Source organism: Oreochromis niloticus, linkage group LG13 (genome assembly GCF_001858045.2).
Source record: "Oreochromis niloticus isolate F11D_XX linkage group LG13, O_niloticus_UMD_NMBU, whole genome shotgun sequence".
Lineage (NCBI taxonomy): Eukaryota > Metazoa > Chordata > Actinopteri > Cichliformes > Cichlidae > Oreochromis > Oreochromis niloticus.
In genome coordinates this window covers 14,471,209-14,615,387 of record NC_031978.2, presented here as the reverse complement: position 1 = coordinate 14,615,387, position 144,179 = coordinate 14,471,209, and the positions used below count along the sequence as shown (strand labels likewise).

At 38.4% G+C, this 144,179-nt stretch overlaps 2 protein-coding genes across 2 annotated transcripts; one reads left to right on the top strand and one right to left on the bottom strand.

Annotated features, from left to right (window-relative positions):
- Nucleotides 1–39,618: 39,618 nt before the first annotated feature.
- sorcs3b (sortilin related VPS10 domain containing receptor 3b) lies at nt 39,619–92,022 on the top strand. Its single transcript, XM_005474232.3, has 28 exons — nt 39,619–40,511; nt 57,681–57,748; nt 65,813–65,912; nt 66,062–66,220; nt 66,344–66,417; nt 67,288–67,352; nt 67,983–68,101; nt 70,989–71,078; nt 71,341–71,520; nt 71,996–72,142; nt 73,046–73,148; nt 74,315–74,391; nt 74,488–74,579; nt 75,373–75,480; nt 75,727–75,844; nt 75,966–76,099; nt 76,702–76,815; nt 77,392–77,563; nt 80,441–80,627; nt 80,898–81,031; nt 81,389–81,512; nt 81,824–81,936; nt 82,156–82,290; nt 82,996–83,095; nt 83,926–84,031; nt 84,120–84,280; nt 89,983–90,067; nt 90,193–92,022. Exons 1-27 carry the CDS (start codon nt 39,816–39,818, stop codon nt 90,045–90,047), a joined length of 3,741 nt encoding a protein of 1,246 aa, XP_005474289.1. The 5' UTR covers nt 39,619–39,815; the 3' UTR covers nt 90,048–90,067; nt 90,193–92,022.
- Nucleotides 92,023–92,914: 892 nt separating this feature from the next.
- Nucleotides 92,915–143,651, bottom strand: LOC100701060 (VPS10 domain-containing receptor SorCS1). The gene is made up of 27 exons (XM_003438376.5): nt 142,275–143,651; nt 128,111–128,178; nt 125,825–125,924; nt 125,473–125,631; nt 124,042–124,115; nt 117,585–117,649; nt 116,930–117,048; nt 116,512–116,601; nt 115,514–115,693; nt 112,942–113,088; nt 111,140–111,242; nt 110,755–110,831; nt 110,009–110,100; nt 109,712–109,819; nt 109,311–109,428; nt 109,013–109,146; nt 107,869–107,982; nt 106,923–107,094; nt 106,451–106,637; nt 105,352–105,485; nt 105,126–105,249; nt 103,399–103,511; nt 102,359–102,493; nt 99,021–99,120; nt 98,550–98,658; nt 97,366–97,520; nt 92,915–96,065 (listed from the first exon to the last, which is right to left on the bottom strand). Exons 1-27 carry the CDS (start codon nt 142,962–142,964, stop codon nt 96,007–96,009), a joined length of 3,726 nt encoding a protein of 1,241 aa, XP_003438424.2. The 5' UTR covers nt 142,965–143,651; the 3' UTR covers nt 92,915–96,006.
- Between the last annotated feature and the right edge of the window lie 528 nt (nt 143,652–144,179).

Genomic DNA, 144,179 nt, shown 5'->3' with positions numbered 1-144,179 from the left:
AGCAGGGGAGTCATAAGAGGTGGTTATTTCTCTAGCAGTAGCTGTTTATTGCTGCGTTACTGAAAATGAAATCCAAAGCAAACAAGTCTGTTTGGTACATTGCCCCCCCTCATTCCCTCTTGCTATTCCTCCGATTTGCCCTCGTACCATTTTTTCCTTTTTCTTTTCTTTTTCCTTCTCTCTTTCTCTTTTTTCTTTTCTTTCTTCTTCTTTTTTCCCCTAAACCAACCGGTGGTTATGTTGTCTGGAATATGCTAATCTGCTATGCACCGGCAACTCCCTGGGTGAAGATCACTTATTAAAAGCATAGTTGGGAGGGTTTATGCAAATTGAGTCAAATCAAAGCAAGCTTTCCCCTGGTTGGTTACCCCTTTGCATATATTGTGAATTTGAAACCAATATTTTATTCCTGATATTCGTTTTTGTGAAAGCTTTGGCACTGTCACATCACCTCTGAGCTCTCACCGTTGAGTATTTCATGTTGAATTCATGTTTTCCTCCTTTTAATTCTTTTTTTTTTTTGGGTGTTGCCTCAGACAAACAGTTTGCATGCCTGTAAAAAGGAGAAGTTTCATTTCCCGTTGAGTGGACTGACAGATTTGTTAGAAGGGAAAGATGGATAATATCCGCTGCGGCCAAAGGCTGCCGTGAAGTAGTCTGACACAGACACTGATTAAGCCTCTTGAGATCTGAAGGGATTGTGAGTCTTAGTTGAGGAAGAAAAAGAGAAAGAAAAAGAAAGGAGTGAGCAGGCTAAATAACAAAACTGCAAATTGGATGAGATGCAAGTGTCCTGTGGGTGGGTGTGTGTAACATGGCTTTTGTGTTACTTGTGCAGGTTGGACCAACAATGAGTTTTGCTTCCTTAACTCCAGACCATTAGGTGAAGGAGCGAAGGGATAAGCAGGTCTCAGATCAACAAGAGGAAACAGCACTGGGGATAATGTGCTGCATTGTTTTTGTGGCAGTGTTGACATCTGATTCCTGGTCATTATTTAGGAAAGAGTTGTATACTTTCTGCAACAGCTGGGCCCATTTTGCATACAGCCACACACTGAGGAAGGACCTAATTGGACCTCTTTGACATGCATATGGGTTTATGTTTATAGCACAGTTATGCCCTTTAGCTCACCTCCTGCTGTGCTAATTTAGAGTGCAAAGGTGAGGCCTCTATGCTCCATAATTTGTCAGTAAATTAAGTAAAAAGAGCAGAGGTCAATACCTTCCCTGCAGGTAAATATGCAGACACTGCAGTCTGGTGTTGGGTACTTAATATCACCAGGTGTCCCTTTTACTGGTTTAGATTGTAGGGACATTGGGATTTTTCAGCTGGAAGGTGCAAAGTTTAGTTAAACTGTTTATAATAGCAGCAAGATTTGTTAAAAAGTGGCTAGATTGTGATTTCAAAGCAACAAAGACACATTTTGCAGACACTTAAGAGTTAAATTAATATATATATATATATTTTAACCACTTCATGTTATCTCAGATAAACACAAATTAATGAAGGCGATGGTCAGACAGTAACTAGTACACTGAGTCCATAATTCTAGTTGGCTAGCTAGTTGTATTTTACTGTTTTCGAATAGTGATTTGATGCTTTTAATGAGGTACCTTGAACTATAGCATGCCCTGTCAAAAGGTGAAACATGTTTCCTAGAGTATAACTGATATAGAGAGTTGATCTAAAATAAGGGAAAAATGTGCCTTTGTGCTTCATCTAAACATAATCTTAAATGAAAATAACCCCTGAATCTATTTGGGAGCCGCTGTAGCAATACTAACCAAATAGAGGCAGATTTATGGCATGTGTGTGATATATTCACAAGTAGCTTTTGTCTAGACGTATTCATTTAGACAGCTGCATTCCTCTGTGTCTTTGTGGGTCAGTTCAGTAAGGTTTGGACTATAAGTGAATCACTTGAGCACATTTCAGCGTTTAACCCGAGCATAAACCCCATCAGTGCAGTAGAAGCAGCTGTGGATGATTCCTTAATCCAAGCAGACACTGAGAGAGGGATTCATAAAGGCAGAAAGGCTTCCAGCAGCATCCTCCCTATTGCACACCAGCAGGGATAAAATTCCCTAATGTGAATGCAGAAGGGTTTGCTGACTGCAAAGTCTAATTGCAATATTAATCAATTACAGAGAATAAAAAGCTCATTTTTATGCCTATCATGGGTGGGTGGCTGCCTGACTTCCTGTAGTCTTTATTCACTGGATCATATGAGGTCTGTGTTCCATTGTGGGAAAATGAAATTATCCCACTTCACTTTGATATTTGCATAGGGACTCAAAAACACTTGTGCAGGAGTATAGTAGCTACATCATACAAGTATAGCATAATGAATGTTTGCCGGACTCCTGTTGATATAGTTACACAGAATCAGCCCTGCATTAATGGTGAGCGCAGTTCAATAATGTCTCAGTCTGGATGAAAGCAGCCCCCCATAAAAACCATCAGAGGGCAATCGATGTGCTTTCATCCCCAGGACGGAAATTGCACTCATATGGCTCAGACACTATGAAGGTCCCCCATCCAAAGCAAAATCATTAACATCAAACTTGCAGGAAAGAAATCAAAATGTCAGTCTGCCCTGCAATCGCTAGGCAGATGAGTATTGCCTCTATTTCTTATACAGTTTCATTCTCCTCATATCTACTCCAAACGTAGCCTACTGTAGGCTTTCCTCCAGCATGATCTAACTGTGTGAAATATGGAGAGCTGAGATACTTGGAAAAGTTTTTTTTCCTAAAGAATTATTTAACATAGTCTCCTACCTCTATATACCTGGAGATATTATGAATAATGACGGCTTCATTACCTGGGATGCATGGTTAATTTATATTTGTGCTGTTCAACTAAAATCTTACTTTTCCACTTCACCTCTTCTGGTGTTTGTGCAGTCTCTCATTTGAAGCCTTGTGTTGTCTTTTTTCTACAACCACAGCGAACATTATTTAGACGTGAGGGTGAAGTGTTAAGTTATCAGCTAATGCCAGCAACCGTGGGTATCGAGCTGCATCCATGGACACAGATACCTGCTAATTAGTGATAAGTAAGATACAAATAATATACTAGAATTTCATTTGCCGACACGGGAGCACTTTTTAGATGATGTAATAGTAAGTTTAACAGCACAGAGAACCATATAATTTGTCAGGTTACTCTATCAAGAATGTTCCAGTTAAAATGGTTCAGTTCATTGACTCACCTTAGAAGCAGTGAATCCTGTCAATCTGCAGTCACACTAGGGAAAACAGTGGCTGGAGACTGTGGCACAGCCAAATATAGTGACTGGTTACTATGAACTCTCATTGCCTTTGTTGCTTTGAAGATGGTGATCAGGTCTGCAACCACCCGCATTTAGCTACTGTCTTCAAAGCAACCATGGTGCTTAAAATGGGAATAAAATAGCTCCAACATGGAGTCAGTCTGATATCAGTTTACTATCAGTTTATGATCGAATGAGGCCATTTTATGTTAAAATTATCAAATCAAGTCAACCAAGTCAAGCGGCTTTATTGTCATTTCAAACCTGTGCAGTGGCACAGTACACAGTGAAGTGACCATGGTGCTACATATAACATATAACAGACAATCAACACAGCACTACTTAAAAAGGGTGCAAAAATTGCAAAAACACAATACAAAGGCAGTGCAACACCAGACAGAACAGAATGATACAGACACAAGACAGTGCAGACGCAACAGTGCAATAGAAAAGTGTGACAATGATCGTGGATTGTGCAAAAAGTAACCTGATAATATGTAATATTATGGTGATTAACTATGACAAATCAGTCAAAATCACAAATCTGCTTCCATCTACGTACACAGAGAACCATGTTACCCACTAACATTCAGAATCCCATAAATTTGAAACAGAAATTTCAAATTCCTCCAAAAGCAGAGATGTAATTGCTGCAGGACATCATTTTAACTGTATAAAGCCACTCCAGAAACTTATATATAGCAGCAGTCTGTTGAGTCAAGTTCCGTATTGTAAAGAGACAATAGAGATTGCAATTTGTTGGCAATCTCTCTGCATTTATATAAAAAAGTTTTTTGCAAACCTTCGCCAGTTTGTCTAAGAGTGATCAGAGGTGGACCACAGTTGTTTTGAGACAGGTTGCCTCCCGCAAAGAAATCTGTGCAATCGCTATGAAAAGGGGTCGGCGCAACCAGTGAAAGGGAAGATAAATAAATAAATAAAGTACAATGTAATAACTGGGCAAGCACCATTTTTCCATGATCTGAAGGAGTTTGCTGTCCTATTTTTACTCTAGAGTGATTGAGCCATTAGCCAGCTACCTGTCTTATGCAGCTTTAGAGGTTACCTATTCTGCTTATTTCCAGCTTCACAATTTATTCATTCTTATAATTAGTTAGCGTAGGGTTTGCATGATTATTTCAAAATTATACTGAGCCTATTCTCCCTTAAAGCCAACTTCTTCTTCATCAATATTCTCACTGGCTCCCCCTTGTAGCTAAGAGGTTTGAAGAGCAGGTAGGTGCTGTGTGCCAAACCCTCCACTGGCATCATACAAAGAGAAGAGCAGAGAAACTGTATATTATTATTATTAAAATTATTATTATAGATATGACCATTTAAAGAAAAAAAAAAAGCCATGCGTATTTATGCTGTGCTCAAAAACGACATAGCAAACTTACACCTGTACAGTTAAGATTTGATAGAAAATCTATTTTGTTGAGTAATCTGGGTCAGTAAATTAATAACACCATGCAGATGTTAGAAGACCTTCATCATTAGTTACATTTAGAGACTCAGTAAGATTTTTTTCTCTCTATTTGCTGTAAATGTGGACTAGGTGTTCAAAAAAGGGCCTTTAAAAGTATCCAGAAAATAACCGTGTTGTGTCCTCACCCAAAACAATAAAGTAGTGACACTAAAAGTTTCCACATTAGTTCCAAGCACTGAAGTAATAGTATAACAAAAAATCTATTTACCAGGTCATTGTCTGATTATTCAAATGACCAAACAATATGCTAATTTACTGGAAATGTTGTGAATGTTCAAACGGTGTATTAAAGCACAGGAGCTTTCACTTTAGCTTTCATCCCTTTGATCATCAGGAATTCATGTTAAGTTCAATCTATGCCAAGGCCTCCTGCGATGCATCACTAAAGCACGAAAATGCATACAAAAACAAATTTTCTCTCATCTTCTGTCTGCAGCAGCAAAACAGATTCAGCCTTCTGAAACTCATTTCACTCGATGTCCGTGGTCGAAGTACTACTTTCACTTTTGAAAGACAATTACTTGGATTTGTTACCACTTGTTGTCTTGACATTGTGACTGCTGTACCACGCACGGGAACGATATATTGTTACAAAAGCAATTAGCAAGCTAAAAACAACGCAGATTCATTGTAGTGCTAAATTGAAGTAATGCAAGGCAGATGACATGTAATTGCCATAATTATGCTGTAATGACAACTACAGCAATCATAGTATAACTGTTCTTTTGTTGTTGTTTTTTTGTCCATCACAGAGAATCATGATTGGCATAACTCATTATCTTCAGTCCAAATTCCCATCTAATCTGAGCCGCACTGAAGGTTTCTGTGGAAGGTGTTTCCCCCTTGCAGAGTAATGTCACTGTTAGTGTATGTCATAAAACTACACTCTAAGTACAGTAAGTTTAAAAAAATTAACTGGAAAAAAAGGCAAGAACAGGGCCAAAAAGGATTGGGGTGGTCACTATCAGCAGAGGGAGGGAAATCCTACAATAACCACAATGCTTTGCTGCTTCAAAGGCTGCTCCTGAGCTGCTGGTTTAGACTTGTTTCACGGCAGATTTTGACATGTGTATTAATGATGGCTTAGGGGAGGCCCTGCTATTGTGGAGGTTGGTTTACTGTCATGGTCTAATTTAAGTGAGCCGTCATTAATTCCACCAGTGGTTTCCCTTCTGTCACAAAGCCAAAAGGTCCGCCTAAAAAAACGTCAGTGGGATCAGTGATCTTGGCTTCTGTACAAAAAATGAGGGAGTACAGTTTGTAGGCCTAAGTGCAGCCTGGATTCTTAGCAAAGGATTGAGCAGAGAGATGGGAATACAAGACAAAGTACACTACTTTTAATCTTGGAAGGCAATTATATCAAATGGATAAAGGCATGTTTCTCATCTCAGATTCCTTGTTTGACTGTTTGAATTGTGTCACTCATATCGATCCAAACAAATTACGCTGAAATCTCTTGTTATCCATTCTCAAACTTTCAAAGACTTCCAATCTCCTGTCAGCATATTATTGGCTTTCTGCTACAACACATCAATTTGAAAAAAGCACAATTTCTAAAAATTCAGTTTCTTTAGCATCTAAATTTGGCCTTCTATAAAGCAGCTGCAATAAACTCATGTCATTCCCATATAAGCATCTCAACTGTCCACTGTTTTTGTTACATCCCCTGCAATTTTGACAATTATAATTCCACTTTGCAACTAGTACACTGTAAATTTTGTTATTCCATCAGCATAATCAAGTTTAAAATGACTATAATTAGTATTTGTACAGATTAACAGCAGCTTGATGTACACCCTCAAAAATCATTGCATTGCACTTTATATCTTCCACAGCCTGTCTTTTGTCCTGTCTCCCTCCCCTCACCCTAAATCAGGTGCAATAGATGGCTGTCCCTAACTGAGCATGGTTTTGCTCAAGATTTCTTCCTGTTAAAAGGGAGTTTTTCCTTCCCACTGTTGCCAAGTGCTTGCTCATAGGGGGTTGTATCATTGTTGGGATTTTTCTCCTTTATCATCATATGGTCTTTACCTTACAATATAAAGCATCTTGAGGAGACTGTTGTTGTGATTTGGTGCTGTATAAATACAAACTGAAACTAACTGAATTGACTTTTTTTTTAAAGATCAAACTTTATGACAAGACAATTTATAGCAGGACTAATGACTTGAAGACTATGCCTAATAAAAAGGTAGCTTAGTCCACGTCTGTAAAATAAATGTGTATGTATTCTGTTACTTTTCAGTAATATTTCTTGCTGGTAAGTTAAGTTAACCTGAGGTAGCATGTGATTATAATTTTTTAATCATTCGAGACGATATAGTTTCTTGGAGATTTAAGTGAGCTAAAGCTTTGGTAAACACAACAATACAAAAACAATACAAAACTTAGTATATAACAGTGTTTCAGTAACAACATGATTTAAGTCTCACACACAGAAAAAACTTTCAGTTTCAACTTGCAGTCTCACAAACACACAAGCTCATCAGGGACATGGGGACAATCGTTTTTTTTGACATGAATCACTGTTGACATGTTCTTATTTCCAGAGCTGAAGCTTTTTCCCAAACTCTGAGATGGACCGAATGGAAATTTTAAAGCAGGCCGGTGGGGGCGATACAGCTGCCTTGGTCAATAGGCCAGAGCTGCTCAGGAGCAGACGCCAGAGCCAGCCGAGCCGGATCAAACAGCTTGATCTGTAAAGGCCCTGACTTGAGACATAAATTGACTTGGGGTGCAGGAGAGAACACCTCTCGCTCAGTCTGATAACTTTCACAGTTCATAGACACAGAGAGGGACACAATTTTGGAAGCGTGCCACAATCATTAAATCCAGTCTATTTTTATATTCCGGGCACGCATCTGCTGGAGATCTGTCACTGCGGTTCTGATAACACGGGAGGCGGAATCACCTTTGCCCCCGACTCCCTCCCATGTTGGTATTGGTACAACTTATGCTATTAGACACCACAGGAAAGGATTTCACTCCTGTTACACTCCTGACTGCTGATTGAACACTCCAGCGCTATCTGTTACCAGGAGAGTGGTCTGCTGCCAGAGGCGCTTCTTGTAGTAGTAGATTATTTGCTTCCACTCAGATGGATGTACTTTACATGACATTAAACAGAAGCAATATGGGATCTGCCTGGTTTAAACCCCTCCCGTCTCTCCTTCCTCCCACCCTTTTGAAGAGCGTGGGAGATTTTCATGCACGATTAATCTGGCAAATCTAACATCTTATAATCAGTGATATTTTTTTGATCATTTTAAGAGGCTATGATGTGGAATTAATGGTCACATGCACTTAAAAAAAAAACAAAGATAATGTTGTTTACACGTGTATCCTCAAATCGGCAATTATGTAATTTGAAATGAAAATTGGACACACTTCCAGCACAGAATTTCAAACCGTGCATCAACACTGCATAGATCCAGCAGGCACTCTGGGCCACAAAGTGTTTGTAATGTCTTGAGAGGGAGTAAATAAAGAGCCTAATGTGTTCTAGTGCACACGTCTAAATAAGACTTGTCAAGAGAACATAATCTTCTCTTCCCATGACGCCGTGTGTATCGTGACGCCGTGGCTTGTTTGTTTTGCATTCAGGGGACTGCTTTGAAAAGAAAATGATAGTGATATTTTCTCGTCAAAGGTAATGACTTCCTATTTGGAAATCTTAAAAGTCTGCAACAGAGGGACACTGCGCATTCAAATAAGCTTTGGGCCAGTACTGGCTTTATTCACTTGAGAGATACACTGAAGTGCTCGTGATTACAAGACGATGCGAAGTATAAATCGACTTCAACATCAAAGATAAAGAAAACTGAATCTGCCCCAACAACGTAATGATACTGGCTGACTGAAAATATTATATTTTCAATAAACTTTGTTTTCTCAGGTTGAAAATGAAAAGAATTAGTCAACTGTGAAAAGAATGATTTTGTGATTTTTTAGCTTGTTTTACTCTTATACACTTGTGTTTGCAGACCTTTTAAAATGTTTCTGGTGATACGACAAATTCAACATGGGTTCAGTTTTGAGAAATCAAGTATTTAACTGTAATAAGTAATCTAATATGCGTGTCACAAACAGTGAAAATATCCTTTTCTGTCCCACAAGCGTTACATTACAGTTCTTTTTGGAATGGGACCTATTTCATAGCTGAACTGACCCCATTGCTGAGCAGCACACTTGAGTTTGTTCAGATCAGTTGACACCTGATGGCTCTAAGCCCAATATTTATTCTGCTTATACTTCTGGTTTGCTCACCAACAACTCCTCAGGGAAATATCCACCTCTTTAGCTGCTAAAAGCTCCCCCAATGAGAAGCAAACATTCTCTGCTGTTTAGGGATGTACAAGTAGCGCACACTGGGTTTCTTTCTGAAAAGAGCTACCTGCAGCTGCTGAGCTAGGAATGGGTTTGATGAGAGAGAGCGTGACGATGAACCACAAGACTGCGGCTGAACCTCCAAAGACAGAGTTCAAGCTAGATATTTCATTTTTTAATGAACAATTTGTTAATATAAAAATATTGATTAGGACAGCTAATAAAATGTAAAAACACAGCATAATCAAACAGCAGAAGCAGCAGTTTTGCATCACTGGCAGATCTCCAGAGATCTAAATATTATTTTTAGCTGAGTAAATGAGATTATTATTTGGTGCTCTTATTTATCATGTACTGTACATAGCCAAAATTATACATTAGATATATTACTGTGTACATCAAACAGTAAATGGATATCACAAAGTGAAACAAATCTTGTTTTACTGAGTTAACACAAATCCAGCCAAAAGCAACGAACAATGTAAAGGCACTCTATTGTTTATTTGTAGAACACTAGGAGAGATTGCTATTGTGCATAATGCAGATAGATGAATTTCAGTGTCTCCTGAAATGTAAATTCAATGTAAAATTTATAAGGTGTTGTATAGTGATGCTGCTTGTGTGGTGTCACATGGGTCTAGAGTACCTGCAGAGTCAGTATACAGCATAGAGTCAGTCAGCGCACGCTGTGGAGCCTTTTGTTGTGGCTGTGAAGTTCTGTCTTTCAAGAAGAGCTGGCATTGCTGACATTTCACCAGTTTACCATAACAGCTTTTATTCTGACCAAAGTTAGACTGTCTTCCTTGCTGCTACAGCAGTGCAACAGACTCCAAACAACAAAAGAAGCAGAATAAATAGCTCATGTTTTTCAAGGCTGGCCCAACCCTTTTTATTTCAAAGTGCTTATCAGTTTCTGGACTGTGTATATGATTGAAGACAGGCGTAATGGTGTTTTTCTTGAATTGGAATAACATTTTGTGTAATATGACTGAAAGTTTACGCTTTCTCCAGTGGTACACAGGTATATTATATATATATATGTGTGTGTGTGTGTGTGTGTGTGTGTGTGTGTGTGTATATATATATATATATATATAGAGAGAGAGAGAGAGAGAGTACAGTATAGAGAGAGGTGTATCAGTTTTGATTCTTTCTCATCTGTTATCCTGCGTGTCAGAAATGAGCTGAAGGTGAGTTTAAATGTGACAGGACGGAGTCCAAGCATCATTATGTAACAATTTATAATAATTTGGGAGAGACAATGTGTTCTTGATGTTCCTGATGTTAGGTGTTCTATTAGCTTTAAGGTGATTGGCTTGGGGCATGATCAAACAGGGAATTACAATTTCAGTTAATTCCAATGAAGTCCACTCAGACAGTGGATGTGCCCAATGGGGAAAATTTAAACTAATGCAAATTATTTTGCATCAGGTTCTACATTGGTAAATTTGGATAAGCAAGGTAAGTTTCTGCTGTGGCACTCATTTCAAAAGTGTTGACCTTTAGGGGGACGGTGGGTGAAAATGGAGGAAGCTTTTAAAATTATTGCCAATCTCGCCATTCACTTTTGTTTGACCTTCGTCTGCTGGAATAAAAACTATTTGACAGACAGTGGTTTGCAGACAGTTATTATGTAATGTGGTTCAGGTGGTAGAGTGGGTTTGTTGTGAGGACAAGGCACTTAACCTCAAGTTACTTCTAACTACAGGCATGGCCACTCTGCTGCTGTTAGTGTGTAATGAGAATTACACCATAAAGAGCTGTGAAGAACTTAAAAAGTACTAAATAAGTGAAGATCATTCATCATTTATAAGAAAGAAGCTGATGGTGCATTTGCATATGTGATATGTTCCGCTAGCAAGCTTTTACCATTTCAACAACTTTTTATAAAAAAATAAAATGGTACTCCGAGTTGAAGTAAACACAGAGAGAAGAGAGTGGTATTATATCTGAATGGGATTTGCCAGCAATGAATTCACCAACTAGCCTTACAAAACTTCTTAACAAGCTTCCAAACTAATTTAAAGATGTGGGGATGGATTTTACTAGAGGTGGGCGGATCGATCCAGCAATCGATAGTATCGATACCAACACTGGTATTGGATCGATACTACCGTGACAGGATTGATACTTTGTTTCTATCCTCTAAGTTCAGCAGGTGACCCATCCTGAACTTTAATTGTGTTTTATAGTGTTTTATAAACAGGCACATTTACATTCCAGGTCTCTAAGAAGCGGAATTTGAAAATACATGAAAAGCTGAAAGATGCATTTGGCTGTTTTAGCTACTTATTGTGGAAATTAAATTCACAACGATTTAGTGGTCGTTAAAATCAGAATTTGCAAATCCATGATGATTCATCTCATAAATCATTACACACTGCTCTCCCCAACATAAAAATAAAAGTATCGCATTGATATCGGCAATATTGGGCCTTTATTTATTTGGTTTTGGATCGATACCGAAATTTGCAGTATTACAAAACTCCTTACAAAAGTAAGGAGATGGCCAAATCACCATTGGCACAGTCTGACTTCAGAGACAGCAGCAACCTCTATATTCAAAGAATTGAGCTCACAGCATACTAGATTTTGATTGTGTTCCTTTAAAAGAGTAAAAATAGTTCAAGTGCCAAAATTCAGAACATCTTTGGTTGGTAAGAACTGAAACACTTTGATAATGGTGGATGCATTGGTATGTGAAAGTTTTGCATTGTCTGTGGTTCCATAGTAATTTCAATGCTAGATTTCGCAGGGCCGGTCACCACCCTCAACATAGTTTTAAACCAATAAATTGAGAAAAGCTTCTCTAGCAGTACACAACAAACAAATTAAGAAAATTGTGGGCTTTGGTAACCAGGTTTGGTTCATACAACGTTTTTTTTTTTGTCTCGCTTAAAGTTCCAGGCTCAAGGGACCAACGGTCTTGGCTGTTGCAGTCATTCATTACCAATGACAATTGCCTGGGTTGACCTATGTGGGGGGGCAGTCAGTTTCAGAGGTGGAATCTCCTGAACAAGTCCCTTCTGAGTAGAGAAACTATGCATATAGAAGATTTACACTATGTGAGTGATCAAAGGTGGCAAAAGTACCAGTACAGACTTTCGTTACTTAAGGAGAAGGACAGATACCTGGGTTAAAAAAATACTCCAGTAAAAGCTGAAGTACTGAAGCAACTTTTTCACTCAAGTAAAAGTGAAAAAGTACAGGCTCTGAAATGTACTCAGAGTAAGAAAGTAAAAGTAGTTCCTTGGAGGCCAATTCTACTAATACTTTTTGTACAAAAGTAACTGAATCTTCTGCTATATTATTATAATAATAACATTTTAATACACAAGAATACAAATATTATTCGAATCTAACTTCTAACTGGACCCCCCCCCCCCCCACACACACACACACTCCACAACAAGGAAACACTCTCCACATTCCTGACTGGAAACGACTACCTCTGCATTACAATTGCACACACCTGCTGCTATATATTTTTAGTATTTTCTTTAGCACTATTTATATTATTTATATTACTATTACTGCTGCTACAGTCTTATGCTGCATTAAAACAAAAACACTTACCAACCACAACCTGGGACTACGTCAAGTAGACAAGTACACTACTTTCCAGGGCGCACTGTGGAACACTTTATTATATGTTATGAGTAGGTCCTGTCTTGTTACATCCTGTATGTACCTAAATGTTGTGCATCTGCACTTTATTGTTGTCTATGTCTACGCATGGGACAGTGTGAAACGTAATTTCAATTCCTTTGTATGGCAAGTACATCTGAAGAAATTGACAAATAAAACTGACTTTGACTTTGACTTTTGACTTAACTCTAACGAATGTGCTTAGTTTGAATATGTTATGTTGGATACAAGCAGTGAAAGAGTATAAGATCTGCTGTAGTGGCTCAGCATTGGGAAAATACTAACAACTCAACCAATAATTTCTAATGTGAGCTTCAGTAGATTTCCTTTGTGTACAGACTGTGATCAGCTGACCTGCTTCATACTGTCTTTACACTAGACAGTTGGAATTCAGTGAATGAATCTAACCATCGTCAGCTTAAATGCAAATGAATCTCTACTGCATATGATGTAAGCAGTCCTTACCTTTAAATCTAACCTCTCTCCTTCCACACCTCGTCTGTCCCGACTGTCTTCCCACATCTTCCTTCATCTCAGAGTGAAGTTAGCTCTCTTTCTTTTCTCTCCCTGTGAAATACAGCAGCTAGAGCGTTAGCTAGCAACACATTGAGCGACAAACTGCACACAAACATTTTGTGTGTTTGCTGATGTTTGTTGAGCTGATAGAAACATTGAGTTTGAAATTACCTGACACTTACGTCACTCCCTTCATGTTCCTCCTCTTCTATAGCGCTAGTTATATTCTGAAGTAGCGCGAACACAGCTTATAGACACCTGCGCTCCTTAAGGCCCCTTTAACCCCCCCAATTTAAATACTATAAATGAGCCTAAGTCTGTTTAGAAAATGTAAGAAGTTGAAAGTACAGATATTTGTTTAAAAATGTCACGAGTAAAAGTAACAGTTGTCAGAAGAATAAATACTGAAGTAAAGTACAGATACCTGAAAATTCTACTTGGTCGTACCATCCCACTGCAAACAAAAATGTGAGTATATAATGCAATTTTTATCGAGTTCTCGATCATGCTGAAGGATGACATGGACAAGACAAAAGTCCTCCAGATGAGGCTTGGTGTCAGTTTTCTCAACCACCTTATGAACGCCTTTTGTTCAAGTGCTGTGCAAACCAACCAACCACCACTGCAACTCTCATTCAGTCTTGATCCCAGAGATTCTGGATGGAAGCATCCATGCAATGCGCCTAAGAAGCAGTGGAAAAAAATCCCTTCTATCCCAGTCGCTACCACTATGCAGCCGCTCTTTATACCCTGCAGTGTTGCCAACAGTTGCAACTTAACTACTAATGCAAAATAGCACAAAATCAAATGCAATGGCATCAAATTTGCTGTAAACTCCTGGTGGCTCATGAAGTATTGTACTGCAATAATCTAAAATCTAAATCTGATCACGTCATCGTTATTATTGTTCCATCTACATCTGTGAAAAAGTCAAAGTCCTGACTTTTTTCCAGAACATAGTTAACCATTCCTGTTCCAGTTTCAAAATCCAGAGTGAATTTCCTGTTGCAGGCTTGTTATTTTTGAAAATTACTGACGTTTAAGCCACAAGTAGAAGAAGGATAAAAACAAAGCTGTCAGTGAGCTGTGCTGTTTACTATGATAAATGGGTGTAAACAACATTTTTAAAAGGTTTTGCTTGAAAGACTCTGAGATCTTCTTCATCTTCTTATTTCACAAGATTTTCTTAGCCTCTGCTGCACACAATTAAGAGCCTCTGAAAGTGGCGAGCAGTTCTTAATAGAAGGATGCCGTGTTTTCAGCCAATTGTAATAATGAAAATTTTCACTGGTCCAGTTTCACAGTCCCATTAATGTGATGACCAGGTTTGGTCGCAGTTGCTTTAGATGAAAGGAGAAAATTCATTAATTTAACTGGTAAAGCAATTATGAAATATGTATGTGGAGCACACTGCATCAGTGTGATGAAAGTCTGTCATTGTCCTGACTGCTGGTTTTAGCATTGACATTTTAATTGGTGATTTTCAGCTCTCATTCTGCACTGGAAACACAGTGACGGCAGGAAAAGTTTCTAGGACATTTCAGAAAGAATGTTAGCTTCTAAGCTGCTCACATACACAATTCTGTGCACTGACACAAACACACACACACACACACACACACGGCAGAGTCATTGAAATTGAGTAGTCTGACTGAGCCTTGTGTGGGCTCAGTGACAGCGTTGATTAAACATTAAGGAAGAGATATAATGCCATTTTACCACTGTGAGTTATCCAACCCCTTTGTACTATCATTTCATCTTTGCCCTTGAACTCAAACACATTGCCGACTGACAGGATAGAAAGAATAATGATAATGAATTATGCATAAATGAGAACTTGAATTCATCTTTATCCAACTTTGGAAAGTTGGTGCATCTGAAGACCCCTGAGTGTTATTTGTCATGCTGCTGGCAGGAAACACTGCACTTGGTACTTATAAAAATGGTTCCGTGTCTCAGTCAAAATGAACATTTGTGTGCAGGATAATCTTGATCCTTCGTATAATTGGAGGGCATAAGTAGGTGAGATGCAGAAGAAAATAGGCAATTTGTCCACTTGTACTTCTTTTGGTCCCTTTATGAGTGTGATGTGAAATTAAACTGGTGAAAGCAGTGGGGTTGTAGAACAAGTGTTTTAAATTCTCAGCATGATGATGGCAAACTACCTGGCTATTTCCAGGTTTTTTTCATATTTACTGTATGAAGGGCACACACACTCAAACGCACAAACGAGAACATTTTGGATTTTTTTTTAACACAGTGTGGTTCCTGTCTGATACTCTAGGATGGAACAGCAGTCGAATTTCCTTTTCGGCAAACCAGTAAAGTGACAACAGAGTCTGTGATACCAGATGAAGTGTCTACTGAGATACAGAGGAGCTGCAGACTTTCACAAAGAGTATAGACTTTGCAGCAGCAGCAGCGGCATCTTACTGATTGTTGTTTTGTCTTGTCTGATCCATCACACTGTACCCATATCTAGCAAATCGAGGTCATACGTGTCTTTTTCTATATATATCAATAATGGTGAAAGCACAAGCTTTAGATTCACTTGGACAATCAGAAAAATTGCACCCTAACACACTGATATATTCATAGCTTTATTTCCACCTAGGTTACACACTTATCACTTTCATTTTGGCCAAGATATTGCTGTTGGGATAGGTGTAATTTTCTCTGCAGGCCTTCACATTTCCTGGGTATCTTATCATCAGCCAATGCCCTTTGATATTATGAACTTTTGAACATGATATGAAAGGTGTTTTTGTGTGCCTCTCGTAGAGGTGCTCTGTTTAATTTGTCAGGCTCTTTGCTGTTTTTGATGGTGTGTCACTACAAATTATTTAAAAAAAAAATATTGCTGGCTGAACTGTGTACAGTATCAAGGCTAACAAATGAAGTGCTGAGACTTCTATAATTATATTGCATCTACTGCTCATAATAGATTACCTTAGGCAAGCAGTAGGCTGACCTGGCAAACTTTCCAACTAAGCTTTAGCAACAGGGTGAAAAAGTACAAATCTCACAAACTTTAGTTTTTTCTTCCCAAATTTCCATGATCTGTGTTATGTACAACAAGCCAACTATATGCTGGATATAAAGCTATGACAGATTTTTCTGCAAATACAGCCTTGTTCAGCTTCATGTTTACATGCATTCATGTAATGAGACAACTCGAGATGGGAACGTTTGTTGTGCTGCTGCATTTCAATTATTACCCGAGCTCTCATAATCCATAAACATAAGCAAAGAGAAAGTCCAGCATAAGCTACATTTCTTCATAGAGCATGATCCAATACAACAAGTGTTTTGTTTGCTAAAAACAATACTGATATAAAGAGAATTGGAAGCTAAAAAAATTAAAATAATGACACTGGTCATAAATGCTATGCTTTCACAGTATTTATGACCAGTGTCTTATCCAGAATCTCACTACATATTCAATATGTAGAGAGATTGCGAACAATATTTCAATATTTATTCACCAGCAACATTTTTAGTTACACCTCACCCGGTTGGACCCCCTTTTTGCTTTCAAAACTGCCTTAATTCTTCATGGCATAAATTTAACAAGTTACTGGAAACAGTGTTCAGAGCTTTTGGTCTGTATTCCCATGATAGCTTCAGTAAGTTGCTACAGATTTGTCCACTGTACATCCATGATGTGAATCTCCCGTTCAATCAAATCCCAAAAGTGTTCTGTTGGATTGAGATCTGGTGACTGTGGAGGCTATTTAAAGTCAAGTCACTGCCATGTTCAAGAAACTAGAGAAATATTAACTTTGTGACATGGCGCTTTATCCTGTTGGAAATGGCTATCGGGAGATGGGTGTGGTCATAAAAGGATGAACATGGTCAGCAACAATACTCATGTAGGCTGTAGTGCTTAAATGATGTTCAGTTGCTACTGAGTGCTCCTAAGAAAATATCCTTACCATACCCTACCATTTGAATGTTGTAGTAGAAATTGGGACTCATCAGACCAGGAAACATTTTTCCAATGTAACCTCCATTTCCTGTTTATTGCTGACAGGAGTGGCTCCTTACTGGATATTTTTTTTCTCTGCAAACCCTAGAGATGGTTGTGTGGGGATGTCCCAGTAAATTATCAGTTGTTGAAATCCTCCCATCAGCTCAACTGGAATCAACAATCATTTCATGTTCCAAGTCACCTTTCTTCCCCATTCTGATACTTGGTTTGAACTTCAGCAGGTCTACATGCCTAAATCCATTGAGTTGCTTCCATTTGATTGGTTAACTATTTGCATTAACAAGCACCTGAACCTAATAAAGTGTCTGGTGAGTGTAAGTAACTTTAACAACAGAGTTTAGCTGAAGTGAGACATGTTGCGTTTTCCCACACAAACATATTTTTTTTTTGCTGTTTTTTGGATATATGATAGGTTTTAGATAAATGTCTATTATATTATTATTCTATTATTAATGGTCTTCCTAATCATCTGCTGATGTGGACATTTATATGCATACACATGCGTATACATACGTATATGTATGTATATGTTTTCGCACTTACAAAGAAATTAACAGTCTATTATTTATCGTAGTTTCATTTTAATAAAATGAAAAATGTGGAAAAAAAAATTGAAATCATAATCTGTGCACAGAAAATGTAACAGCTTGTTTCCAAATGTCTCTCATTGCCCAACAGAAAAAGAGAGAGTGAGGCAGCTAGAATCTACAAATGTGATTTATCCAATATAACCAAACCGGAAACTTTGAGCAGAGAAAAAAAATACGCATAACACCCCAATTAGTTCTGGAGTAATTAGGGCCAGCGTGCAGATCGATGCTAAAATCCTGAAAATTTTATTGTTTCGCACTGAAGACGTTGTAATGCGAATGTACTCTGTCTTTTGCCCCAAATTTCTCGAGTCCGTCTCATAACATTGATATGTCAAAATGGCAACATAGCGCCACCTATGGACAACAAAAAGTTTGCATTTTGCTCTCTGCAAGTAATATAACCAACAAAATGTTAAAAAAAAATTGCCAAATTTAAGTTGTTTTTGAGTGTATACAAGTTTTAAACAAGCTCTGGTGTAATATTTAAATGTCCTGATTTAAACCCTTTTATATTACATTGTGCTATGCCATGTGCAAGAGCTTTATCATCTCTGCTTGCAGCTCTAATTAGAGTCATTTCTGCTGATGGAGTATGAGCGTCTACATTATTTTTACACCTGTCCTACACTGCCTCAAGGAGAGAAGCCAAGCCAACATGATCGACAGCCTAAATGATTTTTAAATATTAAGGACTAGCAGACTCATTAGATTGGAGACCACTCAATAGTAAAGTTACCCCTTCTAATTCTGGATAGGATTATTCTCTTAAGCATAATGGTGTAGAGCATGACAGCGTCATATGTGCTGCTGTTTTAATATACTTGTGCATAGGGAGGTCCTTCGAGCCTGGCTGTGCTTGATGAAGGTGCAATCGCCCTCAATGAGAGGAATAATTATCTCAACAACGCATACATAAGTCCTCTATTACATTAAGGCCCACTTTAATAGACCTCCAGTACGAGTGGGAGTGGTGGCTTAATGTAATTGGTTACTAGACGACATGCGGAGGGAAGCGTCACAAAAAATGAAGAAGATTTATAAGACAGGCTCTATCTCAGTATTTTTTTCCTCTTTCTTCCATCCCCCACTGAAGCTTTATTTGACCACTCTAATCGCTCCTGTCCTGTGATCTCACAAGTGTGTCATATAAATGGCTGGCGCATTCTGTTTATTTTTCCCATCCATAATACATAGGGTATCTAAATCCTGCTGGCGTGTGCAGGAAACAGAGGGAGAGGGTGAAAAAGAAAGGGGGAGAATGAGGTGGCTTGCTAATGGTGTGAGGCATACAGGCTCAGAACAAAGTGGCAGAAATACATACACATAAGCCAAGAAGAGCCAGAGAGGCCACGCACTGTGGTCTGCTGGTTGAGAAGTGGTGATTTGAGAGTTTGGAGCTTAGAAAGGCTTTAGACAGAGTCTGATCTGCCCCTGCTCGAGCAGTATTTAGAATCAGCTGCCTAAGTATTGCCTCATGCTCACCTGACCGCAAGGTCACCCAAAACCACATTTTAATTTGGTTCTCTGCACAGCACAAATTGCTCTCCAGTGTAACCTTTATCTTTCTTTATCCAACAGCGAGAGAGTGCTTTCTGTCCAGCAGAATTCACCACAAGGCACATTTCCATGCACACTCACCGGATTCTTTCCACTGCACAAGCTGCAATCATTTATATGCATGCTACTATGTGTCACATGAAAATATGTGCTACAATCAGCAGTCACAGCTCTTGCCATCTGTATTTAAGCAGGATTTATAGATTACATTCAATAAACGTAACTAGCAGTGTAGCACGTAAATCTGGGACACATATGCGCCTTCACTGAAGTTTCTCCCCCCTTATACATCCTTTACGGTAACAACAAGTAACCAAATCGACAAGTCAACAAATGAATCTTTAGCTTATAATGTATTTATGTAAAGCTTTTACAAGAAGGTTTTAGAGCATTATAACACATTAACATTATTTCTATTTTATTGTTCTTCACTATCCCCTGAGGATAAAACAAAAGCCTTCTCACTCCAGCTCTAACAGTAAAAACGTTTTTTATATTACTGTATATTTAATAATACAAGACGACTGAACAAGACTTGTTCTGTTTTATTTGCAGAGTTATGGGGAATTAGTTTCCGCCAAGCAATAAAATTGAATTGGGTGCTGTCTAATTTATATAAGGAACAAGAAAAGGTTGGGAAGAGGTTCTGAGGAGTGCCACAAATTTTGTTAGCAAGATAAATATCAAGATATTAGCAGGCTAAATATATTAACATTCCAGTATTAAACAATAAAACGCTGCTAGGAAGCTGTGCAGTTGTTTTTTATTGCTCAACCTTGCTCTTATTTGCTGTTGATAGTTTTAAGTTGACTTTTAAAACACAATATTGCTTTTTTTGTCCAATCTGTTGCAGGATGGGACCAAAATGCACAGTAAATAACACTGATTATCTTTTCATCAAGGCATCTATTAGTGGGTGAGATTTATTAGGGAGCAAGTGAACATTTAGTCCTCAAAGTTAACGAGATATAAGCAGGAAAAATGGGCAAGGATTTAAGCGAGTTTGACGAGGGCCAAATTATGATGGCTAGAGCATCTCCAAAACTGTTCTTGTGGGGTATTCCCGGTGTGCAGTGTTCAGTATCTATCAAACACAGTCCAAGGAAGGAGCAATGGTGAACCAGCGACAGGGTCATGGGCAGCAAAGGCTCACAGATGCCAGTGGGGAGTGGCTGGCCCGGTGGCAGATCCAACAGACAAGTTACTGTATCTCAAATTGATGAGAAAAAAAATGTAATGCTGGTTATGATAGAAAGGTGTACACAGTGTATTGTACTTGTAGCTATAGACCAGTCAGAGTGCTCATGCTGACCCTTGTCCAAAAGTGCCAACCATTGACACGTGAGTAGCAGAAGTGGACCACAGAGCAAAGGAAGAAGGTGGCCTAGTTGTTCCAGACCAAGTTTCAAGGATAAATATCCCCATGCCCCTTCAATGGGATAACTGTGTCATGCCACAAAGCAAAAAAGGTTCAGGAATGGTTTGAGGGGTACAGCGAGTTTCCAGTGTTCTCCATCCTGAAATTTCCCCAGATTTCAATCCAGTGGCACATCTGTGGGATGTGCTGAACAAACTAGTCTGATCCTTGGAGGCCACACCTCGCAACTTACAGCACTTAAAGGCTCGTTTACTAACATTTTGGTGCCAGATACCACAGCATACCATCAGGGGTCTGGTGGAGTCCACGTCTCGAGTGGTCAGGGCTGCAAAACACAATATTAGGCAAGTGGAAACCTTATGTGTGATTGGTGTAATTGCTTTTGGCTTACTTATAATGGTCACAACTTTTTTTTATTACCCCTCCCATGTTGCTCCTCATTGCTATGGTTCTAAAATGGACTCATATAAAACTGGAGTACATTACTGTGGTTTGTGTGTGTATGCCACTGGTTACCATGTCAAACTTTTGAGTCAAGTTTCTTTCCCTGATTGAAAACAAATCTTCACTCTTTTCACTCTCTGGCTGTGAGCCTGCCTCACTGCCCTGCGGTTCACTGCTTTGCTGCCTACTTCTTCACTCATCTGCACTCATATATAAGCAACATCCCATGAATATTACAGCCTTTAACCCACAGCTAGACAATATCAGCGGAACATGAATGGCATCTGTTTCAGAGAGATTATTAAAAGAACTAAAAATTTGCTTTGCCCCCTCTGAATGACTCACAGGCGACACAGGCAAAATCCTATTCTCTTTGTTTTCTGGACTTTTTTTCTGAGGATTTTAATTTTTACTTTCACATTTTGTGTCTTGCAGCAGAGCTTTATGCATAAGCTGCTGTTCAGAAAACATGTCTCCTTCTGGTTTCCTGCTGGTATTGCAGAGCAAAGCCAGGATAAACAGGTGCCTGTTTTGAGATTATTCGGTGTAGGTGAACCATTTAGAACTCATCTGCATGCCTCTCTACCTTTCTAGAGTTCATAGAAAGTACAAAATATGTATTTATAACCCAGTATATTAAATTAAATACTGTACGATGGCACGAACTAAAAAGAAACAAGGAAACAGAGTTTTGTTTTGCCTTTTGTCTCCATCTGATCCCTGATTTGTCCAAAGGCATTATCTCTGATTTGATAACGCTGTCAAAAGTCTCATGAAAGGATGGTTAGAGACAATGCAAGATCAAAGGATGCTTTTCTAATATCTGTCATTAGGTAGCGTGAGCATTCAGGAAATGCGTTTCGCAGAACTGAGTAATTACACCTGCCAAGTGTTATTCAAAAAAAAAAACAAAAAAAAAAAGAAAGAAAAGAAAAGTAATGTTTTCCACCACTTTTTCAGCTCACCCCAAACCCAATCTAGGTTGCTTGAATGACAGCATTGCAAAAACTGTGGAAAAAGGAAAAATGAGAGTGACTGAACTGGAATAGAAGTGTCGTGGAGAGAAGATGGATTCCTGTGCTCTCAGTGGAAAGCTGTCATAACAGTCCTCAGCAGCTGTTCTGGGAGCAGCTAGGAGTCGCTGGAAATATGTCACACACACCTCTACTCCTCAGTACAGGCCCAGGCAGGAGTCCCACCTAACTGTGTCACATTTCCATCTCATTGTGGTGAAAGCCACCCAACAGAGAGGGAGAGCAGCACAGAAGAGCCGGGACGCAGGGGGAAGATCCTTTAATTTAGTCTCAGAAGAAAGCTTTAAGCTTCTATCCCACAAGGGAGGGAGAAAGCAGCGTGAAACACTGCAGCCATAAGTTGCCCCCTCACAATGCTCACTTCTATCACAGCACTTCCATCAGATCTGCTGTGATGACGAGTGATCGTGTAATGGGTATGAACATATACCCTTGTTGCCAATATCCATGCTTTGTAACCACTATGAGGCATAACTGGTGGGTTTTCCTCTCAACAGTGAGTAAAAAAAATGTTAAGCATTAGAGTTAACAACAGTGAGCAGTCGGGGGATCCAGAGAGTAAAAGTCGTGTCATCCCCGATAAGACTCAGCCTCTGGCCCTACAGGAGACAGTTTAAACTTTGGAAATTATGAATGCCCACCAGACTCTTATACCATGTTTGTACTCTCAGCCCGAACAACTCTGCACAACCAATTCTTTTTGCTCCACTAGTTTGCAATGACAGTGTTGGCACTTTTGTAAAACACCAAATTAAATGCGATCCTCCATTTATTCATGAGTTTTTTCATACCAGTATTATAGTTGAGTTTTAAATTCAACACAAGCAATGCAAAGACTTGCATCCAAATAGGTCTCTAATGGAGTTGTCTTAAATGCTACAGGCAAGCAAACTGCAGGCAAAGCCTGTTACAGGATAGAGTGTTTTAGATTCATACAGTACACAGTGAGGATGTGAAATGTTAATTACAAAAAATCTGATCTGAACAGGGAAACTTGAAACACAGCAACAGAATGCAACTAAATAAATGAGAAAAATGTTCTTGCGTTGGAAACTTAAAATGAATAAATTCTTAAAGTTGCACAAAATGATTATTTAGCCACATGGGGCAGCACAACAAGCTGTAAAAATAATTACAAAATAATTGGAAAGCATTAAAAAATACTTGTGCCTGTTTACTCATCCAGCTCAAATGGGTTAACAGTGTTACTTACTTGACATCATATTTGTGTACATCTGTAGGTCTTCTTCTCAGGTCTACTTTGCCTGCCGGAATTTCTTGAGCAAAATGTCAGGCCTCTCAGTGGCTCCTGTGAGCTAGATAACTTTGTCTTTACAGTATTTGGTGATGGGCAGGTAGACTGTAGGCGGAAACCTGTGTGGTCACTTCTGAGGCCAGTGCATGTAAGCAAATGGCTGCTAGACGGGCTCCAAAAGTGTCTCCTTCTTGATAGACTTCTATTCTAAAATCCAAGATGTTTGACCAGAAATGTGATAAAATCTTGGTTAAAAAAAAGGGCTTTTGCTTATTTTCTCCTTTTTAGCAACTGCACAGAAACGTTTCTTTGTTTTTAATTCACCAATTTAAAATTGTTAGGGTTTAATGTTTGAACTATAATGTTGGTTCCTTCCTGGAACATTTAATTTGCTCTTCAGTTAATGTACTAAGATTTGTGTGAGAAGACAGGTTTTGGCAAGTGATATTCTTCAGTCTTATTTTAATCTATTCATAGGTTTACTTTGCTAGTGCCAGGCTGAACTCTCTTTTACCTTGAGAACTCGTCGTCTGACATCAACAACTCATTTTCAGCCAGAGAACTCCTGCTCACTGTCTATGAATTCACCTTGCTAACCAAACTAGCTGGTTAGCCATTTTTTTAAAAATGGCAAGGGCTACAGAGCTAAAGTCATCCTTCATATACATATGTTACGTGGCACTGAGACAGAGCCAAAAGAAATAGTGGTAAAACTGACACGTTAAGCTGAAATAAGTCAAGTTATTTCTGGAACTGAGGGAGAATGAGTCTGCTGAAAATTTTCTGTTTCATTATAAGCAGTACCATTACACACAGACAGGATTATAAATGTAATTGTAGGACCACCTTTAACTCATATAAGCCAGTAGAGGTGGAGGGTGATACATGGTTATCCAGCTTTTCATTCTAAGATATTAAGAGTCATTCAGTTTCATAAATATTCAAGTAACTATGGCATTTTGATGAATAAAAAATACTAAATAAATAAAATATATATTATCCAAATATATATTTTTTGCATCGACTTAAAATAGCGATACATCATTACATTTGTCACTTAAATTAATAAAATGCACTGGAATCAAATATTAATTAAATGGACTCTGAAAGATTTCATCCATTAAAACCACTTGTCAGCTTTATAAATTATAGGTAAATCAACTTAAGTCAAATAGATTACTTAAGTCATTATGCTGGAAATACATCATACAAAAGACAAAGACTAATAAGCTACAGTACATGCGTCCTGTTGGGCAGTATATACTGCTCACACCTTGTCCCTGGTGATGACATTGCCCCACCTCACCATCATGTCAGCTATTGAGGTCACCTGAGGCAAGGCATGAGCGGAGGGTGAGGGGTGGGGCTGAAACGCCTGGGAAGGAATCTCAAGAGAGTACAAGCTCTCTTACAATGGAATAACCTAGAACAAGACGTAGCCTTTACCTTAAACTACATTTACAAACGCAAGTGTTTTTAAAATTCTAATAGTGATGTTATTTTTCATTAAATTACAAAATATTGTACAATTTAAAAAAACACCATGCTAGTCTGTGTATTTTTTTTTTACATATATATATATATATATATATATATATATATATGGATATAATACCACTGCAATCAATGAATGCATCTGCCAAGGTGCAAAATACTTACACTGAGTGAATCTGCTAAATTAAGTTATGAAGTTAAGTAATTTATTTATCTTCTTAAGCATATAAATGTTGTTTCAGTCTTGACTAAACACTGAAAAAGAACAGTGAGCAGAAAAAAGAAGTTATTTTTATAACTCAAACCCTGCACTGTATATGCTGTGAAAGTCCTGTGCTTTGTGCGACAGCATAGCAATTCTTTCAGTGGTAAAACATTGCTTTGAGCATAATCCAGGCAGCAATTACATTTCCTAAGACACAAATGGAAAAACAAATTAACCCAAGAACATCACACACACGGACAAACGCATACGCACCCCCCACACACACCTGTGTTTGTATATACTGTATATATGTATGGATGTGACTGCTTTTCATTCTAGAAACAATTAACATGCTCTCAGAACAGCCCCACTTTCTCTCTGAGTAGGCTTTCCACAAGATTTTAAACTCAGGCTGTGAGGATTTGTTCATATTTAATCCATAAGAGCATGAGTGAGGTTGGGAACTGCTATTTGGCACCAGTCAACAGTCCATTTCATCCCAAAGGTGGTGGATGTGTAAAAATCAAGGTGCAATATCAGCCAGTCAAGGACTTCCACTAATTCCTTTATGGAACTTGCTTTGTGCATGGAAGCAGTTTTATTCTAAAAAGAAAAAAAGAAAAAGAAAAAGTTATTTGTCTTAAAATGCTGCCAAGCAAGCTTTTGTCTAAAATGACCCTGTGTGGCTGTTATTATTGTTATTTCAGCTCCAAAATACACGATAAATAAAGTGCAATTAGGTCCTTAAGTAATTCAAAAAAATGACACAATTTTTGCGTCTGTACACTACCACAGAAGATTTTAATTAAAACGATCAATATGTCATTGAAGTGCAGACTTTCAGCTTTAATTTACGGGGTTCAATAAACAACATTTTTAGAGACTCAAAAGTAATTGGACAAGCAGTTTAACGGCCTGGTGGGTCTAGTTCCCTCATTATTCTTTGACATATTAAGCAGATAAAAGATCTGGAGTTGATTCCAACTGCTGAACTTGCAGCAGTTGATGCTGCTGGTGATGAAGTGACGGGGGCCATCATTAGACTGAAAGAACATAACAAACCTATTAAAGAGATAGAAGAAAAAAAAACCCTTAAGAAGCAGCAAAATCAACAATCTGGCACATTGTTAAAGCGAAGTATTGCACCAGGCAACTCAGATACACCAAAAGGCCAAGAAGATCACCGAAGACAACAAAGTGGACAATCACACAATTCATTCCTTGGCTGTGAAAATATCTGGCCAAATCAAGAACCTGCAGAAGAGGGGAGGTGTATTAACAAGGTGGAAACCATTGGTTACATTCAAAATCTTAAAGAGCGTGCACAGTTCTGAAATAAATCTTTGCACAGATGAAACCAAGAGAAGTTTTACCAAAATGATAGGAAGAGAAAAGTATGGAGATGGAAAGAAAAAGCTCATGATCCAAAACATACCACATCATTTGTCAAATATGGTGGAAGCAATATTATTGCATGGGCATGTAAGGCTGCCAGTGAAGTCAGACCACTAATGCTTATTGATGATGTGACTGCTGATAGAAGTAGCAGGATGAATGCTTAAGTGTACAGGGCTATACTCTGCTCAGATTCAGGCAAATGCAGCAAATAACTGATCGTTCGGGGCTTCACATTAGCAAATGGATAATGATCGAAAGCATGCTGCAAAAACACAGTTTCCAAAGGCAGAAATGGATATTGTTCAGTGACCAGTCAGTCACCTGATCGCAGCCTGATAGAGCATGCTTTTTTTGTTATTAAATATAAACCCGAAGGCAGAAAGACCCACAAACAAGCAGCAAGTGAAGGTAGCTGCAGAAAAGGCCGCGCAGAGCATCTCAAGGGAAGAAATGTAGCATTTGGTGATATCCATGGATTTTAGACTTCAGACAGTCACTGACTGCAAATGATTTTCACCCCAAAATTTAAAATAATAATTGATATTTTTTAAATTATGTTAATTACTTTTGGACAAACTAACATAGAATGGCGGACTATGTATAACAGATAGATTAAATTAGATGTGTAATTCCTAAAATACTCCATCTCATGATTGATATGACGGGTTTTGTTTTTTCTTATACACATAGCCTTCCTCACACAAGTCCAAAGGGATTTGTGTCATCTCCTAGAATCAAACAAAGGATCTTTTGCTTGTTAGTTAAATGTGCAGACAACAACTCTATACAACCACTAAACAGGTTATGCTATTTTATGCTATCTATAAACTTATGGACCTAAATGTGTTTTTCAGCTTATCTTAGCTAACACTGTAGCACTGAGATTTCCCTCGGTGGGAACTCAGGAGCCTGCAAAACATTTAAACAGCCCAACAAAACAAAAATACACACACAAACTATATATTTAAGGAAATTCACATGCTACTATTAGTCATATAATGTCGGTCCAGTACTTTTCAGAACTTTTAAACAGCATTTTTAACATTTTAGCAAGGACATGTTTTAATGCAATATTATACTTTGCAATAAAAGAAAATAACTTTTTTCTGAGCATATCTAATGTCTATTTCATTTGTTTCAACATTTCAGCCTTTATTGAGGCTAGCTTTATAATTGGTTGTCTGCTCTGCTCTAGTCAGCTCTCTAGGTACAGTTTGCATTTGTACTGTGAGAAGTGAGACAGTTTATTCTCACTCTCTTTATCTGCATGTTTTTATTATGGGACTTGCAGCGGAGCCTATAAATATGACAGCTCGGTATTCCAATTGCAAGAAGAGTAAAGAAAAAGTAAAAAGTGACTATTAAGAATGGCAGTTGGTATAATGACACAAGAAGTAAAAGCAGACGCTAGTCAATGAACACAGACGTCTTTTAATATCTGTATTGTTTCATTGTTTCCCATGACAGTCCAATAAGATGGGATGCTCAAACACAGTTTTTTGGTTTTGCTTTGTTTTTCCTTGAATGTACGTATTTGTAACTGTGCTTTAGTATTGGCAGTAATCATGTTCACATCCTGATAAATTATTCATCTTGAGCATGTTTGCTATGTGTTGAAATAGTTAATCAACATGACAACACTGCTGCTGCAATAGGGTCGAAAACAAGTCCTCGCACAGTGACATATACTGTGAACGGCTAAGGCAGATTTTCAAGGCTCAAAGGAAAATTAAAGTTGGTGCACCTGTAATGTTACTAGTTATCATTCATTCAGAAAATCAGTATAAGTGAAAACTGTGGTATCCTGTTGCTAGTAGCAACTACTACTGGAGTTCCAGGTATTTTTCACTGACAGTGATAGTTAGCTAGTCGGCACATCTGGCCTTTTATTATATACTCGTGAAATACTAGTACTTATTTACCTTTTCTTGATACACTGATTATTACAGATCTTTAATATATTTGCTAAATTAAATGTTTACCATATTATTTATTGTATTTTCAGTGTTGCCAGATTCACCTACAGAAAAAGAAAGAAAAAATAAACAAACAAAAATAAATATATCATGGTGCAGAACCCACTCACCTGTCAAAAAAGCACTAGTCTTATTTTAGTTTTTATTTATTTAACTGGTTTATTGGTATATTTTTGCATTAACTATGCTGTGATGCCATAAATTACACATTGTTAATGGAGACACAAACAAATGGACAAACCAAAAAACCAACGACACCCTGTCTTCCTGGAGTTAGTCAGCTAACATTAGCGATCTGTTTGGTCAAAGGATTTGTTCTGGAGACAATGATAGTCCATGTCCACTTTTAAATATGAAAATATTCACAAAACTTTATTTCCTATTCTACAGTGTATACAATGTATTCTTGGCATATACCATATTTAGATAAGTGTGATTATCTCGATTCTTACATTTATGGTGAGTCAATTTCATCTGAATTGCAATAACTCTTGAATGCATTATCTATTTTAAACCAAGGTCAGGTTTCCAGTGCATTTGAGACCTTCAGTGACCCAACAATATTTCATAATGTTTTAGGAGAAAATGTAAATTAAAAATTTGGCCATTTTTTCTGTTCTTGATAAACAGGTGCATTTGTTTTCATTCTGCAAAACTTTCATGTTCTCCTACTTCAGTATGCTTAAAGGCTGGAAACCCACTACTGCTTCTAGCAAACAGCAGCTTGTAATAATCCCAATGCGTTTACTTAAGGAAATGCACTTTCTAGTTGAATTTGTTGTCTGATGCTGCTTTTAGAGTTTCAATACTCTTTCTAGTAATGACTTCAAATGATGTCTTTATTTTTAATTGGAAGTTCTGTAAACTTTCTGCAGTGTAGACGCTGTACCAAATTCTGCAGGTCAATGTAAAATGTTTGGGATATTTACAACAGAATTTGAGTCATGATAAATTTCTTGAGATTGCCTGTCTATATTTACCTTTCAAATCTTTTTAGTTTAGTGTTTGTTTAGTGATGTTTTAGTCACTGATATTTAAAATTTGTTCAGAGTTGGTCGGTGTGTCTGTGGGACAATAAAGGCTGCCTGTAATCAGTAAATACCTCCTACAGTACCTATTGTAGATTTGTTGCTTTTTGTTGCATTTTTTTTTTCCTATTTCAGCTGTTTTAAAATGCTGTTTGAAGATTCTTTGACTGAGTTGTACTGAGGGAAGAAAGAAAGTGATAAAACTAATTACTTTTGATGTTAAGTAATGCCACGTAATTACTTTTCCAAATGAGAAATTTTTCAAATAACCCTTAGAATCACTAGTGATTGGATTGATAGACACAGCTGCAAAATAAGAAAATTATCCTTTAAAAACTACAAATTGTAGAAAATTGAAAAGTTCACGGGTGGCACAGCAGTGAAGTGGCTGGAACCTGCTGATCGTCTAGGGGATGTCTTTATTGGTTTCCTCCCACGTCACATCCATGTAAAGCTAAACACTGATGTTAAATTGGCTGTAGGTGTGGATGTGAAAGATTTGATGTACAAAGATTTTGTCATTCATCAAAAAACAAAAACACATGAGTGATTTATATATGTACTCAAAAATAAGCTAATTATATATGTTTTAAGTTAACACTGTGGCTTTACCATTTGTTGAGTGTAAACCAGTGATATAAATGTGGATTTAAACATGCAGGCATCTCATTACCGAATGAGGTATCGGCTAATTGTTAACATGAACTACAATCCAGTCTTCAACATCACCTACTAAGTGTGTCTTACAAAATATTTTCTACAATGCCTGAACCCTTGTTTCCATAACCCTGATTCTGCATCTTCCTCAAGCTAATGAGTTTCATAGCTTCATAGAAAGCCACCAGGAATCACAGCATCATCAGCTAGCCCAACTTTTCACTTTCAAACTACAGCTATGGTTTTCAGTTTTATGGTATATATATAGTATAATATCTTTTAGTGGAAACTAGACTTCCATGGATTCCGCAACAGCAACACTGATCATTGTTGTGAAGCGGAAAGAATTTGGCTGATTTTTAATACTCAGTAGTGCCTCCAAGTTTGAAAGAGTGTTTGGACCCAGAAATTTCCAATGACTTCAGACTTAACAAGCAGATTGTCCCGTGTATCACGTGTCAGTCCGCCTCACACTATTTTTGTGTCTCATAGTTTTCCCTGTATTTTGTGCAGTGGTACAGTTACTCAAGAAAAGTACTGTATTACACATTACTTATTATTTTTTCATAAATGTATTGCAGTACATTACTTAATTACTGGTTGGGAAAAGTAATTTGTTACACTACTTGTTACATTGTTTTCTTGTTACTCGCTAAAATCACCCGTCTCGTAATAACCAGTTAACTATATAAACTTCAAGGCTACAGCCGACACACCTCTAACAAGTAACAACATAACTGTAACTGTAATGTAATTATTGAATTTAGTGCACTAATGTGTTACATTACAACATTACTGAAAAATGTGATTACTTTGTAAAGCATTACAGAAAATGCATTTTTTTTCCTTTTGTTGTTTTATCACATTTTGGATTTAAGTGACATTTAACCGGTAAAATGAACACATGGTCCACTTCAACTGAAACTTCTCTGTTGGGTACTATTTCATGAATCACACAATACTGCACATTTCTTGTAGGTTGCATAACGTGTAAGATGGTCTTATTTTTATTTTTTTTTTTAACAAAAGAATCTGTTTTTCACATTTTATAAGCCTTGGGTCTTGGCTGAATTATCAGTAACTGTCCAGTCTAGCACTAAACCTGCCAGTTTCCAGCCTAATCCTGCCCTTAGGTTCTCCGGTAACCATCTGCTGGCAATACCTGGAGATGAAATTGTAGGTCACATCACAGCTGCACCTTGTAGCCACAAAGCTCCTTGCCTTTATTATCACTCAGCTCCTCCCTCTTACAACTGCCCAGCTCATCAGCCCCCCCAGCCTCTCTAGAGATTCTGCTGGTTAGCACTGTAGAGGTCATGATGTGTCCTTTTTTAAATCTGTTCAGTTCAGCCAGCCAAAGATCAACCAATATTTAATCAATTCTGTATTCCCTATTGCTGAATCTGCTCCTGGTCTTTGGTCATTTGTCATTCATAGTTAAGCTGTCTCTGTTTCCATGCTACCATCATCCCTGTTCCCGAGTCTATACTGGCCACTTCAAATATTGATTCTATGACGGCTATTTCTCCACATAAGGCAAAGGAAAGTCTGTCCTGATGTCTCTCTGATGGAGGATGCTGATGGTCAACTTTTGGCAGTCTCCTGCTAGATTCAGAGTGACAAAATTTAGATTCTGTCATAAGGTTTATCATCCCTGATGCCGTGGGGTATAATGCATATGTCTATCTAGAATGCTCACAAGGTGCATCTGTTGGAAAACATAAAAAAATAGATTTTAGCCAAAATTTAAAGACCCAGAATATAATAATAACCTCCAGAGTGAAGTGGACAGGACGAAGACACGCACATACAGAGAGTCCTTCATTTCAATAAAACAAACAGCACATACTCTCAGACCTGCTGAATTGTTTTTTGCATGTGTGCAGAATGAGCTGTACTGATCCACAGCTGCTTGATTGTAGATTTTTGCAGGTATATTTCCTCTTTTTTCCTTTTTCCTGTGTCCTCCCTTGCATATCTTCAAACGTGTTTATATTTTGTGTTATCCTAGTATAGTTTTCATTTTTGTATGTGCAGTGATGCACAAGATATCTTCATATGGCTCTGTGCATGTAACATACAATGGGCTTTACAGATGAAAACCAAAATCATTTCTCACATCACGCCATGCTGGGCAGTGTAGATTTTTGATTAACAACTGTAATCGAACTTGAGCCCCTCTTTCTGAGCCATTTCCCCTTGGCTGTCCAAAAAAGAACCGCGTTGGATTTCGAGCTGTCTCAGACTTCAAAAGGAGTGAGATGGGAAAGAAGCGAGGAAGTGCAAGTGGAGACACATAGACCGAGAGCGGATGGGTTGGGGTAGGGGGGTGGGAATGTACTTGAAAGGAAGACAGAGAGACCAAGAAACACAGGGAGACAAAAAGGAGAAATGTGTGTGCGGTTGTGTATGTGTGGTGGGAGAAAAAGTGTGGTTGGTGGTAAGCAATTGCCTGCCAATAGACCCCCAAAAAAAGTACGGGAGCAGAAAACGCATCACCTTTGGCCGAGTTCTAAAGTGGTCATTTAAAAAAAAAAAATCTCACAAAAGTTACAGAGGGGTTTAAGCAGTATTGACTTTCCTTTCAGCCTGTGAGGAAAGCCTAAAGGAAACCCACTAAAAGTCCAAGTTAGCCTGCGCAGCTGATGTGTAAATGTGGGACGAAATCCATAATGGGGAAGACATTTCTTTCCCTTGGCCTCTTTCTTGTCAGCGTAAAATATAACACGACAGTAAACTGATACAACCATTACTTGTTTATGATGCTGGAGCAGGGGAGATGGGATAGATACTTAGATATTTATTTATTTATTTTAATCAGTTGTCAGTCACAACACGTACTGGTTCATTTTAATTTGCTATGGTGTACTACTGTGATAAATCTGTCTTAACATCATCGTGATACTAGCAAGGTGGGGAAGGGATTTGAATGAACTCAGTGTCAAGTAGGTTTTATCGCTTCTATAGTCTAATCTAATCTTATCTAATCTAATCCTGTTGGTATTTAATCATATTTGAACTCACCTAAATAAGAATACGAAATGATTTTGATAATTATACATCTAAATATATATATGCATATAAATATGGTCTGATTTCATAAGCAGTTTATTTGCCTACATAAAGATGACCTAAAGCTCGACAGCATAGAATTAAATTTGAGTCCAGATGAAAATTACATATGAAAATGAAATGAGCTGCACATTGACAGTAATGTGCCAAGTACACAAAAACTAATAGTAGTGGATGAGCATAATGATCACAGATTTATCTGATTTATTCAGCATACTGTACTGCAATTATGCCTAATACAGCCACCGTCACTGTGTTAAGCCCACTTCACTAATACTGGATTTCACACCCTTTTGCCTTCAGAACTGCCTTAATCCTTCATGGCATCAATTTCACAACGTGCTGGAAGCGTTCCTAAGATTTTGGTCCATATTGACATGATAGCGTCACATAGTTGCAGGCTGATGTAAATCTCCTGGCTGCTTTTTAGAGTATTTTTTCCCCTTTTCTTTTTTGTTTTTTTTTTAACTATATGCTCCAAAGTCTGCCAAAAAATGTCCCCTATGCAGTTACACCACCACTGTTGACAGTGATGTTGTTACAGGCAGGATGGATCCATGTTTTTACCAGACCAGACAATGTTTTTTTTCTATTTTCCATTTTTTTGCTGAGCCCATGTAAACTGTTGCCTCAGTTTCCTGTTCTTAGCTGACAGGGTTCACACCTGGTGTGGTCTTCTGCAGCTGTAGCTTAAGGTTTGATGGGTTGTGGCTTCGAGAGGCCCTTCTGCATACCTTGGTTGCAACAAGAGGTTATTTGAGCAGCTGTTTTCTTCCACATTGTTCACATGCTCGAAGCAATGAGCTGCTGCCATGTGATTGAGCAGGTGTACGCAATAAAGTGACCAGTTGTTATCAATTTCAAACTAAACTGGTAACAACTGGGCTACGATTTAAAAGAATTCAAATGTTAATTTGATCAAGTAGAACAGTATCTGCAGAAAATGGCTGGTTTTTCTGTAGGAGAGGGATCAGGTATTTACAGTGAGGGTCAAAGAATTTCTCTTTGATAACAGTTGGTGTTCACTCTCCCAGTGGCAATAAACAAACATGTTTAATAAGAATGAACAGACCAGCTTTATAATTATGTGATTAGATTTTTTGGTCATATTTTATAAAGGCCTTGAAGAGTGTGGTGACATAATTAGGCAAAAAAAAAGTATTCAGAAACATTACTGAGAGCCTCTGTTCGTACACAGATTCTCCCCAAAGTGATTAAGCCGATTCAATAATTTATTCATGTATTTTCTCTTACATCTTGAAAGTTGTTAATCCGACACATGGTTGGCAGAAAGTCACATGCCTTCCCAGTTAAATATCTTAATTTCTAGCATGAATTTCACCAATACTGATGCAACATTCAAACTTAGTTCTATTAAGAAACAAAGGCATGGTATGTTTTATTTTAAACATTTTTTCAAGCAATCTAAGAAGAAGTCAGGTACCCAGATTTTAAATAATCCTTTAGTCTTTTTGACTGAAGGATTAACAAGCATATTTTAAAAAATGTAAAGTTCTTTACATTTTTTAAAATATATAATCGAGAATGCAGTCTTTCCTAATTGATTCAACTTTTATTTATCATGGTGATTTCCTAATTCAAGAGAAAATTACACTGAAATATTTAAAATAAACATTTTACATTTTTCAGTTTTCCAAAAGTATGAATTTACACAATTTTCCTATATTTCAGGACTAGAGTGTAGTGCAATTGATTTTGCTTTTAAAAAATTTTATACAGCAAAACCTTTATCATTTTTATACAGACAGCCTGTTGCAAACATGCATGTCACATTGTGTTGAGGAGCAAAGATGGTCATGCCAAATATTGGTTGTCAACTTTCTTATAAATATATAATCTCTTCTTGCCTTAAATACCGTATTTCCACATGAGTTTGAAAAATGTTTCAAAAATTGTTGCAACTATGTCCCATTTTCCTAACAAACTATAAAGAAATGAAGGGGTAGCTCAGGACTTTTGGACAGTACTGTAGAGATCATAAGAGCTACTGGTTTACAACCCGACTGACAAATAATCAGACATCTTTTTATCCCAGTGTTCCGAGATGCAGTTTCATCAAGACAGGGAGGCACAATAGCCAAAGTAATGTCAATCTAAGTTGTGATTAATTGGAAATGAACTGCAATGATGATGCATTATGTAAATGTATATGGCTAAAGGAGTAATGCCTATAACTGACCCAACACATTTCTGCTTAAAGTAAAACATCACCGCTGTGCGTGACAGATGAACTACAGCTTTAGGAGATCAAGTAAATTGTATTGATATCCTGCCAAGCTGCTCCCTGTGTTCATCATGTACAGGAAAGAGGCCCAAGAACAAATATGTCAAAGCGATAATAGTAATACAGTGATTCACCATTGAGGCCCGTTTTCAGTGACAGGGCCAGTTTATAGCAGTGGCAAACTGTCCTAAACTACTCCTCCCACTGTGATTTTAAAATCCCTTTTATTTCATCTAGACGATGAAGGAGGTACAAAATAAGTGTTTTGCCATCTGCAATAAAAGAAAGTTTCCCTTTTTAATGGCATGGGTATAGCAGTGTGGGGAGTGCACCTTGCTGTTCATCTCTTGCATGCGAGTGTGAGCTGTCTGGGTGATGGCCATTATGGTTCCTGCTACTGCCTGTGCGTCTGCTCCGCCGGGATCACTGAAGTGTTGGAACTAACAAGCTTGGGATGCAGACAGCGGATGCACAAATGGGATTTTGTCCTGAAAGCTTTAGAGTTTGCTCCCTGTCTTCGGTTGAAACAGGAGAGAGGATGGTACCGTTTGCAAGGACTGTCAGAGTTATGTGCCAAGAGAAATGAGATGATTACATCTGATAATCTTGCTAATGATCTACACTGGGGAGGGGAGCATATAAAATTAAATGAGCTACACCGATGTACACAGTTTTCAGTCTTGTCCTCTCATCTCTCTTTTTTCCTATTCTCTTTCACTGTAGCTAAGTTTTATGCAGAATTTGAGATGTTCTCCACCCAGGAAGATATGCAATATTCCTTGTCATAGTGAAAGCACACACAGGATGTAGGGCACAGACACATTAAAAACTCTCCCCCTGATACTTCTTCATAAAAGCACAAATGCTCGCCTCTTCCTCTTTCTTCCTCTCTGTCTTACACAGACGCACACATGAACGTGCACAATGAGGCAAACAGCGAATTCGCACAATGCTCCCTGCCCAAGGTTAGTATAGATTAAAAGATGTGTCATTGATAGAAGAGGCTCCTCCTCCCTCCCTGGCCTGTCACAGTGTGTTTGGGAACAACCCACTTCATTTTAGCAGCATAATGGGTAAACAGAGTGTGATCAGTCCAATTACCCCCTCATTGCAGAGGCGTTCTGGCGGGAATGGCCTGTAGAGAGAGTTAGCTGTCTGGCGTGCGGTGGAGATGCAACAGTAGCACCTGCTGCCCTGAGTACTCACTTGTAAGAATCTCAATTTGTTTGTACAGCCGTGCCAAAAACCGATGACCAAGAATTGAGCCCTCTGAGGCGGATGGGACTGCCGGCTTACCTTCTGATTGCTGTTTTCACTGCACTGTCTGTGAATGTGTGCATGATCCGAAGGTGCTGTTCTCAGCACTGAACTCATGTCAACGTCAGTCCTTCCAGCGAATTGTTTTGGGGTTGTTCTTGCTGCTCAGTTTTCAAGGGCTGTAAATTTTCTCAACCCCCAATTCCACTATGTTTTACAGCTGAGCAGATGCATGATTTTGCTGCTGAGAGTTGTAACAGTAGAATAAAAAGCTGCATTCCTGAATATGAAATCTGAAAATGGTTATGATTTGGTTTTACTTGTTCTGAAGTACTTTGTTCACTATCAAATGAAGAATAAGATGGGACAGTTGGCTTTTTTCTCTATTTTTCATGTTCATGCTACCATGGAATCCATTTTTAAGCATCTCATGGATTATTTTAACCTTGACGGGTATTATTGCTCTCACTTTATCTCAAAATTTAAGTAACATACAAAAACATATCTGGTTACTGCGTTTGTGCTGTGCTTGTTGTCCTTGGAAAAGATGGAAATTCTTCTCTTTATTGTTGTCCTTTGGGCAGCTGTCTGGCAGCAGATGTAAACATAGGCCTATCACTGTGTCTCCATTTGAATACATCTGTGGACTACGCTTCCATGTAGTGCACTGTGTATATGCATATTTATTAACATAGTGTGCAAATTCCAACAAGATGGTGTTATTTCAAATTGAATGGTGCAAACTGTTCACTTATCAAAAATGAAGACAGGAGAATCAGACTGTGATTATCACCACAGCTGTCATATTTTTGATCCTCTCATCAAAAACCTAGTACTAAATTCTTCTACAGCAAAGACAGCTATTAAGACATGTAACATTAATAGCTGATGAAAAATGCCACCATTAATTGCTTAGCTAGCACTGACGATCTCCTTTGCTACTGCCTGGCAGTTGGTTGGTCGGCCCTTTCTTTCTGTTTTGTTTCAATTCCATTCAATCCAGGTCTACTTATAAAGTGCCAACAACATTCACCTGAACATGCTTTATGCTGAAAGGTCAAGACCCTACAATTTCCAAGATTGCAACCACTGAAAGAAAGAAGAGATCAGTTCCATGTTCAGCATGACTGTTATCAGAACTGATGTGCTGCATGTGTAGGCCAAGGCCACCTCTGGAGCTGGAAAATGTGGTCAAGTGCTGAAAACTGCGTTTCTCTGGGTGCTTGTTTGAAGCTCGCTCCCCATAGACTTCCATGTTAAAGTGCCCAAATTTACAGCAATAAAATGCATATATAAAAGCCTGTTTTAAAAAAAAGAATAGTTTGGACATACATAAACGTGTTCCTTCAGATTTTAAATCTAGCCTTTTTACAATGTGATATCCCTTTGTTGGTGTGACTCCTGCATCACTATAACAGTGATGGTCCAGGATTAACAGTGCAACTGACCAGCTCAGTTTGCAGTTCAGTTAGCATTAGCCATGAAGTTAGCTAATGCTATTTAAAACCACCATGGAACCCACTTGGTTGAAACTTACATGTCTTTACCACATAGCAAAGCTCTGACATCACAACAATATGATTGGTCAATTGCAGTGCTGATGCTGGAACAACATTATTATGATGATGCAGAAACAAGACCAACAAAGAGATACACCTTTTATTAGTCTAGTACTTAGGACTAATTAGCCAATGTGTGTTTCACCACTCAAATGTAGTTTACTAACCAACCTTCCTAATATAGCACAACTTGTCACTCCATCCTTTCATCCATATAATGTAACTTCTGGCTTAAAAAATCAGGTGCCAGCCAAAATCCTAATGTTGAGGTCTCAAAGCTAAGGGTGACGTCACAGCGGTTAGTATGCTGTACTTTTAGGCTTGCTTGTGCAACTGTGAATGCACTTATGCACTCAAAATAGCATAAACATGTATTTCAGGAGTACTTTTTAAAATATTGACACACAATTTCAAGAACTGACAGACAGCTCGGTCAGCAGGAAGTTGGAATTGCTTTTTAAGGATTCATTTAGCTCCACTAATTGAAACTAATACCTTTTAAATGGCATATTGATTTGTAGGAAGCTCAGTTTTCAAATGTACACTCTAAAAATGACGGAATAATACAAACTGTGGAAGTGCCAAGATTGAAAGAGCTACTAGATCCTTCTTGCCTCAGTGGCAACACAAGTCATGAAGATGGTGCCAAACATATCATTATATGACTTCAAAGCTCTTCCTCTATCCTGGGCTGTTGTGCAGTAGAAGGCCTGAGGCACACAGTGTTTGTGGCGTAATTAGAAAAAAAAGTTACAGTGTCAACAGACAAAGAAAGGTAGATAATTCTGAATCTCTGCTGCAATGCATTTTAAAATGACATCAGTCATGGATGTTTATCAGAAAGTCCATCTGAATTTTCCCCAAACGCACCCTTACTCATGCGCACGCGCGTGCACATTTGACAAGTGAATCCGGTGTTGATTGATGCAAGCAAATGATGTTTTTTTTCTGCCATTTCAAAGGCAAAACGTTGCCACAGAATGAACAGGGTACTGCAAAGCACAAATTACTTTTGCTGTCAACAGCTCTGAGTCATTCAAGCGCTGTTTTGGACAAATTGCATAGGTTTAGGCAACATAAAGAGTCTAAGATGTTACTGAATAAAACACAATAAAATTGTGGAATAATTTCAAAATGATTTCGGGTGATTACAGCGTTATAAATGTTTTCTTTCTTCAAACGTCCTCATGAACAATGAGCTCCAACCGTTCCCGCAGTCACTCACCGTCGGTGCGTTTGTCTGATGCGCAGCGCCTCCCAAACTGGTCCCTCACTTTGACAAATTCTTGGACGTGAGCGGGTCTCCTGAATGGCTTCTTGCTCATAAAGATGATGCCTTGAATATTTTAGAAGTTGAACAGCTCTGCCGCTCTCTGTATTTTCCCCCCACTGGTGGACTGTCAGTTTGGAAGACCACAATGGGACTTTGGTCATTTTGGGGGTTTTCTCTTTTGGCTTTGGTGTTGCTCTTCCCCTTTCACCCCAAGTTTGTGGCTCGCGCGGAAATAAGTTTTTCCACAAAACTCGACAGATTTTATCGACAGGATGTAACGCCACTGGACGCACGTGTGGCCAGAAAATCGGCGGAAATCAAAGTCTCACTGAAAATCGACAATAACACGAAAGTTTTTAGCGCGTTTGAAACAAATACAGCCGGGGCTTTGAAACGAAACCATGGCCAGCAAGTGTGGAATGAAACACAGAGTGGAAATGAGGCACCGATCGACATCAAAACAAACTATAGCAGCGGTCTCAACATACCCGATAAAAAGTATGATAACATTTTCGAGGACAAAGAAGGACGATTCAAAGCGAATATAATGTTAGAAAATACATTTTCTGCCGGAAGAAAGAAGGCAAAGAGGAGTGTGGGCGCAACATACAACGAAAACGTGGATAGGAGTATAAGTGGAGAAGCGTATTCAAGAGAGAGATTCGTGCAAACTGTCCAAGGTGTTTCCAGCGCAAGACCCGAGTACCGGCGCAGCGGGGAGGAAGCAAGAGTGTCAAACCCGAGACAGAACGAACCTCACCTGGACACTTCTACTTTTGCTCTGTCGGGAGACTCGGCACACAACCAGGCTATGGTGCACTGGTCCGGGCACAATAGCAGCGTAAGTTTCAGTTTTACAAAAATACACTTCATCATATTTTAAAGGTGTAAAGAACATAAAAACGCCCCACACACCGGTGATATTTAACTTTGTTTCTACCTGATATAGACGTTTTTATTATTCAATAGATGCGCATCAATCTGTCACATTTTTACGCACAGATGATTCCGTGCGCACGAAAAGAATTCGTTCCTGCAAAAAAAATTCCACTCTAACAAAGCATTTAACTTGGAGCATTTGCTATTTTTTTTAACCATAATTGCGTTTTCTTTTATTACCTATAAAGAGATTATTAGTGTTTGCGCATTGCGCGCCTGTTTGCTTGGACGCCAGATGGATAGAAGTGTGCACTTGGAGGATTCCCTCGTGTTTTTCCAAACAGTAATGGAATCGGTTATCTCAACAAACTGTTCGCCACCTGAACTTTAAAATAACAGTTAACCCCTTAGGTAAATTTGATGTGACAGTGCCGTGGGAAGGTGCAGGCTGTTTGGCAGCAATCAAAACACATTAATAATTTATGAAATAATCAAGTAATGCCTTCCAGGAAGGTGTAGTAGCTACAATTAAAAAGGATTGTGTCCAACCTGGCCCTTTATGTGATGCTGATGAGACACTATCTGACCTTTTGGCAAATTGAACATGCTTTTGTCACTGACATTTACTCACACTTAGCTGATACTTGTCCAATTGCCCGTCTAAATACTGTATTGCAGTATGATACACTTCAACACGTCTTGATGGGACTATGCACAATTTAAATGGATGACAAGACATTGCAGTAAACATCCAGATTGCCCGCATCACAGTCACACACCCTTACAAACACACACATCCACATCCTCACAAACGTGCACATAGACGCACGAATGCACACACACACCTAAACCACAGCTATATGCACATGCACTTTTTTTTTTTTTTACCATAACAAAGACAAAGCCATGGAGATTTTATCTCTCTTTATATATCCACCATGCAAAAATGTTTTCAACTGGCAGCATTTATCAGGAACAAAGATCTTTAAACTACAAACAGCCTTGTTCAAAAGAAATGAGCTGCTCTGCATTTTTTACTTCAGGTAATTTGAGTCACCTTAGTCTGCTGGGCAAACGGGTGTTTGGCTGAAACATTAGTCTGAGACCACATCTAAAGATCCCTGTGTCCCAGAAAAAATGCAAATATTCATGTGTTATCCCAAAATGCAGACATATTTCAGTGGGTGAATTATATCATTTTGCATGTTCCTGATAAGCGTGTTCTTATCTGGTGCCGTTTCTTTTGCAGCGTGTGTCATAACATTAGAGGTATCACAGACTTTGGTCATTGAAGAAGGTCCTGAAATATAACTAATAATAATGTTGATTTGTTGATTGCTATGTGAAATATGCTGCTGGTCAGAGATGTCTTCACCAACGATGGCCTTTGCTACTGCAGGACACTGTTCACTGGATTATCGCTGATGGGGTTGTCACTGCAGCCGTCAACATTTGAGATTTATACAGTCTGAACTCCTTTCCATGGTCCCAAAAGTACGACTGAAACAGTAGAGTTTAGATTGATGGCATTTTATGACTAGATGTTATAGCTCAGGCTATATTAGATGTAAATGACTGATAATAAATCCAATCTTACAGGGACATTTGAAGGAAAATTACTTCATTTCTGTGGTGTGGGGTAGTTCTATCAAATATTCACCTCAAGACTTCGCCTGTGATCTGACCAAGATGTAAAATTCCACAGGGAGTAAAATGAAAAAGATGTAGAAGGTGATGGTGAAAACTCCAGCGGGGTATCCTCAGAGTTCAGATTTGATAAAGAATTTTATTGCATAAAACCCCAAATCTGTCCACAAATCAGTCTCTCAACTATTATTAGATTTCAGTGATTGTCTGAGACATCAAAGCCTAGAGTCATAGCTCTCTGGTCTCTGATTTTAAGAGAGATAACATTGATTGGAGTCGACCATGGGAATAAAACATGCACTAATTCCCTTTGAAATGAATGGTTCTTAGCTACATGTAGTATCGATTGGCTGTGCATGTTTCTTACTCCTTAAGTCTGTGCTGAATGTGAATGGGGATGGTGATAAAAAGATTCATGATTTGTAATGATGTGTGCCATAAAAACAGAAAATAAACTAATTAAAAATACTAATAAATACACTTGGCTGTTGATGGTCCTATATGGCAAATCAATATTTCAGTCTTCTCCTCACATGGGTGTTCAAGCTGTGACATGACTATTGGTAATCTTTCTAAACAGCCATTGCACCACATCCTACACTCAAGGGATGGAGAGAGCCCCCTCTCTACTCCACTAAAGGCAAAAGTCTTAGTGTGCAAGCCAGCTGGTGATCATGGAGTTATTGGCAGCCAAATGATTTTAGTCTCCTGATTGACCAAGCTCCTCATAGATAGCTGACCAAACTAGGACACTGTGTTGAAGCTGCAGACAGTAATGAGTATCTTTATTGACTTCACTTCGTCTGAGCATTTGCTGCAGAAATTACACTGTGTGTCACTGTAAATAATGTAAATATATACCATGACAATAAGGAACTGGTCATCTCCATGAAGCTACTGTTAAAAACTTGCTTTAGGACGGACCATGCGCTTTATAAATCCCACTGGACACCTTTCGACTTGTTAATCTCTTATTTTATTTATTTATTTATTTTTTGTTTCTTGTGAGGTGGCAAGACTCAAGTCAATCTGTCAGCTCTGTAACATCATCGTCCTTTGCAGCGGCTGAGTGGGAATCAGACTGGCCTCCTGAGTCATGCTGTACGCATGCCTAACCAGAGAAAGGCCGTTATTGTTGCACATAATCTTATCAGTATAAATAGACAATAAAAAGGAGGAAATGGCATGGCCCTTGGGGACACCTGTGTTTAAAACTGGTTCATTAGATAGACAGCCATTCCATTTAACATGCCAAAGCTGGTTGCACGGGAGCTCCTTGATCCATAAAATCAAATGTAATGGGTTCCCAATTCGCAGGGGAGTTTGACTGGAGTTTGGTGCTGTTACAGTATGATGAAAAGTGCATTAAAAAGCCGCCACTGTTGAGGTGCTCAGATAAAATAAAGAGGAAAGTTATAATGTGTCTTTTAAATTTTTCTCATAACTTGCAACATTTCACTTTCCTATTGTACACAAACAAGAGCAGTTTTCTGCTTTTGCAGTTCTAGTTTAGCGCAAAATTCCTCTATTAAAAAAACGTTACGATACTCAGTCAAAGAGACTGATAAAAGGCCTGTTTTTCATGAACTTTTCATCATCCTGCCCCCGATTGCTAGCTAAGGGGATTTTGATCCGTTGAACGTTTGATGAAAATCAAAAGTGGTTGTTGTTCTCACATTTGAGTACAAATTATTTCCCTCCTGTGGTACACTTTGTATTATAATATTGGCAGCAGTTCAATCTTTAATTTGTACTTAATATTTTCTTACAGTTATGTCTCTTTTTTCACTTTTTTCCTACTAATTGAGTTTAACATAGATGGTTTAGAGTTTTGAAATGCACAAAAAAAGAGAGAAAAATTCAAGATAAAAGAGTTTTTCGAACAGCCATTTTTGTCCTTTACCTGCTTGTCCCTTGAGGTGTCAACACCACACGGCTGTTCATTAATCCAGCCCGTCTCAAGTCTTTAGGGGTGTGCTGTCCACTGATGTGATTGTAAGATGGTGATAGAAACTGCACCAGTCTTGTTGGCTGCGTAAAAAGAGACCCGTCTAGTTCCCACTGAAACACTGAGCCACTGGTTGTGACCAGAGCATGTGACGCAGTTACCTGGTTACTAAGGTTTATGGTTTACTCGTACTGATGGCACAGAGCTTCTAGTTTATTGGAGATTGTTGTTGTGGAGCTATAAATAAAAGGTAATTAGATCCAAGTCCAGCTATTTCCCATGGTATTAAGACCGGTTAATAATGCCACATTTATGAGCTATTGACCATATCCCATTTTCCTCTGATGCCATCCTTTGCATTATTGCATAGAAAATGTGCTGCTGTGTTGTAAAAAAAAATATTGTAAAAATGTTCCTGGAACTAGTGATTAAATATGAGTAACACTTAGACTAAGTAACTACTCTAAAAGAGTAGAAGGAAAACATAAATGGGGAAAAAAGGCAAAATTGAACACAATTTAATGCACCAGGTTAAAAATTGTCAAGAAAAAAACCCTACATTATTTTCATTTAAGAATCTTTTTTCTTTTAAATCACATTAACCACATCTTATTTTCCTGTTGAGTGATGGCCACAACCACTTAGCAGTCATCTAGCTGACTTATTACACATCCCTAGGTTTAATTTGTATTAACAAAGGGAATAAAACTCATTCCAGATAGGTACGGAGCTGAAATGACACTGGATAGTATAAATCCAGAGAGACATCATGACATTTTGCAAGGTAAAACATATTTAATTTAGCGTCTCTTAGTATACCTGCATCCAAGCACGTTGCCTGCCTGTGCAGAGGACTGCTTTGATGGCTTGAATCTAAATATCAGCATAGAAGTGCTGGTGCTACTGTTCAACCCAGCAAAAACCCACTGAAAACATACTGAAGATGACTTTGCCAAATTTCTAAACAATGTTAAAATGTGACCTCTAATCAACAGAAAAATGTTCAGGAGGATAAACATGAGTTCAAGTCCAGCAATAGACTGAAAAAAAATACTTTTGATCTTTTACATTTCAACCAACTTTAGACATAAAGGGTTCTCTTTTTAAAGATCATGACTGGCTTTTAGTCCAAATTTAGTCAAAAAAGCAATCTCCATGGACAACTTAGGCTGGGTGAGATAAATCCACAGTAATTCATAACAATTAGTGAAAGATAGCATTGAATTGAAAAGATTTGCAGGAGTGTTATCATCTGTAAAAATGTTTTGTTGTTGTTTTTTCCCTTTTTAAAATTTGTTATTTTGGATAGCATATTTCTGTTACTGTTCTGTGTGGAGTTTGCATGCTCTTTCTGTGCCTGTGGCATTGTCTCCAACTGTCCAGAGATATGCATTATAGGTTAATGCTGTTTAATGAGTGTATATGTAACTCTTGGTCTGCTGTGACAGGCACATTAGCCAACAAAGCTATGTTAGCTAAAACAGCTATGTTACTTATGCTGTAGTCACACCATGGAAAACGGTGGTTGGATACTACAGCATGATCAAAATTATTGCCATTGTGTGCAATGAACGTGCAAGCTCATTATCTTTAAAATGGGTGCTTTAAACACAAAGGATTGGATCCGGATCACTTGCAGCAGGCTGCTGTTTTCAGAGTGATTTTGGTGTGTCAAGATGGTGCAATAAAAAACAGCAATAGGATAGAGTCAGTCTGCAATCACTTGTGATAATACGGTGATTAATTGAGATAAATCAGGCAAAAAATAATTCTTAAAATGTCCTCTGTTGCAAATCTGTTGTTGTCTGGATACTCAGAAATTCACATTAAACAGAAATTCACATTCACTACTTAGTGATTGCAGACCATTACTGTTTGGAGACTGGTCGCCTTCTACCAGGTAACTTGTGCAGTTGCCTTGCAATCAAACGTGTTCTTTAGCTGCAAACAGCTATGTTAGCTAATGTTAATGATAGAAAATGGCTCTCAAGTAAAGATCAAGGCCTTTTTAAGCACCTAACCATCCCCAAATCTAGGTCAGAACATCTATGACTATGACTGTGGTTGGAGCTCTGCCCTGCTCTATTAGAGGCAGATTGATATTTGCCCCCCCCCCCCCAAAAAAAAAACCCCTAACCATTTCTCAGGGTTGGATGGGCAATTTTTAAACATTTCTGGAGAAAAAGGCAGCATTCCCATTGTTATTTTCTTTTGCCTCAGTTTTACTTTACAGCGCACAGGCTACAAGTCTCTACCTCTCTGTAGTAATAATTCATTGAAATCCCAGTTTTTACTCCACAAATGACATGAATGTGTGCCCCCTTTTTTTTCCATGAATCATTTGTGCTCAGGGACCATAATGCATCACATCAACATATCCTCTCAGCACTTCCTCAGCACTTAGAATTTAAATTTGCCTCACAAAGTGCATTTTAAGCAGCAAATAAAGGCCTGCCATCAGTTGTATGTTCAAGCACACTGTCATTACTTGATTTGCCCCTCGCTCTCTCGTTATTTGTGTAAGTATAACACATGCACATGTTTTATTTTTCAGCTTTAATCAAAGAGACAAAGCGGGTGCAGAATCATACTTGACAGGTTTGCATGTGATTAATTAGTTTTAATAACTGCAGTGAGGTAGATATAACTGTGATTAGGTTATAAAAGCAAATTTATGCATTTTCTGATTGGAGAAAATCATAAAATTGATATTCAGATTGGGAGACAAATTTATTAATTAACATAGAGACCGAGCTAACACAAACTGTGCCTTTTTATAACTTTGTATGTCTAAAGGTCAAGGCTGATTTAGTCTTCAGTTTTATTCTTCTTGATATCACACAAAACAAGTTTGATCAAGCTGTGTTTTGGGATTTGCTGGGACTTGCAGCAGCATATTACCAGAAGAAACACAGACGGTACTATCACGTTTAAAGATGACTGGGATTGCTCAGGTGGCACTCAGCTTAAATAATAGCTTGACTAGGCTGTTTACAGTGACAGGAATGTATTAGTTGCAGGAGGAAAATGTTTTTTTCCCGATCAAGCGAGATGCAAAGGACCCAACCCTTGAGCGCCACACACACTGTGCAATCAATGGAGATGATGGAAAACTTCCAAACACAAAATGACACATTTAGAAAACAGAGTACTCTCTCAATTGGTATCCTGTAACAAATCATTTTAAATGACGCTTTGCTTTTGCTCAGAACAGAAAAAACCAACAAAAAAAACCTGACTTATTGTTAAATTCGGAAGCTATATAAATGGGCAAATAAATATGGATCAAAATAATGGCAGAAATGGTGACAAGACTTGACAGGATCTACACATCATTTATGTGAGTTAATGATTGTATTTGAACACATTTGAACTGCCATCATTATAAATGTCTGTGAATGAGACTAAATTATTTTAACAGCTAAATAAAATCTAATTATATTCTAGCTTTACTATGGTGATCATTTCACATCCTCTGAAGCCAAAGCAAACAACTTGCAAGCCCTGATTTCATACGATGATTTTGACACACACTTCTAATTAAACAGTGCTGTTCAGAATGTTTAAATGACCATCTTTGATTTATAATCCTATCTATTTCTGTCTTTTTTTGCTTCTTTTAATGGCTCAATTTGCCGCCCAGAAGTAATGGAAATTTTATTATATTGGTTGTATGCAGCTCTGCTCTTGCTGCAGCAGCAAGAAAAGTGGTTGAGAATGTAACAATAGGTCTTTGGTTTGAATTGGCTAGCTCAGGCTTTTCTGTGTGGAGTTTGCATGCTCTTTCTGTGCCTGTGGCATTGTCTCCAACAGTCCACAGATATGCATTATAGGTTAACTGGAGATTCTAAATTGGCCATAGATGTGTGGCTGAAGGCTGTTGTGTTGTGGTGAAATTATGGCTCACCGTTGGTAGCACATTTGCAGTCTGCTGGTAACTGTGGACTGCCCATCTACCTGCAGAGAACATCTATACTCAGATGGAGGCAGAATCAAGCCTGTGGGCTACTCTTGGTTGTAGTGTTTTTTTGGTCCATCAGCCAGCCACGAAGAAGAGCAAAGTTATCATATAGAAAGAGCTGAAGTGAAGCAGTGTGTTAAAAACAGTAAAAAAAAAAAAAGAGCTGCTCACTGCTGCTGCTGTCTGTAGTTTTCATACTGTATTTTTTGATCTTTGATTGGGATTTTGGCACTTCTCTCCTTCTTGCTGAACTCCACCGTGGGTCTCTTTCCTGTCAAATCATAAACTTTCAACAAATGCACAGTGGCATCCACATTCAGCAAAGTGCACTTGGGATTTTGGAGGACTGCAGGGGAGCACATTTGCATTGGCTGAAAACCTTTCTCTATAGCCTCTCTGTAGGCAAATACCTCAGCAAATGGACACAATCACAGTACCGTAAATTAAGCATTATTCCTGCAACAAACTAACTCTCTCCTATGACAACCCCCCGTAACCCTGCATATGAGAAGGAAAATGATTGGATGGATCCATTTATACATGGCCAACATAATAGGCAAAACCGCCACTATGAGCCTTGTTGAACCTTATGTTTATTTATAAATTGGTAGTGTGCTTTGAAACAGAAAAATAATACGCATCACATGGTTTTAGTCACCAGCATGAGAAGAATTGTTAACCTATCTGGCAGTTCACAAAATGTTGACACTTTGAAATTACAATACATTGACCACGTAATTCATTCTTTTCTTACAATGTACAAAATATGTACAAAGTATCTACATGTTGCAATCAAAGCATGCTAAAACCTTTGCATGGTGATGAAAACGCAGCGTCTTGTTAGTTTTGATGTTAGGAGAAACGCTGTTCTTGGATTTGAGTTTTAGAAAAGTCACCAGTGATTTGAATATCTCACTTGTTTACTCTGTTAACAGTTATCAGAGACTATGGTTGTGATTAGGGGGTTTCAAAGTGTTTGTATTGTCTATCAGAAAAGCCCAGTCTCTGGTGTCTAAGTCCTGTGCTTTGAACATCCAGATTCAAGAGCCAATACTAAAAAGAAATTGTTGTAAAACACCCGAAGTTTTCTCTACGGAAGAAACGGTTTTGGCTTACCTCGAGTGTTACACTCCACGGCTGAATATGGATGCAGTTTTTAAAAGAGAGCAACGGGTTGATCTTTTGTTTTATTAACATAATTATTCTCAAATGAACTGGAAACAACATTTGGCACTGAAACCCACCGAGCTCATCCCCCTGTCAGTCTTTATCATAATGATGAGGAGAAGGGGCTGATTTGCTAGACTGTATTTACAACTTTTTGTCAGGGTAAATGTAACCCAAATTAACACAAGATATTTACAACTAAACAGCTCAAACTATATTTGTACTGTACTGTATTACAAGCACTTCGGTACAGTATTTGTACAGGCAAAAAAAAAAAGAGGAAAGAAGAAAAAAAGGAACATAGCACTTTACTTTCTGGAAAATAACTTTCCTATCAAACATGATCTTGGCAGGACTTTATTCCTTAAAAAGTATAATTGGCAAAGAAAACGCGTAGTGTATACATGTAATTTCTATTAAAACTAATGTTTACCAGTTTACTCTCTTTGCATTATGAAAAATGCAAATAAGCAACGGGGGAAGAAAGACAAAATTATATGTGGGACACATTTAGCTCCCGAGCTGAGTCTCAGCACTTTTGGCAGTGAAGGGGGTCATTTTAGGTGGAGGGCTTCTCTCTTCCAAAATCTCAATTTGGACTAACTACCGCCTTTGGCTCTAGCTCAGACCCCTCCAGGCAGAAGCTGAGCCATTAGGAGCCAAAGCTGTGAGAGAACAGAAGACACTGGAAGAAATGCCTAGATGGCATTAGAGTGTACAAAGTTCTCCAAAATGAAAATAGTAGTTTTGATTTTGGGGGAACTTTTCATTTAGTATTACATTTTATATTTCCATATTTCATGTAATAAAAATAATAATTGTCAGACTTGGTTGTTTTCTGTGGCTTAATAAGATGATAATGCACAGACAACTTGCAACTGTACCTTCAACCTATGAACTCTAAATCTGAGCAATCAAGAGAAGCACAGTGCCAAAACACTCTAAGAGAAAAATGCAAATATTAGGTTTTTGGGGTTTTTTTTGGCTCTCTACACCACTTACAATGCATCAAATTAATTTTAGATTGCATGGGATGTGACTAAAACTTTGTTAAACGTGTCAAAACATTTAAATGACTTCTAAAATTGCAATCAAATCTGTCCTTGAATGCTGTGTTCCTTGTTTTCCACCTTTTTAGAGGAAGCCACAGTGCATTGTGGCATAACAACATCAAACATAAGGAAGAAAAAAACATAGCAGTTTATATTTTCATATCTCGTCCATTAAACGTATTTCAATGACTTCTTACCCCAAACTTTCTTTAAAAAAAAGATTGAAGCACATCTATCACAATCTTTTATCTTATTAAGGACAAACAGCACAGTTTATTGTGTATTGTTGTTAGCAAGAAAAAAAAGTACAACATGTTCACAAAATCTCCTCACAATAGAGCTGTATTGAAGTGAAACCCTTTTATATTCTGCCCATTTCATTCATTTCCCCCTTCTTAATGGACTGAATTGATTGGTGAAACCTCTCAAGCTTGAAGCATCAGGGTTACATGACCAAAGCTCAAAAGTCTAGTGGATAAGCAAACATAGAAACAGCAGACTAATGCACAAGGGACGTTTTGCGGGGGTTTACTTGATGAAAGCATCATCCCCTGGAGTATGTTTTCACCCACAAAAGTACAAACAATCAATTTGGTGCACAGATAAGATGAGGACAGAGTAAGGCCTCTCTTGGACGTCACAGTTTTTCTTAAAAGACATTTGTCTCTACTAACTGTTCTACTTTGGAGACGTCCTCCCAGAGCCACAATCAAGATGTTGTGTTTTTCTTCCCTCCACCCACTTGCAGTGCATCTTGATTTTGCCCTCATTGCTGTCAAGCCTTAAAGAAATTTATGCAAATTTGCAACCAATACTGTATTTCTTTTCTCTGCAGGTGTTTGCATCAGATAATTTCTAATGGATGCATGAATATATTAATCTTTAATCTTATGCCAAAAAAAAGGAAAACGTTTTACGACTATTTTGTTGAATCTGTTGTGGAACAAAAGAGATGAGCTCATTTTGATACACGGATCACTTACTACAACTACACTGGTAGTCCCATTTGGCTCAACAAAAGACACAAAACAGCAATATTTTTTCTTGTGCTTTGATGGAGATCTTTTCCCCCCACAAAACACAGGAGATGAAAATTAAAAGCGATAGTCTGCAGCAAACCTGAAATGTGCTCAGTGTAGGTAGGAGATCAAGGATATTAATTAGGTAGTTGACTTAAAGAAAGCAGTCTTTGTCAAATTACTCAAATTACTCTTTGTTGCCCTTGGCTTTTGTCTTTATTTCCTTAATGAAGTTGAGAATCTAATGAGCTTAACAACAAATGAAACAGGCTTTATTTTTATGTCTTCAAGATTGCATTTGCCTGAACAGGAATGGAGTGGAGTTAGGTAGAGCGGCGAGTACCAGCTTGCTGTATTCACCAGTTTTTGGTGTTTGATAATAGCCTGAATGCATTAGGGGGTCTCTGTGGATCAGCAATATTGGTTAGATATGGCTCACCCCAAGGTGTTGTACATTTTTCACCTCTTTCAAACCGCTTCCTTTGCTTCTTATTTGAAAGAGCATAGAGAGTACCTGTGGATGGGGTGACACAGGTATGAAATTATGTAAATTCTGAATGGGATTTTGTAAAAGCTAGGCATAGCTTACCCAGGCTCCATTTGCAGAAATAATAGAATAGAACAGACTACAATAGAATACAATAGAGTAACCTTATCGTTCCCATCAGTGGAATTTTTTTTTTTTGGTTCTCTAAGTCACAAATCAATTTATAATTAAGATAAATACTGATAATTATCAGCACACATTCATACATATATAGTACATACATAAAACTTCAATATAACCGAAATACACTGCAGCATCTTGTTGTTCAGTATACTAATTGCATTTGGCACAAATGATTCCCTTATAAAGCTTTTTACTAGCTCGAGGCTAAAACGTCATCCTGAGGGCATCAGTTCAAAATCAGAATAAAGAGGGTGTTCTCAGTCAGCAACAATAGATCAGGCTTTTCATTATGATACAGCTTATCTTATATTTGTTGTCAACCAGTGATTTTTTTCAGCAGTTCTCACCTTTCTTGGATTTCTCTCTTTGCATGTTGTCTATTTTACTGCAGTAAGCTCTCTGCTATGGTTTGAATGATCCAGATTTTTGGGACCAGCACTACCTGGTTCAAACAACTACAATTTGAGACCTAAAACTACAACGATACTAATACATTTTTAGCATAAAGGTATATATTTAACTATTTGCTTGTGAAAAAGCTAAGCACTAACTGTTTCTATCTGTTGCTTGCTGCTGTGCAGGAGTGTGTTGGAGGTTTTTCACTGTAAACAGCTGCCCACTGCTGCCAAAAACGGTGCCGTGAGAGCTGTGAAACAAAACAGAAAAGTTGCGTGGTGTTGGACACTGAGCTGAAACTTGCTGTAAACCTCTATGTTTATGAAAATATTCTTCCCTTGCTCAAAAAAATCACTTAAAACACATATCGGACCTTAATGAATGAAATATTTAAGTTGAAAATCTTCAATGACACACACTTTGTTGAGAACAAAATATAAGGTAAAAATGGTGAGTAAAAGCCAAATCAGTAAGTCAAATGAAATCGTGGCTCTTGACATTGTAAGGTAAAATATTACATAAAAAGAGAGAAACCCGATTATTCCCTACACTGATTTTTTCCCCCACACTGACACAAAAAATCCAGTTTTAACGGGAAGAAACCTCAGGCAGAGCAAAGCTCAGCGAGGGCAGCCATCTGCCTCGACCGGTTGGACTGAGGCGAAAGAGAAGAGTGAAAAAATGAGCATCGGCAAACTCTCCAACGGTGACGTCATTCCTAAATGACCTCAAACCCAGTCTGACGCTTCTCAAGTCTGCACTGTCATATTACTTATTACAGCTGGACACATGAAAAGCTCTTAGAGAAGACTGTACACATGTACCTACTCGCATGCCAGTTAAAGCAAGGCTTGTCAGATTATGTCTTACTCAGTCACTTGATGGATTCAAAAAACTTGTACTCTTTTGGGAGATCACAAAACTGACCTCCAGACAGCTGTCAGAGAGAGGTGGCATATTTTGGTTTAAAAAAAATATCTAATGCATGAAAATAATTCCATTAGTGTTGAAATATTCCAGTGAGTTGTTAGACGTTTGTGGCTCAGATAGACAGGGGTCACTCCCAGGAGATGGCTCGCTCACTGTATGAATGTTTACCCTGCAGTACAATATACAAAGCTTATGTGTATTCATGAAAATGTAAATGTGTATTATTGTAGCAGTGAACTTTGCAGAGGCTAAAGGTAAGTAACAAAATAGAGATATGTCAGTGCTTCTCTGAGCATCAGCCGCTAGCTGAGTTATTACAATGAGCCTTACATCACTCTCTGGTATCAACTTTGGGGGGTCCCTTGGAAATTAATTTAGCTCCTTGTTGTCCCCTCTGGTTATGTTCAAAAACAGCGCCAGATCCACATGAAAGTGGATTCATTTCTCGCATTTCTAAAGATTGTTTCTACTTCCCGCGATGTGTTACTCCTGAGCAGAAAAAAAACAGTCTGGAGGTGTGATGTTTAGAGTAAGGGTTCCTTTGCTTCCCTTGACTACCCAATTAGGCAGAAACAATATTTGAGGGGTGCCAGCCTAATTATGCTTTACTGGGGGCTGAATAAGCAACAGGTTCCATTTGAAGCTTGGTGCTAGAAATCACGAAATAACTGTGCTGATGTGCAGCAACAGTCTATTTTATTTTATTAATAGCCATTTTTCAGTACAGTACACAGAGATGATTCATACCTAAATTGCGAGTTGTGTAGAAAATATTCTGCCCACCAACAATGTTGAGATGCATCTCATGTCCAACTGAAGCACATTCAAATTTGACCATTTCTCTTAAAAAAAAAAAAAAAGTCGGATTGATATGGAATTTGTAGAGGCATGATTCAGTCCACAGGCTGTCATTGCATATGCTGTCTGGTCTGCACAGTTGTGCAAGTTGAATGCGTAGGCAGGGTTTTTCCTGAGCATAGAAATTTTTGGTGGCCACCAAAGATGCATTATTTCAATTGCGTGCAATGAACTTTTGATCTTGTTGCATTTGAAATGTTTGCTTCGAAGATGAGGACTAGTTCTGTGAACACTCGCAGTAAATTGCTGTCTTCTAACCTATTTTGATGCAGGCAATTACGTGGTAGGACAGAGTCAGTCTGCTTTAAGTTTGAGATTGAATGTGGTTAAGTTGGGAGCGTTAAGTCTGTTGTCATCTACAGACACAGATATTGACATTCACAGAAACTCCTCACATTCAGGCTCCAGCAAGAACCTCATAGTTGTGAAACTTCAGAAATCGCTCCACGAATAGTGACATAGTTGCTGCTGAATGGCTGCAGGATCAGCAAAAATTACAAAGACACTCAGCAACCTTGCTTTTATGTAGGAGCATAAACAAAAAATATATAAACAATCGACTCAACCAGTTAGTTGAGTTGAGTGCTCCATTGCAAAGAGATGCTTTGCAGACGAGTTGAGCTTATCAGCGCATTACTAATATTGATTGCAACATGCTAGATATTTCCAAACCTTCACTAATCTGTCTGAAAGTCATGGCAGTCTGAGTCAGGCCATGATCGTCACCTTGTAACCAGAAACGGTCACCCAAACCAGAGGTTGCACGCTCAACCTCTGGGCAAACAGCTGGCTGCTACTACATGCAATCGGCTTCTGACAGCAAAAAAACTGAACGAAATCACAAAGTAACCCACTGATTTTTCCAAGTTGAAAGGAGGTTTCTGACCTATTTTTATTTTAGTGTGACTAAACCATTAGCCAGGAAAAACTCTGTTCGCTGGTAACTCTTTTGAATTAAGCTAAAAAAAAAATAATCACAATTAAATTATGGCTTTTAACACTTGTTGCCATGGAGGCTGTTTGTTCAGTCATCTAAGAGTTAAAATCTTTGGCAAAAACGACCTGTCTGTGTGTGCCTTTTAATGTTTTTTTTTTTCCTCTGTCGCCAAATGAAAAATGCTGGATTTAAAAGAAAAAAATAAAGAAAGTAATTGGAGAGTCTGTTCTATAAGGAAGAAAGAAACAAATGAGGTGAGATTGAACGAATCAAAGAAAGAAAAGAGGAAGCAAAGAAGGAAAAGACAGCGACAAGAATAGAATGTTAGGATAAAAGGATGACTAAACCCAACTCCTCGGAGGGTGAGAGCCAATCTGAAAAATGATTGGTTGACTTTCCCGGGGCAAAGCTCTCTTTGCTCACATCAATAAAACATAAACATGAATAAATGCACTGCTTTTGGCCTTCCAGGGTCCTTACTTAATTTCATGTATGCAAGTGAGCGATGATATGCATGGAGAATTGTATTTACCTAGAAGGCTCAAAATAATTCTGGAAGCCATTTTGTGTTTGTTTGTTCCCGGTATTTACATAAATGCAAGGCTGCACCACAAACTCTCGGAGTTTCGTTTTTAATGCACCTTCATTCTCATACTTTAAGTCACACATCTGGTGTGCAAGTCATGTGCTGTCCCTACTGGTCTCGGCATTTGCATGTATAGTAGTTGCTCCCTATTGACTTGAGTCACAGATGCACAGCCTATCAATAACGCTGAAGATGTGGGAACATGCAGTCTACAGTGATGTACTCTTGATGTATCCACTTAGGGACAAATCATCCAAACAGTCAGCTGCCTCACTAGTCTGTTGGTCCCTGAGGTAGATCTTCACTGACCCATTTCAGTGGGTCAGCTTTTGTTAATGAGCCAACCACACAAACATGTTGACAACAGTTAAGGGAGAGCTCCTAATGGCAATTACAGCTTGGGTGCCAAGAGGCTTTTCGTTATCAAGTTTTGCCATTTGGGGCTATTTTTTCAAGGTTATTTTACATCATCAGCTACATTTATGTACATTTGGTTCATTTGGAATTCACGTGCAAAACAGCAGAAATGATTGAAACCCACGAAACTGTGAACATCTATTCGTTGTTCACTCGATTAGTTTGCTGTGCCGCATGTTTGAATGCCGGTGGTTAAGAATGAACTGCTCTAGTTCTGACACTGATAAAATCAAATCCAGATTCAATTTACCTCGTAGTATTTATAATATCCCGTGACACAGATTCATTGTTGTTAGCAAAAGAGAACTGAAGAGACAAACGATCAACAGTTTGGCTCAGTTTTTCCTCTTGTATCTATTTTTCAAAGCAGGCAATTAGGACTAACATCACAGCCATTTAACTAAGTCTGCACTCCAAATTGATTCCGACTCCAGCGTTGGACCTTGCAGACATGGTGCATTTAGTTATGCAAATGCTTATCTCACTGTGTGATTGGTTAATTAACCTGCAATGCAGATAGTCCCAGCCATGCACAGTGGCCATTTGATGGCTAAATTGTGGGTCAATTGGGTTTTTAACATTTTCAAAGCAGACTTAGATACGTGTCATTGTTCCTCTGAGTCTTGTGTGGCTTTTTACGGTTTAATGAGTCGTTCCATGGGTCCCATAAGGTTAATACGTTTAAACTCACTGTAATTGAGCTTTTGACCTATCTTTCATGCCTTTTTTTTTTCATAAAATCACAATATTATGTCATCTTTCTAGTCTTTGATTGTAATTATCTACCATTCCTTCTCCCACAATTCATAAAGCACCCCAAGCTCTCTACCCTACCCCTCTTTCTATCCTGAGTTATGAGCATCCCCACGGGAAGTCATTTATAATGCCATTGGAGTGACAATAATGCGTTTGCACACCATTTCACTCTGCCCTCTGTGCCTTGACAGGCTTTTATGGGCCGCATTTTTGTTTCCCCAGAAACACATTGTCCAACCATCCCCAGAGAACAAATGTTCCACCTAAACTGGAACTGGACGTCTTCCAATGAGTAAAAAGAGTAAAATAACAACATGTAACATCAGCATTTGAGATCTGTTGGTGCTTTTGCAGCAAAGGTACTTAAATGTTTTGAAGGTAAAAGCAAGGCTGAAGTTAAAAAAAAAAAGGAAATGAGAGAGGATGGTGCATTGCAGCTACTGACTGCATTTCTTTTCATTGTTCACTGAACAATTATGTTCAGAGTTTGCTGTCATGTAGGTATCATTCCACATGAGATACAGACACAACTCTTGACAGCCTTCATGGATTTTTTTTTTCAGATCCTGCCACTAGTCGACTGACATTTCCTGACAACATGAGGATCACTTGTCATTGGGCTAACATACTGTATGAGCCTGATATTTATTAGTAAAGAAAAGCAGCGGACATGCTGTATTTATTCCAAGTCATTAGGTGGAGACAGATAATGTGTGCTGCCGAGCCAAAGGTTTTTAATGCAGATCTTGACTTGTAATTAAATATGTCTGTTGTGGTTACGTTGCAGGTGATCCTGATCTTGACTAAGCTCTATGACTTCAATCTGGGGGGTGTTACCGAGAGCTCACTCTGGAGGTAAGTTTTCCTTTTTTAATCTCCGCTATTTTTTCCTTTCCATACCAATATTAAGGTTGCGGTATCATTGCAGGAATTTTATAAAAATGCAAAATCACAAGCCAAGAACAACAAGAATAATATATTCATCGAGTGCTGGATACTGTAAGCATGATTTATAGTGTTCTCCCTTGCTAGGATACGAACAATCAAGTTTCACTCGAAGCCAATATGAAGTATGTTTTAATAAAGCATCTTGAAGTACCATCCTCTTTTTGCTTGCTGGAGTTCCATAAATAACACAACTAGCACCACAACAACCTTTTAGAGAAGGCCCAACCTATTTTCTGTCCATCATCAGCAGGACTATTTCTGAAAGATAAACCTTAAGAATGATCTGAGGGATTCTCTGTTGGGATCTGTGGTGCTTTTCCTCTGACCTAGAAACTTTGTGATGGAGTTTTTGATTGATTGTCATCTGTAACCTTTTGTTTCAGAAGCAATTGACATGCAATTGCTGCTATATAGCCGTAGTAATTTCATTCAGTATGTATTGAGAGGTGAGTTACAGTGCCCTGTCAGGTCATAAATAAGAATGGAATTCATTAAGGATTATACCATAGAGCCCAATCCAGCTTCTGATATGCCTTTTCTCTCACCTCTGCCATAGCCTGCAGAGAACTCATTTCATTCTGAAATACACGTGAAAAAGAGACCATCAGTCCGCCAAGCATAGAGTTTCAAATTAATATCTGTTTCACCAGAGGCGGCACTAAGATTTACACCCGACTTGACACATTTTGAAATCCCATATTGTGTACAGGAGGTCTTCCATCATCAAGGTGTCTGCTTAACAATGGCACCACGAGTAAATTAGAGTGTTCCTCCGGGGATGCACGAAGGTTCTTAGTATGGGTATTAGAAAAGCAGAGATTTGAATGTTATGAAAAGAAAAGGGAGTAAATGATTTCTGTGATAACACAATAAATGATTTATGACTACAGCTGCAGGCCTCTGTTGGTGGCAAGACGCAGTGTTCGGATCAACGGGTGACTTACAGAAGCCATCTAAACACGCATCAAGTGCCTTTTGTGTTTTGAGATGCCTGCCGCTCCTGCCCAAGAAACCTCACAATATAGTAACATCGTTTAAGAGGCTTACTTCCACCACCGCAATCAAAGAGCGATATGCCAACTGAAAGCAGTACTTAAGCACAAATACAAATGCGTTTGGAGTAAGGCTTTGAAAACAATGTCAACAGCAAACGGAACGATTCAAGTTAATGCACAGACAATGATAGCAGACACTGGGTGTCTATCCAATTATACAGTGAAATTACATTTGGAGGCACTCAGGTAGAACTGAAGCTTGGCTTGGCTGGTTGTGCTGAGGAGAAATATGAGAACCGAGATGATGAACACATCTGCCCCTTTTTGTGGATAGCAGTTTTGTGCAAGTGTCTTTACATGCAACAGATCGAAATTTCTGATTGCATTTAAATACAGCTGTTTAATAATTACATTTATTTTAAAATATGTCTCATTAAATTTTTATATGCATGCGCTAGTATTATCTACTAAAAGAATTTACATGTTTTAATATTAAAAGAAAACACTGCTTTTCTCAGGCTGTACTGGGGTACTCATGCTCATAGGGCAGGGATAGCTCAGTAGGTAGAGTGGTGGCCCCATGATCAGAAGGTTGGGGGTTTGAGCCCACTGAACGGCTCCCCTGAGGTACCCCTGAACAAGGTACTGTCCCTACACACTGCTCCCTATTCTATAGCCCAATGGCTGCCCACCACTTTACTGAGTGAATGGGTTAAATGCAGAGAAGAATTTCCCCACGAAGATCAATAAAACATACATTATTATTATTATTATCGACTCTGCTTTAGCTCCTGTTCCTTTTAAACTACCTTTCAGGAAAGATTGGTCTGATTGGTCAGTTAGCTAGTCCAAAGCAAGGTAACACTGGGTATATTAAAACTGTCACCTGTTAACAAAAAGGTTTAGCTTAAGCCTTATTTGACTGATATTAAGCAATACATTTACATGTAAATTTAAAAAACACACAGCATCACTGCTGTTTGTAGCTTGCTGCTACAATTCTTTTAGATGTACTGAGTAGCAGGTTAAAAAATAGCTTCAAAGTAAGTTTGTACATAGGTCTAAATTGGCTGTGTTCATGTCACTGTTTTATATGCATTCTGTAGTCTAAAAATATGTAAATGTGGAGCTTTATTGGGAATTCAGCAAAGTACAACATGCAAGTGCAAAGAGATTTGCAGAGAAACAAATGAATAAAACAATAATGGTAACCACACTAGCTGCGCACAGTGCTAGCACTTAACTTATAAGGATTTTCTTATTGTTGCAGGGAGATTGCCACCAAAATAAAAGTAATCCAGTGGCTTTTTATTTCTTGCATTGCTGGGTATGCATGTGTTCAGCAGCAACAGATAATTCGGAGTGTTTTGTCCATTTTGGTTGAGGGTGTGCCAAACTTGCCTCCATGTGGGCAGTATAACAGTCTGCTATGTAGTGGCACAGATAAGTAAGAGAAGAAAATCCTGGACTACAAGTGTTTCAAACCATTCAGAAGCACTATTTTCCATGGGAGAGAATAACTACATTTGTCCTCTGTTACTTTGAAAACCTTTTACATTTACAAAAAAATGCCATGTAACAGACTAAAGGGTTAGAGGAGAAACTCAAAAAGCATAATGTGAGCACTTTAAGTTTTCCCTACTGAAAAGAAAACCTAATGAAAGAGGATGAAACTAAATATCTAAATCAGTTGAAAGCACAGAGAATAAAAGGCAATTCTGGCTCTAATTTAAGATTAAAAGCTATATGAAAGGGGATTTCATCACAGCACTTGAAAGGAAGTCTTCAAAATTCCTTCCTCACAGCCTTCAATGTACAAACACTATGAAAGGAGAGTTATTACTCATATACTGTAAGCTTGCAATGTGTCCATTACACAGAATAATGTTGTATTCAAGGACTGTAGTCATGCTGGCTGATTTAGCCCTTCAACAACAAAGAGCATTTTCTATATTTGCTGATGAACATTTTCCATTACATACCTGGACTTCATTAATTGATTTCGCACCTGGTTTTATTACATGTCAGTGTATCGTTTAAATCAGCTTGCAGAGACTTGTTTGACATGCGGGGAATGGATGTTTAGTCTGCGTGATGCCTTTGTCAGAGTTAAATTATTTGTGTTGCAGATTTCTGCGAGAACTGCCTGATTATTATCCCAACTTTTCACTGCAGAAATCTGCCAGACTTGGCTCTCATAAATCATATTCCTTCTTTTGATGTTCATGTTTTCTTGTTGGTTGTCAAAAAGCTTTAAAGTCTGAGCTTTCCTTAATGATTTTGAACGCGCGAGTCTTCAAATTAGTCCCGGTGTGATATATACACCATCTTACTGAGATGGCAAATTTCCTGATAAAATTCCCAAAAAGCTAAATGTATCTTGTGGAATTTTCTCAGAGAAATAAATTTATAATATTTGATATTATTCACTAAAGTACAGTCTTGGCTAGCAGTCTTGAGTCACACCTCATTTCTTTCTATTTTGCTAGGAAAATGGGAAAATAGGTTCAGTGGTTTATTGAAATGTGCACGTGCATATATAGAAATACAGTATTAGGAAGAAACAGAGTTTGTACCAATCTACAAAGTTTGTAAAAGTTGATATTTCAGTATGACTATCTTCATTCTTCAACACACATTTTCAAAAAAAAATCCCTTAGGCGAGTTTTCTTGTCATTTCTTCAAGTATTCCTCAGGAATAGTTTTCCAGACTTTCTGAAAGTCATTCAAAGCTCTTCTTTGAATGTTGCCTGAAGTTTGCTCTTTAACCCACACTGCTTGAACAATGTTGAGGTCCGGCGTCTCGGTAGGATAATCCATAACTGTGTGTGTTTTTCTATCCAGGTTTGCCTTTACTGCATTGGCAGTGTGTTTGTTTGCCAGTCAGATGCTTATGCAATACTGTATGGAATATATGATGGATCAAAATCTTTTCTATGTTAATTATAACATTAATTTTGAACAGATCTTGAACAAACACTGGCTGAAATGCAGACCTAAACTATGTTCACTATATTTAAAGAGCACTATAAAACACTCATATTAGTACCTCTGTCTCTCCTGTCCTCGTCCATGCATACTGACAAGGATCTGAACCAAAATTTTCAAATTGAGACCATTTCTCATGATATTTTTGAAACAGTAGATAGAATGAAGGCCCAGATGCATCTTCATGTCCTGTGTCAGGTCTTTGTTGGATTTTTGCAGATGTGACTTTTACATACTCTTTCTCTGCTTTTGTAGACCTGGCACTTTTCCTTTGTCCTCCATTTCTCCAGTTCCCTCAATTTTCTTAAGGAAACACTGCACAGCATGTCAAGATTTTCAGCTAATAGCTCTTTGCAAATCACCTTGTTGGTGCAAAAATACTATTTTACGCCTGTCAAACTGTGTTATGTTTGCCATTTTTTGTAGATTCAGCTAAAGAAATGGGAACAAATCATGTGTTTATGGAACAGGCTGCTAGTAACAAAGTGCCTAAAGATACAATTTAAAACAGCTTTTTTCTGCTAAGCTGTCTGATGCAACACCTTTTTTTATTTGAATGATTCATTCATCAGTATTAAGAGGCTTAACAAATAAAAACAAAACAAAAGCTTCACTGTAAACTGTCAGTTACACAGACGAGAATGAGTTAAAAAGCAGCCAATGTCCAGTTTAAATTAACTTTAAAATAAATTCAGAAAGCTTTCAGAACTCTTGCTCAAGAGCACTTTAACAAATACAAGAAAGTCTGGCTAAGAAATAAGGGTGTGCTAAAGACTTTTGCACAATACTGTATATTATGTGTATTCCTGAGGCCAAACAACTGTGTTCAAGAAATGTCCTATAAGGTACGGGACATGTCTTTTAAATATTTGCACAACTAGCTTTTAAAAAATGTGTTGCAGTGACTTTAGTTAGCAATCTTGTGTTTCTTTACTATAGCAATATTCCCCTGTAATCTATCATCTTAATCCTTTTTAGATGTCTGTAATTTGAATGTAAATAGTCCACAGCAAATTATCTACCTTACACAGAAGTGCCATGGCATAATAATCTAATGCATGGACACGTCACAGTGATGTCTGTCTTTTTTCTATGCACCTGTGTTTTGCCTCTTTATGTTTTACATGCAAATTCACGTATCAATTCTGCCACACAGCATGGACACCCACTCATACAAAATGCAAGCTCAAATGTAGTTATTTGGCAGTCTATAGCAACATTAGTTTTGTAGCTGGCTAGCAGACATGTTATTAAATTCAAGCAAATCAACAGGTTACGTGCCGTGTTTTGGGTAAATGTCTAAACCACATAAAGCTCCCCTGGCAATACCAATCCTATGTGAATAGTGGTGTTGTCTGCTCTTTCCTTTGGCTTTATTGGAACCAGTAGCTGATCAATAGTATCAGCAGTGTGATGTCATACACTAGCCTTGCTTTCACTTTATTGGCAAACTAATCATTGAGCCAAATGTATTAATTTGCTTCGACAGTAGCTTCACCTTCACTAGCTGATGTCATCCTTCACTGCACCTTTTTTGTATTTCAGCTGTTCCTTCTTGTTTTTACAGCTTTCATGCAGCATGCATTTGTATTGCCTACTAATAGCATATTTTGTCAGCAGTGATAATACATATCCTGTCTCTTGCATACTTGTTTGTGTGCATGTGAGTCCTCAAGCTACAAGATTGTTGCTAAATTACATATCATTCTTCATATAACTACACTGCATGCACAATCACTTGGCAGGTTAGTATTCATCATATAATAATTTCTATGCACACTTTCCAATTCCAAAATATATAAGCCTAAAAGCTTGTTGCTGTTTATCATTTTCAGGTGATGTTTCTGTAATATGAGAGGGTCCAGGCTAAATTGATTCACACTGTTTATTAAGGTGTTCATAATTACTGGACAAATTAGTTATTTCAGGTAGCCGACGAACAGACTTAAATAACAGTGAAATATCAAAAACTATGCAGTGACTTTTAGATGTTTGCAAAACCTCTTTAAATGACTAACAAATAATGAAGTGTTTTGTTAAAAATGGCACAAATTAAATGCAGAAGAATGTGGGTAACCCCTCCAGTTCTGGCTGAACAAGAACAAGATGAAATGACAGTGACTGTTTTTGGAGTAGATGGATGTGTCCGTGGCTGGATTGCTAAAGACAAAGTGCACCGGGCGGAGGTGGAGGTGGAAAAGGGGTACTGGTAAGAGCTGCTATAATTAAGGATGAGCTATTTGGACCTTTTAGGGTTGAAGGTGGAGTGAAAATTCCAAAGTTACAGGGCAGTTTTTGGAAGATTCTTTCTTCACATTGTGATACGGGAAGAAGTTGGCAGTATTTAAGAAGGAAAATCAGGAGAATCCTCTATCACATGCATACAAATCCTTCAACTGCTAGCCAGGGAGGCGTCAAAAATGACTTGGCTCTCTTCTTCACCTTTCCTAAATGCTTTTAAAAACCTTTGGTAAGCTTTGATGCTTAAACAAAAGCTGATCATAACAAAGGGCCAAAGAGAAAACAGACTTTTTCTGCCTTAATTCTGCTGGAAACACTCCTCAGAGATTTTGGTCCATACTGACATGATAAGATCACACATTTGATGCAGATTTCTGCCGCATCCCAAAGGTGCTGTACTGGATTAAGATCTGGAGACTATGGAAGTCATGTGAGCACAGCGAACTCTTTTTTTATGTTCAGGAAACCAGTTTGAAATAATTTGAGTTCTGCCACTCTGCTGGTCAGCGACAATACTCAGGTAGACTGTGGTGTTTAAATGATTGCCAATTGGTACTAGGGGGCCCAAAGTGTGCCAAGAAAGTATCCCCCACACCATTACACCACCAGAAGCTTGAAGCATTGATACAAGGTAGGATGAATCCATGCTTTCATGTTGTTTACCCCAAATTCTGACCATACCATGGGAATACCCAAGTACTCTCAATTTTTTAAATATTCACACCAGCCCGTCTGGCACCAACAGCCATACTCCATTCAAAGTTACTTAAATCAAATTTCTCCCCAATTCTGATGCTCAGCGCGAACATCTCTGCACACCTAAATGCACTGACTTGATCGGCTGATTAGATATTTGCTTTAACGAGCAGCTGAACAGGTGTAACTAATGAAGTGGCTAGTGAGCGCAATTGTAGAGTAATTAAAACGTAGCTTCCCCCTTGAAACAAAAGTGATGAGTTGCCAGGTTATCTGCAATTTAGGCTCCACAGTCTGGAGAGCAAATTAAAGTTTTGGAAATATTTATATAAATACTGATATCGTATTTTCAAAAATAATAGGCAGATGTTACAGCTAGTTAGAGCAAATTAAATTAAAGCTGACTTCAAAGCTTTAACTTTTATTTATATTTATTTATATGCATGTACACTGCCGTGCAAATTTGTATGTGACTCAGCATCTCGCTTTCAAAGCTGGGTTTTGCTACTTACCACTCAAAATACTTGGCGTTGCTGCCTGAAGCCTAAGAGACAAACAAACAAAATAGACGCCCGCTCACTACTTGCTAAAAGCACCGCGGGGTTACTTTTAGAAGTGATTAATTTTATCTCTTTATCCAGCATATTTCTGTAAAAATTAGCTCTACACTTACTACTTGAAAGCCCTGCTTTTCAGCCAAACACCACCCTCTGATTACATTACACATTTAGTCCTTTTATAATCTGAGCTACAATGAATGGCATTTTTTAGTGTAGCAGTGTTTTTTAACGCAGCACTTTACAGGAGCAACAAAATCTGCATTAGCATGAATGTAGACTGTGCAAGTAGAATTTCATCCCTTAAAGCAAAAGGCTGCCCGAATGGTAGAAAATCAATCTAAAAAAAGTATGGTATACTCTGGAGTCTTCTAAAGAATAAGTGATTTGCAGTTAATGGGCTAAAACATCCCAACACTCTGCTATGGGGCTTTCAAATTTGTCTCTAATGGATTTTTTTCATCAGACATGAAATGTTTTTTGTTTGTGTCCAGATCCACTGATTATGGGAGCACCTACACCAAACTCAACGACAAAGTGGGTTCAAGGACAGTTTTAAGTTACCTCTACGTCTGCCCTACCAACAAACAGAAGGTTAGCATTTACCTGTTGCTTATTACATCTTCCTGGCTTGAAATATATTTTTTTAAATGGTTCTCTCTCTCTCTCTCTCTCTCTCACATACGCATACATGTATATGTATGTGTATATAAATACACATCATCTGTCCCTTTGTACTTTAGATAATGGTGCTTAGTGACCCAGAAGTAGAGAGTGCTGTTCTCATCAGTTCAGATGAAGGGGCGAGCTTTGAAAAGCATCCCATTAACTTCAACATCCTGAGCCTGCTCTTCCATCCCGCGCAGGAGAACTGGATGCTCGCCTATAGTCATGACAGCAAGGTATCTTCTGAGTGAATCCACATCGAACCTTAAAGTGGAAATAAAATAATGTACAATGCTCAGTAACTTCTTATTCCTGAAAATTTTAAGCGTGATGAAGATCAGCCTCATTTTGTCTTGCAGCTGTACAGTTCGATGGACTTTGGGAGGAAATGGCAGCTTGTTCATGACAACGTGATGCCAGGCAGATTCTACTGGTATGATTATGCGGACTCCCGTCTTTCTTTTTAACTCTTTCTGTACTGTGATTGCAATTTGCATCATCAGAGTGTTCACGACTGTGACCTCTAGTCAAAAGCAGATCTCACTCACAGCAGTCGAGCTCAAAACTGATTACATCCATGTCACGTAGACCTGAAGGAATATGTTTCTTTGTCCATAGCACAAACATGACATGCTGTTTTTGTTGTCGCTGTCATTTAGTAATCTTGACTGTGCGGGCACAAGGCAGTGAATATTGATGTGAGGCCGTTTATCCCTGTTTGTCATGGTATGTGTCAAACCCAGTGGGTTTTTTGTTTTTTGCTGGGAAAGAAAGGACATTGGTTGGAGGACATCCTCTCCACATGCATGAACAGTTAGATGTTTGATAAATAAGAAGAGCGCAGCGGGTGAAGCAGCACCCGAAACAATGTATTATTTGTCCTCTTGAATACTATTTCTTCACGCACATTATGCCAAATAGTTATTTTTCAAAATAAGGCTGGAGCCACCTACAATTTTGTAAAAACACACATTTGCCATGGCATGTGTTTATGGGAATGGGGGATGTTTTGTCAAGCCCCCCCATGCCATACCACTCTTCTTTTGCCGTTTCCTTTGTTGATGCCTTGGTGAATTGAGATTAATTGCCGCTGGTGGCACAGATCGTACATTGACTGATCTACGGGAAATAAAAACATATTGTTATGGGTTTCACAGAATAGCGACGTCCATCTAAAGCTGTGGTGCTCATCTGAGCCTTCCCTTTCTTCTTCTTCTTCCTCTTTTCATATTTTTTTTTCCTTTTCTTACCCACCAACCTTTTCCCGCTCCTCTCTATTTTCTCCTCCTCTGCTTCTTTCAAGGGCGGTAATGGGGCTGGACAGAGAATCAGATGTGGTCCACATTGAGACGCGCATCGGAAAAGGCCGTGAGTACTGCACTCCAGTTTGCTGCAGTAGCAAGACCCACAGGACCCCTTGCCTCTCATTTAGAGCGAGGTCACGGGCAAGATGAGACCTGTTCTTCTGTTCAGATTGGTCCCTGAAGTCTAGTAAAGCAGAATAGGTGTCTCCTGACAAAAACGGAGAATTTTAGTGGGCTGATGGATGTTTCTTCTCCTTAATCTCCCCCCTGAGTTTCATAGACAAACCTCAGCTTCCCCTTTCTAAACAGCGTGGTCTATTCTGTCAAACCAATTAAAGGAATCTCCTGCATTAGAAATGATGCTCATATTCCTCCTGTGGTGAGAAAATGTGTATCAGAATTACCATACAACCTCTCCTTGTCTGGCACAATAACATCTTGAACTTTACTTTGTCGTGTAACGCTGCCAGAGCTTTGACTCTAATAGTCTTGAATCTAATTTGGATTTAAAAAGTATTTGGTGACTAGTGTCAGTGTTTGACTGTTACACAAGCTGAAAATTGTTTCAGAGCGATGAACTTGGAGTGGATTTTGGATTTACATACTGTATAGCAGCTCCACTGCATACAAAGTTCTGTTTGAAGATAAATGGTTGTAATCAACTTCTGATTGATTTCCTTTTGTCTCTTTCCAGGTGCTCAGTATGTGAAGTGCAGAGCCCAGCGATGCACAGAAGGCAACAGACAGTACCTCTTCCCTGGACACGTAGACACCAACTCACTCGTTGTACAGGATGAATATGTTTTCACACAGGTTTGCATAGTAACAGATTACTTTCCTCGATTAAACGAAGCCAGTCGTCGGCATCTTTTCATGCAAAGGTTGCTGTCTATGTGATCTTTTGATTTTCTTTTTTTTTTTTTCGTTGTCGTTTGTTTTTATTTTGCTCTCATGTGCACCCAATTCATCCTTTTCCATCAAAACCCATGTAATAGCTTTCTCCAACACACCTGTTCCCCACTGGCCCGATGTGTGTTTTGATTATGTTTTGTCTCGTTCATGTCAAGGCACGCTCAGTCTTTGAGTTTCCACACAGACATACTCCATGCCTGAAAAATGTGCGGCAAAGGAACTGTGAATAGACAGGTTGGTGTCCTTATTATCATTCACTCTGACTTTGACTCCAATTAGACAGCCACAGTCAGGGTCATTATTAGAAAATTTAATTTTCAAATGCCCTCCACTGTCATTGATTTCCATCCACAGCTATGCAATTTTCTCTTGCTGGTCAGGCTTGATGCATTTTGGTCATCCTTGACTGTACTAACTAAATTTGAGGAAAATAAAAAAATCAAATTATACTACTTTTCTGTGGCTCCTTTCATTTTAAATAAACACCCCTAAATATTTTCTGTTCATTTTGATTTATTTATTCACAGATTTAATCTTTTGATATGATATGATGTTGCAGCAGCAATGCTAGCAGTGACCTAGTTTCACTTTCAACACATTTAATCCACTGACTTGATTGGAATGGCTACAGTGTAAGAATGAAACTGTATGAAAAAAAAAATCACAGTGTGATTCAGAAATGGTGATTCAATAAAAAGCCCAAATTGCATTTAGCTGAGATGAGATTGACCGTCAAGGCAGAGGCAGACACGAGGAAGATGCTGGTGAAAATAACTGGACATAGAGGGAGTGTCTGCACGGAGATCTGGTGGCACAGATGACTTTCTTGTGACTTTCATTGCTTGGGGCAGTTGGATTTAACTTGACAAAGAGTAATGAGGTTATGGGCTACAACGAAATAAGCAGTCTTCAACACCTCCAAAGTCTCTTGGGAGGGAAGGAACAGCCAAGTGCAACATCCTCAAAAATGTGGCCTGGGAAAATGCAGCTCATTGATTTTCGATAGATTATTCCATTAGAGTCCTAATGTAGTGTGTTGGGGGACAAACACCATCCTTCTAGTTGATTAGAAAATAAGCAATCAAGTAGTGTTGCCCTGCCTGTAAGTGGAAGGGAAAGTGGTAGTGCATTAAGATCTCCAAGAAACACTGTAGATAAAGCCAGCACAATTTTCAGTGCCTCTTAGCTTTAGACTAATTGAGATAATGACAGTAATTTCTGTTGTGCTTAATTTTTGTCTGCTTTCAACACCCTGGAAAGCAGTGTTCATATACCACCTTCGATAGAAGCCTCTGCATGCCCTCTTTTCACAACAGAGTGGGGTGCTGTCCAACTCTCATGCATTGCTGTACAAAATATTAGGTACTATAATTGGTTTGATATCTGTGTGTCATATAGTATAGTCGAGGAGGCTTTTGATTGACTCCAGATTCAATTTGTAGCATTATGGCAAACTTAAACATATAATCAGAGACACGTTGAATTTCAAACTCGATACCCAGAAAAATTTATTTATTATATCTTTATATTTTGTACATATTTGTTTTTTTTAAATAAAAAGATTTTTAAAGATAGTGGTTCATGCAGATGTATTCAGCTTCAAACCTGTTTATTTTGTCTTTCAGGTGATTTGGAATCATGTTTTCATTGTCAATCAGAGCTAAACTGCTACTCTTTCTGTCTGTTTCCCAGCTTCAGTCTGGGACTTTTACAGAAACACAAGTTTTTTGGCACAAATAATTGCTATCCTGTTACAGATAGGCAGGACTGACAAGGTTTGCTAAGGATAAGGTTATTAGCGTTGCTTTATTATTAACCATAGCTGCTAGTTGCTAGCTTATTGATAATGTGGGTAACTACTGTTAGCTAAACGGCTAACGTTAAGATGTGTTAACAAGTTCAAATTTATGATAACTGTTCAATACTAACATGCTGTTGAAACAGGAGCTTCACTGACCTCCTGAAGAGTGGGACATCAGTCTTTCAGATACTTTGTCAAGTTTGTTGTGCTGCTATTCATGTGTTTAGCTGCTAGTGAGGGGAGGGGCTGTGTGCCTCTCTGTCTGCAACAGTGCTGTGTGAAGCTCTATGTCACCTGAAGGAGGCATAGGTGACACTATTGATATCAATACTGCAGTAAAGGAGTATGCAACCTGATAGTAATTTTTGTATCAATTAGCATGCAAGTGCCTTTTTTTGCCTACTGAAAAAACAGCAAAAAAACAAGTAGGTGTACCATTGCATTTTTTTTCACAATTTCCACTAGGTGATGGTTTGGTCCAGGATTATACAAAGAGATATAATCCCCAACGAGAGAATCCATAGGAGCAATGTTTGGCATGTTCGGTAACATGCTTTGAAAAAATCTAATACCTTGAAAAAGTGTTTGCAAGCGAGAGTGCTGTTTTAAAAGAAAACGATGGCCACAGTAAAAGGATTTTTTTTCTTTTTGTTTACTGCATTTTAGCTACTGATGAAAACGACTTTCACTTTACTTTCTGCACCTTTTTCACTGTACTGTATGTCTTGTAAACACCTCCCATCTCAGTTTGGTTTTCATTTGTCTGATGGTCTACATAGGCTTTTCTATGTAGGAGAAAATCATACCAATAGCAATGCCTATAATGGGAATGTGCAAATAAATTCCACTGAACTAAATTTCTTTTCTTTTTGTATTACTGTGAAAAAAATAACTTCCAAATATGATGTATCTTCTTGACACAGGGGTATGTACAGTGCATGTGATCTGATTACAGAGTGACAAAGCTTTTCTGCCTTCATTGCAAAGGTAACCAAGTCAGGACGAGCCAGCTACTTTGTCTCCTACATGAGAGAATCATTCAAGCGGATGAAATTACCTAAATATTGTCTGCCAAAGGTGAGCAACAGAAATAACAACTACATCCTAAAAGTGTTTGATATTTAAGAAAAAGAAAAGATATTGTTATTGTTTCAAATCACCTTTGTTGCTTTTTGTTTTAAGAGTTAGGTCACACGACTTTTATGAAGAAATGTCAAATTTAAGCCTTTTAATGGCATCTCTTCTGAGACTATTTTGTGTTTGTTTGCCTGCATCTGTCATTCTCTCCCATTCTGTCTTTCCATCTGTCCATTTTTCTCTCGCACACATCCTACTACAGGACATGCATATTATCAGCACAGATGAGAAGCAGGTATTTGCTGCTGTCCAAGAGTGGAATCAGAACAACACTTACAGCCTGTATATCTCAGACTCTCCCGGGGTCTACTTTATCCTTTCATTAGAGAACCTGAGAACCATCAGAGGACCTGCGGGTAATCTACTAGTGGACTTTTATAAGGTGTGTAGTTGGCCTTGTTTATGGAGTGATGTTGGCACTCCACCACTTACTCCCTTTCCTGTTTCTGTGTAGGAGAACTGTTAATTTATGAAGCTGTCATTATATAGTAGGTTTTAATCCATTAACATCCTAACAATACATTTTTATAATTAAAAATCAGAATTTTGTTGGCAGTATATTTTGTCTGAACAGCTACTAAAATATGGTGCATCGTTACACAGTAAACTATTTAAAGCTGTTTTGAATTATTAACAATAAAACTTTACATATTTTGCTCATAATGCTGTACTTTCAAAGAACATTTTTCAAAACATGAAATGTCCTTTCATAGAGTTTTTTTTACAGTGCCGTGATTTTTCAGACTGCTTCCACTGATGCTCAAAAGACGAGTCAATAATTATAGATTAATTTCCTAAACTAGAAGTGAAAAGGGCTTAGACAGTAATGAATGCATTTTTGTTGTTTTCCTTCTTAGGTTGAGGGGATAAATGGCATGTATCTTGCCAACAAACTGGTGGATAATTACATAAAGACTTTCATCACATACAACAAGGGGCAAACATGGTCCCTGCTGCCAGCTCCTGCCACTGATGTGGCTGGAAATAACCTTCACTGCATTCTGGTGAGCTTGAGCCTTTGGGCAGGAGTGAATGAATGCTCTTATTCATGCAAAATTAAGCCTATGACATGAAACATTCCTCAAATGTTTCAGCCTCATCAGCTGTGTTTTGGATGTTCTTGGAGACAAAGCCATTTTTGCACCAGGCCAGGTGCCAGCCTTAGCATCGACTTGTCTTTTTAGTCCCCTAAATGACTGAAAAGATGCTTTGTTGGAATATTCTTATTATCAGTTTAAGTCACAGAGTGTCATTGCATTACATTTTAGGGGTCTAGACTTTCCATTAACCTCTGAAATTTCAATTTAGTACCTGTAGTCAAACAGGACTAATGAAAGTTAGATTGCACTGAATTACATTATGTGGCTGTGTTGTTTTTCAGCAGGTATGATGTTCACCTAATCCAGTCAGTATGTTCTTCAGGGACCATTTAAAACCATGTACATTCCTCAATTAATAGCAGGCTATAGTTTTTCTGTGTGTCTTATAAATGACCACTATGCTCTCTTCTGCTTCCTGACCCCCTCCTCCAACCTCAGCTGTATGAAAAGCCGTATTGATGTTTTTCGGTACGCTTTATTCGGGGAGATGAGTGAAATGATTTGAATCAATTTTGCCATTTTTATCAGTGCATCTTGGGGAATTTTAATTACATGCCTTGTTTGCTTTAGAATGAAACAATTCAAATGCCCTCTGTGTCCTCTCAGCCATTTCTTTTTTTTTCTCCTAGCAGAGGAGATGAGAGGAACAAAGTATCTTTGTTTTATAAATGGTGTCTGAAAATGTTAGCACTTTTCGCTCAACGGGAAGAATAGTTTGAAAGCCAAGCTAATTATAATTGCTGCTGTTAAGATCTGAGATATATATTGTTTCAACTTGTGCTGTATTTGAATCCGTTTTGTTGACAGCCATTTTGCTCACTGCATCTTCATCTGGAGATGTCAGAGAATCCTTACACATCCGGACCAATCACCAGCAAAAAGTCTGTTCCAGGAATCATTGTGGCTACAGGTAGAGTTACATTAGGACATGCATTTAAGGTGCTGTGCAAAAGTCTTGAGTAATTTTTTTATAATTTGATAGAAAAATAGGAGATAGGTGCACTGGAGAACTGAAACATGTGCACATTTATATGGAAATTAAATATAGAAGCACAGAGTTTGTACAGTTCGTTCGAGCTTGAAAGTCAGTATTTGATTTGATCTTCAACAAAGTCTGAGCTCTCTTAGGCAAGCTTCCTTATCATTTCCTTAAGTACTATAGAGGAATACTTCTCCAGGTTTCTTCTTTGGATGTTGGATGCCTTTTGCTCCATTCTCTGTCAAGATGATCCCACATGGCTTCCCTAATGTTGAGGTCTGGGACTTAGGGAGGCCAATCCATGGCTGATGGTATTCCACGGTCTGTTTTCTTACCCAGGTATGCTTTTTCTGTATTGACAGTGTGTTTGGGATCGCTGTCATGCTGAAAAATGAAGCTTTTTCATTTACTACTTTATACCTGTCAAAATGTGTTGTCTTTGACATTTTTTGCAGATTCAACTAAAGAAGTCAGAATAAATTGCATGTTATTGTGACAAAATTGCTAAGGATATTAATTTAAAATTGGTTCCTTGCCTCCACTGATGTGGAGACACAACAGTGGTTCATGTTTTGGGGAAGGTGCCTGTTTTATTGCTGAAAATGGTCAGGCACAAGAACTGGACTGAAAAGGAGAGCGATCACAGCCAATGTCCAAAGGAAATCTATGAAAGACCTTCAGAAAGCCCGGAGAACTATCGCTGAAGACCCCTATAAAAATTGCAAGACAGTCCCGTATCCTCTGCAGCCAAATATAAAGAAATGAGCCATGGCTCAAGACTTTTGCACAGTACTGTAGCTATCCATTGTTTTTCAGGTAAATACATTGTAGCAGTTCAGCTGACACACAATTAATCACACAGTGGCCTCTTTATGTCATCGAAGTCAAATATGAAAACTTCTCAGATCTGATATTTCAGGTGAGATGATTAGATCAGGCTAAGTCATAAACTGTCATTTACCTGCAGTGGAAAATGAAAACATACATAGCTTCTGAGTGATTTCTATCAGCTGATTGTGCACATAGGTGAGTTATGAGCTATAGTGAGTCTTTGCTATCTAAATACTGACTGAAATTATGCATGTTTTTGGACTCAGGGAATATTGGAACAGAGCTGTCCTCCACCAACCTTGGGATGTTTATAACATCTGACGCAGGAAATAGCTGGAGACAGGTGACATCCATGACACGCTTTGTATGGTTACCTTAAAGAATGGTGTTGCCTAATAAAATGAGCAAATGTGCCTCTTTTTCAAATTTACCGATTCAGATTTTTGATGAAGAGTACAACGTTTGGTTTCTTGACAATGGAGGAGCTTTGTTGGCGGTATTGCAAGCAGCGGCGCCAATTCGACACCTATGGTAGGTATAAGTTGCTTCAGTAATCTCAAACCCCATAAATACTGTAGGTAGAAACTGTAGGTGTTGGGGTTGTAGTGGGAAATTACACGAGTGCAATTTTGTTTGGGGGGGGGGGGGTTGCAGCATATGATTATATTTAATGTTTTAAAATGCTGATGGGCCAAGTTTGCATGATTATTGTATCGGTGCTGCAGCTTCAGAACTGTCAGAGTCATTTCCAGCGGAAGAGAGTCTGTTACAGCTTTGTACTCGTGGTTGGATATGATGGTTTGAGTGCTTTTATGTAAATGAGGAGTAGAGCAGGGTGGAAATATGAGACTCAGAATGCCCTCATAAGTCCCTCATATTGTGGGAGCTCTGTAACACTATCTACTTTGATGTCCCTGCACACTACAGCCCTGTCAAATGTGATTAAGCTCCGAGAGAGGTGATTTGAAACCCCCCAAATCTATTTCTAATGTTACAACCTGAGTCATATCTCTCTTTTCTGTTGTCACCTTCAAAAATCTACCTGGGCCAAGGAACATTTGTTCTATTGTTCAGTCTGTTGTCAAGATAATTTTTCACATTGAAGAGAATTCAAGGTGCTTCATTTTTCACCCGCGGCAAAAGCTAAATGAACTCAAATCTTTTATCATATTTCTTTGTTCTTGCTTTTACTTTCTGTAACCTGTGTGCTCGTGATGTTTAATGTTATACGCACAGAGAAAACAATAATTTTATCTACTACAGATAGATAAACAACGGTAGGTAGATATTCGTCCACTGACAGTTGTTGTCTTCTTTTACGCAGGATCAGTCTAGATGAAGGAAAGAAATGGGACCGCCACAGCTTCTCCTTGGCTCCTCTGTATGTGGATGGAGTTTTAATGGAGCCAGAGTCTGACAATCATATTATCACGTAAGGAGACACATGGGTTGAGTCCAAGACGAATAGAACAAATATCAAATCTGAAGAATTAGCTCTTGTGTTGATTTAAACAAGGAAAGGTTCAACAGATTGACTTAGACTTCTAATCAAGAGGAATTTTATGTTGCCTGTCAACATTAATGACAGACTTCAGATTGCAGGTGCTGAATATGATATCAGAAAACTGCATGTCTATGTCTCAAGATAATCTTGCTTTTCTTATGCATCATCGTTCAGTTTCTTTGGGCACTTCAGCCATCGGTCAGAGTGGCAACTGATTAAGATTGACTACAAAGGCCTCTTTAGCAGGAGATGCATGGATGGAGATTATCAGACATGGTACCTGCACAACAAGGTAACAGGATTATTAATCACATCTGATTTATTAATGATTCGAGCATGTGTTTGCACATTCGTTTCTTTCAGACTTGTGAAAAAGGAGACAAGCTTTTTTTCTTTCCTTCTTTGTGATATAGGGAGAGCTCTGTGTGATGGGTGAGAAGCAGATCTATATGAAGCGCAGGCCAGGCAACCGTTGCATGCTGGCCCAAGACTATTCCAGGATCTATTCCTCAGAGCCATGCCCCTGCACAGCTTATGATTTTGAATGGTAATGACTTATATTCTCTACAGTGTTCCTAGCAGGGAATATATTGTAACTCACTTTTTTATCCCCAGTGACGTTTAATTTCTTTCATCACATGTTTACCAAACACCCTCTCTTCTTTGAACATCTAATTCAGTTGTGCGTAATTAGGGCTGCTTGTCGACATTTGTAATAAAAGAACAAAAGTATCAGTTTGCAGAACTTCATAAGGCTTAATATCCCTCTTACACTGCATATTTACAGAATAACCAATATGACTCTGTTCATCGGATATAATTATAGTTTGAAAAATATGGATCGGAGTTAAGAACTTTTCATCGCGCTGCTGTGATTTGCATAATGTCAAGTGACTTATTAGAATTCAATTAATAATGGATTGTTAAATGAATTTTAAATATCTTTTATCCATCTGTCTGAAATTCTGTTTGATCCCACATGTCTGACAATCATGTCTCTAGTTATGGTCTTAAAATATGCCATGAAGCTCCAAATGCAAAGCATTTGCCCCACTACAAAAGCTTGCATAGCTCGATTACTCTGAGTAGCAGTGTTTATCATTTCATGAAGTTTCTTTTGTTTTGTTTTGTTTTGCTTTGCTTTGGCAGTGATTATGGATGGGAGCGCCAGGCAGATGGGAATTGCTCCCCTGCTTTTTGGTTTAATCCAAACGGTGCGGCTAAAAGCTGCAGCACCAGCCAAAGCTTCCTTAACAGCACAGGGTAAGTGGCCCCCAATGTTCAGTCCATCACAAAACAATATCCCATTCCACCTTGTTTGTCATGTTGTGTAGTACATACACAGAAAATAATAGTTTACTTCCTATTGGTTGAGAAATAAGGCTCTGAGGGCCCAATCTGCATTATTTCCCAATTCTAAAATATATAATAATTCATAATGTATAATAATTCAAAACAGGTTTTTGTTATGAAGCTCTTTTACATTCAGGAAACTGACAAAATTAAGTGTGCTCATAGAGGTCTGTATTCTGCCAAATGCACAGTATGTGCTGTTGCTGGGTGCTATTTTCCTGCACTAAATTGCAGAAATAAAACTGAGGAGCATCTTCCAAGCGGAAATAAATAAAAAATAAATGTGATAGTGGAGAACACAGAAAAAAAAATCTTTTGGGAAAAACATTTTTTTTCTCTTTTTGTAAATAGCTGTATGAAAATTTACTGGCACTTAACAGTTAAGTCTTTATTTTTTTGAAGACTGGTAAAACATGTATCTAATGCTGGGTTCTGTTATGTGATGTGATGTTATACGATGCTCTTTACTTACCGTGTGCTCAAAAGGTATCGGAAGGTTTTGTCCAATAATTGTAAGGAGGCAGGGAGGAATGTGTACTCGCCCAGGAGGCAGCCGTGTCGTCCCAGAGCACCCCGAGGCCTCCAGCTGTCCACCAGTCAGGGAGAGCTCAGTTCCCCTGTTGGAAGCAACGTTACTTTTATGGTGTCCCTCAATGAGGTGAGTTATTACACCTAAAAGTCACTGCAGTGTAAGAAGAAGCAGATATTGCATAGTGAACCAAACTAGCACTCTCCTGCTTGTTTTTCCTAATTCCTTAGCTAAATGAATGACTGATTTACCTTTGTCTTGCTATAGAAGTGAGGATGATATAACGAATACTTTTCCATTTGTGTGTGGTAGGAGGTGGTAGGAGCAACTTTTAAAGAAAAGATCTGCTCAAGTGCCCATTAAATCAGACATGCTACGTCCTCTTTTTCAGCTACTAGATTCTGTTGTTTAAATATCATTTATGGTGACAAACTGAACCTCCTATTAAAACCTGTAAGAAACAATGTGCCTTGCTGTAGATGGACACATTTACAAAGGATGTTATTCTCAATTAATGATGGCCTACAGGCTAGCATAAATGATCTGAAATAATTAGGGATGTAAAAGATGTAAAAGAAAAATGTGAAAACTGGTTTCAGAGTTGATTGTAATAATAAAAAACTTTACTCAATGGCGCTGACAATCAAGGTCACCTTACAAAACATAATTAATAGTAAAGTATGCAACAGAGAGGAAATAAAACAACTGATGTACAGTGGATTCCAGAAAGGAAACGTATATAAGCTTGTTTAAAAAGATAAACTAAGCAAAAAACAGAGGGGCTGGAAAAGCTGCATGTTACAAGATCATGATGTGAAAGGCAATAGGATCTGCATCAGTTCAGATGAGTTTAAGAGACCGAAAAAGCTATTTGAGCTGATGTCGTCATCGTCTGCCAGAAAACAGCATCAGATTCCAGATGTCGTCCATCGGTCTGGGTCGCTCAGTGGGAACTGGGAGCCTACGAGGAATCATCATCCAGTTCTCCATGAGGCACGACTGAGATTCACTTTGGAGGAGAGAGAAAAAAAATAATATATTGTAGAAAAGACCACATAAAAGACAGGAACACGGTTTCTTCATTTCTTCCGAGGTGTTCATTGTTTCATTTTCCTAACTCTACCCCAAAGGAAAGAAAAGTCGATTTAAGTTAAACGTCCGAGTTAATGAACCATATCTAAAAAAATGATTCACATATTTAGAGAAAATAAAGTTAATAAATTCATATTGTTTTAATATAATACTGCATACTGTAGAAAAATATGTTTGATTTTATTTGGACAAACAAATACAAGAATGGGAAAATTATCTTTACGAATAACCTGATCGAAGTGGAATTTATACCTTTGATTTTTCAATTCTTTGCATCATATTTATAAACAAACACATGAAAAATCCATGAATTAAAAATGATTTATAACCAAAAACAGAAAAATCTGGTTTATATATACATACATACTGTTGATGGGCTGTCTCAGATAGGCTCTTTTCACCTAGTAATTGTTATCATTCAGAATAAAATTATGTTATATTCAGAAAAAAAACCCTTTTCAACAATGGTTGGCTCAAAAAAACGATTATGATCACACCACACAGGTTACCTCTTCCCTCCATCAAATAATTATTGTTTTTCCATGAAGTTTCTATTATTTCAATAAGACTTCAACATCTATTCCCACAGTTAAAGGCAGCATTACATCATCTTTCCATCCAAGAATAATTTGTATTGACTAACTGCTCCTTGTTCTGCAACAAAGCACCAATGAAGAAATCTTGTTCCTGTATTTTGCTTTAAAAAAAAAAAAGCATTTCTACAAATGCATAAATAAATAAATACAATAACTGGAAATGGGCCTGCCAACCAAGTGAGCCGTGATAGGCTACAGCCCCCTCCTCCACTACCCAGAATTGGATAAGCAGTAACAAAAATGGATGGAACTGGAAATGATGATGGTAGTTACCAACCACAGAAAAATGGAGACCTCATTTAAAAGTAATCTGAAATCTCAAATTATTCTCAGGAATATTTTGTAAGACTTCTCTTCTGGGAAATATGTATTGATTTTTTCAGAAGACAAATGCAGAAAAAAAAGAAGGGCATGATATTCAAAATACTAATAGACTATACAACGTTGATGTATTTATGACTAATATATTCACAGCAGCACATTACTGCACCAAAAAACAAATCTGAATGCAATGTGTGTACCTTGCAGGATTTACATAGATTGCCCAAAAACTTAAACAGCTTTAACTCGAAGGTTATCAAAAAAACCTTTAGCCTGAAAATGGATGTATTTATGAAATATCACCTCCAACATTGTTTTTCCTTGTTCCCTGTTCCACTTAAATTTAGCTCTTTTAACATAAAATAGATTTCCATTAAATGTTAGAAAAAGAAACAACTTGAGTTTAGTTAAGGAAGAAGTTAGTCCTGACATCTTATTGTTAACTAATTAAATTGGAACTAGATTCTTCTGAAATGCCGCCTAAAAACTGCTGACAGGGTGTTGCTGAATGTTTTTAAAGTGCAATTTTTCATTGCTTTGATCACCACAAATGAAGTTTATTTGATCTTTTGTTTCAGCGTGACGTCTCACTACAGATAGCTCAAAGCCTGAGTAATAAAACCAAAAGTTTATTGTTAAAGTTTCTGTAATTTGTATGAAAAACACTTTGGTGATGGCAATGCGTCTGTTTGTTTTTGAGTGATCAGCTGGAAAAATGACACCAGATTATAAACTCCTCCATCTTACTTTGGGACTCTTTCATGACCTTTTTTGCCTCTGCGGCTCTCTTTTCACATTTCCACTTGTTTTCTCTGCTGAATTTCTGTCTTTTTCCATTCATATTCACCTTCAAAGTATTTATGACACAGCCTATATGACATCTCAGCTCCAGCACTTCAGCGGCAGACTGATCGTTCTTTCCTTGCATGTGGTCCAAGTGAAAGTATCCTGGCCTAAGCCATGATGACAGATGCTATGTAACACCATCTGTCCACAGGGAGACTCGCTGAGGACCAGCATCCAGCTAGACTTTGGAGATGGCATCAAGATCACGTACTCTAACCTGAGCAGGGCGGATGATGGCATCAAGCACATCTACAGAACGACTGGGATTTACCGCGTGACAGCTACTGCAGAAAACAGCCACGGATCTGACAGCAGCACACTGTTTTTACACATCACCAGTATGTGAATAAGAAACATCATTACTGATTCCTGAGGCTGTGCAGATAGCATAAACCTCTTCTCTTTCATGGATAGTCACGTTCCCACTCTGCTGAATTACATTTCAGTCATGGTTTTATTACTTTTATGCATTTTAACCTTGGAAAATGCAAAAGCACACACCTGAAGCTAAATGTACATCAGCTGTGATCACAATAATACTTTTCTTGCTGGCTGCATTCATTCGATGCATGTATGGATATATGATGGCGTATTTGTCATCGCCGCAGGTCCACTAGAGCGCGTGTATCTCTCCGCTCCCATTGTAGCCATCAGGGGGAAGGAGGCTAATCTGACTGCAGTGGTTTGGCCGAGCCACACCAGAACATTGACCTTCTTCTGGTGGTTTGACAACAGCTCTGAGGTGAGACGCTTCTCCTCCTCCACCTCCTCCCACCATTCTTCTATACACACAAGGCATTTATCCTTTTTACTGCTGCTTTTTTCCCATCTTCCCACTCCTCTCTTGATGTCTTTGTGCTCTTGTTTGCAATCTAAAAGTGTAAATCCCACAAATCATGTAAAAAGTGACAGCATGTGACTGCCCTGTGCCATTCTGGAGGATCCAGCTTGGATGGTTGATTATATTTGTCTATCAGATTGATTGTGTTCAGCGCAGCATCCCCTCATTATACAGTAGATATACGTAGTGTTCTATATTCAGCCATGAGGATGCAGCTTTTTCTGTGCATTTCTCTGTGTTTTTCCTTTTGAAATCCAGCCCATTATAACCTTGGAGGGAAGCATCTCACACACATTTCAGAGCGAAGGAAAAAGCAAGGTCACGGTCCAGGTTGCTTCTGGGAGCACTGTAATGCAGGATTCAAAAGTTATAACTGTTAAAGGTGAGTGGGGGAGACAGTCTTCAAAGCACTTTAATTGGAGAGATGCCTGTTACATGAATATGCAATATGCTATCTCAGGGAAAGTGTGATGCCTCTCGGTCAGCGCTGCAAGCTTCGCCACGTTGATGTCAACGTGGACTTATCTAATGAATAAAATGTCACGGTATGCGAACACGAAATCTCGAGGAGCAATTAACTTCAAGGCAGATGTTGCCAAATGAAAAAGGACAAAACTGCACATCAGATTAATCAAAACCTAAACCAGAAGTAGCGTTAATATTCTAACAGACATCACTTCACCTTTTTTCCAGAGTTCTTCAGGTCACTGCTGTTGTCGTTTTCGCCAGCGCTTGATGAGCACAATCCTGACATCCCCGAATGGAGGGAGGACATAGGCCGTGTGGTGCGGACAGCTCTATCACAGGTACATCAGTTCCTAAGAGATCTTTCCTGCAGTTGACAGCGAACACCAATGGCTTTCAGGGTCATTACTATTTTATACGGGTGTGCTAAAATGACACAGCACTCATGATGTTTTGTAACCCATGTGTTCTTCTTTTATTTAGTTTAGCAGACACATTATTGTGAATTTAGCCTCCACAGTAAAGCCATACCTGGGTGTCGTGTTTTTGCGTCACTGCAGGTGTCTGGGATTCATGAAGATCAGCTGCTGGTGTCTCTGTATCCAGGGCTTCCAACTACAGCAGAGCTCTTTATTCTGCCTGATGAGCAGACATCTACTGAGCACAAGAGAGGGAGCGAAGAGGCTCTTGAGACGGTAAGAGCCACGATAATGTAGAAATTTTGTTTTATATCATGTCAGCTTTTATGTAGAGCTGCTGTTTCCTGGACATAAAACATACATTGTATTTATATTTATGCTGGATATTTAAGAGGACCTAAAGGCTGTTAATAGGATAATAAGATTAACTGTTTGTTCATATGGTTGGTATGCATGTTTCCATAGTTGGTATTTATTTCTTCTATTTTCCTTCTTCTGCTTGTGGTTTCTTCATTTAGCATATCCCTAGCATCCTCCTCTGTCACACAAGCACTTGCACGTCCTCCTTCACTACATCCTCAGCAAAACTCTTAACATCCTCAGTTCTGCCACTTCCATCTCAGGTTCCTGTCTTTTTCTCAGAATAGTTGATGTTTATTTATTTTTGTTAAATGATCTTGAGCAAAAGCTTTTGAGCTCACAAAAGATCTGCAGACTGCTTATTTTGCTAGCACTCTGTAAACACAAAGTAAGTGCAAAACGCGACAGAAACACAGTGTAATGCGTTAATTTTCGGGCGACTCTTTGAACGATGGAGAGAGCCAGTCAATGGCGCCACCAGTCATTATGCTAAGCTAAGCTAATCGGAGCGTGAGGCTTGTATCAATCTTTTCTTTTCCAAAAATGTCTTGCTTGTTCGTGAAATTTTAATGTCTCGTAAACCTTTGTTTTCTGTGTGTTTTTGTTAAAATCCTGTGACAGATATCAAATATTTTTGTCACTGCCCTGAACCAAGGCCTGATCCAGTTTGAACTGAAAGCTGACATTCGCATTATTGTGTACATGACTCAGCAAACTCTGGGTAAGTTTTCAGCAGTTGTTACATTGAAACCCTTTTAGAGATACGTGAAAACAAAACACTCAAACAGGCCCTAGGCTTATTTTACGGCAGATTAATACAGCATGTCTACAGATCCACAGAGCATTAGATAAGATGTGTCTTCGTTAGACTGGTTTGACATTGAATTTTAACGACGCTCTGAAAAAATAAAGCAAGGCAAAGACAAAGTGTTTCCTGAGAGACGGACAATGCTGTATATCACAGGATTTAAATATCCTTCACAGAGTGCCAGTTTTGCACCTGAGGCTATGAGACAGTAGCTCTCTTTGAAGTCAGCCAATCAATCACATGATTGACAAAGCAGGTGTTTGATATGCACGGGAAATTCACAGGGTCACCGGGTCATTAGCATATCGTAAAAACGTGTCGATCACCTCGCGTGTCTTTACCCTTTTCATCCACCAATGGATCTGTCTTCATTTGTGTCTGCATACAAAGGTCTGGGTTGCCTTTAAAATGATCCGGAAAGGTCAAAGACTTCATAGGCTTCTCTGTGACGGGGAGAAAGATGGGCAGTGAGAGGAAATACTTTGAATATTGCATCTCAGCATTTATAAAGCCATGACTATGCATAAGCTGCTGCTGCCTGCAGTACAAACCCTGGAGAGAAGCAGTGGACCTCCTAAAGGTGCTTTTTATGCCCTGAGGGGATAACATGTAGGGAGATGCTCTTCATGACATTGGGTAATGAAGTAATATCCTTGGAATAGGACATGGTTTAGGAAAAAGGAATGGGTTTAACACATATTATATAAAAAGTTTGGTGCTCATTTATGGTGTTTGGCTTTCAGCACCACTTGTGGACTCAAACTCACTTCCCAGTGGGTCGGCCATGCTAATGCTGCTCATCGTGGTGTTTGTTGGTTTAGCTGCATTCTTCATCTACAAGTTCAAAAGGTATGTTTACTGAGATAACAAAGTAAATACTGTTGAATTCACTTGATAATCAAAAGCTAATCACCTTTATTGCTCTGCTGTCTCTTAGGAAAATCCCTTGGATCCACGTCCAGACTGAGGACAGCCATGAGAAGGAGCCAGAAGTGATAAGCACAGTCGGTCAGAATGACACCATGTCCAAGGTCAAGCTCAGTGAGTTTCCCTCCCAGAAAGAACTCATGGAAAAAGAGCTGGAGGCGAGGAACATAGGTAATCCTTTCAAAATGCCTTTAGTACAGGCAAACTGTGACTGTGTTGTTAAAAAATGTGCCATAATTATTACTAATGGAGTAGTGACACAAAATCTACATTTTAATGAGGCTGCACTACTGTGCAAAAGTTGTGAGGCATCCCTCTTTTCTATATATGTTGCTTCCAAGTACTCAGGCTATGTCTAATGTTTTTTAAATGGTCGGGACCAATAATTCTCCAGGTTTTCTGAAGGTCAAAGTTTTTCTTTTCACATTGGTTGCTTTTTTACTTATTTTCAGTGCAGCTCTCAGAGTATTTTTATGAACCACTTAACACGGAGGTTTAAATCATTTAAGCTTAAAAAGGCTCTTAGCTTACAGGATTAACAGTGTTGCATCTACACATCACAGAAAACTTAACAAAGAACCAATTTTAAATTGTATTGTTTGGCACTTTGTTAGCCTGTCAAAAAATGTCATTTGTATAAAAAATGTTAACAATGTAGTTTGAAAGATACAAAATATTACTTTTTGCAACAACAAGGTGATTCTTACGGTGCTATTAGCTAAAAACCCAGCAGATCGCAGCGTGCTGTGCAGTGTATCCTAAAAAAAAGTTGAGGAAACTGGACAAATGGAGGACAAAAGAAGAAGTGGCAGGCGTAAAAAGTATCCACATGATGATGAAGTATGAGCCATATCTAAAAGTCATGTCTTTAACAAATGAAAAACAACTTGACACAGAGTCTTAGAGACACATCTGGCCCTTTGTGGTCTCAGTGGAAGGATGGCAGTCGAGAAACCATTCTTAAGGTATAAAAACATGAAGCAAAAGCTCATGTCTGCAAAATTACAGAACGGGACTGAAAATCAGTGGCAACAGGTCTCATGGAGTGATGAGTCCATATTTGAAGTTTTTTGTTCAAATCATAATCAATATGAATGGAGGAGGTCAGAAGTGAGGTACAACAGTGAGTGTCTACAGGATGGAAAAAGCACAAATTGAAATAGTATCAGTCACAGATTGGCCTCCTCGGAGTCCAGATCTCAATATTATTGAAGCATTTTGGGATCATCTTGATAGAGAACAGGAACAAAAGGCAGCCAACATCCAAATAAGAGCTTTGAAAGTCCTTCAAGAACCCTGGAGAACTATTCCTGAAGACTACTTAAAGAAATTACAAGAATGCTGCTAAGAGAGTTAAAGATGATCAGATCAAATATTCACTTTCAAGCTTGTTACAACTGTGCAAGCTCTGTTTTTGCCTTATATACTGTATTCACGTGTTTGATCATATATTTCAATAAATGCTGGACCTACTTTTATGTTAAAACATAGTGTGTAAACATATAGTAAAAATGCCAAATAGTCAAGTACAGTATAAGTGCTCCCGAATGTACTTTGTTGCTTTCAATCATTGAAGAGACGGTGTTTCATGATGCAAGCTTTTATTTCAGGGCCACATTGAGAGTATATGAGAACCTGCTGTGATTATTTTGTAATGTATTAACATGTATTTTATTAATACAGGGTTTAAAGGCTGAATGTCATTGTAAAAGACAGATGCTGATTAACTTTTTATTGCCCTAAAAAACATCACTGAGCATTTGAATAAATCTGAAATATAATTTAGCGTAGACTCAAAATACGATGATGTTCTTTTTGCTCTTATTTAAAATGGCTTGTTTTTTATTTTTTTAGTGAAACTACTCAAAAATACATTAAAATTCAGTGCGTGTCTGAGGTGCTGGAACGTCTTTATCAATGCTGTGTGTCATATTTTTGCAATTTGCACAGCCCGAGCACAACTGCAGCATCTGCACAGAAACCAGATATCACCATGACAAGTTAACTTTTTGATTGCTATGCTTGACATCCGCTGTGATGTCTTTTAGATGAGAACTATTCAGTCCCTGCAGACGGTGTGGACTGTTTGACAAAACTAGCATTGCAGTGCTCCTGACACAGACATGTGGGCTGCAGGCCTTTTTTCTGGTCACTCAGCACTTTGGCTGTTCTTCATTTCTCAGCTGTTTCAACCAAGTCCTTGCTGATCTGAAACAAATTTACTCCTTTTTAGTTGCTTTCGAGAGTGTTTATTTAGAAAAGGGCAGAGCAGCATGGGGCCTTCAATCTGTGGCTCGCTATGCTAAATGAATTTACAACCTGCTGCTTAAAGATTTCATTAGTACTCATCAGCTTGGTTTGATTTTCATGTATTCCAATTCTGGCTGAGATATAAATGTTCCCAGAAAGCTGAGTCTGCTGTATTCGGTTTTCACTATTTTACAGGAACATTATAAAGTCTACCATCTGTTAGTTCAAGTCGCTGTTCAGCTTACTGCAAGATTAATATGATTGTTCATCTGTTTTGAATATTGCCATCGATGATTTACCTACACAATTTTGTGAACTCTTTTTAAAGCTGTGGAATAAATAGAGCACATTTGTTATACAGTAGTGAACTTTCCATGTCTTGTAAGGCAGGTGTTCCACCAGCCAGTGGGAAATATGTCCCTAGAGAGTTTAATTTAATTAATGTGTGGGTTCAGTGACTTTATGTGTCCTCACTTTAGTCCAAATATCCTTACATGCTTTAAAAAGAAGAAGAATCTCTTATCACTGGTAGCTGTCACAATGCTGCTGCAGCTATTAAGTAAAATTACAGTCAGAATTCATGAAGGTTAAAAGGAAGATTTGAATGTTTCAAGCAGTATCTGACAGACTTAAATGAACATTTTTTTGGCAGCTTAGTTAAGGACTTTCATTTGATATATGTTAATACTAAATGATTAAAATGACAGCTCATATGGGCTCCGTGGAAAATTACAGTTGAGTTGAAATGGGGATTAATTATGCTGGAAAGGGGATTCATGTATGATACATTACACAAGACAGGAAGTTGTCAGGACCAGTCTACCTAGCAATCAACTAAGGAAGACAAGTTAGAATTCTCTGATTAGCATTTGTACGTACAAAATTGATGCTGTATGAGGAAAAAGGAAACTTTTTTTGAAAGGAGGATGGGGCTTGTACTGTATGTAACCTCCAAAAATTACATCTGAATTCACTAGGCTGACTGTAGGAGCATCAAATGTCGTCTCTTGGTCAAAGAGACAAAACACAGAAGCAGTAACTTTTGAAGAGCACCTCTCATTCGGCTACATGATTAGTCACAGCTATCAGAAGTCTTGGATGCATCCTGCATGTGCTCCATTGATGGTTACTCTTAAGTGACATCCTTAAATTGATTCTGATTTGTTTTCTAATAATAGTGTATCAAAAGGCAATGTGACAGGACAGTTTGAAAGGTGTTCTTATTGATGAACCTACAGAGAATTAACCTCTGACTCTGCAGCTCCCCTCAGCTTTGCAGGGCTTTACAGTGGGCTTAACCTTAGTTATGCAATCTGCAAGTAGCATGTTGAGTCAACTCTTATTGTGAAAAAGCTCTAAAAACTCCAGCAGCTCAGCACCAAACAGCAAGTAGTCAAGATTAAAATTTAGATGGCAAAAATAGTGAGACATTTTGCAGCTATAAAAACTTTATAGGAGACCAAACACAGAGCTGAAAGAGGGGATAATGTTATTTTGTAACAACTGGTTGTGCAAAGTAACGTGTTTGCTGAAAAACAATTGGCCACATAAATCTGAAAGGATAAGTATATTAATTATTTTTGCTTTCCCACAAAAATGGTTTATTGCTGCTTCATTAGTAATGTTTGTTATGCATTGGTCTGAAATAAAACAGAACCATCTAAATTTGAAACAAAACCCAACTAGAATAAGAATCTTTGGTTTATAGAAATGGAATTTAACATGTCTGAAAACATATTTACTCATTTCTGTCTGTTTACAACAGCCATCCAGACAGAAGGAAATAAGTATACTGCTCAAAAAATCAAGGAAACACTTAAGTCAAACACCACATCTTGATGAATGACATATTTAAGTTGTAACTATTTACTGATGTATATTGTATAATTTGTTGAGAACAACATGATGCAATGACATCAATGGAAACTAAGACCATCAGCCCTGGCCTGGTGAATATGAGAGCCAGTCAGTGTATCACTGCCTTAAATGCCCTCTGGACACATGAGAGTAATGCAGACCTGCATAAGGTCTGACAAAAGTTCTGAGGATTTCCTCCTGGTACCTAACAGCAGTCTGTGTATGCAGGTCTGCATGACCTTCCAAGGATAAGGATAAAATCATCATTGACCCATGCCAAAACTTGTAATGCCGGATGATGTTTCAGGCATCGTAAAGTTTCCCATGGTGTCTCCAGACTCTTTGACATCTGTCACATGTTGTCAGAGTCAACCTGCTTTCATCTGTGAAGCCAACAGGGGGTCAGAGGTGGATACTGCCAATTTTTGCGTTCTTTGGCGTATGCCAGCCGAGCTGCACGGTGGTGGGCTGTGAGCACAGGTCCCACTAAAGGACTTCAGCCCTTCATCCCAGTCTCCTGGAGTCTGTTCCTGACAGTTTGGTCAGAAATATGCACAATGAGCCCACTAGAGGTCATTCTGTAAGGCTCTGGCAGTGCTACCCCTGTTTCTCCGCACACACAGGAGCAGAGGCCGGTTCTGCTTCTTGGTTGATGCCCTTCTTCGGTCCTGTCCACCTCTCTTCATGTATTAGCCAGTCTTCTGGTATCACGTCCACAATCTTGAGACTGTCCTTAGACATACAGCAAAGTTTTTGTGATGGCACGTATGGATGCGCCATCCTGGGGCAGCTACCTGTGCAGCCTGAATGGGCTGCAGGTATTGTTTCATGCTACCAGTAGTGACAAGGACACTAATAAAAAGCAAAATAAGAGAAAAATCAGTCAGGAGGGATAAGGAGAGAGCAACTGTCTGTGGCCACCTCCTGCAGAAACATTCCTTTTTTAGCAGCTGTCTTGTTGTTGCCTCTCCAGTGAACCTGTTGTCACTTTCACTGTTACCAAAGCAGGTGAAATGGATTTACAATAGTTTATGCTTCCTAACTGAACAGACTGATATACTTGATGTTTAACCGACTGTGTTATACTGTGACAATCAAGTGTTCTGCTCATTTCTTTGAGCTGTGCTTTTAGCTTTATAGAGGTGAAAGAGCTCACTTTAGTTAATATACAGTTACTGTTTCTGGTTCATTTTAAAAAGCACTAGAATTCCGATCTCAATTTTAAAGCTCATTTTATCTTTTATATTAAACACTCAATTTGCTGTAGGCTACACAAGTTTTAGTCTTAAAACATCCCTCTTATAAGATTAATTTAAAGCTAAAAAAATCAGTATGTCTTTTTTAAATCTGAACTGACAGCCAGGTCTCCACCTTAATGAATTTATTGCAGGTTATTACTTATGAGGATGAACATGAAATTAGATTCAGGCTGCTCTATACAAATGGCTGAATTTACTGAACTGAGATGGTTGAGACGCTGAAGTTCAACTTTCGAATAAGCCAGTGTCTGGACGATCTGAATGACCCCACTTGTCACGGCGATCGTATCTTATCAGCCCGCCGTCATCACCAGCTCAGCCCTGCTCAGATAAGCCATGTTCTTTTAGTGTGTTTCAGGCAAAATGCATGAATGATGCAATTAAATATAAAAGCCTCTACAAGCCATTTAATTACAAAAACAAAAAAGCCAAATCATGCCACAGCAGTCCCCTGCTATTTTATTTACTCAGTTTAATAATTTGTTCACCTCTTCTTCTTTTTTTCAGGTGGAATTGGCAGAAATATGGAGAGAATTGTTACAAGGGAATTTCCAAACTGTACTAATGTCTAAGACATGAGCTTTGTTACAGAGTAAGTACTGATTGTTGTGTTTCAACTGTGCTGAAATAGTTTTATTTACTGGTCTTTTTTTCTTTGTTTTCACGCCAATAGCTGCTATCGTTCTGAGACATGTTTTTTTTTATTCATGTGGATAGAATAAGTATCTAGTTTACAATACCAGATGATAAAGATGAATCCACTGAGCCAGACTACAGGGCCTCTAGTTTGGGGACAGTTAACTGCTGAAATGTGTTAATAAGTGCAGCAACAAGCAAAAAGTAAGTGGTGTCAACACTCCCTCGCTCTTTACCACATGCCATGGATCCTACATTGCTAATATGAACATTATTAATATTATGAATATTCAGATGATGTTGTGTTGCTTTAAATATGGTTTTACTCCTTTTGTATAGTATTTGGGAAATACATTAGAAAACAAATACCCCAGAAGCTTTGGTAGGTGCCCTTCTATAGAAAACAGTGTTAGGAATATATGAGTATAATGTTCATACGAAGGAGGATATCATTAATGGAGAGGTTAGTACAAGAGAGAGGATGGATAAGCTTTACTATAGTTTGTAAACTCAACATTGATTTCTCAGTGGTTGTCGTAAGGAGACAGCCCTCTGGGAATATTAGAATACTACTAAACAGGGCTGGAAAATACTGATTCCATGTAATAAAAAGGTTCTGCTGCATTCATATTTATCTCTATCATACTAATTTGACTAAAAATGATAAACTCTGTCAATTACAATATTTTGTTTTATTCATACTTTTTATTTACTTTTTCCTCTTTTTTACATCCTGAAGAGCCGTGTCCACACAGGGAGCATTTCATGCATCTGAAACCAACAGTTCATTGCTAGCGATCATTCCAGGCTCTGGTTGCCTTGGTTATGCTCTAAAATATTGATTACCAGGTTGTAAGTCAATCACCGGCATCCTGTGCTCTCTCTGGTAGTCACTTCAATCAATTGCCTCAATTTTGAGAAAAGTTTATATTGGACTTGCCCACTTTGCTTTGTCAGCAGTTTTATCGATCTATAGTCACTTGAGGTTGACTCTGTGGTTTCTGGTCGCCGGACTGCTGAGAATCACTTGTTGTGTGGACACAGCTGTAATGGATAGTCAACCCATCTAACAAAGACTTGCATGATGGGGCAGATTACATTTTGCTCTTCCTTCATAACAGCTCAGTCGCACTAGTATAAAACTAGCACTGCAACCCCATTGTGACTATGAAAAATTGGTGGTTGCCTGGTGATTGCATCAGATTTTTTTTGCATTTGCCGACCAATTGCAAGTAAGAGAAGCAGAAGTTGAGCATGCGACACCTTCGACCTTTGTCTCTAAACAATCATGGCCTGACTCAGACTGAGTGCAGTCACTTTCAGACAGGTTAGCAAAGGTTTGCAAAAGACTGCAGTCTAATTTATAAACACAGACAGATTGCAACACATTGCAATCAGTCTGAGTCAGTCTGCACCAGTGAGCACAACTCATCTGCGACGCATCTCTTTGAAATAGGAGACATGACTCAACTGGTTGCCAACAAGTTGTATTCTGGTTATATCTCTATATGAAAGCAAGGTTGCTGACCATCTCTGTAATTTTGCAGCAATGATGTCACTATTTATGGAGGAATGTCTGTTTCAGATCTGTGAGGTTCTGGCTGAACTCTGTAAATAGTTTGTGTGAATTTCCGTTTAATGTGAATTTCTGTGTATGTAGAGCCAGCTACATTCAAACTGAAAGCAGACTGATAGCAGACTGACTCCATCTTTTTGCCGTTTTATTGCTGTCTTCATGCACCAAAGGCAACTGACTGCGAGTGGTTGCAAACCTGGTCCCTGTCTTTGAAACAATCATTTCAGGTGACAAGATCATCATTGTACACAGTCTCAGTAATTTTGGCTCACGTCACTGTTTTCCTGAGTGTGACTATAATATAAGACAAAAATATAATTGATTTTTTGATTATTTTTTTTTAATCATATAATTTATTCTATTAACCTCTTAAACTTTATGCTCAAGCTAAACGTTACCATCCTAAAACTAGAGGTCTTTGAGTTGTAGATATAATGCTTATGTATACATATGTGACTGTTGGTAAAGAGTATAAGGCAGGGATGTATGTTTCTGCTCTGTTAGATAACATGGTGCTTTCAATGACTGTTTCTCAGAATATGGTATACAACATCATGAAAGTCTGGCCTTACAAGTGGAAATATTGACAACATGTACATAGAATAAGATGGAATTTAAATCTGTACACTAGCATCTTCATACATTGTTGTTAAGGCAGCCCACTGAGCAGGCAGTTGTGTCCCTGATTTTAAGTCTCACAACAAGATGTATATCCACTTTTTTTAATTTCATTGTCTTTTTTTTTGTTTGTTTGGGTTTTTTTTACAGTAGCATGCCCTAATTATCTGTGATAAAAGACTATAAAAGACTTTTATTGGGGTGAGCCAGTACTGTATATAAATATATATATATATATATATCATTGTGATTTTAAACTTTACTTGACACATTAAACAAACTATTAAACATCTTGTCTTATAGTCTAGTTGTGCATTTGCCCAGAGTTGTGCATGAAACATGAAACTTCTATGATATTGTTCCTTTTTGTCGATTATATAAAAATCGTCTTGTTTGGAATCACATTTCTTACTGTGAACAAATTGCCATTTTGAAATTGTTCAAAATAAATGTATTTTTATATGGAATTATGTTTTGTATTATGCATGCACCCACAGTAAGCGTAACACTGGAACATGTAAGATTAAGAAATGGCTCGCGGTGCTTATGAAAAATGTTGGGGTTGTCATGACGCAAACCTAAAAACCAAAGGGTTCCAGAAGCTTCTCTTTAACAGCACCACCACAGTCTTATCTGAAACACAGGTGCCATGTAGCAGCCAGTGTATCAGGCTCACCACAGCACTTTTAATGATCCCACAGAGGCTCTGAAGTCAGATTTAATGGGCAGAAGTGTGATAACACCCATGTGAAGATTCCCATCTGACATTTAGACTGAGCTTCATTTTAACTCTAACACTCTATCATTCAAGTTGCCAGTTATAGCTGGTTTCGTTTTAATGGGAACAATTACTACGGCTGTGGTCAAGTGATGAAAAGCAGATGTTAGTACGGGGGTATCAGTATGATTTCTTCTCTGAGTTACAAAAGAAATGTGAAAGGCAGTGAGATTGGAGCATAAAACAATGTGGTTGATTGGCTGAAATATGTCTTCACATACAAAGCTGCAGCAACCAGGACCTTGTTTCTGTGTTTTGCATTTTGTTTGCCACTTCAACGGCTTCATATCGCACACCAATCTTCATCACTCCAACAGCCATCAACGCCCCGAGAGTCTTATTCTCGCTCCTGCTCTCAGTCTGAATTAACACCAAGGCCTTTCTCTAACTGCCCTGGGATGTTCGGCAGTGCACAATCAAATTGAACGGTGACAATCACTAATGGATGATTCGCTGCAGCCAGACACTGTAATGTAGCACTCAATGAAAGGAAACATGCTCATCAATTTCACACTGTGGCTAACACAATATTGCTGTGGGTTATTGTTGTGGGACATTTTTCATTCAAGGTGCTACCCAGACTGGGAAAATCTTCCTTGTTGATTGTGTGTGTGTGTGTGTTGATTTCCTGGAGAGGGGATAATTAATTTGTTGCACAGTGGGAGAGCCAAGGAACTAGCCCATTAGAATCACTCCAGGCTACTTGGTGCTTTTCATTGTCCTCTCGCTCTGCCCCATTGTATTATGCAAATGGCTGCACTGAAACTTCAGGCATGCTAAGCAACACTTGTTAAGAGACAAAGAAGAAGAAGCAACTAATTCTACAATGTGAGCGTGCCTATCAATCAAAAGTACCAATTTGTGATAGACTCACAGTCGGCTAGGGTAGAGCCTTACTTTTGCTCCTCATGAGCCTTGCTGATTGACTTTGCATAGCCTGCGAGTTAACTACGTGGTTTAAACAGCAGAAATATAGCAGCCACACTGCAATCCTTTTTGGGTTTCTCCTTTATTATTTATGTAATTATGGTTACTTCTGCAAGATCAAATGAAAAACACAGTAACAACCCACTGAATAATCACATCACTTATAATGAATGATTAGTCTAGCCCGTTGAGAAACATAACATTTTCCAGTTCACATTGTTAACATTTCTTTTTTTTCTTTTCTTTTTTTTACCTAAGACATATTTAGGTAGCTTGAAATAGAAAAAAAAGGTCATGCAAATATGTTCACAATCGTATTCACAGGTTAATTATTTGGACTTAACAAAAATAGTTGTTAAATAAATAACAAGCACAAAAAAAAAAAAATCTTCAGATGACCATGTGGAGAGATGAGAGTTTGTCTGAAGACGAGTTTATTTATGCTTCAGGCTCAATTGGAGGATTGGAGGGAAGAAGTATGGAGAAGCCTCTAGTCAATTTGTCTTACTGACATATGATGCTGACAACACTTAAAAAGAAAAGTTTGATGAAGAAGAACTTTAGTACTTATCCCAAAGAGACAGCAGCTGACCAAAGCAGTGTGCGTAGGCTGAGCCTTGTTGACAGGAGATATGTCTTCTCTATCTCTGTGTCCCTTGCAGCGAACGAGATGAACAAATCTGCAGGCTTTTGTCCGCCGAGTCCTTGGGGGTAAACCTTAAACAGACTGCAGGCTCCCGTGCATTGCAGTAAACCGAGGAAATGCTATGTGTAGATGTCGGTATCATTTTAATATCATAAACAGTCCAGAGTAAATAAAAAGTGTATTACAATAATCCAAAAATCCACAGTTTCACTCTTTTCCTATAAAAAGGCACCACATCCTTCACAGTACCAGCAGTTCAAAGAAAATATGAAAAGTAAGTAGTAATTGTGTCAAGGAGGCGACAAACTGAAAATAAACCTTGCTCTAATAACTAAAGTGTAAATTTAGCACTTTTTTTTACTGCATTACAGTGAGTGTCTGCCGCAGTGTTATTATTCTGAAAATTTACATTTTGTTCTCTGTGTAGAAACCCGAATACACAAGAAATGCTTCTGGCAATGAATAAATACAAAGTGTAAAAGTCACTGTTTTGTGCAACAGTTAAAATTGACCGTATGACAATCAAATATAAGACTACCGTTGCAATAATAGCCCAAAACAATGATTTAGAGCACTAGTGTGTTGTTCGTGTAAAAGCAGGGTAACATTTATGACGTTAGCATTCATTCTGCTGCCTTCATTGTCACCAAAATGACTTATTTGAGTCTACTAGACAAGAGGGATTGCTCGGATTTTCATCTGCTGTGCATACCCATCTACTATAATCTTCTGTTCTTATTTTTGTTATGACACATATTATAACATTTTGAGCGGCACAGAGGCAGCCTTGATGGAATACACAGATCTGGGACTAGGAGCTCTCCTTCATCTCCTGGATATTGCAAGCTTTCATTTGATGAGAATCTGCTGATAAGATTTACTGATTGTACAGAGCTTAATGAATCTGCTTCCCTCACTGTCTTACTCAGATAAGCTATTTCCACATAGTTAAATAAAGTAAACTCCACAAACACAAGTCCAAAAACAAAAACGGTAGAATATTTTGAGATATGATTACACATCACTCCCATTTGATATTTTCATATTTGGGCAGGCGCAGCTGTAACCAGCTGAGACTTCTTCCATTATGGATGTACATTATTTACATAAAAAGATCAGTGTCCTTGCAAAAATACAAGTATTTCAGTCAAAAAGTGTTCCTTTTCAAGAAGCAAGTATAAATCTGTACAGTCTCCTCAGAGGGATTAGGCAGCACAGTGTGAACTGGTCCATCCATGCATGGGTAGCAAAACACTCGAGACCATTCATTGTGACCGTGGTTTCATAGCTTGCTGGAAGTAACTGCCAAAGAAGATGTATTGCTTTCGAGTCGGTCATAGACTCTCAACATTAAAACACATGGGGTGCTTCATCAGAGAGCTTGATGTCTGTGTGAGATGGCAGGTAGCCTGGCGAGGGAGAAGAAAGGAAAGCGACACAGGAGGAATTTTATGTATGCTATTTGCATGAGGGTGTATTTTTGCAGGCAAACACATTTATCTTGGATGGGTCGATTGTTTAGCTACGCGTGGAGGTAAATCAACCGGAACTTCATATATATTTCTTGATGAAAATGCTTTCACCACTCTGCTTCTTTGCAGCTGTACTAATTATTTTATTGGGTCAAATAATTCACCTAGACATTCTCATCACTTTAGCTCACACTTGGTTGTGCTTCGCTTACCTGTGCATGCTAATACCTCACTGTGCCAAAGTCAGGCTGGCAAATACATAAATACATAACACATAATAATAACTCTGTCTTGGCAACTCATCTGACAATACACGGGGAGGAAAAATAGCATTGGCACTTAACAGCAAGCCAATATCCAGTCAGTGAGTTTCAACTTGTGGCCAGCGCTCCTGACTGCGACAACTTTCTTTAATGTTTCAAATATTTATTATATACAAATAAAGACACGATGCCTTTCAATGAACACAGTTTTGGCGTGTCGCGGATAAGATATGGCTTTACGATTTCCTAGCACATGGCTAGGCATTTCGTTTTGGTAAACATTTGGTTCATCTTTAATGAAGACACTGCTACATACAGTATCAAACAACAAGACGTCTTCTGGGAATCATACAATAAAAATGTATCAGGTGTAGCATTATGCCTTTGTCAATGTACATGTTCAAAACTATGATTCTTAATGGAGTCAACAAGAAATACCAGATTTATGTTGCAGATTCATTATTTTAGTTTCTTTGTGAATTTCCACTTTAAGAAACTCTAACAGGTGATCCTGCCATGACTGTCCAGAAGATTCCACCAGGAAAATCCTCTTTGAACTCATTATCCATACTCTACATTTGCTCCCTTCAATTATAGCCCGTAGAGTAAGTGTGCCCTTTTTGGCTTCTTCACAGACACTGCTGTAAACCGTGTTTTATAGTTCATTCTGAATAAATAAAGTAAAAAAAAATGTTGACAGTGCTTTCTGTGAGATCTCCAAATTAATGGCGATAATGTTCCAGGAAAGAAACGAATCTTCTAAATGTCATTTTTGTTATTGCTCTTAGCACTACAAATAAAATTCCAGTTACCTCAATTGTATCAGGTAAGTAATTATGCAGTTTTAGTGACAAGTACACCGCCGGCTTGGCTGCCTGGGAAGATGACACCTATTTTGTTGCGTAAAAAAACTGATACAAGCTGAAAAAAATAAACCTGAATAAAGCCTGTAGCTTTAACAAAGAGCTACACACCTCTGCTTTTTGAGTCCAGCTGTACATCCACGTGATCCAGTGCGGTCAGCTTGTCCCCCTCAGGGTTTGGGACGGCTATGGAGGTCACTGACGGGATGACCTCTTGTTCTTTGTCAGGCTGCTCTGCCGTGTATGTGTTCATGCCTGGGATCTTCCTGCAGGTCGTGCACAAGGGGGGAAAAGGGAAGTAAGTTAATGGAAACCTGCCATCAGGTCTATTTCACTAATGCCTTCACTAAGCATAATGTGTCACGCACTATTTTTAACTGTTAAGGATGGGAGAGGATTGCTTGAAAGCTGGAAACTAGGGCATTTTGCATTCCACTGGGCATTGCTCTCTCACTTTTCGTATTGTTCACCTCACTTTTCAATCAATTTTTCATCCCCTCAGATGCATCCCCAATTCTGCTTAAAACTAACATCTTGCATTTCTAATTTCAGATTCACCCCCTTGTGTTTTTGTGCTGCAGCTGGTGCTGTGACATTTGGGGGAGCTTAAGAACTCAAAGTTGATTTCTTAATGTAGTAATTACGATCCATAAAGTTCAGCAGTGTTTGCTTTATAATGAGTAAAATTCCACAAACTACTGACGAACAAAACCATCCCCCTGTGATTGGCATGGGATTACCTCCAGCAGAGGATGCTATTTACTGTATGTCCCTCACTGTATAATGTGTGTTGTCTCAGGATTCATCTTCTCAACCTTTCCTGCCATTTTGCAGAGTATGCCTCACCTTGGATGGCTGTGTTTAGCATTTCCGAAAGGTCAACCCTCACATTGTCAGATAGATGAATATTGATAACTGCAGGACTCTGACACCCATTCAGCGCTCTGGGAGAATTGATTAGCCTGTCATTCCCTGTAATATTCTGCAGATTGAGACAGAGGGGAATTGTCTTATTTCTCAAGCTATTATTGTGTCGTGGATGTCCATAACTCAGAGATATATGGAGTCTGAATACTTCTGGAAAGTTTTAGGAGTTCGGCAGTTAGGTCCTTGCTTCTAGATAATGGGAGCAACCCTAAATAGGCCCGTGCGAATACACACAAACAAACAAAGCAATAACATATCTTATCACAGACAACTTCATGGATGCGTCTGCAAATCGGAGGGCTCATTTTCATGACTTCGCCCTAACTTATCTTTCTCTGACTGTGCTCTGTCACCCAAGTATTTTGTACCTTTTAAATTTATATATAACAAAGGCAGCCAGGCCCATCAGGACAACTGACACCAGCATGATGACCGCCGTGCCGCTGTGGCCACTATCACTGCTGTCCACGAGAGGAGCTTTGAAGCAGAAAGATGGAGAAAATGAGCACATACGCAGGCCAAGATTATATAGCAATTCTGTCAAATATCAGTCAGCACAGTATAAACAGAGAGAACATGGAAAACAAATACAACAATATGACAAAATACATAAGCTGCACTTTCCAGACTTCTGTTTAATTTTTAATTAGCATTTGAAAGGCTGAATGCTGGCTCGTTCACATGTAGATCTCATTTTCAGCCTCAAAGTAGAAGTACCGCACACAGTCTGGCCCCGACACGACCCCAGAAATGGGGGTCTGGAACACATCTCTAACAAAAATGGATCAGACTGCCTGCCATTTGTTCAGGTAGGTGTGTGACAGATGCAGCAGGCTCACCTGGAGACAGCCGTGTGGCGTACACGTTTACCTGCACCCCCGGTTTGAGTGTGAACTGGATGAGGTCTTGGTTCAGCGCACTTAGCAGAACCTGAGAAAGCTATGACGAGAAGTGGCAGAGCGGAGAAGGCTCAGTTAGCGGCAGCTGTAGAGGAATATTTCACAGTCATCAATATTTCAACCACAGCCATTCCATCCAACAGCTTGAATTATGAATCAGAGTTTTTGCTTCCTTCTAAAGAGGAGCAAATGGTGATATGACACATGGAAAACCAAACCTGCTGCACTGAAACCTAACAGGCTTTAATGGTGAAAAAAACCCTTATCAGGTAACCAGGTGTTCTGCTTATGGTGTGGCGGTGACATTAAAAAATAATCTTCTGCCATTTCCATCACAGCAGGGAGTTTTTCAACTATTTCCTTGTCATGCTTCCTTTTAAAGGGAATGTGATTTGCCCATTTATAGGTTCAGTGAGGCAACATTATTGGAAATCAAAGTGTGTTCTAATATCTTAAAATTGCTGTTTTAATTTTTCTCCCTGAAGAGACTCAAGTTCCCCTGCTTTTCACACCTTGATGAAGCAGTCATTTAGCAAGAGACCAAAATGCCTTCCCAGTGCCCATTTGAGTCCTTAGCCATGCCTCACTAATTCCATCTCGCTCTTTCTAAAATCTTTCCACTGGTTAAAATTAGACCGCTCTACACAGTATGAATAATTACTTTTTGTTCTAGTGGCATATCAGGGTCAGTAAATCTATTACACATTTTAATAAGCTCCTCCACACATACACTCAACGCATGCACATGTGTATGTGTTGGCGCTCACTCAGTGCCTCCACATTGCAAGTCATTCAGTGGAGATGAGAACAGTGAACTGAAGATTTATTACCCTATTGTCTGTGAGGTTCTGCCAGGTAATCAGACAGGCTTTAGATAAATACATCTCTTTAATTCCCAATCCCGGCCGCCTGCCCCAGATTGTCTCCTTTCTCGATGGTGCCAATTATATGATGCATCAATGTAATTAAATACCTATTAACGTAGTTCAAGACTGACTGTGAGCCAGCAAAATTATGTTTACTTGTGATACATTGCAGTCCCTTCCGTTATGAATAAATGAGCTTGTCTAGCTTTAAAAAACATCTCTGTTTTATTGCTTTGTTTACCTATTTGATCGCTTTTCTGAACATGACGCGAGATACATTTCCAGGAATCTTATTTTACAGCAAGAAAATAACAACCATGAAGCCTGGGTGGCTTAAAATAAAATTGTTATCGTTACCCAAAGGTTTATGCAAGTCTCAAAACTTCACAGAGGTGACTGTCAGTCTAATTACACATTCTGAGATACTCTGTTATTTCAGTGCTCTGATGGATGCAGTTTCGGTGCTTTTACACGGGAAGGCATTGCCCTCTAGTGTTGACATAAAGTATTACATTTTAGGAGTGCCTGAAATACAATATGCATCTGTGGAAACACTGAAATAATTAACAGTTTAGTGATACAGATTTAAAATCAGTTTGGAGGTTCTGTGAAACAATAAGTGCGATTAGGAAGAGAAATACTGATTAAATAGGGATATATTCAAAAAACAAGAAAGTACATGAGGACAGACTATTGAGATGCTACTGAGAGATTGGACTTGTGTAAGAAAAGAGCCTATGGTGTCTATATAATAATAACAATGAGCCTATATGGAACACATTCCTCTTATTCACTGAGTTCTCACTTGATGGACTACACCAGAGTTTGTGCATGCTTTAGCCCAATTACCACAAAAAATGTACAGTCCTCATTATGGCTGACCTTTTTCCAAGGCATAACATCACATTTTTCCTCACCACCAAGCAGCCAGTGGCATCCATTCATTTCACAATGGTATGAAAATGCATTTTCAGAGACTTTAAACTTGGCTGACTTCGGTAATCCATCACAATGAGCATCACGTCTGCATTTATTTTTGTCAGAGTTAACCTTAATGTTAGGTGGTGATGGAGTGCAGACTTTCCAAGTCAAGCTGCACTTAAAACTGTGTTACTATGCAACTATAATGTAACTCTGACAAAAATAAAAGCAGACATTATGCTCATTTTGATGTATTGCCTTGCCAGAACAAGTTTCAAGTCTCCCCAAGTTGATGATTGGAATGGAAATAAAAAGGGAAACTGTGGCACCACAGAAGGCAGAAGACATTTTAAGAAGTAATAAAGAAAAGCATAAAATAATTGGATAATAATTAGGTAGTCTCTCGCAGAACAGACTCTGTCTGTCAAACACATAAAAGAAAAGAAAAACTGGAAACAGGAAATAATAGTCAGTAGTCAGAGATAAGAGAGGGGGAATTTGTGCAAATATAATTTCATTTCAGAGCACACATACTTCCAGTACTGTGGACAAACAGAGAGAAAGTGAAGTTAAGATGTAACTCTCTTTAAAACACCTCTCCAATACATATAACCAAGGACTCTAAAAACAGCTTGATGCTCCACATCAATCGGAAATTGGAGAAAGAATCTTAGATAATTAAGGATGATTGCAGCAATATATGAGAAACTGAAATTTATACAAAGAGTTTCTCAGGGGGAAAAAATCAATGCAGGAGGCAGTGTGGTGAAAAAAATGGCAGACCACTTTCATTTTTATCCTTTAGCTTAAGACTATGGGATGAGCATTATGGTAAATACAATGTTCTGTGTATCTGCAAAGCAAGATGCAACCCTGTGGTGACAGAAACTGTTCAAGTTTTTGTCTGGATTTGTATTTTTTGAAAGCAGGAGATAATGATGTCTGGTTTCCGAATGTTATTTTCGAGGTTATCAAGAGTTTTGTGATTCAGCCTCTGTCTTGTCCCCAGTCCCGGTGTCAAGCCTGTGTGTCTTAGTCTTTGTCTCTGTGGTTATCTTACTTCCTGTTTTACTTCAATAGCCTTCTAACACATTCAGTTTTGCTTCCCTTGTCTCATTTGTCTAGATTAGTGTCACCTGTGTTCCCACCTGTGGCCTGTTCTCTCATTACCTCATGTGTATTTATGTCCTCAGTCCAGTCAGTGAGTTTATGTGGTGTTTTTAGAGTGCTGCTTTTGGCTCCTCTCCTGCCTACTACACAGCCACCATGATAGAAAGATATGTTTTTAATACTTAGCTTATACTGATAGCTCAACAATTCTGTATGACACTCTGAAGGAAAGGAGGTATTCTCCTGAGATGTTCTCTCCAGAGACGGTCTCTTAACTCCTCAGCTTCTTGTATTTATTTATTTTCTTTGGTGGATTACAAAAAAAACCAAAGTGTACTGAGTATTTGTCAAGGACCATTACAGTGATTTATGAGACAGTACCTGATCCAGGTGTGCCCACTTTTCATCCATGGCTCTGTCTCTTGGCCTCTTCTCAGGTACAATGAAAATCTCTGCTGTAGTTGGTAGCCCTGGAAGCACTGTGACCAGGAGCTGATCCTCACTGATTCCAGTGACCTTTTATAATAACAACAAAACCTCATTAAAAAAGGTTTTTTAACTGACACACTTTGAGGTGATAGTCTGCACTCCGGCCCTGAAATACGATCCTTGGGGGTCATCTGTATTAACGAGTAAATTCTTTCTGCTTTCTGCTTCATATATCATTTGCCTAAGCACCAGTCACTGTCGAGGTATAATGCACGAATCAGGTTAAACGTGCAAGTTCAATTTGACAGTCTTTGGTAAAGGCCAGAGCTTTTAGTGCATTTGTGCCGTAACCAGAGGTCTGCTGTCAGTTTCTTGGTGCAAACTGTGGTAATATCTGACAAGACAGAAGGTCAAAGTGAATGTTTCATACTGAGGGCTACTGTCGGATATATATAGAGCTCAGTATCCAGGTCTTTTACATAACCCGCTGCTTTGATGACATCCCCACAGTGTCTGAAAGAGAAAACCAGGCACATTTAACCACAGTGTGGCTCTTTTTTACTAGAGGTTGTGGTTTTTCTTTCACCACCATTCTCTTCTTCACAGAGGCAAAAGGCAAGAGTCATAGCAGCACTTTTACTGCCCTTTAGTGTTTTGACATGTTCAGTTGAAAGCTTGCGCTCGTAATAATGATTTCGGGTGATGTGCTATGTCAGCGTGCAGAGCGAAACGACTAATTACACAGCTAGTGAGGTTAAAGACACTGCAGCTATTGGAGTGAAACACTTGACAAGATCACATGCATACATTACAAATGTAGCGTAACCAAAATCTTAAGTGTTATCAGCTCACTAGACAGTGACTAGAGTTTTTTTCCCTCCTCCACACTAGTGTAAAGCTGCTAATTGCCAGAATCTAAATGAGGTTTCTGAAGTTTAGTTTATTCCTACTCATGTTACAGCCTTTATAACACCAGCAGCTGAAGAACTGACCTGAACCATGCAGTTTTTCACAACTCTGGCGATGTCCTCTCTCCACTCAGACACCCCGGGGTTCAGCTCATCCAAATTAGATGAAAATGCCAACACGTGCGAGCGGAAATAATCTGAAATATAGGCAGAAATCTTCTCACTTCATGAAAAAAAAAAACTCTTTAAACAATTATCCACTTCACATACTTCAAATAACCCTTACACTGATTGGCAAAAGTGCCGTTTCTTGCATATATTTTTTGGTCTGGTGACCTTCTAATTTCATTTTAGAATACATTGTTTATTCCTGTGCATGCATCATTAGCTGGAGCTAAATCCTCGACTTTGTTTATTAGCTGCTACAAGAAAAGACAGTCGGAGTGCCAGTGATAAAATGTATTGATTGCACTACTGGCAGAATGTAAAATGAACTGCTTCACACTGGAGATCTGCTATAGCGCTAAGTGTTTGATTAGATTCACAGAGCCGCCCCAGGACTTCTCAAAAATTGGTATTTTCATTAAAATTTACATCTTCGTAAATGTTAGTAAACAATTTATATCAGAAAGAAAATAAATAGAAATTCTGTGCAGTGTTTCTGCTCTCTTTGTCTGTGTTACATGTATTTTTATTGTTTATGGTGAGGGTGGCACAGAGGTGCAGTGGTTAACACTGCTGTTTAACAAGAAGCTCCTGGGTTTGAATCCACTGTCTGTGTGAAGTTTGCATGTTCGCCTTTTGCCTCCATAGCTACACTCCAGGTATAATTTCCCCCCACAGCTCATGACATGCATGTTGATTGGAAATTAATTGGTCATATGTGAGTGTGAATGGTCGGGCTCTCTGTCTTAGCTTAGCGATAGTCTGGTGGCCTGTCCAGGTTACACCCTGCCTTTCACCCTTGATTGCTGGAATAGGCTCGAGTCTTTAATTGGATAAACAGAAGAAAATGCATGTATTTAAAGTTCAGTGATGGCTCCAGTGCATGTGCCAGTTCAGTATGTGGTAGAATTAACTTTGCAAACTAGCATAAAAAGTGAACGAAATTTAAAGAAATGCTCTATGATTATTTATAATTACCTTTATTTATACTAGAAAAAAATAGAAGAGTCCTGGCCAAGAAAGACAACAGTGCAATCATAAGTTGCATAATTTAGTAGAGCATACACATTCAAAACTATACACACATTGTTAATTGCAAGCAATAAAAATAAAAATAAAATACAGAAACAACCAAATTTTATAAAGTTGATTGTCTATAAAAAATGAATATCTTTGTAAAAGTAATTGTAATTTCAGAAACAACAGGCAAAACATCTGGAGCCTGAAGTAAATGCCTCCAAGTCATTAAAAATAGAAATAAGTTCATTAAGTAAGAACAGTTCTTACTTAATGAACTGGTCTCACTTACTTACTTAGACTTAAACTTGGATCATAGAAACACTGCAGCAATGCTTTATGTTTTCTGGCGCTTTCAGACACATCTCATAACCCCTACAGAGCTTTCACATGAACAAAACTGTAGTTACTAAACTAAACCATTTCTACTGCGACTCGGCAAGCGTCCTTCACTCATGAATGGCACGAGATGTGGCTGAAAGAAGCATCACTGAATCCTTTTTTTTGCTGTCAGAGCCATAAAGTTTTCAAGTTATTCACTCTCAATTTCTAGAGGCAAAACAATTATTGAATGGCTACTTAAGTGCATTAGGTGAAGAAAATGATGGTAACATAAAAAAGATACATACCATAAACTGCTACCCTCTTTTGATCTTGATGGACAGTGTTGCCCACTGAAGCCTGAACAGTAACAGTGTGAGTTCCCTCCTTGGAGAAACTGAAGGGCATTGCGCCACTGAGGGTCACAACAGGCTAAAAAGGCATAGAGGCATGAGATGAGATGAAATTGTCTACTATCTATCATGCTGCTCAGTAAACAGGCAGCATGGTTTAGTAGGAGAAAGTATGGCTTACCTCCGTTTTGTTATCAAACCACCAGTAATAAGTGACTGTTCCCACATCACTGGGCTGTAGCACTGTGGTAAGGTTTACCGCTTTGTTCTTGATGACCACTGACGGAGCAGAAAGCTGGACCTGCTCGAGTTGACCTTTAGAGGGAAAATACAGAAACTCCAAAGTCGTACCTTTTGTTAAAATGCAGGTAAACGTAAAGCTCCGAATTTCAAGAGAAACCACGTATTTGATCACACAGTATTCTGGCACAACAATGGCGGCCTGGAACACACTGACAGGCAGGATGGAGCTGAATGCGCTTCAGGAGTGGTTTGACAAGTGTCTGCAGATGTTTTGATGTTTTTGCACCCATGAAAGTGCCACTATTGGAATCTGTTATAATGAGGTAAATTCAAGCTGACCAGCGGCGTCCTTTTCTGTCAACAAGGAGACAACAAACAGCTGTCTTTCACACCCACGCTGGATGAATGACACTCAAAGCTTTCTTTCTTTCTTTTTTTTGGGTGAAGTCTTACTTTAATGAGCCGATCTGAACCCGCAGAAGGAGCGTGAATGCATTTTCAAACCACTTTTTTACTCTAAAGGTTCAAAAGTCCAAGTGTTTTGATCTATTTGAAGGCTGGTGCATGCTATGGTCTGCTGTTAGCTGTATTATATACGTGTATATTCCAGCTCCATATTTTTTGTCTTGGACACGGCTTTGCATGATTCAGATTTCAAAATAATCCTCATCTATCTTACACTGGGCCATGGTGTAGACCCTCAAGCTGTTTTAGCTCCCTTTAAGCCAACTTTCATCTGATGTAAACAATTAACAGAAGGTTTGAACAGCAGGTGGGCGGGGCATCTGTGAGCTGGAGCTGTATCGCCTGAGCGGATTGTATTAAAGATATCATTGACATCACACAACACCAAGATTGGGAAAAAAACCTGTTTGAATCATGTGACCTTTGGCCATGTTTAATACGAGCATTGCATTATGTATTATGCTTATAAATTAGTATTATAAACCCCCTTATCTCGTGGAAGTGTATGTGTTATATGATTTCATATGCTTTAGCAGGAGCTTATCCAGGACAAGTTACTTTTTTCCACTCACAGGAGACATGGAGGTAGAGTACGACCCTGTCAAAGCCCAGAGCGTTGTTTGCTGTAGCAGAAACTTGGTAGATGCCAACTTTACTGTAGATATGCTTGACCCCGTCGTCGATGGAGCTTATATTCACATACGATATAGCGGTTCCATCACCAAAGTCCACTGTTATACTTGTCATGGAGCCAAGACCCTTGCAAAAGAAAAGAAAATACTGTCACTCACGCTGTAACCTTGGTTGTTTGTCAGCATTCTTGCTGACACACAACCGTGTGCTTTTTCTCTAATATCTACTGGAATGAGGTCATGTTGTAAATCATGTCACAGCATATTTATTTGATGTGCTGCTGCTCGGTCCTCTGTGATATGTTCATGACAGCATCTTGGTATATAGTACACCAATAAAAGAGCGTGCACCCTAAAAGCTTCACCCTATAATGCAAACTACAGGTTTTTTTTTCTTAAGTGAACTCAGCACCTCTTCCAGAAAAACCAAGAAGGTGACATTCTTTCCCAAAGTTGCTACCAGCGTTCCCTCGCTGGTGAAGAGCTGGAGGCCCCTGGGAGCCTGACTGGGACACTTTTGTCGTCTGGGGATGTACTTTAACAGGTTTCCCTCAGTGCAGTTGTTAGACAAAGCTCTGTGATATCTAGAATTTGTAAAAGAAAAGAGAAGAGGACTCCTAAAATAAAGGACAGTCAGGCACGGCATGAGCATAAAAGCAGACACACAACACATGTAGACAGTGGATACGACTGTTTGTCATTAGATGAGCTTAATTAGCCTGTTAGGAACAAAGATACTAATGCAAACAGATTTATTATTGGATATTTTTTAATTCATATTTCACACATATGTTTGCTGGTTTAGTCTTGTTTAATGACTAGTTTTTAAGCAGCATGTGACTTGATGCTCAGTGTGGTGGGAAGCCTGTGCTATACAGCTGGCTTATTTTGTCTGATATTTAAATAGTGGCAATAAATAAAAGCAAGCCTCACTCTTAATTTGAAGTAAGAAAATCAGAGGTTTGATCTTTTTAATTACCTAAACTCCACACACGTCTCTTTCAAACATGTTTTCCATCTGTTTTTAAGGTTGGAGACCTTGGAAAGTACATTGTATGCAGACTACTATTTTCACACAACAACAGGTGATTCATGAAGGCTGATTTAAAACTAACTAAAAACATTTGTGCATCTGCTGCTTGTTTTTCTGGCATCATTTCAATCTGGTTCTACCAGAAATCTCGTCCTGTGAAAACTGTCACCAAGTGCTAGCTTGGTGGGGGATATTTGATCTCTCCTACTATTGATGGTCTTGACTGTGCAATGTAAACTACATTGACATTACTGCTTTGAACTGGTGTTGTACAAATAAAACTGAATTAAATCAAAAGTATAATGAACAAGTGACTCAAGCACACCCTGTGGTGTTGAGGAAGCTGTCCCCTGTGATGCAGTCTCTAGATGTTGCCGAATGAATGAACCAGAAAGCTGGAGCACAGGTGCCATCGATCTGCCTCTCGAACCCATAGTCGCTGTTTCAGTAGGGAAAAAGACACTATTATCAAGATCATTTATTTATATATAAAAAATACCCAAACCCCACTCCAAAAAACTAAAACTAAAAAAATCAATAACTACATGTATCCTTCAAACAGAAATGTTCTGGGCTAGAAAAAAGTTCCCACAGCAAAGCAGCTCAGAGTATTTGACGTTTGATGTTTTTTGGGGGGTTTGCATCAAATTTCTGAGGCAGCAAAAGCATTGTTTGTGTTAACACAAACACACAATTATAATACCTCTGCAAAGTTAGACTGATCTGTCATAAATCTTTTATCATGATCAGGGAAACACTCTCTCAGGAGCCAGAAGTCATCTAGTAATAAAGTGGTGTTAAGCTTGTGTTATATTAGTCTGTGCTGCTCACTCAGACCCGGTGAGATGAGAAAGATAAAAGAAAGGATGAGACCGTCTGAAGTGATAAACAAGTATCGAAGCAATACTTGTTAGACGTACAGAAGTAGCTAATAATAGAGTCTAGAGTGAACCATTACTGTTATTCATTATGGAAATCTATTCAAGGGCACTTGAATCATGCAGCAATGAACCTGCTTTCATGTGATTGCGAAGGCTGGGCACCCACATTTTTCTTTATCTCGTGATCATGTGGTCACGGTCTGGTATTTAAACTTTTTATAATTGAGATTTTTCATACTTTTGCAATACATATTATCAGAAATATAAGTTTGGGTAACACCGTGTGGTAAAAGTGACTTGTTGAGGAATACTGATAATATAAATGAACTGCACAATATACTAAGAAGCAGAAAAACATCTGTTTGTCAAACTTTTTTTTTTATTATTACCAAGTTATGTCCTAAATTTACAAAAAAACATGACTGAAATAGGAATAACAAGTTGTGAATTATAAAATAGATCTCTTCAAATACTGTTCTTGTTGTGCCTTAGGTTTACTTCACAGACTCTGCCTCTGGAGATTGATAAAGTGTTGTGCATTGGATTTAATGAAGTGAAAAGAGTATAGCTGCAGAGAAGGGAACTCACCACTCAAAATCCGCCTCTGTGCACAGGCAGGAATCTGACATCTGGGAAATATACTGATCTCTGGCCTTGACACATCGAACGTTTGCTTTCAGTTTTTGGAAGATTCTCTTCATTCCCATGATGCACACTTCACCCTGTGATTAATAATGCATCATAAACATTTCAGAAATTCTTTTTTTTGTTTCTTTTTTACCATCTTGCTTTTATTGTGCAGCTAAATCAAAGTGATTCTCTTGGCTTTAATCAACGGATGAATCTTCGCGTTATCATCAGTCAAATAGCGGAAAGACCGCCTTACCTCATTGTGCAACTGCCACGTCAGATAGTCGTCAGATGTGCACTGCTGTTGGAAAATGGACCGGAAGTCGATCTTGACAAGTTGCCACTCAGATCGATGACTGAAGTGACCGAATATTCTACACCAAAAAGTCAGAAAAGCTAGAAAATTAATCAAATGTGGGGTAGATTTGAGAAGAAATAGATGAAAAACCTGGGTTACACTGACTCTAACCCATGTTCTGCAGGAGCAGAGAAACCCTTCTTTTACATCTTGGCTGATGAAACCCAAAACCCATATCAAATAAAATCAAGAATATTGTGAACTCTTCTAAGTCTTCATCTGGGTAAAATATAATTAGCAAGGGCGGTAATTAACTAAACTGAAACACATTGAGTCTTCATGGTTCCTTCAAATCTTACGTCATTATAAGGGTGTCCTCTCCAGGCTCCCCCAGCACCCCATCAACATAGAGCGGAGAGGAGGTGAAGCTATATTTGTCCCAGTTTCTGCCCTCATCAAAACTCAGCCTGAGGGAGAGAACAATGGTTGGATCACAGACAGACCAGCCACAAATAGAGCTGAATTCTGTATGAAAAGCATCAGTGGGGAAGCAATCCCCCCCCACCACCACCCCCTCACCCCACCCCCAAACTCCCTTGTTTTGAAGATTGAATACAGTCTCTAAAAAGATGTGGTGCGTCCTTGGAGAGCCTTACCAAATGTGTCTAATTGGCAGAGGTGTGTGTCGGATGGCCACCAGAGATCCTCCTTGATTCAGGAAAAACACACTGTACTCTTCCTGAAAAACCTGCAGACATAATCAGCTCCACTTCATAACTCCAGAGAAAAATTCAAGTCTGCACAAAGTACAAGAACATGCATGTTCACACCTATACAACGAACAAGCAGGAACACACAAGAGTCTCAACTGTGTGAATAAAGGAAAGCGTCAAGCGAGCGTTGCTCTTATTTTTGATTTTTTTTTTTTCAGACTTAAGCCAATGGCAAAAAGTCTAAATGCTCCTTTTGTTTTATTTGTTTTAAAGATCAGATATGCACAAGGCTGGCTGTCAAACTTCACGCCTTTGTTTTTTTTTGTTTTGTTGGGGGTTTTTTTTGAAAATGTGAAGGCAGCAACAGCAGCTGAAAACTGAGGAATAAAAGTTGGCAATGAAAGCTCAGATTCCCTGTTTTGTTCTCTTCTTCTTTGTTCAGATAATAGCTCACTAAAGTCATGTGTTTTAAAACTTTTGTTCCGTATTACACTCAGTGAATAGTCATGGGGAAGACAGCTTTTATCACTGGTTTCTTGAATGGATAAAAAGACTCAAAAGGAAAACCTGATTATACTCAACAAAGTAATGCATTCAGAAAGCACTGCCTATCGAGATGAAGTCATTGTACAGGTACTAATATCACAAAATGTACCCATAGCCCTAATCTAACAGTTAATGTAATGTACCTCTCTCCAGGTGTTCCCAGCATCAGATGTGATGAAGATGCTGACATTAGCGTTGGTCAGCTCAGGTCCAACTACGCCTGAATGAAAAAGATTTTTAATCTGAATTATTTTAATCATGTCACGTTTTCAGAACCGATCGTTAATTCGGAAACAACACAAAAGTGCTTTTGTTAGTCGTTCCACTAAAGAACATGCAACAGATGTGCAGGACAAACAGATTTCCTTTTATATTCTAAATTGTTGTTGTCAGCTAAGAAACACAGAGCTGGAATCGCATCTAAAAAAACAGATGTGACTGTGTGCTGAAGGATGTGATCAAAGACCAGCATTAAGGCAGAGCGTAAACAACAGTATGGATGTGCAAAATAATCAAATATCGTCTCACCTGATGCTAATATGATTCCTGGAGCTGAGTCTTTGCTGACAATGTTTCCCGAGGTGTAAGGATTCTCTGATACGTGGAGGTGCAGGTGCAACGAACAGTATGGCTGCGAAACGCGAAGGACATTAGTTTCCCAAATCAAAATGAAACATTAATACAGATCAGATATATGGGCGGGAGATGACATGAAGATTTGATTGTTATATACATGAGTAACTCAAAGCCCATATTTGGGCTTTTTGTAATAAAACATAACAAGCATAAATTACAACAACTAAAAGAATAACATTTTAGTTGCAGCTGTAGCCCAGTCGAATCAAAGCTCATGAAGCAATATGAGTCCCAGCTTATGCTATTTCACATAGTGAGTAATGCTTAGTAAATATGGTTGGACTTCTTACAGTTCCCAGAATTAGTGGAAAATGGCTAGAGATAGAGATGCAGCAGTAGAGATAAATCTCTTACGAGTGTACGCTTGGTAGATTAAAAGGCAGTTTGGACGACAGAAAGTGTTTGTGGGACCTTTTTGGATTAAGTGCCTCTTTAGATTTAATTTATGGGCCTAGAATCTCTCTAAATTAAAAAATGTTTTAATTTTCCTTTAATTTCTCGTTGACTAAGTCTGCCACTTATGCTTGTGCTCCTTATCTTTTATGATTTGTCTTTGCCTACCCTGGTGGAATAAGAAATAATGTGAAGCTTTGTACTAATTTATTTATTTTTTTAAAGAAAAGAAAGAAAAATAAAGCAAAAATGTAATAATGTGCTGCATTATTAGCACACAAAAACAAAAAGCTATCCAAAAATCTATGATACAGAGCAATACATTAAAGTCTGGTTTTCAAAGCATGCTGGGATGCTATGCAAAACGTGAATAAAAATAAAATCCAGTGATTTTTAAATCATTTAATCCCCACGTGTTTAAAACTAGAACCTGATGATTAAATCATCTCCATAGTAACATGTGACTGAATGGAAAACCAGGAAAATGTCAGGAAACACCAAAGATTAGGTAGCAAGTAAAATGTCTATGTTGCACATTCAATACTACTGAAATAATACTAAAACCTAGATTGAATTTACAAAATTTACTCATGTCGTAGTTCCATCATCCAGTGTTTTTACACCCTATTCGTTGCCACTGCTGCTAACATCTTGTTGCATGAATAATATAAGGCTCTAGAGGACATAGACACACTCTAAAATTCAACATTTCAGTGCAAAACTGGAGTTTTTAAAAGGATTAATGTAAAGAGTGGCCTGAAAGTGCATCGCAAGTTTTCGTTCGTGATTTACGATGATCAAGTGCTCATGCCTGCAGTCATTCCCCAGTCCGTATAGATTTGTGCAAATGTTGCACCCCTACTGCGTACGCAGTGCTGTAGTAATATTGTCTTGAGAGAGTGCGTACATACATGTTTGACTTCATCTAAGTGCTGTGCCAGGAACTGAGCAACACATAAGACGAAAACATGAACCTAGTATTCAGAGCAGTCTGGAGCCTGAGCTTTGGCTCATAGGGATTACTTTTACATCTTTGAATATGACTAAAAATAAGGAAAGGTATCATATGTTCCCTTTACATATTACAGTAGTAATATGTATTTAATATAAATGAATACTGGAAGGTAAACCAAATCATAACAGGCCTCTTCACTTACTGCCACATTCAGAACCGCGTTGCTATGGCACATAGTTATCAGCAGACTTTGACCGTGGTCTAGCATGATTCACTGCAGTATTTTTGCAAGCAGATAATGGAAATCCAAATAACCAAATGTATCTCTTGTCAGTGGCCCACTTACTTGTTCACAATAGACCTTGTTTCCTTGGAGATCGGTTGCTGGAGCCTGAAGAAGACGCCAGTCTCTCCCCTTGTTGTATGTGATATAAGTTTTCACTTGGTTCTCGACAACTTTATTTGACAGGAACACCCCTTTAATCCCGGCAACCTGAGAACATGAGAGAAGGAGAGCAGTGGGGGGAAAAATAACAAAAAAGGGAGGAAAAAAATAACCGTAAATTATTCAAACTTAAGTAAAGCTGAAGACCTAGTTTGGAAAGGAAGAGATGTCTGAAAGTGATAGTTTTTCCTGACATGGAGCACTATTTTGGACCATCTGTAGGACTCTGCAAAATCAAAACAACATATGGCACAGCCCTGAGATATGTCTTCTTCTTTGTATTTATGTGCAGAGAGATGCAGACTCTCACCTGCAGCTATCAGTTGAGCTCACATTTCTCTTTCATTTCCACAAATCTTTGTCAAAGTATGAATGACCATTTCATATCATCTACTGGTCACTGCAGCTAAATGTTTCTGGGCAGAGAGCAGCATAACTACTGCTGATGGCTATCTTAGCTTTCAACAACGTGATGCTTTTACTGCTGGCTAAGGATGAGGATAATCTAGGCTGATGCATACATGTGCAGCTGCTGCAACCTCATAGTAGATCTGTCAGCACCGATATATGTTCAGGGCACTAGTTAAAGCCAGTATTCCGCACTGTGCCAATGCACCGTAATTGACCGTGTTTTCTAAAGTGTATATCGATGATACCTTATCTAATGACTGAACCTGTTAAATGTTTTCTTGTGCAACTGTAATGTTGCATGAAAAAGATGATAAAGCAGCCATAAAGTAGAACTGAGAGAAGCACCCAGATGCTGCAGAATGAATGCAGTGTAACATCTGCTTCATTATAGGAGGGGCATCTAAAACATCTCAGTGCACTTAAGGAAAACACAGCAGAAAATCCACAAGAACTCTTATGAAAGTTTTTGTCCATCTGTTGGTGCTTTACTTGTCAGAGTCTGTTATGTTGCTCAAGAAAGATCCCAAACCAGTGATTTAACTTTTGTATGGTACTCTTAGAGACACATAGTGTCTCCGTTAGCTCTCCCCATGTTGCCTTCAGAGTCCTCTTATAGTCAAAAGGCATAAAAACAGTTTCAGTATATGGGTAAAAAATGTGTGTAAATATCTGACATTTTTACTTGATGAATGTGATGAAAGTTTGTGACTTTTTGATTTTCTGTCAAGCAAACACTCTGTTGGGGCAAGAAACCACATTTGGTAACTTATATAGACGTCAAAACTGGCTTCACTGTGAGGTTGTGGAACCACATAAACGTCTCCCAATCAGTCAGCATCAGGCTACTGTATGTGACACATAGTGACAAAAATGCATTTGAATGCAATACTCATTAATGCATCCAATCAGCAGTGGCTGGGAGTATTTCAGACTTTAGTCTTCTACATTATGTATTTCAATAGTTGTTCTAAATGTTGAGATAGATGTTGTCTCTAGAAATTAGTGGAATTTATGGCTAAAAATGGTGGCACTATATTTGATCATATTTCCATAAGTCCATTTTGAGACATACACCAGATGCATCTAGAGAGCCATATTTGTGTATTTAAAAAAAACTCTTATAAATATAGGATAGTAGTAGTGAATAATACACTGAATGTTGCCACAAGTTCCTATAACATCATACAGTGATCCAGTGAGACATTTAACCCACTTTTAGTCATTTTCAAGCAGTGAAATGTGTGATTTTGGTTTTTTGATACCCTTATAGTATTTTTATTATACTTCAGTTACATATATTAGTGTTGTTTTTTTTATTTTGAGTCTTATTACTGCTAAAATTGATTTAGTAATTCAATATTTATAATTTATTTAGTTTTCTTTGATTTTCACATAGAAGAAAAAATAGAAGAAAAAATAAATAGAAGAAAAAATAAATAGCATGGTTTCACCATGCTATTTATTTTTTTGTTTGTAGTAGAGATATACTTCACTGCTACTGTTTTTCTTCAAAGTGGGCTCAGTATTGACTCAGAAAATACAGTTTTTTCACTTGAAGTATTCTGTTCGGGCACAACCTGTATTTGTGTGTATACGCATGCTCAGTTCAGTGAATGAACTCAAATGAACTTAGACCTTTGAAGAAAAGTATATATTTTTAGCCACATTTTCTTACTGGCAATTGTTGCCACCTTACAGCAGCCTGTGCCTGTGACTGGACAGAACTCCAGTCAAGAAAAATGTTCAGAAAATAAACCGAGGAACCATATATGATACCTTTATTTACCTTAATTTGGAACATAAAATTAAAACCATATGCTCCAATAACACTCTGGGGTTAACATATGGAAGTATCTCAATCAGTGCTCCATAAAGCATTCTTAAGTAGTAAGGCATTAATGTCAACACTAACTAATACTATAATAGATAGACAGACAGACAGAATTTAATAAATATATGAAATATATAAAAGGAGAAACTACCAAAAAAAGCCACTGCCCTAATATTACAAAACCATGTAGTCAGATAAAAGCACCACCCCTGCAGCACATTCACTGCCTACCTCATAGAGGTCTATCATTATATTTCCCTCGGGACCTCCACTGCTCACAACGTCCTCCAGCATCAGGGTGAAGAATAGCCCTCTGGACTCAGACATGTACAGGTTGTAGGAATCATTCTGGTGCCAGTCCTGAATCGCTGCCACCACCTGGTTATCGTCTGTGCTGATTATCTGCAAGTCCTAAATAAGCAGAATTCATGAGTGGATGCCTCTGTGTGGATTAGTTAACTACTCATTTGCCAATATGTTTCTTAGGAAATGGCTTAAAGAACAAGTAAGTGTAAATCTGCTTAGCGATGTGCACAAAGCTGCGAGCTAACAATTTGTCACTTCTTGACATCACTCAGTCTGGGTCTGTAGCAATTAGACCTAAGGCATTTCATGCTGTGCACTAAAAATGAAGCCAAGCTCCTTTTAATTTTACTGAATCTCTTATCCAGCATGGTGCACAAGATGTGCCCTTCCCAGAAAAAATGGTCACAGAATACAAGGCAGGATGGATAGATTTATTGAAACAACACTGCTGGAACTAAATCTCTCCTGTTGTTCTAACACAGTCTCTCAAACTGCAAAGCCACCCTGCTGTGCTTGCAGTAAATGGAAGTCAGTGCATTTTTGTGCAGATGCTAAATTGACATTTTCTGCTTCAGAACATTTTGGGGAGCCCTCGGGAACTCCAGATTTGCTTTCTTTAAGTAAATGTAATTTAAGCAAAGTAGACATAGATGAGAAAACTGAAAATCAGTGCAATGGTATTAAATAAACAGAGACATAATTATGCAATCCTATATCATTTTTCAGGAGATTAAAGCACAGAAAACAATTTAATGGATTCGTCAGTAAATAATACTGGAAGCAAACTTGATGAAAGTATTTCGAAATAATCAACCCACGAAAACTTACAATGATAGAACAAAATATCCCAGAGGAATAAATGTTTTATCGTTAAATTAATGTTACTTCTCAATCAAACACTGCATCCTTTCCAGTTACCTTACCTTTGGCAGAGTGTACTTGGGAAGCTTCATTGGGTAGAAAGCATTTCGTTTATAGGACACATAATGGACAGACTGGCCACCTACTGGCACCTACAAAAGCAGAATAGAGTGCATCTATCTATGGTAAACATCCATAAACATAAATGAAGACACTAACTGCCCGAAGCTCAGGTCAAATAATTTATACTGCCATCAAAACTCTGGGTTTGTTGCTAATTAGGCTGTTGTGCATCATGCCAGAGTGGCATTGTAGTAATACACAACGCTGCAATTTAATTTTTACCCCATCCCTTCACAGGATAATGGCCCCTTTTAGTTAATGAAAAACATGACTGTACATTAAGACGAGAGTGAACGCATTGGTTTTACAGCATTTAATTGTCTTTTAATGAAACCAGACCTCACAATAAAAACCCACCTGGATAAAAACGTATTCATCCTGAACCACAAGGGAATTAGGGATGATAAACCCGGGAAAAGGTTTGCTCTTGTTTCCATCAGAGCAATTCTGAAGTTTACAAGTTATGTACTGCGATCCTGTGGGTAAGCAAGAAATTAGTGCTAAAAAGACAACATAATACAGGAACAAACAACCTTCTGTAGCCCACAGTCAAGGCTTAGCAGTGCCTATGCTCATAGTATTAAGTGAAGCATAGAGGCAAAAATTTGGAAGCCAATATTCTTACTAATAGATAAAGTAGAGAGAGCTGTCCCAGTTTGTTAACATCAGCCAAATGAAGTACTCTCTACAGAGATAGGGCATTAACACACAAGGCCCTTATGGAAGTGCCCCCCTCTCTGCATTGTGGCCAAGAAAGTCGAGCCGAGTGCGCCAAGTCACAGCCCAGCCCTTCAAAAATGAATAAGCTCGACTGTATGAAGACTTCATGTAGCCAGATGGGAAGAAGAATTTCAGCACCGACTACTTTCTTTGTTTCTCACTATAATAATAATATAATTAAATGAAATTAGTCATATATATTGATTATATTTAAAAAAAAACATTGTTAAACTAAATTGTGATAAATCAATTTTTTTCTGTGTTGCCAAGGTAACATGTTGTTATGACTCACGCCCATCAGAGACGCTGATCTCCAGATGAATCATTCCTTGTTCTTTGTCCAAGCCCAGTCTGGACCTGTAACATCATGATAAACATTACTTTTTGTTTTATAATCAGTGTCTGTCCCGTGACCCTTAAGAAAAGTGAATGTTTCACATTGTCTGAAAAATTCCTCATTTATTTCTTACTCTGAAGCAGATATAAGAGCTGTGGGCTGCCTAAAAGCCCACTTTCGTCTGATGTATGGGCTTTGCTGAAGCCTCTGCATGAAAAAGGTGATATTAGCTCTGGGCTCACTGAGCCCCACCTCTTCTCTATAAGCCTACTGTGCTCTGACTGGCCAGCTTTCCGGTGCCTGTAGTGTGTTACCATCCTTTGCTTGTGAGCACTGCCTCCTCCTGTTCCTGGTGAGGAGATTCCAAGAGCAAAATGTAAAAACAGAGATGAACACAAATGTTTTGTTCTTAACTACAAATGGCAATTTCTCCAATCTTTTCTCACATGTTCAAATTCAGTCTGGTATATGAGAAGATCTGCAGCAACAAGGACAGCAGCAGGGCATCTATGCTTCAAAACAGGCTGGTTAAGCTAATTACCAGCAATATATGGAGAAGTCTGTATAAAAAAAAAAAATCTGTGATAAGCTTACTTCATCTCTATGAAGATGCAGAAAAAAATGTTCATGTCATGTTTGTAGCAATGGATTTTTTGATTATTCATATTTGATTCTGGCTCTGACACGAATATTGAAAAGTTCTAAATAACAATGTACGTTGTTTAGAAGGTTTACAACCTCCAGGCTAGAAAAATTAATCCAACACAAAAGTGTTTAAAAAACTGCCAAGGCCACTTGAAGCGAGTCAGTCCCCACAGACTGCTATAGTAAAATGGCCAACTCAGAAGCAATAAAAACCTTGTTTACAGCCTGGCACAGAAAATACATAATGCACTGTTTTTAGTCTTTAGAGGTAGTCTCCTCCATCATAACAAATATATACTGGGTCTTTATAACTCATCCTTCTGGATTCTGGACGCGGCTGCTTTGACTGACGTGTGCTGATGCAGCCTGCTGAACACTATATCTGCCTGCTTGGCCTCATCTCCACTAATTCAAGTCACAGACTCAAGCTCTCCACTGTCTGTTGCTAGTGTCTTCTGGAGCATTTTCATGAAATAACCTGACTGACATTATGGCTTACAGTGTGGTACAGCTTGTGCAAGAAGGTTTAGAAATTTGCCCTTTAGAGTTGAAGAGTTAAATTCTGGTATTTTACTAGTGTGCTACTAAACTTATTAGCAGGTACACATGTCTGTCCAGTAAACCGGCAAAGTTTGTGGTGGCGGTTTGTTAAACTTTTGCTTTCTTCTCTAAATCTGGTCACTTCTGACTCCAAAAACTAACACGGCAGCAGCCAAAATGAGGCTTCAAAGTACAGAGCACAGAAAACAATGACATGCTGGGTACATCTATCTTTTATACACACATATGTGTATTTGGAAACTCCACGCTGCCAAACAGATGTGATATTGCTCCAAAGCACCTGGAGCTGCCCAGGCTTCCAGTTGGCCAAACAGAAGACAACAGGCTGTCTGAGATGAAGGACTTAAAGAGTTCAGAAGTAATATCAGCTTTTATATTATTTATATTTTATCAGATTTTTTTGGTGTGATTCCTCCAAAGCTACTAAAATAGAGACTGACAATAAAATATAAAGCAGCAAGCATTACACTGCATGGCCCTTTAAGTTATGTATTAAACAGTTATTCCAAGTTATTCCCAGTAGTTCCAAAATCAAGAAGTTGTAACATTTAAATTGGAGTATTATTATTTTTGTCACCGCATATGTTCATATTTTTAATGGGTTTTTTTCTCATAAACTGCATGAGAACAACTAATGCTAACTGAGAAATAACTTATTTACATACAAATATAATTGTACTGACTTGCATACATTTGCTAAGGATTGAAAGTTAGTTTAACTTAAAGAACAGGCAGAATATTTTTTTCATATTTATTTTATCCCCTTAATAAATTATTTTGGGACTCCTGAAGCCCTAAATTAGGCTTTCATTGTAGGTCTTGCAATTTTAACATTCAGTGTTTTGTATCAAGTAGCTTAGTAAAATAGCGAGACAAAAAGCATTGAATATATTTGAATAAAGTGGAGCCTTGTACATAATCAGGCTGTAACAGAAACAAAGAACACTGAGAAAACTCCTTAGTAAGCGCATTGAGCCCACAGTAATTGGTGGGGGTTTTTAATGCTCTTAGAAGTGCAATATTTGTGTTAGATTAGTTGGTTGTCATTTTTAATTTCATTAGTGGTCATGAGAAATAAGAGAAGGAGCAGTGGCGATTTTTAGGGTTTCATTTTTCAGGAGCAATAACATAGCAACCATAACTACAGACGCTGACCTGATGGGTCATTTGGCCTGTACCACTCGTTATCTGAAAAATATACTTAGCTATTTTATTCACTTTCACTACAGATTCTTCATGGTAGCGGTTAAGTGAAGAGTGACTGGAGTGACCACTTCTTGTATTAATAGCAGCTGTTGTGACAGAAGATGGGTTTTCTTCTAATTTTCCATACTGTGTCTGAACTACAATATAAAAAGCTCCAATCCTGCTTCCCTCAGCACTCTGTAATTGCCTCACAGCTCCATCTCTTTTAATGGACTTTCTGTCAAATACTTCATCCAATTCTATCAGTGAACAGCAGCACTTGCTCTTAAATAACCCCTGCAATGTTACACTATGTTCCCCAATAACTAACGCCTTTTGGTAGCATTTTACAGCAAGGATGCAAGACCTATCGGGAATTCATAGACCGCTTTGTGGTTGAGTAAAAACATTTGATTAAAATATTTGATTAAAACCTTCAGAACTATAAGTAACATACCTGAATTAATAGTATCTAATGCAACAATTTAGGGATTTCAATTGCAAAGATTTGTGAATTATCAAATCATGTTAATGTCTTCATCATGGTGTAGGATGGGCTAAAAAATTGAAGTAATGGCATTGAGTGATTTCTGATGAATTCCAAATGTTCTAATTACATATCAAAGCTTTTATTCTTCGTATCTTTAGCCTGGCCTTTCAGATAAAGAGGCAGCCTTGTCCTTCTTTAACACAGCAAAGCAAATGATAAATAGCACCAGAAAATAAATCATATTCAACTTTTCATATCAGTATGCGAGAGTTCATGAATTCACGATAAGTGTAACCATATGCTTTTGTAAATCATCTTAAACTGAGCAGTGTGGGATGTTTTTTTCTTGCATATTTGGGTTTACATATTTCCTTGAAGACAAAAGGATGTGCTTACACATTTGAGCACTGTAAATTAGATTTTTGATTAATCCTTTGGCATCACTCACTGTTCCAGATGATGGGGGGGGGGGAAGCAAACATATCTTTAAAACTGGGATATGTTGCATTGATGCTTCTGTGTTAGTGAGGTGAATTCTTTATTTCGTTTCTGTTTTTTATTTTTTAAAACAAACAACTGTTATATGTGATTTTAACACCAAACCTTTGGTGGTTTGTGAAGAAAGACCATCTGCTGATGTCTTGTACAAACCTAAATTATGAACACATTCTCTGCTGAAGAGCAGCTGCAGTCTCATGTAAGGAAGAATTTGAAAGTCAAACATGTGTATTTACATACTAACCTACTGTGCAAAAATGTTCAGCTGCCCCTCATTTCTTTATATTTTGCTAGGGGATGTGGAACAGGTGCAGTAAACATACATGGACCTACAGTGTATGAGGTAAACTGCCTAAAAACACATTTCTAACAAACTTGAAAGTCAATATTTGGTATGATTACATTCAACACTGCCTGAACTCTCTTAGGCAAGCTATCTTGTAAATTCTTTGAATATTTCTCCATCCTTATTGAAGGACATTTAAAGCTTTTCTTTGAATATTGGCTGTTTTTTGGCTGGATCTGGGGAGCCCACTCATGACTGACCGTGTTTCACTGTGTGTTTGGGATCCTTTTAATGCTGAAAAATTAAGCTGTTGTCAGTCAGATGCTTTCTAGATCATAGATTCTGCATTTCATCATTTTTTTTAATGTCTAAGGGGAGAGGGCCCACCCACATCTACAATTAGCCCATCCTGATCGCCCATAAGAATATTGTTTTTACTTTTTAATGATCAGAATAACTTATTTAAATAGACAAAAGGCTAAATGTGAATTCTATGAAAACACTGATAATTGTGTACATACAGTGAGGATGAAGTAAATGAACTCACTTAAGGTAGCAAATATCAAATGAATAAATGAAGTTCATTCATTTACAGCAGTCAAGCAACACTTGCTTTCTTTCTTTTATTATAATATTTATTTAGTTAAAATTTGAATGTCAGCATTTAAGTGAGTGGATACTCGATGATGGTCTTCACAATGGTGATAGATCAGGTATTGTTTTCATACATTATGCATGTGCATGTATTCACTTGTAATAACCATAAGTGGTAGAATACTATCAAAGACATTCTTTTTATGTAATTACAAGGAATTAGTTTGGCCCATGTTGAATCCTTGCACTACACCTGTACACACTGCACACTACGTCGAGATATGGCAACTTTTCAGCTAATTTGACAGTCACCTTGGTGCAAACATACAATTTCATATTGCAAAACTGCTTTATGTTTGACACGTTTCACAGATTTAGCTCAAGAAATGGGAACAAATGTGTTTGTGAGAGGATTTAGTAACAAAGTGCCTAAAGATACAATAAAAAAATGTTTATTTGTCAAGTTGTCTGTTGAATGTAGACACAACAGTGGTCCATCCCTTCAGTTAGGAGGCTGTTTCATATCCTTAGATGATTAATAGGTCAGTTTTACATAGCATTTCTCTAAAAGTACTGGACTGAAAATGAGTGAAAAGTAGCCATTGTCTATAGGAAAATTATGAAAGGCCTTGTACAGTACTGTGTGTAGTTTCTTATTTAGGTTACATAGAAAGATCCAGGCATCATTATAAAGTGATTATACCCTACTCTTGTAGAAGGCTGATTATTATAATGCTGTGTTTTAGCCCTGAACATGGGACAGGATTTCTGTATTGGCAATAAAATGTTCAATACAAGTATTTATGTGTGACAAGCTCCTTCACCACTGCAAATTGTATTTTTAGTGTATTTTAAGTCCTTGTGGGCTGGGAGTTTGACGCAATAAATACTGAACAGAGTCACTAAATCCTGTGGGCTTACTTCATGCAGCAGTTTTAGCTTATGAAGATTTTCCAACCTAACTGCAAACTGAAGTACCTTTAACCCAAAGATGTCCATCGTTCTGCATTTAATTTTATTGACTAGAAAAAACCAAATTAGAAAGTTAACTATTTCTCCTGAACAGCCATAAGCAATGAGGCTTGAAGATAAAAAATATCAGCATCATTAAACAAGGCACTAAAATGCCTTTTTCATGAGTTTCCCTAAATTCTACTTAGTCATTACCTCTTCCCTAAAGATTTGTATTTACCATAATATTGTCAACATGATTTAAGACTAACAAAAACCTGCAGATCACTCCACTGTACGTCATTTCAAACTCCCTGATTAATATGGCTTTATTCATTTATTTATTTATTTAGAGAAGAGTGTGAAGCCAGCTACTATAAAAACTGTCATAAATTTAACACATATCAGCGACCATAGTCCCTGTATCGGTTCCTAAGAGAAGCTCAAAAGCCCCAGGACACAACCTCAGTCCTGACTCCGTGCATCAGGTACGTGCATGCAAAAAAAAAAAGAAAGAAAGAAAAGAAACCAAAAAAGAAAACCTGATGGATAATGTTCGGGTAAGCCCTGATTTGTAACATACTGTGGTAATCCAACACCATGCCAAAAATATTTCATGAGGAGACTGCATTCAGTGGATCAAATATTTATAAGTGTGTGTAAACTAGACACAGCGCATTATGTAAAAAATAAAAAGAACGACAAGCAAATATAAAATATTTATAAATACAAGCTCTGCCTTCCTGGAAACCTTGCTTGGCATTTGCTATTTAAAGAAAAAGGCTTTACATTTAATTAATTTTTACCATTTCTGAAAGGACAAATGCAAACATGTTGTTTTTTCTATAACCCAAGGCACTTCCTGCAAAGATCTTTATTAAAAAAACATGCTTTACATGGCACTTTTGAAAACAAAGCCACAAAGTGCTTTACAAGACAAAATAAAAATGGCAGGCCCGAGTTAAAACTTTAAAAAATGGCACACTTGAGACTCTAGATGTTAGGTTTAAATCTGACTCGATAACATTAATGTTTTGTCTTTTTTGTCATTACTGAAAACAAGCTGCTGACTGATCATTCCCCTCTGTACTACTGTTGTGAGCAGAGTGCTAAAAATGCACACAACTCAATTTACATATTTTGTGTGAAAATAATGCAGCATGTTTCTACCAGAATGACAAATGACTGGATGTTGATCTCACCAGTAGAATCTGTTGGGGACGACGTTGTCATGCACAAGCTGCCATCTCCTTCCAAACTCAACGGAGACATAGAGCTGAAAAATGGGAATGCATTAATCAAATGTCTACAGCATGAGGTATACAGTACAGTATAAAGATGATATTTTTCTGAATGTCCAAAAGGATTATTTCAAGATTTATGTCCAACTTTATTTCCAAGGAGCTGCCAAATCTTTACATTTTGTGGCATTAAGATTCTTAGTTTTTTTTTTTTTAAATACAGCACTACTAAGTGCATGCTATATGCGGAGATCCACCAGTTCATGTAAAAATGCAGTAACCCTTGGAAGCCAGATTTTTAAAATAAAACAGGGAATGGTGTATATCTACTGTGATGGCTTAAATAAGAGGAAAGTGATATACAAAGTGGTCTCTGAGTTAAAAACCACAGCGTCTTGTTCTTAAAGTAACACAGCAGGATTCCTACCTGGCATCTTAAAATCTGTCTTGTAGCTGTCATTGTAATTTTTCTCCATAAAGCCATTTTACTTGTGTTCAAGCAGTCCGAAAGCCTGTCATCTCTCCTTAATGACTGAGCAGCGTGCATCTTAAGCTCTCAGCCTTACAAGGATCGGCAATATCATTTTTGAGTTATCTAAGTACTTACAACTTTTAAAAGACATGACAGGCAATCAATAAATGTAAAATGAAACCCAGCTATAGCCGCGATAAAAGGAACAAGGAAAACCACTGAAATGTAGCTTTAGAAAGACATACAGAATGACCTAAAGGCAAACTTCTCTGGAGCATCTTTATTTTGACCCATCTGTGGCTCTCAACTCAGCTTTCATCTTCCTCCCTGCATCATTTATCTCACTTCTCAGACCTTGACTGTTTTTCTCTCTGAAAATCAAGTCTTCCAATAGCAGGCTGGGGAGTCCGAGTTTGATGCCTCTGGTTTTGAGTAAAGCAGACAGCAGGGTTCTCACACAGAGTAATGGAGGGTGTGTGTTTATGCTCGCTATTGTGTGTGAGTGAGTTTGTGCATTGTTTGGGCGTGTCTAACTTGTTAACTTTCCCCTGTGCTTTCTGAGGACACATCCATTCAGAGCTGTCTGCAGCTGCACCTTATGACTTGTTAAGGGCTGCAGAAGTCGCAGATATCTGTGCTTGTGAAGACCATGTTATGAGAGTTAACGTTGGCATTAAAATGAATGCATCTGGCCTTGAAGGCAACCTATGTTTTGTATCATTTTATAGAGAGATTACTTGCAATGTGACCCCACGGTGACTTCAGTCTGGCAGAACATTCAAGTAAAACTAACAAAAGAATAAAAAGCAGCAAGTAATCCGTATATAACAACAGCCCACATTCTCATATGGAGATGTTTTTCTGTCACATTTTCAGGTTTTATTGCAACTATTTCATGCCATCTGACAGCTACACTCTACCTTTTGGTCATGGCTGTAAGCCAGAATCCAGTCTTCCTGCTCGGGGTGAAAAAGCAAGCTGAGGATATCAAAGGATAAGCTGTATTTTTGATAGGACGCCCCCTCGTCAAGGCTAATGAGCAAGCTGCTCTCCACTTCTGGGTCGGTCAGTAACATGATCTAAGACAAGACAAGACAAGAGACAGGGGAATCAGCAGCCCACCATGACAGCATCCATTCCACAGAGCTTAAAGCGTGCTTGTGCAACAGACGCAAGGCACAGACTCCTGCAGGGCTGCGTAGGGTAAAAATCATAATAACCCTGCTGACAGACTTATGAATCCACGTACACGGCATGCACGTTCAAACTTACCTTCATCTTGTTGTTTGGACTGACATACAAGTAGCTCAGTATGGTTTTTGTCCCGACTTTCTCATTGAGCTTTTCATACGTGGTCCCATAATCAGTTGACCTAAAATTCAATTATAGGACAAAGTAAATGGGTTTTGCTGGAGAGAGGAGAAGAACAGCGCAACACCTACTAGTTAAGATGCTGATGGTATCATTAAGCATTTCAGGGAAGCAGAAAATTACCACAGCAGAAGTCGTGAAGCAATTTGCTAAATGAATGGAGATTTTTTTAATTATTAAAATAAACAATAAATCCAGTGTTGCATGTGTGGCTGGGGCATGATATTATTATTCCTTTTTAATTAGTAGTAGTATTATAAGTGTTATTAGTGTTGTTATTATTGATGCTTACATTTAATTAGCACTCTGTCGTGTTTTAGAAATCAAATAAAGGACATATTTGCCTGAAAGCTTAATATGGGGTTTTGAAGTCATTTTTTCCATCTCAAAATAAAGGCAGTATTTCAGATTTCATTTTGAATCCCTGTTATTTTCACCAAAATAGATATCGGTTTTAGGTGCTTGGTGACATTTCAGTAAAAAACAGGCATTGCACTGCATAATACAAAAAAACCTTGTGGATTTAGGGTGTCTTAGAGGATAAACACCACTATTTGATATCCTGGCAAGAGAATGCATTGAAATGTGGCACAAAACTTCATGAACTAAGAATGATAATAACTAGAAAATCACTTTGCTTCTTCAGTTCTTGATGACTGCAGTAAACACCAACATGACATACTGTACATAATTTCCATGTAACATGTCTAAATTGTTAAAATTCACTTTATTTGCTGATGATTAATTTATATTTATCTGGGAAAACCTGGAACAATATAGTGGAAAGAAAACTGAAAGAAAAGGGCAGAAATGAAAAAAAATATTATCACTAAATTAAAGCAAAATAAAGCACAGGATGTTTCGTAATAGGCAAATAAAAAAATAAGTAAATTTATAAGTATAAAGAGGGCAAGAAAAATGTATTTTGGGGCATGATAATTGTCTATAAATGATATTGGAAGGCTCATATGAAAACCACTTTTGGCTGCTCCCTTATACACAAAGGGGTCGCCACAGCGGGTAACTCCACATGTCAGATTTGGCAGATTGTTTACGACAGATGCCGTTCTTGACACAAGCCCAAACGGATCTATGTTCCCAAACTTCAAAGGGATTGAACTTTCACTTGTTAGGCGAATATAAACAATGTAAAAACATGAAGGTCCAAAACTAAATATACATAAAAATTTTACATAAATCAAAATCATTATACATACTGTGCATTACTTACTGTGTGGAGGTATGGAGAAACACATTCAAAACAACACCTAATACGGTGTATTAGGTGTTGAGATATAAATTTTTATATTACACTGAGATATAAAAATAATCCACCTCCAAACTGTATTCAAAGGTTAAATCAAATAAAACCTCATTTGTTTAGCCTAAAAAAAAAAGCTCCAGCACGACTCAGCACACAGGCCTTGATCGGAGCGTTAGTCAGAGTTCATGAAAACAATGAACATTTTTCACCAACAGGAGGAATCTTTAACACCTGGACAGGTGTAACACTTATGGAATAGGTATGACAAGGAATTAAGATTGTGTAGTTCTCTATTTAATTTCCAAAAACCAGGTGATGAACAAATGTAAAACCTTAGGTATCATTACTATTGTTTATGAAACATTCGTTTTTGTCCTTGTTTACCATTTGTTTCAAATGTATTATTTTTCATTTGGTTTTTATTCAATGAAATCGAGTTAGAAAAGCGTTGCCATTTCAAATATGCTCTGTATAAAGGATAGGCATGATAAGCTAAAGCTTCATCCTTCACCTATTCTGTCAGTAATTTGTGTTCCTCCCATTTAATTAAATTCTTTGTTGTCAATATTTATTTTAATGGGCACTTCTTTTAATAACAACAAAAATTAAAATGCTTGTCATAAATATGTGGAAAAGGATAGATTCAACATTTGATGACAAAGTGTAAACTTTACCAAATAAAACTTCTATTACACTAAATCATTAAATCTTTCACCTTTTACTGACAGGAAAGTAACTTGTGTCACTGTGGACACAACAATGACATTAAGTTTCAGTGTTAATGCTTTTGTGCTGTTAAATGAGCTCTCCAAGGCTCCAAACAGGACATTAGGATGTGCAACTACACTAACATCAACATAACAGTAACATCAATGTGTCCTGCTCTATAACTACAGAGCGTAATATCAGAGAGGAGATCTTACCTCCATAACGAACTCTCCGTTACTCTGCCAGAGTTAAAGTCGTAGTATTTTGTCAACATGAGAATCACCTAGAAAACAGATCAAACAGATTACCAGTTGTGAAGGTGTGTCTCATCAGTTTTCAATAGCAGCCACAAAGTGTCAGATAGCGAACCAAAAGCCGTCCGTGCATGTGTCTTTTAATCTCCCTGACAGACAATGCTTTATTAAAAACACAACAAAACCGTGATGCCTTGTCAACACACTACCCCCGTACGCCGTGAAGCCTTGTGCATATTCTCAAGGGAAAAAAATCTGATCACATATGTATGATATACTGCGTTTTATATACCTATATATTTTTAAGACAGAGTAGACGACCAAGAAATGCTACCACTGGTGAGCAATGACTAAATGAATAAATCAGTAAACACTATAATTTATTCTTGGCATAGAAAGGCAGACCTTAAAAATATATAGGACATCCGTTCTGTAGAGAGTCATAAAAAATGTCACTTACATGTGTGGTTTACAGTTCACAGGGCTTTACCAAACACATAAAAACTACAGATTTCCTGCTGTCTTGCAAATTAATATTAATAAACGGCTTGCTGTGGAATATCATTTGCCTGCTTTTCTCAGAACGTATCAAACCTTAATCAAAGCCAGTGTGTTTGTATGTGCATGTAATTACTGATGCATGAAGGCGTGTTTACATGCTCTTTACTTGTTTGTTTTTTCCTTTTTTTTAGTGAAGAAATGGTTTTACATATAATTATATATATTTAGCACAAACAAATGCAGAAATGAAAATAATGTCTGCTAAACAGTCATTGTGAACTAATGAAGGGCACCATGTGAACTGCTGTTCACGTGGTGCCCTTCATCCTTTACGCAAATTAACTGCTCAAGCAGTGCCCTTTGTGCACTAGGGAATCATAAAACCAGCAGCTCGTATAACTCTCTCGGGAAGCCTTTTGAGGCATCTTGTTGAGCTTTTCACCGCTACCTTCTAATTATCAAGCGTTATGAGCATTTGGGGTGACATTCCCTATGATGACTAAGAACTTCATCATATTAACAGGAATTTTTAACTTTTTTTATTAAACTTTTGCATATAAAAAGGCCAGACAGAAGTCATTTTCCAGGTTAAAATCAAACAAATTCTTTTCATCTCTATTTGATAAATGTGCTTTACTAAAACTGCTTCAGTGAAAGAAAACAATTTGGACTTCATGAGGCACTTTCAGGTGAATCATGTACCATATTTTCTGTAAAAAAAAAAAAGAAAAAATCCATAGTAGTATTTTTCAAAGCTAAATTATTCAATATGAAGTCAAATCAAGTTTGTTCTCAATATGCTTATAATTCCTAAATATACTGTAGATGCAAAGACATGTCACAGCAAGCGAGCGAGACCATAATTGGGTTGAAAACAACAGAATAAACAGAGATATAGCAAAAGCTTTAGGAGAAAAGCAACTTCAGAGCATCTAACAAGTCCGCATATTATTGCCAAGGTTTACAATCAAGACCTCCCTTCAAAAATGGGCATACAGATGGTTTAGACAATCAAAGTGCAAACCACTGGTTACGCTCAGGAACAGGAAGGCCAGATTAGATTTTGCCAGAAAACACCTAAAAGAGCAGGCACAGATCTGAAAAACATATTTGGACAAATGAAACCAAGATGAACAAGATGTACTAGAATGATGGGAAGAGAAAAGTATAGAGAAGGCGAGAGCAGCAGCTCCTGTTCTGAAGTATACCACATCATTTGGTGGATCATGTTAATGTTATGGCATGGGCATATGAAACTGGACTGCTTATTGATGTGACTGCTGATAGAAGCACCAAGATGAATCGTGAAAAATAGTGCAAAACTGATCAGGCAGTGCTTCACAGTGCAAACAGATAATGACCCGTAGCATACTACAAAGCAACCCAACAGTTTCTCAAGGCTATTTTTCAATAGCCGAGTCAGTCACCTGATCTCAACCCAGCAGAGAATGCTTTCAGTTATTACGTACAAAACAGACAGAGCCACAAACAAGCATTAACTGAAGGTGGCTGCAGTACAGGCCTGGCAGAGCATCTCAGGGGAGGAAACATAGTATTAGACAGGCAGTCATCCGGTCCCTATTACTTGAGTCTGTGCAAATGGAAGACTAAGTATACAAATGGCTGCAATTCCTTAACAGTTAGTGCAAAACTTTTTTTAAAACCCCCGAATCAAAGCTGAAAATCTGCATTTTGGTGACAAATGTTTTAATCAAAATCCACTATGGTGTACAGATTTTTTAAAAACTACAAAATGCATGTACAGTAGTTATGTTTTCAACAAATTCTGGACTTTCTCAAGTACATATTATTATTGTTATCATTATTATCGTGTTATTATGTGATTGCAGTTTTTTACTTTGGACATTGTACGACTGGGGTTGGAATCAGTGATTATTTGTTTAGATTAGTTGTCTACAGATCCGTTAATAATTGCCTCACAATTACTCATCTCAGAGATATTATATTTGCAATCACTGTATATAACCTCTAAACAGCTAATTTAGTTCATTCTACTCATGTTTCTCCAAGAGAAAAACCCATTATCTGATACATTATGAATATTACCAATAGCCCACCACCTCTATGTAACACCACACCATTAATGCAGTAAATTGTAAATTCACAGTTTTACTTTCTTTCCAGACTGTATTCCTCCTATGCATAGGCTGAGACAGAAAACTCTGACTCTGCTCTTACCTTGTGCTGAATGTATAAAAATTCTCTTTATGGGAGGTAGTTCTAAGATAATCCCCATAGCTTGTTATAACTTTGTGTCCAGACTGGCTTGCAGAGATTTATGGTCTTCCAATAAAATGGCCTTTATGCCTTCCAAAAGTCATAGCCTCATGGACACTGTCATACACAATAAAACAACCTGCAGCAGTCTGAAAATTAGGACAAATTACACTCCCACCCCCTCTTCTGTATGGCAATTAACTTTATGCATTTCCTTGGAAAGACTCCAGGATTACAGCAAAATGTCATGTGTATCTACCTTCCTGCTGGCTGGAAAAGAGTCCTGTATTCTGAGTGATGCTGAAAGTAAGGTGAAACTTGATGGCTGCAGTTAACACGTCAATAAAGTGATACAATATTCACTTTGTTGGCATGTCTGTGTCGGAAAGGTGCTTAACATGTCACAGAAGCTATTAAATTGCTATTTCAAACCACCAGATGAAGGCTCTTCTTTTAATGAATACACCACATGGTAATTTATCCTCTGAATTTAAATGATAATAGAATCTGTTTTAGCACATTTTTACCTTTCAATTTGAACAAAGATGTCAGCTACCTGGGGGTAAAACAACTCTCTAGCTCACTGTTTGGTTCATATTGTACTGGCTTTGGTTCAGTCCTTTCCCTTATTTTAAAGGGGGGAGGGGGTGAATAAGAAACAAATGATTAAGAATAATTTTTCCCACAGATATAATAAAAATGCACCTATAGATTAACGGATGGATAAATGAAAGAAAAATAAACTTGACTTGCTAGATCCTGAACACAGCAGATCTTGATGTATTCAAGCCCTCACATTATAGTAACTGTTATTAAGTAACAGCAAATTGATCATCAATAAACCTTTAGAAAATAGATATTTAGCATTAACAAACAATAAAAAGAAAATGGAGAAAAGCTGAATAGTAAACCGGCTTCAGCTTTACAGTAACCATGTAGATAATGTTATTGGACTCTATTTAGGTTTATGACTTATGCAGGTAGGTAGGTGGACTGGTTAATTTTGTTTTTTACCAGCTTTAAAAAACAACAACAACTGTATACAACTGTATATAAGCACAACATCAGTGGCCTTGAGGTGACTGTTGTTGGTATAAATAAAACTGAATTGAACTGAATTATTTTTTGAGTAACAGATAGACCACATAACCTCCTTGGAGGAGATAGAGAAGTATCAGCCCTATAGTCAATATTCAAACCATTCATGGTCATAAAACTGAATCTGCTGTTATAAATACTTTTACAACAACAGTGGCTGGATGCTGGAATCAGTTTTAAGGCCCACGTGGACCAAGACAGCCAAAATCAAAAATTGGATTTTTGCAGATAAACAAATCTTGCTTCTCATTCAGCAGTCGTAAAATCATTAAACAATCTGTCTGCGCTTGACTATGGGGATATTGTTTATATGCAAGCTTCTTCATCTACCTTAAGTCCTCTTGATTGTGTGCATCACAGTGGGGATTATTTTTTATATATTTTACATGAACAAGCTGAGAAAAGATAGCATCATTCTATGATTTTATTTACAAAGCCCTACTGTAAAAACTCCCTGCTTGCATATGCTGTTTAATTAAATTTAAACACTGTAATTACAATGTCCAATCCCAACACTGCTAATAATTTTAACATTAGCTGGACCTCTTGTTCACACACTGCACTGGAAAAACTGAATTTAAATACTTTGCTGTCAATAAATGGAAAGAGCTACAAAAAGCTAGGAAACTACATTCTCTGATTTAATAGAAACATTTTAAAAGGTTATATTTATTTATCTTGAACTAACCTTGCATATGCTTTTCTTTATTTGTGAATGAATCACGCGTGATGTGTAAGGTGAGAGTCTAAATAACAGATTTAATAATAATCATCAAAACTTTTTGCAGAGGGCTTATTGAGATCGTGTACCACCAGACAAACCATGCATGTTTACACTGCAAATCAACCTTAACCTACTCCTGCAGCTAAGGTGTGGCACATAGAACAGTAGGCTGCAGTAACTCCAACATGTTTCCAAAGTGGATTACTTGACATCCAAGTGCAAGCAAATTGATTTTTCAACTCTTAATCCTTTGTAAATCTTAAACCTTGAAGGTAAATGGCCTGGGATGAATTTGATCATTATATAAGAATGAATGGAGGCTTAATGGTGACTTAAAGAGCTTAGGGTGAAGAGATTACTGGTGGGAAATGAAGGCGTTGTATGCGGAGGGGTAGGGGCGGTGTGGTGGTAGAAAGCAGTGTGGGGATTCGGTTACTGAAGGATGAACACTTGAGACAAATGAAATGAGCAACAGAGTGCACACTGCAATTCATTCCTACTCTAACCAACCCGCTGATCAGGCCTTATCAGCTGTTGGAATTAAGACGCCTCATCAATAAAACTGTCATCACATTTCGCCACAGCAATTAAACAGATGGATGATTCCATAAAAGCAGTTGTTACAGGAGTTACTCACTGGAATATTAATAATAAAGACAAATATTGCACATCAAAAAGTGGTCACTGTCGAAGCCTTTTTCCCTGCCGCATGCTCAAATGTAACACACCCGCATCACAAGTAAGCATATGATCTGCCGTTAATACAAATGCACGATTCTAGCGAATTTAATTACTGCATGTTGTCATAGGGCATCAAGATTATGTGTAATGATGACGCTTAAAGGTGTGACAACTGGTGGCGCTGATTTTCACAAATAAGACAAACTAATTGGGAGAAGAAATGTGAGAACACCTAGATATCCACACCACAGAGGTGTTAACAATGTTAGAGTGCACGCTGTTCAAGGAATGGAATAAAAAAACAAAGCTTAGCAAGCAAATTCAAAGCCTCCAGGGGCAGCACAGCAAAAAGTATGAAACTTCACTTTATGAAATTACCACATTAAACAGCATCATTTAACACCTTCAAAAAAGAAAGCATTGTCTAATTCTATTAGGGTGTTTATTGCCCTACGAGGCACTGCGCGGCAACAAAAGCCTGCAGGAGAGCATGCCGTCATACACTTCAATACCACCTGAGTGAGACACACAATGTACAGAGCCTTTTGTCTGCCACATCAATTTATATCATTTCATTAACAAAGGCAACATTTCCTCGTAGAGCAGATGTTGCGCTGGAGCTAGGTTGTTTGAAGTCAGGGCTGTTGGCTTTCCCATGGATTGCAGGTCACTGCAATCATAAATTATGAAGTAACTTCACAACAGCACTTTGCACAACATAAACTATCCATGTCCTGATGAGAATGATGTATAAATACAAGAAGGTGTTAATCGGAGTAAATGTGCTGCTTGGGAATTTAAGTAAAGGCTTTCTGACCACTGCTTTAACAAGGATGCACATTTTACAATCATTCTTGCAGAAATAAAGTTCAGTACTCTGTTACTCTGGCAGACAGAAAACATCAAATAATCAGCATTTTAAGTGCAGCTTCACATTGCGGCTTTGGCTTTTGAGCAGAGCAGCAAGTATCTGACTTTATTGGACTTCTCTTGCCGAGACAACGGAACTGTGTCGAAGTAGAAGCTCGGTTGGCAAGTCATCTGAAACGGCTTCCTTACTCTTTGAGCTTACGCTCTCGCATCATTTGCTTCTTCACCATAAATGAACGCCCAGGCTAGTTCAGCAGCTGGGTTGCAGCAGCATGCTAAGCTTGGGAGCTTCAGTGTGCACGAGGAGGGGGTCTGATCAATGCAAGCAAGATTAGACAGCAAGTGGGTAGGTTTCCAACTCAGCCAAAAAGTTACGCCCGCAGTGCGAGGAGGATTTGTCTTTCTTTCTTTTTTTTCTTAAACTCCCTTTAAATCTTCAGCATCACTTTGAAATTTGGAAGTGCTGAGTGAAAAGGTAAAATATTGGCAGTGTGTTGACAAATCTAAAAGCTCCCTGGACTCCTCAGTATGTTTCCTCTGACGTAAATAAAGTAAAACAGCTGATCCTTCTGTTTGCCAAAATGCATCACTGTAAATCCAAAACGGAGAGCTCGAGTGAGCAAATCAAAGTTATGGTTTTGATTATAAGGCTTTTCTTGCAGCAGCCAGATGGTATATGAACAAGTAATGCAGGTGGCCACTGTAAAATGAAAGTGTTCTGAACCACAAAATGAGGTGCAAACTGAGCAATGGTCGACAAAAGAATATTGACAGCAGCAACCAACTGGCAGAGTGTTTGAGCTGGAGCACTGAGGCACTGAGGCACACCAAGCAGCTGACAACTCAAATAGCACTTCAACAATATAGCGGTAATTTTAACATTAATTGTGAAGATATCTGTGCAAATGAATAGGCCAACTCTTTGCTTACCAACTGGTACTCCAATTATTCTGAAGCTTTAGCAGCTGCTCATGAAACAACACTGAGTCACAGTGGAAACAGCCAGAGCACACATAACAATAGCATGTACCTGCACAGCATAAGTTGTATTTAAGCAAACACAAAGAAGTGCAAACAAAAAGATGTGTCTGTGACAAAAAAAATGGAAAAAAATAACAAAGAAAGAGGTGAGATCTCATTATGCATTGTTCCCGGCAAATTAACTTTATCCTTGTCTAGAATAAGATCGTTACCTGATTTGAATTTGGAATTTCTGCTCTGTTAGACCACACTCGGTGCAGAAGAAAGGAAACCCAGGAGGGGAACGCAGCTTGCCAATAAAAAAAAACACACTCAGCAGGATTTCAAGGCGTAAGAGAACCTCACCACAGGAAGGCTTGGTGGCTCGGCAGAGCTGAACTCATCCTGCCAGTAGTTTCTGTGCAGTGCTGAGCTTTAAAAAACCAGTCTCTCTGTTTATCCATGCAGTACAGGCAGTACTACAGCCATAAATTGTCAGGAAAAATGAATTTGTTGTCTTCGGTTGTCTTATGCTAAGTCATGGTGTTGCGATTCCTATCATTATGTATTTCATGAATTTATTTATGTGTGTGATGTTTCCCTTCCCGAAACGTTACACCAGCCCCTCGGGCTCCACATCCCAGCCAGGAGTGAGCAGAGCTGGTGGAGGTCCATTCTGGCTCCGTCGGTCAGTGGGCTGTCTGAGGATACCTGAGCATGTCAACAGGCTGTTTGCTGTTTGTGATGCTTTGCTGAAGAGACAGAATTTACATTGGCGAGATAAAATAGTGGAAAGGTGTTAATGACCGGACTAGTTTTTGAACCCAGCACAAATAAAAATGGCAGAACAGCAGCAATATGATCCAGATTAGAGTTTGCTGCAGAGAAAGCTGCACTTTCTTTTCAATATGGCATTTGATAGAAATGGGACAGGAAATTGTGTCAAACTGATCAACAGGGAGAAGTGAAGTCATAAATCCCTTTCATGTCACTGTTTATTCATTAAGATTTAATTTAGCGTTGACTATTATGAGTATAGATTTAAAGAAAGAAAGAAAGACGACATTATTTTTGCTTTATTACATTTATTAATGATGAGCTAATTGTGGATAAGGTCCAAAGATCTCTGAATTTTCTGACCAGTGTGCTCATTTTCTTAAAAACATGGCATATTGTATTTTTGCTGTGCCTTTCCTCTCCTTTACATCAAACCAAAAATGAAACATCTTGGTAAATATGATTATTTACTTTCCTTCCAACACTTTGCATGTCTCACTTTTATTTTTGACTGTTTTTTCAGGTCCACACAACAGTTTTTTTTCACCATATACTGCTTATTTCATCCAATTTTATCCTGCATATTCCTGGTGCTGATACATTAGCATTTTCTTTGAGTAAGGCCAGCTTTGTACTGAAAATATCGCACTTTGGGCAAACACAGTATTCTCGCTGTGGCTCCGGGATGATGGTATATATGGGAAAACAGAGAAGAAGAGGCCTGGAAGTTAGAAAGGAAAGAGATATGACTTTCACTTTTTTCAGCACCCTCAAGATTTATATATTTGTTTTATTAGCATGAAGTCTCCAGCTTTAATTTTGATGTATTAATTTACATACCTCCATAGTGCTCTAACACCAACATTTTGCTTTTGATTCCTTAATTATCTTGGGTAACCACATCATTTTATTCAGACTGGTAGTATGACTGAAACCACATAACCTCATCTTTAACTGATAATTTATCCATAAAAAAACAGGTGCTGGCAAACTTAAATATATCTGTAAGCCTAAATCTTATCTTCCGTTCTCAGGTTTATGTAGTTGAGGTGCGGTAGACTCGCGCTTTTCATGTGACAGCAGAGATTTATATACATATAAAAGTGAATTATAGGACAGATGTTTGTATTGACAGTGAATACACAAATGGCTTGCTCATCTCATCATTCTTATAGCCCAAACCTAACAAACACAAAGACTCAGCTCAGCAACATTACAGTTAAAAAGATACTTTAGTGATCCTTACCCATATTGACTTTCAAGGGCACAGAAGACAGTCATAAAGTGGAACTGGAGAATGACAAAATTTTATCTGTGATTCAGTCAGTGAGTCATAGAAACGACTAAAAACTCGGATGAAACTGGTGACTGACTGCATACCTGGCCAGCCTCCAGTTTCGCAGTAGCGGATGAGCCAATTCACCAAAAACTCAATGAGGCAGATGAGGAGAAGCTGCGCACCAAGCTATCAAGAACGTGATCTATGAAGAGGAGGATGCCCTCTACAAAAATGGGAAAGCTGAAAATATGGATTGTCATGAACTGCGAAGCTTCTCCTCGAGGTTGCTCAAAGCAGAGAAGCACAGAGAAATTCAACACTACATGCACAGAAGGCTTCGAGCACCCAGAAGCAGGCCATGAAGCTTGACCATGATAAAATAGTTATGAACCACGTTAAATGTCTTAACCCCTGAAAAGCTCAAGGACTGGGAGATGTATTAGGACCCTCTCTATCCATCTACTAGTAATTTAAGTGTTCTTTTGGACAAAATTGTTTGAGAATTTTCCTGGACGTCGTAGCACTCTTCCCTATCCTGACCTTGAAATTATGGAAGGGTGGGGGAAAAAATGTGTCTTCTACTAACAACACTATCAATAATTTTCTGCTTTTAACTTTTTCCTTCACAGAACAAATAACACACTGTGCATCCTGCATTCTTCCTCTTCTGTGTAACAGCTGGATAAAGTGAAAATAAAACGGAACAGATGTTTTCAAGGTCATGTGATGCTGGATCATATCCCAGCGTAACCTGGGTAAGACCTGGGACAGTTTGACAGCCTCACAGGGGAAACAGAATGACAAGCACTTTCACACCTGCAGGCAATTTAGACTTTCCGATTCACCTTGCTAGTCTTTGGACTGTGGGAGGAAACTAGAGCACCTGAATGAAGCCATTCGAGCACAAGGACAACACGCAACCTGAACATCATACCCTCTAAATGACAACGTTCAACATTAAACTAACACATCGTTTGTTCAGATAAATTGGGTGCGACCCAAACAGCCCGATCCTGCAATATTCTGCAGAAGTAATTTGCAGTGCTGCCTCTGTCGCACTGTTTTTGTGATTTTTCCACATCATTTGAAGTTAAATGTTTAGTTGATGGGGACTCACGACGCCTGACTATTTACCTGATTAACTTCTGGTCACCTGTCTTGCACTTTTACCAACACTGCTGACCAAAATTCCAGTCTGATTTTCCGCATGGCTGCCATGAAAAGATCCATTATAAATTACAGCAAGCATGTTTTTAAAATAAGTATTTTATTTAGTGTGACTAAAACTGCAAGTTTTAAATGATTTACCTTATATATTGCTGCTTTACCTGTGCTCTGTGGATGTATACATTTTGGCCAATTTATACATGTTCTATAAGCCAGTGACCTGAAATATTTGCTGTAAGCTTTAGCCACAATTTTTCCATCCATATTCTAGATTCCAAAATTCAGTCTAAGCTCTCAGCTAAGATGTTTTTTCTATTTTACTAAACAGAAGAGAAGAGACAGTCCTCCCCTAGAAAACAGCTGTTCAAATGAGAGAGTCGCTACCTTTAGGCACCCTTATAACCTACAAAATGAAACTTTGAAATATGTGTTTAATGTTTTAAAAGGCTCTATTTTAAAGCAAATTCAGAAAATTAGATAACAGTCTTACTCCAGTGTCCCTGTCTCAAGCCAGGAATGGTGATGACTTGTGCTATGACGGCTGAAACAACAGATTGATCACAATCGTTTATCCGGAGGACGTGCTGGAAGAGACCCAGTGCACTGAAAAAGATGCAAGCAGACTATAAGAAGCAGCCTGTTGGAGATACACACACCTCGTTTGTTCAAATAAAGAGCGACAAAGTCTAACGCAAATATGGTTTGTCAAACACTACCCACCTGTGGATATTTAAGCTGTTATAATTCCTGCTGCAAAACACGTTGTGCCCTTGGCTCCACTCAAAAACCCAGTGCTGAAGAGTTTATTGAAATTATCTAATGCAGGTAAACCATTGAAAGTTATTTAATGCTACACTACAATTCAGCGTGAAGCAAACATTCAAATATATCTCAATTTATTGCAGTTTCTTCTTCTTAATAGAGTCCTTGAAGCTTGCTAATTAACCGCTACAGTTAAATTCTTCAACTCTAATGAAGGCGCCCTTGGCATTGAAATGCTAAATGTGACAGACAACAACCACATGAATTAGCAGCATGGACTGAGCGCTATTTTTGATTTTGCCTGGTTTTTTGTGTTGATTGAAAAGCTGAAATGATGTTGCAGCTTCGTTTGTGAACCGTGATAATTGGACAAATGATAAATGAATGGCACCATCCATCAACTAGGCTTCAGCAGCAAATAAGTAGCAAAGCATCTGCGTGAACTGGACAGAAAAACTAGATATCAAGGCATGTCGACATCAAGCTCGGACAATGTGTGTCACAAACCGTACAAACTGACTGAATTTCTTTAGATGTAATGCTTCATCAGTTATTATATTTCAGAGTTTTCAAGCAAGCACAACAAACAAATATCCACAGTTTTGAGCATTGCTAAAAATATAATGTCATGGACGACAAATATAATGTGATAACAACTGTGTAAATTGTCAAAGCAGGTTCCCATACAAACTGAGTCACATGGGTCCCTAAACAGTTCTTCTTTCTTTGTATGAGAGGGTCAATAATACAAAATGTATCCTGTTATTCAGCCTGTAAGACAAGGCTGCTTAGGCCTGTGATGTGTGATACTAAATGTCTTCTTGTTTCCAGGGAATCTGATTAAAGCCCTTATGACTAAACTGTAAGTGTTAATAGATTAAGCAAAGATGTTAATTAGGACAAGGCAACGTGCTTTATTTTGAAATAGATTACTGCTTTAAATAGATTTATTTTAAAAAGTAGACCAGCTGGAAAATGTACACGTTTTCTTAGTGACCACCTGGCCTCCACTTACACACATGGAGAAAGAGAGAAAGAAGGGGAGAGGGTGTGGCAAGTAACACACACACACACACACACACACAGACACACATTAGACTGTGAGTAGGCGAGGTGAGATTCTGCATAAGGGGGAAATTTGTTGAAGCACAAAGTTCGCCATGCAACTGTGAAGACGATAGTGCCAAATCCTGCTGAAAATGACTTAATACAATAACAGGTTTTGGAGTATAACTAACTCATGCTGTTAATTAAAAGCAAACAAAAATACACAAAAAAAGCACTTTCATCGCTTTTTATTACTGTATGACTTTTGGATCTTTGGTACCCCAAGCCCAAGATACTTCCCATCTTATACTGTAACTATACTGCATTATGGATGATAAGCTTATTTACTTTCCTGGCAAGAGGTAGAAAACTGTACGCTGTGAGGCTTATAGCTTAGCATAATGAGTACAAACTGGGAGGAAACTGTTAAAAATCATTCTAGTCGCCCCACAAAGCAAAAAATTTCTGCTGTTGTAGACAAGATGTATCATACCAGTTACTTTTTGGATAAGCTGGGGAAGCAGTTTCCCCCGTTTCCAGGCTTACTGCTAAACTCGGCTAACCACCAGTTGGCTCTGGCATCCTAACTAGTGTTCATGTATAGAGGAGAGAACATCCTTATCAGAACTATGAGCAAAAAAGCCAATAGGTGTAACTGCCCTAAAGTCAAAGCAGAGCAATACTGAGGTAATGGATTCAAATAGGAACTTTCCACAGTTATGCTGATGACACAGAATTATGCATACCTGTGCAGCCAAATGATACAATAAGTCTGATGAGTAATAACTTTGTGAGACTCATGAAAGACAAGCAAGGTAAAAATACTTCTGCTTTGCCTCAGGGCCACAAGAGATGTACTGTCCAAAAATCTTAGCTCTCTACTTCCACAGTTCAAGCCTAAGCAAAAGTCTAGTCTGCTGTGTATTTCAGTGGTCTTGCTGAGAATTTGATTTGTCATTTACAAATCATTCAAATTCTGGTGCTTGTGATATTGACCAGAACAAGAAGAAGAGAACACTGAGTGATTCTGGTTTAGCTGAACTCGGTATAGCTCCATATATATTTTATAGATATTAAATGACTTGTTCGTCTATAAAGCACTACGGTGTTTCACCAGCTTCCATCCATAAGGCTCCCTGTTGTTTTAAGTGTCTTTACATTTACTCACATCCTCCATGTAGGTTGTTTGAAGTTCAGAACCACAATCAGACATAAGAAAATTGGATCTGTCCAAACTGTAGAAAGTATGTCCCTCTGGATATCAGGGAATAACCCCCACTGAGCATTCTGTTATCTTTCAACCTGTAAATCCATTTGTCTCCAAGTCTTTATTTTAGCATGTCATTGTATTATGATGTTATTTCATGCTTCATTTATTCTTAATTTGTCTTTTAGTCTAAAGGACTCCAGGTTTAGGTTCTTTGCATGATTGTAATTATATTGATTCTAAATTATTATGCTATTATGACTTTCGTCCTAAACTTTATCTGAGCCACTCTTATATAATGGGTGGTAGGCGAATTATAGTTCTGTTGATTTCATCTTGCAAATCATATGTATGCAGAGAACTGACAAAAGAGTGACTGACCAAAACGGGGAAAAGCAAAATGAGCTTGTGTGAGTGTGTGAGTGACTAAATGGAAGAAACACGCACAAAAGATCAAATGGGCATAATCCCCTGAAACTATGTGTGCAGAACATTATTTTCTTTTTCTTTACCATATCTGCCAAGTCAGCCAATCAATAAACAACAGCATGAATAGGGTGTGCGTGCACGTGTATGTGCGCGTGCGCGAGACAGACAGAAAAAGAGAGAGGGAGAGCAAGGGAGAGGTTGAAAGGCAGAGACTGATTCCTTTAAATTCTGCAAGCTCTCGGTTTTAATCTTTCATTGCGTTACTCGTGCTCTAAATGAAACCTCTGAATGAGTCTTACTGCCACATAAGACCTGTGGATGAATGATGACCACACTGCGTCAAAAAGAGGTCCGTGCGTAAATCTGGAGCACATTAACTACTTACGCTACTGTTTTGTCCGGACCAGTGCACCATCGCCTGGTTATGAGCCGTGTCCTCGGTGAGCGCAAATGTCGAACTTGTGAGGTGAAACTCCTCCTGGTCCGAAACCGAAGCATCCTCCCCGCCCTCAGGTCTGAATCCGGACCAAGTCTCTGTGCTCCTCGCACTACGTCTCCAACTGCTCACATTCCTGTCCTCGTTTTCCGTCACATCACCAATTTTATTTCCCCCATCGTCTGTGTTATTCTCGGTTACATTGCTGAGAAAGGGGAAGGACGCGCGTGAAGACACTTCAGATTGGGAAAGTTTCTGGTTACTGCTTGGGGCGCCTTTATGCAGAGAACTTGAGATATTTCCCCCAAACCGTGGCTGTACTTTGGACGAACTTTCTTCGCTCGCGGTCAGTTCCGCATCGTAGTGCCTTTCGTTTCGGGGGGTGACGGACCCCTCGGTAAATCTAAGAAACTCTTCAGCTGTTGCCTCTCCAAAATTTGTCAAATCCAGCGCCGAGAGTTCCCGGGGAAATGCTGCGGAAATGAGCGGCAGCTGGCAAGAGGGAATGCACCTTACCTCCGCTTTTGTTCCGCCCAGGATGGAAGTTAGGGTAAAGATCCAAATCCACTCAGAGAAAATGATAAAAAGGCAGTGACCGAGGCGCGTCTCCATTCTACGTTGATTCCTACTTAAAAACATATCATTTTTTTAGTCTTGAGCGAGTGTCTGTCATCACCTGGTAAAGTGGTTGAATGTACTGTGAGGAGGTGCAGCAGCGCGCGGACAAGTGCTCCCAAGTACTGATGCAAACGATGCATCAGAGGAGGAGCTGGAGGCTGAATCCTGCACAAGAGGGGAGCGGGGCCGATACCCCGCATCATCATCTCAACCTGGATTAAAACAAAAAAAAAGAAGGAAGGAACAACAAAATAATAAAAACAGGCAGAGGGACTGGGTGTAACTTAAGTTTATTTCTGATCAACGGTGTGACAGATACTATGTCATTATAAAACATTTGATTCAGTAATCATCTTATATCTTGGTAATTATTCACAGAATCAAAACAGCCTGAAAGGTGATGTATGGGGTCCCTGGGGGGGAAGTCTGGAAACATTAGTGGGTCTGCCACTGGCAGTCTTTGTGAGGAAATGTTACTGACAGGGGCTTTATGGAAGATACAATGAGGCTTTGCATTTTCCATTAGCACAGGTCTGAGTAATCAATTAACAAGATTGCCTGTGTTCACTGTCAATTATGTCATGCAGGTAATGTCCCGACTGTGGCCTGCCTGCAAAATGGGCTGGAAATTGTTTCACTTAGGCTTCGCTCCTGTATTATCCATTCAATACAGCTGAATGGAGAAAATGCATATTCCCCAAATTTTACCTGCTGTTTTCTCTTGCCCTTTCTTGGGGTTAATGGAGGCTTGAATAACAGGAAATAATGAGAAGAATTCAAAGCAGAGGTGAGTGAGTAATCAGTCTTGCTACATCTCTGATCTCTGCTGTTGAGTATAAGTACAGAAGAGTGCGCAGGTGTCACGGCAATAATAACGATCCCATTATTGCCATGCAGTGCATACAGCAAAAATATATTGTTATATTTCTCTATACTTTGGGCTTTGTTCCAGTCAGCTAATGGTGGACCATTAGGAGAACTAGAGCCTGTCCAAACCCTGTGATTAGATTCTATTTCTGGGCAACATTTAGTCAATAGGATGAGGATGCTGTTGACTGGTGAGTGATGCCGAAGAGACTCCCTATATTGAGCTGTGTTCTCCCCATCGCTCTGAGCTGCGACGTGATCCTGTTCCACATACGGGTCAACTGCACAGAGACGTCTTTCATTGCCAGCCATTAGTGATGCAGTGAGCAAGAGCTGTCTCAATCTGTTTCAGTTAGCCCCCACCAGACA

What these genes read in the sequence shown, in the direction of transcription:
- LOC100701060 (XM_003438376.5), bottom strand. Translation starts at nt 142,964, where the DNA reads ATGTTTTTAAGTAGGAATCAACGTAGAATGGAGACGCGCCTCGGTCAC. An exon ending in GATCAGCGTCTCTGATGGGC is followed by an intron (nt 117,049 to 117,584) that starts GTGAGTCATAAC and finishes GCTTACCCACAG; the next exon opens with GATCGCAGTACATAACTTGT. An exon ending in ACTCTACCTCCATGTCTCCT is followed by an intron (nt 105,486 to 106,450) that starts GTGAGTGGAAAA and finishes TTCCCTCTAAAG; the next exon opens with GTCAACTCGAGCAGGTCCAG.
- sorcs3b (XM_005474232.3), top strand. Translation starts at nt 39,816, where the DNA reads ATGGGACTTTGGTCATTTTGGGGGTTTTCTCTTTTGGCTTTGGTGTTG. An exon ending in ATAACCTTCACTGCATTCTG is followed by an intron (nt 72,143 to 73,045) that starts GTGAGCTTGAGC and finishes TTTTGTTGACAG; the next exon opens with CCATTTTGCTCACTGCATCT. An exon ending in TCTGACAATCATATTATCAC is followed by an intron (nt 75,481 to 75,726) that starts GTAAGGAGACAC and finishes ATCATCGTTCAG; the next exon opens with TTTCTTTGGGCACTTCAGCC.